At 46.7% G+C, this 142,052-nt stretch overlaps 3 protein-coding genes, 1 non-coding gene and 1 pseudogene across 9 annotated transcripts; 3 read left to right on the top strand and 2 right to left on the bottom strand.

Moving 5' to 3' along the window:
* Positions 1-15,998: 15,998 nt before the first annotated feature.
* Positions 15,999-16,794, bottom strand: LOC123644147 (annotated as a pseudogene).
* Positions 16,795-17,944: 1,150 nt separating this feature from the next.
* On the top strand, positions 17,945-18,081 carry LOC123644243. Its single transcript, XR_006737062.1, has one exon. It is a non-coding gene; the product is annotated as a small nucleolar RNA SNORA16B/SNORA16A family (small nucleolar RNA).
* Positions 18,082-22,061: 3,980 nt separating this feature from the next.
* LOC123643476 (rho guanine nucleotide exchange factor 4) lies at positions 22,062-39,898 on the top strand. 2 transcript variants are annotated; one of them, XM_045559033.1, is made up of 10 exons: positions 22,062-22,203; positions 31,583-31,762; positions 32,621-32,797; positions 32,868-33,047; positions 33,915-34,147; positions 34,498-34,627; positions 36,045-36,176; positions 36,890-37,133; positions 37,982-38,059; positions 38,586-39,898. In XM_045559033.1, exons 1-10 carry the CDS (start codon positions 22,066-22,068, stop codon positions 38,735-38,737), a joined length of 1,644 nt encoding a protein of 547 aa, XP_045414989.1. In that variant the 5' UTR covers positions 22,062-22,065; the 3' UTR covers positions 38,738-39,898. The 2 variants fall into 2 exon arrangements, with proteins under 2 accessions (XP_045414989.1, XP_045414990.1); XM_045559034.1 differs by lacking the exon at positions 22,062-22,203 and adding an exon at positions 28,683-28,736.
* A 4,102-nt stretch (positions 39,899-44,000) lies between these two features.
* FAM168B (family with sequence similarity 168 member B) lies at positions 44,001-77,742 on the bottom strand. 3 transcript variants are annotated; one of them, XM_045559040.1, is made up of 7 exons: positions 77,609-77,742; positions 68,708-68,788; positions 60,202-60,285; positions 48,058-48,200; positions 47,776-47,953; positions 45,519-45,644; positions 44,001-45,082 (listed from the first exon to the last, which is right to left on the bottom strand). In XM_045559040.1, exons 2-6 carry the CDS (start codon positions 68,775-68,777, stop codon positions 45,532-45,534), a joined length of 588 nt encoding a protein of 195 aa, XP_045414996.1. In that variant the 5' UTR covers positions 68,778-68,788; positions 77,609-77,742; the 3' UTR covers positions 44,001-45,082; positions 45,519-45,531. The 3 variants fall into 3 exon arrangements, with proteins under 3 accessions (XP_045414996.1, XP_045414995.1, XP_045414997.1); XM_045559039.1 differs by lacking the exon at positions 77,609-77,742 and adding an exon at positions 77,372-77,573; XM_045559041.1 differs by lacking the exon at positions 77,609-77,742 and adding an exon at positions 70,210-70,494.
* A 12,469-nt stretch (positions 77,743-90,211) lies between these two features.
* PLEKHB2 (pleckstrin homology domain containing B2) lies at positions 90,212-132,244 on the top strand. 3 transcript variants are annotated; one of them, XM_045560349.1, is made up of 8 exons: positions 90,212-90,334; positions 104,390-104,434; positions 108,258-108,410; positions 108,985-109,087; positions 113,783-113,822; positions 115,375-115,464; positions 124,125-124,230; positions 129,429-132,244. In XM_045560349.1, exons 2-8 carry the CDS (start codon positions 104,398-104,400, stop codon positions 129,563-129,565), a joined length of 666 nt encoding a protein of 221 aa, XP_045416305.1. In that variant the 5' UTR covers positions 90,212-90,334; positions 104,390-104,397; the 3' UTR covers positions 129,566-132,244. The 3 variants fall into 3 exon arrangements, with proteins under 3 accessions (XP_045416305.1, XP_045416304.1, XP_045416306.1); XM_045560348.1 differs by having other exon boundaries at positions 90,213-90,334; positions 124,122-124,230; XM_045560350.1 differs by lacking the exon at positions 90,212-90,334 and adding an exon at positions 100,210-100,243 and having other exon boundaries at positions 124,122-124,230.
* The last annotated feature ends 9,808 nt before the right edge of the window (positions 132,245-142,052 follow it).

The raw sequence follows: 142,052 nt of genomic DNA, 5'->3' as shown, positions 1-142,052 counted from the left end.
CATCTGAGATCTGTGGGTGAGATTTCTGCATGTTAGGAAAAGCTGGGACCCTGGAGGTGGTTCCAGGGCTGGCCCTATCTTTCTGTCTGAGGGGCTTGGCCACCCTGGCTCCTCCAGTATGCAGGTGACCCGTAGGAGCTGGCCTGCTGCCCCCGCAGGGGAGGGGATGGGTGGGAGCTGCCAGGGTGCCCTCAGAGAGCCGGGCAACAAGGCTACTTGGGAGCTGGGGGATGTGTCATGGATAACAGGGACCCCAGGTGCCAGATGGCTCCCCAGGGGAAAAGTCTATGAGGTACATCTGCAGTCGGTGGAGATGTCGGGGTGTTCCCTCAAGACCCCTGGCCCCTGGCTATTTACTCAGACATGAACCTAGGGACTGCCAGAAAGGGACTTTGCAGATGGAACTGAGGTCACTGATCAGCTGACCTTGAAGTGGGGTGACGGTTCTGGACCATGTGGACAGGCCCAGTGTACCACAGGAGCCTTGGAAGCAGAGTGTGGAGGCAGAAGAGATGAGAAAGATGCAACAGAGAGGAGGAGGGCAGGAAGATCCAAAGTGTAGGAACTCAACCCACCGTTGCCTGGGAGCAGGTGGAAGAAGGTGCCATGAGCCCAGGGTTGCAAGGCAGATCAAGGAATCGGGGACCTCAGTCCACAACCTCGTGGAACTGACCCCGCCTATAACCTGAATGAGGTTGGAAGTGGATTCGTCCTCAGAGCCTTTAGAAAGGGATGCAGCCCTGACCACACCTGGATTGAGGCTCTGTGTGACTCCATGCCGAGAACCAGCTGAGCCACGCTGTGCGGGGCCCTCTGACCTACAGGAGGTGGGAGATGACCGATGTATGTTGTTTCAAGTCCCTGTGTTTGTGGTCATTTGTTACAGCTGCAGTAGGAGACTGATAACGTGCACCCTTCCCATGGAGTCACACGGCCTGCATCCTAAGCAGCTGCGGGGACTGGTGCAGGGCCTGTCACCCATTAAGTAGAGAGACGGTCACCCATTAGGGAAAGGACACATCACGTGCCATCCAGGAACATTTGTCTACTATTCATCAATGCTCGATTCCCGCCATTTTCCCAAAGAGGAGATCTTTCCAGAGTAGAAACTTGACACTTCCTTAAGGATCTTTTATGCTCTCGGGGTTTTGTGCTCAATCTGTCTGGTCCTGCTTGGGCTGGGGAGCGGGAATGTTAAGCAAAGCGCATGTGCAGCGGGTGCCCTCCTGCGCCTGGTGCTGAGAGGTGATCTGAAGGGAGGCTGCTCCGTGAAGGACCAAGTCCAGGCCATGATGAAGGGAGAAAAAGGTCAAGTCATCGGCTAAGTCCAAGGGATAACGAGGGGCCCGCATGAGGCCCGTTGGTCCTGCTGAGCGGAGCTGGGGCGTTTGACGGGTGGAAAGTGCAGTGTGGAATTGGCCGGCGGTGGTTTAGGCAAGGAGAGGCTGTCGCCGCACTCAGGTACCTCACAGTCGGGTAAGGCAGACGGGGACTCGCATCTTCCACTAAAATACCAAGTGGAAGATGTGACAAATGCTATGAAATTGCAGAGGAAACTCTAATTGAAGGGGTCCAAACAAAGGGTGAAGGTGTTTGTCTTGGCCGCGTAATGACAGCTAACACTGATGGAGAGCCGCTGCGGCCTCGGCCCTCCACAGGGACGTGTCCCCACGGCAGAAGGCGGCGCCGCCGCCATCCCTGACCCGCCCGCCCGGCTCTGCGCAGAGCCAGCGCCCGCGGGGAGGCGGCCCAGGTGCGGCGTGGCCTCCCTCCCTCCTCTCCTTTCCCCATCTCAGCCCTACGATTGCCCGTTTCCTTGGGATCTCTCTGGTACCTTCGAACAGGTATTTATTACTTTTCATTCAACTTCTTAAGATGTTCTTACTTTTTTTTAAGCCAGGGTATTTTCCTCTTTTTTTTATTAACTCTTCACAAATATTTGTTTTAAAATATAAACATGTTTATTGCTTCTTCTGATTATGAAGATACTGTTTTCATCTTGACAAATTCAAAATAACAGAAAATAATTAGGGTTAAATTCATCTGAAATCCCACCATCCAAAAATAGATACTGTTAACAATTTGGTACATAACCTTTGGTATATATATATGTGCCTTTTCATTATTTGTCTTTTAATTAATTTTCATAAATAAGATTCACACTCTGCATACTGGTTTTTAACCTACTTTTTAATTCACATCAATAATATGTTTTTAGTGAGTTTTAAAAATAAATATAGGGCTAAATCATTCTTTTGAATTGGCTGCATGGTATTTCATTATATAAGTGTACATTGATGTATTTGACTAGTTTCCTAATAATATATTATACAATTAGTTTGTCTTTAATTTTTTAGTATTAGAATCAATGCTGGGATCAAAATATACATATTTGTGTGGTTTTTTTAGTACTTGTTTTTTAAGATAAAAATCCTAAAAGCAGAAAAATTGGATCAACATATTTGTTCTTTGTAAAACTTTTCTTGGAGTATGATATGCATACATAAAAGTGCACCAATAATAAGTATGTTTTGATGAATTTTCACAAAGCGAACATTCCTGTGCAGCCAACACCAAGCTCAAGAACTAGAACATTACCATCACAGCAGTCTGTCTTTCAAATGGAGTGTTTAGACCACTAACATTTAATGTGATTATTGATATAGTTGGACTTATATTTACCATTTTGCTTTTCTTTTGTCCCATCTCCTTTTTGTGCCTTTCTCCTTTCCTGACTTCTTTTTGGTTAATTGGGATTTTTTAAAATTCCACTTTAATTTATTTTTGACTTATCACTATTCCTTTGCATTATTTTGTAATGGTTGCTCTGGAGATTATATGTCATTAATTTTTCATAGTCTATTAAAAGTAATATTTACCACTTTATATAAAATGTAAGAACCTTGCAACTATATAATTTCATTTATTTATTTCCTGAATTTATGATAGGACTGTCATTTATATGTTCATCCACATACACAATAAGCCCCACAGTACAATGTTATAATTTTTGCTTTAAACCATTATATATGTTTAAAAAAAATTAATTTTAAAACAGGGTGGTGTGTATACCCACAATTTTACCACTTCTGGTGCTGTCCTTCCTTCTTGAAGATCAGAATTTTTACCTCTTGTCATGTCACCTCAGCCCGAGGAGCTTCACACGGCCCTTCTTGTAGTAATGACCTGCTGGCCACTAATTCTCTTAGTTTTCATTTTTCTGAAGATGTCTTTATTTCACTTTTATTCTTGCAAGGTATTTTTGCTGATATAGAATTCTGAGTTGGCAGTTCTTTCCTTTCAGCCATTCAAAGATGTTGTCACACTACTCTGTCTTTTGCTATTTGTGATGAGAAGTCAGCTGTCACTCAGCTAAGGTCCATCCAGTTAGTGTCTCTGTGTTTATCCTGCTCGGGATTCAGCGATCTCCTTGAATCTGTAAATCTATGTCTTTTACTGAATTTGTGAAATCATTAGCCATTATTTCTTTAGATTTGTTTCTGCTTCATTCACTCTCTCCTCATGTATGTTAGACCACTTAATATTGTCCCACAAGTCACTGAGGTGCTTTTCCTTCTTTTCCAACATGTTTTTGTCTTTTTCAGATTGGTTCATTTCCATTGTTCTATCTTCAGATTCACTGACTCTTTCTTCTGATATTTCCATAAGCCTTTTCAGTACACATTTTTATTTCAGATACTGTATTTTCCAGTTCTAGAATTTCCATTTGATAATTTGTTATATTTCTCCTTTTTTTTTTTTTTACCATCTCCTACCTCTTCATGCTTTAGAAGCATGTTTTTCTGTATGTTTTTGAGCACTGGTGTAATAGTTCACCTGTTTTTTCTGACCTCTGGATTGTCTAAATGTTGGTCTTCATTGGTTGACTTCTGAGTGTCAGTCACGTTTTCTTTTTCTTCTTTCTTTCATTGGCATCTTGGTCAGTGAGTGATAGACTGCAGAGTCTTTGGATTCTGTTGTTTCGCTGAAGAGTTTGTTTTTTTTGTTGTTGTTGTTTTGTTTGTTTGTTTGTTTTTTCCTTTTGGCAGGGAGTTAATGTGGCTGAATTAAAACTTCACATTCTGTGTTCAGGTTTTTGGCCCTAGCCAGTTGCGTGGGGTCTTCCCCATACTGTCCTAGTTCAGGGGTCAGCCAAAGACTTGAGCAGAGTTCCACCCGAAATTTATCTGTAGTTCTCCCTGAAGCTCCTTTTCCTGGGATTTTCCTCATTATTCAGGCTTCTGTGATCACCCTGAAATTTGTTTTTGATTGTTCAATCAATGAGACTAACTGCAGGTTTCTGTCTGGGCTTTAGCCTCACCTTGGTGCCTGCCCTTAGGGAGATCACCGAAAGAGCAGGAGCCTCAGCCCGTGGCACTCTCTGTGGTTTCTGTCTGCTTTGGGTCATTCTCCAGCACCATCAGGTAGCTGGGCGGTGGTTGTTGTGTTTAGAGCCCAGGTCTTACTCTGCCTCCCCAGCGGGAGTGCAGTGGCTGGATCATCGCTGACTGTAACCTCAAACTCCTGGCTCAAGGATCCTCCTCCCTCAGCCTATGAGTAGATGGGATTATACTCCATCACTCCCAGCTAATTTTTATTATTATTATTTTTTGTAGAGGCAAGATCTGGCTGTATTGCCCGGGCTGATCTCAAACTCCCGGCCTCAAGCGATCCTCCCACCTCGCCTCCCAAAGTGCTGGGATTATAGGCGTGAGCCACTGCACCCGCCTCAGATAGCTGTACTTTGTATTCCAGTAGTCATAATTATCTGCGCAGAGTTTGTTTCCTGTAGCCATTCCACTGTTACTGGAAGCCCTTAAGATAAAATAAATATTTTATTCATTGAGCAATTGAGGGAGATATTTTTGAAACTCTCTGACAGGGAAAGTTAAGTTTTTTGGTTGACCCTAATTGCCTCTGTCTAGGAGTAATGAAGGGTGGGGGAGGCGGAGTGAGTGTTACTACCATTGTGAGGAGGCTAAGTTATCTGTGCGCATGGCATACAATGAATAGAAACTAAAGCCACGTCCTTACAGAGCCTCGCATCTTAGCACACTCCAGGGACATTTCCACTTTAGAAATCAGATTCATGTTTGTGTGTTTAAAGAAGATCCAGAATGGACAGTACTTGCAAGTTAATTTTGGACAGCACTTCAGGGAAAAAAGGAGGTGGGCACGTTGATAGAGCGGAGGTTTGTGTGTTGGAGACCACACGGGCTTGTGTCTCAGTTCTGTTCCCGTTTTCTCAAAGCTGCTAAAGTCTTTCCACACTACAGAGTTTCTCTTTTATAAAATGAAGACAAATAACATAGTTCCATGGCAGAGAAGTAAATGAAAATGTTCGTCGAATCTTAATCCGAGAGGTTGAGATTGCATTTTCTTCATAGTAAAACAAACCAGTCCAGGCATGTTAGCACGCGTGGCCCTGGCAGCCCCCGTGAGCCCAGCTCTAACCCTTTGCCCGACCCCAGGCTACTCCGAGTCTCTCCAGTGCTCAAGCGTGGCCTAGGAATTTTATGGGAAGTATTTTGAAAAGGGGACAAATTTAGCAAATTTGTTTTATTTGTCTTAAAAGATATGTGCATTTGAATAGACAGTGTCAGGGTTGATAGGAAAAATGATGGTAGCAGAAGAGAAAAACAATGCAATTTCTGGAAAGTCTGCATCTTCCAGCAACATTGTAGGACTTGAGCTTCCCTGAAGCTTAAGCATGTGCCTCTGTGCTAACCGCTTGGAAAACACTGTACACTGTCAATGTCTGCAGCAGTGGTTCCAATGGTTTCCATCAAAATTGGTTAACTCAGATTGGTCAGGAACTCATCAGAGCTAGAGTAGCATAGGTAGGGTGCAGAGAGGAAGTGAGGCCAGATGGGCAACAAACTTTGGATGCCACAGTAAGAACTTTGACTCTCACTCTGAATTAAATAGGAGCCTTTGAAGATCTTAGGCAGAGGAATGATGTGACCACTCTGGTGTTGTGCAGAGGAGAGACCAGCTGGGAGGCTGCTGTAGGGGAGGAGGCAGGCATGTGGCCTGCACCAAAGCTTGCTGGTGGAGAGATGAGAAATGGTTGGATTCTGGGTAACGAAGTAGAGGCAGAGCTGATTGACTTGCTGATGGAATGGATGTGAATGGTGAGAGAAAGGGAGAAGTTAAGGGTGATGCCAAGATTTTTATTCTGAGCCACTGAAAGAACGTAGTTGTCAGATACTGAGATCAGAAGGCCCATGGCTTGGGTGGTTTGGGTGGGTGGTCGGAAGTACTGCTTGGGGCACATTAACTTTGTGATGTTTATCAGGCATCCCAGAAGAAGAGCCCAGCAGGCTGGTGGAGTGGCAGGGGGTGTTGCCTAGTGTAGCCCCACAGCAGGTCACATGTGCATTGCAATCTGACCACCTGTCGGAAGCTGTTACAATGACTACAGTGCAGATGTGTCCAAATACCCAGATGTGAACCCAAGCCCGGCTGTGTTAGACAGAAGATACAAGATACTGACAGCTGCAAAGCCAGAGGCTTCAGAGTGGAGTGGGGGATGCCTTTCATTGTGGAATCGGGTACTCTGACAGCAAGAACCAAAACATATGTGCAAAGACGTTCTGCAGTTGATTTCATGGAGGGTGCGGTGGAAATGAAGTCGACCACTGCTTTCTTTGCATGGACAAGGTGAGAGGTATATATGCACAACCACACCTTCAAGATCCAGGAAAAACTTCTGACTCAAGAAACCATAATCACTGTGAAAGGATTCCCTCAGCAGTCCCTGAGACTACTGACAGATACAATATCTTCAAATCTTAAATGCTGAAATTAAAGAGTTGGCAGCTTGTAAAGGAGGAAGCACAGGGCACCCTGGGCAGCGTTACAGAGAAGTGTGCTATGAGGGTAGTACAAAGTGCAAGGCCCCGCGCTCTCCAAGCTGGCGGTATATTTATTTGTATTCTTTATTTTAAAGGTATAATTATATGTGAGGCAGTTTTTTAAATAATAGGCTGGAGAAAGGCTGCATGAATCAGGACACGAACTGAAGAGAGGCATGGGTCTTCCAAACAGAGTCCGCCAGCGTGCGCGTCGAACGTCTGCACCTGCCAATGCCAGGGGTCCGCTGTGCCCGAGGAGACTTGACGCTGTCTGGAGAGTCACTTCAGCCTGAAGCTGGTGTTGGCACACTCAACCGTCACAGGCCGAAATGCTGGAGCTTTCGAGGCATGGCGCTCCCTCACTGAGAGACAGCCTCAGGATGGGGACGTGCGTGTGCCCTGCTGCGGTCACCACGGCAGCTTGCACACCAGCAGAGGGAGAGACTGGCCCAGCGATGATCTACCTGAATGATCATGGTGTTTTACGTGGCATTTAAATAATTTTTTTTTATTTCAGCTCTTCATGGGGGTACAAAAGCTCAGGTTATATACATTGTCCGTGTCCCGCCCATCCCCCTGAGTCAGAGCCTCAAGCGTGTCCATTCCCCAGACAGCGCACCTGGCACTCACCATGTAGTCATACCTCCATCCCCTCCCCCCACCCCCCACCTCCCCAAGTCAGCACCTTCAAGCATGACCATTCCCCAGAAGGTCCGCAACGCACTTGTCATGTAGGCATACACCCATCCCCTCCCCCCACCCCCTGTCTCAGTCTGATATCCAATTGGTATCCTTCCCCGATGTGCATTTAAGTGATGATCAGGGAAACCAGTTTTCTGGTGAGTACATGTGATGCTTGTTTTTCCATTCTTTGGATACTTCACTTAATATAATGGGTTCCAGCTCTCTCCAGGAGAACCAAAGAGATGTCGTATCACCGTTATTTCTTATAGCTGAGTAATACTCCATGGTATACATATACCACAGTTTACTAATCCATTCGTGGATTAATGGGCACTTGGGTTGTTTCCACATCTTTGCAATTATGAATTGTGCTGCTATAAACATTTGGGTACAGGTATCTTTGTTATAGAATGACTTTTGTTCTTCTGGGTAGATGCCCAATAATGGGATTGCTGGATCGAATGGTAGGTCTACTTGAATCTGTTTAAGGTATCTCCATAATGCTTTCCACAGGGGCTGCACTAGTTTGCAGTCCCACCAGCAGTGTATGAGTGTTCCTATCTCTCCGCATCCATGCCAACGTGTTGTTTTGGGATTTTTTGATAAAGGCCATTCTCACCGGAGTTAAGTGGTATCTCATTGTGGTTTTGATTTGCATTTCCCTGATGATTAGGGATGTTGAGCATTTTTTCATATGTTTGTTAGCCATTCTTATATCTTCTTTTGAAAAATTTCTATTCATGTCATTTGCCCACTTTTTGATAGGGTTGTTTGATTTTTTTCTTGCTGATTTTCCTGAGTTCTAAATAGATTCTTGTTATCAGTCCTTTATCTGATGTGCAGTATGTGAAAATTTTTTCCCATTCTGTAGGTTGTCTGTTTATTTTCGTGACTGTTTCTTTGGCTGTGCAGAAGCTTTTTAATTTAATGAGGTCCCATTCGTTTATTTTTGTTGTTGCTGTGATTGCCTTAGGGGTTTTCTTCATAAATTCTTTGCCTAGACCAATGTCTGTAAGAGTCTTTCCTACGTTTTCTTCTAGAATTCTAGCATTTAAATAATTTTTGTGGTGAAAATCATTAAATTATGACATGATTTTGCTGTATTGTGGAGCATCAAAGTGAAAATAATGAAAAATTTCATTAAAGCCATACGGGACATAATTTCATGGTGTTAATTTGTAAAGATACTGCCTTCCCTGGATTTGTACTCCAAAAGTCTATGATGTAGAATGTCGTCTTGTGGGCAGGTTCTGTTCAGTGAAAAATCAAAGTCATTACTTGAATTTTACAGCAGCCTAAACTTAGAGGAACCACTGTTCGCATCCTCGGCACCTCACGTTTGCCCAACATAAAATACCATGTGTCGAAATTCACGCTTCACTTCTTGCTAAAGCATGACGTATCATATTTTTATGTGATTACTTTTCGAAGTAATTAACCACAAAGCATCTTTTATACACAAAGACCTGTCTTTTGACTAATTTCCCAGGTGCTTAATGCCTGCAGTAACATGGCCCTACAGCACGAGCAGCGGGGCGCACAGGGCGCTCACGGGCCGGGCTGCGAGGTTGGGGCAGGGAGATTGGAGGTGGGAGAGTTGCAGAGAGGGTGTGGCCACGTGGGAGAGGGAGCTGGCTGGAGAGGAGGCCGTCCCGCGCCGTGCGTGTGTGTGTGTGTGTGTGGGGGGGGGGTGTGCATATGTGCGTGGGTGTGTGTGCGTGTGTGTGTGCGTGCACACGAGTGTGTGTGTGCATGTGTGTGTGTGCACGCATGAGTGTGGGGGTGTGTGTGCATGTGTGTGTATGTGTGTGTGGGTGTGTGTGCATGTGTGTGTGTGCGTGTGTGCGTGGGTGTGTGTGCATGCACGAGTGTGGGTGTGTGTGTGCATGTGGGTGTGTGCGTGTGTGCGTGGGTGTGTGCGGGTGTGTGGGTGCATGTATGTGTGCGTGTGGGGGGGTGTGCATGGCTATGTGTGCATGTGTGTGTGTGGGTGTGTGTGTGTGCATGGGCACACACATGTGTGTGGGTGAGTGTGCGTGGGTGTGGGTGCGTGTGTGCGTAGGTGTGTGGGGGGTGGGTGTGTGCGGGTGTGTGCGTGCGTGGGTGTGTGTGTGCATCTGTGTGCAGGTGCATGTGTGCATGCGTGGGTGTGAGCATGTGTGTGCATGGGGGTGTGCGTGGGTGTGTGTGCACGCACATGTGTGTGTACGTGTGTGTGCACATGTGTGCACGTGTGTGTGGGTGTATGTGCGCATGTGGATGTGTGCGTGTGTGGGGCTGTGTGCGTGGGTGTGGGTGTGTGCGTGTGGGTGTGCGTGGGTGTGTGCGTGTGCGTGTGTGTGTGTGCATGTGCGCGCGTGCGTGTGAGTTTGGGAGGGGAGCCTGGAGCGCTTTACTCCTGCCTTTGCAGCCAGTGGTCTGAGACCCCAGCGAGCCCCGGGGGTTGGCAGTGCAGTGTGCCCAGCGAGCTCTGCTTCAGAGGCGGCTGGAGTCGGACACTCTGCCGGGGGCGCACTGTAAAGTCTCAGAAAAGGCTATTTTCCTCCCACCTGTAAGAGAACCGGGAGACCAGGGAGGCTGAGAGCAGCTCAGAGCCTTTCCCAAGAGGAAACCGCAGGTCAGCCTTGCAGAGGGGAGGGGGTCCGATTTGGTGCTGCAGACGCCGTAGAGTTTTAGTTGCCAAAGGAACAAAGCTCTCCGAAGCTTAAGTTGTAAATGAGCCTTTCGTGCAACCGAAAATCAAAATTCTCGAGCTGGGGAGATGACTAAATGTAGTGTGGGACCCTGGAACAGAAAAAGGACATTAGGGGAAAACGGAGGAAACCTGCGCATGTTAATAATAATGTGTTAATACAGGTTCACGCATGGTGACAAATGTACCACACTAAAGGTGAAATCGTAGTAACAGGAGAAGCTGGTGTGGGCTTTAGGGGAACTCTCCGTACTGTCTGCTCAATTGTTCTGCAGATCTAAAACTGTTCTAAAAAATAAAGTCCATTAAAAATAATTTTTTAAAAAAGTCGGCCGGGCGCGGTGGCTCACGCCTGTAATCCTAGCCCTCTGGGAGGCCGAGACCGGTGGATCGCTGGAGCTCAGGAGTTTGAGACCAGCCTGAGCAAGAGTGAGACCCCGTCTCTACTAAAAATAGAAAGAAATGATTTGGACAGCTAAAAATCTATATAGAAAAAATTAGCCGGGCATGGTGGCACATGCCTGCAGTCCCAGCTACTCGGGAGGCTGAGGCAGTAGGATCGCTTAAACCCAGGAGTTTGAGGTTGCTGTGAGCTAGGCTGACACCACGGCACTCACTCTAGCCCGGGCAACACAGCGAGACTCTGTCTCAAAAAAAAAAAAAAGCCAAAAGCTGGATGGGATTGAGACAGAGCAGAAGGCAGATGTCAGGCAGTAAGCAAAGGCACCAGGAGAACAAGAGCCAGGAAGGGAGAGATCCCACGGCCAGCCTGGCCCCAGGGCTGTGGGGCTCCCAGACCAGGCTGCCGGAGCGCAGGGCAGGGCAGCGGAGAGGCTGTGGACAGAGGAGTAGACGCTGCCCGTGCGAACTGCTCTTCTAGCAGTAAGCAGGGCCCCCACCCAGCCTCGACTGTGGGCCTCACCGTCAGCAGGACTCCTTCCTGCAGAAATCATGCAGTTTAAACTAAGTCGTCCAGTGAAAACACCCAGAGACCTGACTGGCCCAAGAGATTTGGTTCCTTGTGAGCTGTGTGACAGTGGCGAAGGAGCTTCACCTCTCTGGGCCCCAGCTTCCTCATCTGTAGAAGGGGCCCAGCATCTCACCTTCCTGCTCATGTCGCAAGGACGGAGTGAGATGCCTGTACAGCAGCAGACCGGATGTATGCCACTCCTGCAGCTCAGTGCTGCCGGGGATGGGGACAGTGCCTGCACCCGCCGCCCCTCCCAGGCAGTGACCTGCTGCCGTCCTGCCAGCTGCCTTGGAGCTGCACCTGTGCCTCTCCTCTGTGTCTCACTCTACTCCAGCTAGTCCACAACTCTTCCATGTCCTTGAACAGCCCCACCAGCTGGCTTCTGGGGCTGATGCTGTCCACATTGCCTGGAACTCTCTTTGGCCCCTTCGCGCCCCCTGCCAACACGTCACCTTGGGCTCTCCGGGCCTGGTCGGGGTCTCCTGTGCCTCCTGCCTCACGGCATTACTGGACACCATTTGTTTAACGCCCCTGTTTCCTGCAGGGCTCTGGTCTCCTTCACGCTGCACCCTTAGAACCCGGCGTGGCATTCGGTGGCACCAACACGGTGGGCACTGGACAAATGCTGTGGAGTGGATGCAGAGAGACAGACACAAATGCGTAGAAGCCCCTGGCTCGTTGGTGCCTGCAGCCCTCCAGATGCCCCACGTGCCCAGATTCCTGTTTCCACACTGAGACCGCATGCCAGGCTTTGTAGAGAGATTTCTAAAAGGCTCCAAGGCCACCCCGAAGACTATATTGCCTTTATTTGCTGGAGCAGAACTTTCTGCAGCGTTAGGAGTCACTTTCTTAATGGTTCTTGAGGAAAGCAGGGCACCTCAAACTTCCTGCACACACCAGGGCACACGGAGGGCTGTGCAGACGCAGCCTGCGGGGTCCTGCCCCCTCGTCTTGATCAGCAGGCCTGGGGAGGGTCCTGAGAATGTGCCTCTCTAACGAGCCCCCAAGAGCAGCTGCCAGGCTGGGCCCCACTCTGAGAACCACTGACTTCCAGGGCTGCGGAGCAGCACAGCAAAGAGGTACACGCTGAGGAGATGTCCCAGGGCTCTCCCTGGAGGCCAGAACCACCATCTTCCCTTGCAAGGGGGAGCAGAGAACTGTCGGCTGCTGTTCACCAGAGGTAAAGGCACCCTCGCTGAACTTTTGTCCAAATCCAGAATTCTGAGCTGTGCTGCTTGCTGTCTAAACAGTGTTAGGATTTAGAATGGATCAGACAGCTGACTTGTCTTCCTGTATAGAAATTAAAAATCCGGGGTCAAGACCGGCTTGTGTGCTGACCGGGCCATGTGTGGGACATGTGGCCACACCCTTTAATGTGTTCATACCAATTCGTTGTGGGTGACCCTCTGGGGGCCTTGCTCCACACCAGAGAGCTTGAGGCGAGTGTCTCCAGGCTGGTGACACGGAGAGCACAGAGCCTGGACCCCTGCTTCAGTCCTGGGGCCCTTCCCCGCCCCACCCCCACTCCCACAACACCTTCTCTTTCCCTCGTTTACTGGGTCGTGAAACCCTCAGGACCACCTTCTGAACCCCACACCCTGTGCTGGAAGCTAGAATATAAGACGATGACTAAAAGTCGTGGGAGATTTGTGATGACACTGACTTTCTTTTCTCTCAGTCTGCAAAGTTGCTAGATGAGCAATCATTCTGCGAACTGCTGAGACCCCAGCTGGGACTGCCTGAGAAAAGAGCTAAGAAAAGCAGTGACTCCTACGAGAAATCTGTCATTCCCCTAGAGAGACCATTGCTTTAAAAATGCCCCAGAGAAAGTGTGGCAGAGAGAGGGGGCAGACCTTATCTTTTAAGACATATACTATAGTGTTTACAGATTAAATTATATGATGTCTGGGACTTGCTTTAAAATAAAGGAGCACTGAAAGAAATCAAAGAGAATCTAAACATGGGGAGATATTCTGTGTTCGTGGATTGGAAGACTCAGCAGCACTCACTGGTCTCCAAATTGGTATAGATTTAGTGCAATTCCTATCAAAATCTCAGCAAGACTTTTTGTGACTGTAGACAAGATTATTCTAAAATTTATATGGGAAGGCAAAGGAACACAAATAGCCAAAACAGTTCTGAAAAAGATGGAATAAAGTAAGAGGTACCACTCTACTAAATTTCAGGAATTATTACAGACCCACAAAAAACAAGATGGCCTGGGAGGAGGATGAACACAAGGATTAGAACAGAGAATCCAGAAACAGCGTCACACAAGTATAGCCAACCAGTTGTTTAAACAGTTGAGAGATAGTCCACATATTGTTATTTTCCATCTTTTGTTGTTTTTTTAATAATAACCATCCTATGGATGTGAAGTGATACATCGTTGTGGTTTTGCATTTCCCTAATGATTACTGATGTTGAGCATCTTTTTATGAGCTGTTTAGCCATTTGTATATCTGCTTTGGAGATATGTCTGTTCAATTCCTTTGCCCATTTTTGTATTGAGTTGTTTTTTGAGTTTTTGGTTTGTTTCTTTCGTTTTGTTTTCTGAGTTGTAGTTCTTTATACATTCTGGATATCAATCTCCTACCAGATACATGATTTGTAAATATCTTCTCCCTTTCTGTAAATATTTTCTTACCTTTTCTCTACTGATACTGTCCTTTGATGCATAGGAGTTTTAAATTTGATGTAGTCCAATTTATATTTCTTTTTCTTTTGTTGCCTGTGCTTTTGGTGTTATTTCCAGGAAATCATTTCCAAATCCAATATCATACAGCTTTTCCTCTATGTTTTATTCTAGAAGTTTTATAGTTTTAGCTTTTATTTAGAGCTGATTTTTATATTTGTTAGGTAAGAGTCCATCTTCATTCTTTTGCATTTGGATGTCCAGTTTCCCAACACCATTTGTTGAAAAGACTCCCTTTTCCCCCATTGAGTTCTTGGCACCTCTCTCAAGAATCAATTGACCACATATGTGAGGGTTTATTTCTGGATCTTCTGTTCTATTCCTTTGGTCTGTTTGTCTGTCCTTATGTCAGTACCACATGTTTGCTTATTGCAACTTTGCAGTAAGTTTTTTTTTTTTTTTTGAGACAGAGTCTCGCTCTGTTGCTCGACTAGAGTGAGTGCCGTGGCGTCAGCCTAGCTCACAGAAACCTCAAACTCCTGGGCTTAAGCGATCCTACTGGCTCAGCCTCCCGAGTAGCTGGGACTACAGGCATGCACCACCATGCCCGGCTAATTTTTTCTATATATATTTTTTTAGTTGGCCAGATAATTTCTTTCTATTTTTTAGTAGAGATGGGGTCTTGCTCTTGCTCAGGCTGGTCTCAAACTCCTGACCTCGAGCGATCCACCCACCTTGGCCTCCCAGAGTGCTGGGATTACAGGCGTGAGCCACCGCGCCCGGCCCTTTGAAGTAAGTTTTGAAATCAAGAAGTGTGGGTCCTTCAACTTGTTGTTTTTTCAAGATGATTTTGGCTATTCAAGTCCCTTGAGATTCTATATGAATTTTAAGATGAGTTTTTCTATTTGTATAAAAAATGCCACTGACATTTTTATAGGAATGCATTGAATCTGTAGATTCTTTGGATAGTTTTGTCATCTTAAAAATATTGTCTTTCAATCCATGCACATGGGATACCTTTCCATTTTTTTAGTTTTTCTTTCATTTCTTTCAGCAATATTTTATAGTTTTTATTGTATAAATCTTTTGACTCCTTGTTAAACTTATTCCTAAGTATTTTATTCTTTTTGATGCTACTATAATGAAATTTTAAAATTTTTCCTTTTCAGATTATTAATTGTAAAAACACAGAAATATACTGATTTTGTACGTTGATTTATATTCTGCAGTTTTGCTGAATTTATCACCTCTAACAATTTTATTATGGATTCTTTTAGGTTTTCTCCATATAAGATCATCTCATCTGCAAACAGAGATCATTTTATTTTTCCTTTTGAATTTGGATACCTTTTATTTCTTCTTCTTGCCTATTTGCTCTCACCAGGACTTCCAGTACTGTAGTGAATAGAATTGGAGAAGGCAGGCATCCTTGTCTTGTCCCTGATCTCCCACCATTGAGTATGAGGTCAGTTGTGAGTGTTTCATAGGTGGCCGTTATCGTGTTAAGAATATTTTTCTTTGTATTCCTAATTTAGTGAGTGTTTTATCATGACAAGGTGTTGAAGAATGGTTTTTCTGCATCAGTTGAGAGGATGTGTATTTTCTCCTTCATTCTGTTAATGTAGCATATTATATTGATTCATTTTCATATGTTGAACCATCCTTGCATTCAAGAAATAAATCCCATTTTGTCATGATATATAATCCTTTTAATATGCTGTTGAATTTGATTTTTTTTTAGTTTGTAAGACAATTTTTATTTTTACTTTTTAAAAATGGACATTAACATTCAATATATATTTACATCTTAAAATGTCACCCAACTTAGTGAAAACAAGGCACTCAATGGCACACTAGAACAGAAGCTGTCTATTAACTACTAATTATTTTATGAAGTCATACCAATGTAAAAATAAACACTATAGAGAATAAATAGGCTTAACTTCAGCTAATAAGTGACAAACATAATTATAAATAAATACCAGATCTCTAACAGGAATCTGCAAAAAGTTTTACTACCTAAGGATTTTCACTCAAAGTAGATAAAATGCATAGTAATCCCAACCTTGCAGGATAGCAAGTTAACAGATACATTTTCTCTTGCTGGAAGACTATCTCAGTAACATTTCTGGATGAAACATAAAGTTACTATTGCACATTTTAAAAGAATTGGCCCAGCTGAGTTTCCTCTAATTTTAATTCCTCCTTGTCATTTAAAGTATTAGCAGGAACATCACTACATGGACTGTCCAGAATGTCTTTGTTTGGTCCATTTGACGACTCCTTTTGATCCTCACCAGTATGAACCTCTTCAACTATCTGTGCCCTGGGTGTGTCCATTAACACGTCATTTCCTAGGGACTGAGTATTATTACTCAGTAGCTTTGCCTGCCTTCTTTCCAAGGCCAGTTGTTTATTTCTCTCAATTCTTTGTTGTTGCTCTTCTGTTAGGCTTCTACTTGATTTGGAAGCAAACTTCTCACTTTCAGATGAGTTTGTCAAAAAGGGATCTAATTCAGTAGCTCTTACTTCATGGCCATCATTTTCCCTCCCTCATCATCACCACTAACAAAATCTTCAGGTAAAATAGCGAGACCAAGTCTAATTTGTTTTAAACAGGTCTGAACTTCCTTTTTATTTCCCAGGTCAATAAAGTCCTCAAATTGCAGTGTAGGGAGCAGCCTATGTGCCCAGTGCTCCATGTGTCTGATTAGCGTCTTCGAGTCTTCAGCTGCATGACCTTTACCTTTGACGTTTGCCTTGTCAAACAAATTCCTCCAGGCTGGAAGCCCCTCTCTGCAATTAGTTTCTGTGCATCCAGCCTGGGTGCGTCCCTTCTGACTGTTCTCTGGAGGTGCAGCGGCAGCTGCTCCACAGGCTGCAGCAGGCCCAGCTTCTTCACCTCTTTCCTCTTGGAGAGGTTGGAGTTGGGAAAGGAGGATGGTTTCTTGTGCATAGTCTGCTGGGTCAATCATGCCGTTCTCCTGTGGTTCCAGCATCTTTTCCTCTGTCTTTTTTTTTTTTTCTTTGAGACAGAGTCTCGCTTTGTCGCGCGGGATAGAGTGAGTGCCGTGGCATCAGCCTAGCTCACAGCAACCTCAAACTCCTGGGCTTAAGCAATCCTACTGCCTCAGCCTCCCGAGTAGCTGGGACTACAGGCATGCTCCATCATGCCCAGCTAATTTTTTCTACATAGATTTTTAGCTGTCCAAATCATTTCTTTCTATTTTTGGTAGAGACGGGGTCTCACTCTTGCTCAGGCTGGTCTCAAACTCCTGACCTTGAGCGATCCACCCGCCTTGGCCTCCCAGAGTGCTAGGATTACAGGCGTGAGCCACTGCGCCCGGCCTCATCTTTTCCTCTGGTTTCCTCCCTTCCTGGACATTCCTCCTGAATCTTCTTTGCAGATTCATCTTCTTCTCACACACGCTGCAGCCGCCCCCACGCCGTGAGGGCCCTGTTGAATTTGATTTGGTAGTATTTTGTTGAAGAGTTTTGCATCTATATTCGTAAGGGACGTTAGCCTTAGTTTTCTTTTCTTGTAGTTTCTTTGTCTGGTTTATTATCAGGGTAATACTGGCCTTATAGAATGAGTTAGGAAGTATTCTCTCCTCTTCAATTTTTTGGAAGAGTTTGAGAAGAATTGGTGTTAATTATTCTTTAAATGGTAGAAGCCATCTGGCCCTGGGCTTTTCTTTATTGGAATGCTTTTGATTACTTATTCAATCTCCTTACCAATTATAAGTCTATTCAGATTTTCTATTTCTTTTTGAGTCAGTTTTGGTAGATGTGTGTTTCTAGAAATTTTCCATTTCTTCTAGTTTAATGTGTTGGTATACAACAGTTCCTAGTATTCTCTGATAACCATCTTTATTCTGTAAAATAGGTAGTAAAGTCCTCACTTCGCCAACTGAATTTTACAAACGTACAAAAGTAATTCAGGGGAGGAAAGATAGTCTTTTCACAAATAGTGCTGGAAAAATCAGACCATCTGTAGGCAATGAAAATGAACTTTAACCTAAACCTCACATATTATGTCAAAAAACCAACTGAAATGGATCATAGATTTCAATGTAAAACTGTGAACTTTTAGAAGAAAACATAACAGTGGTCCGTATTGAAGCTGCAGCTGCTTCCCCACAGCTGCTGTGGTCAAAAGGGGCCCAGAGGAACAGTTTTCCTTGACAGTCGGCATTCTGTTTGCGGTGACGGATCTGCTGCCACATCTTGGGAAAATACAGTTCAACTGAAAAAGAAAAAAATTGAAGAAAGTATAAAAGAAAATCTTTGGGAACAAGGGTTTGGTGAGGAGTTCTTAGACATGACACAAAGGCATGACTCATAAAAGGAAACATTGATAAATTTAACATCGTGAAAATTTAAAATGTTTGCCTCATGAAAACCTTTGATAAGGAATGAAAAGATAAGCTACAGACTAGGAGAAAATGCTCACAAACCACATATTTAACAAAGAACTCACATTTACAATATATAAAGAACTCTTAAATCTCAACATTAAAACAACAAAAAATCCAGTTAGAAAATAGGCAAAAGACGTGAAGCGATATTTCACCGAGGATAGATGGCAAAGAAGTGCATGAAAAAATGTTCAGCCTCACCAGCCTTTTGGGAAATGCAAATTGGGACCATAAGGAGATATGTCTATCAGACATATCAGAATGTCTAAAATATGAAGTAGTTACAATACCAAATGCTGGTGAGGATTCAGAGACACTGGGTCTCTCATGCAATTACTGGTGGGGATATAAAATGGTCCACCCACTCTGAAAACTAGTTTGGCAGTTTCTTAGAAACTAAATATCCAACTCCCATGTGACTCAGCAGTTGCACTCCTAGGCACCCATCCCAGAGAGGTGAAACTTATGTTCAGACAAAACCTTGCTCATGGACGCTCATAGCAGCTGTGTTCATAACATCCAATAATTGGAACCAACTCACACATCCTTAAACAAGTGAATGGTTAAACAAACTGTGGTATTTATTTGCATACTAGGGACTACTACTCAGCAACAAAAAGGAGTGACATATTAATACAACAACTTGGATGGATCTCAGGCTTTCGGCTGAGCGAAAACGGCAACCTTAAAAGCTTACATACAGTTTGCTCTGGTGGCTACACATATCTGTATGTGTGATAAAATGGCATAGAACACACACACATCGTACCAACGCCAGGTCCTGGCTGTGATATCGTGCTACACTTATTCGAGATATGCCATCTGGGGAGACTGGGTGAAGGATACCACAGGACCTGCAGTAAGGTTTTAACACCTTGTAACTCTATAATTATTTCAAAATAAAAAGGTTTTTTTAGAGCCCTAGAGAAGAAGGTATGTGACTTTGACAGCCTTTAATGGATTGCAGTTTGTTTTAGATGTGTATTGTAGTTATGTTTTTCAAAAAGACAAATGGGGTCCTTATTTCTTAGAAACATATGCTGTGGTATTTATATACCTTGGTTTTATTTTAAAAACCATCCAGTGGGGAGGTGAATTAGATGATGAAACCAAACTGGCCACATGGTGAGAATTGCTCAAGCTGGACAATGGATATATAAGGTTTATTATACTATTACTCTCCCTTTGTGCATCTTTGAAACTTTCCATAATAAAACAGTTTTAAAACACAAATGAAATAAAAAAAATACGAGGGTTCTTTGGGACTCTTGGCTATACGCACGGTCAGGAGCCAGGCCCTTGGCTGCCACAAGCAGGCTGGGCTCAGGCCACTGCCGCCCGGCTGGAGGCGGGGCAGCCCGGGCCGGTTCTGGGACGTGCTCGGAGCCCTAGCTGTGCTCCTGGCGCCGGCTCTGAGGGCTCCCCGCTTGCCCACCTGCTGGTCCTCCAGGCTCCCGCTTCCCGCGCTCATCTCCCCATTTGTTCATTCATCTGGTTAGTCGCCATTCAGCCGCAGTTCCTCCACCCATCGGTTCACTCATTTGTGTATTTAGCATTTACTAAGAGTCGCCTTCAGGGCACTCAGCGTCTGGCTGGGCAGAGAGGCCACCACCGGGTGTGGAGGGTGTGTGTCGCGCCACGAGGGTCGTCTGTTCAGGGCCCCTGACAGTGGGGCAGACGCGGGGTGAGGCTTTCCAGAAGAGGAATGCCCAGGCGGGCTGTGCCGGCTAACGTTTCACCTGTGTCGGCCCCACCCACGGAAGCCGGTGTACTGTCCCTGTTTCAAGGTCAGTTGATTAGCAGCCTTAATTCTGCAACCTTAACTCCTCTCTGGCACATAACATAACATATTCACAGGCCCTGGGACCGGACCCTTTCATCGCTCTGCCTCCCACGGGAGCAGGGCCCGGGTGCGGACCCGCCGGGCTGCGAGAGGCCTGCCTGTTCCGTACCTGGTGCGGAGACCATTCGTTCTCTTTGTGGAAAAAATTAACCTGGATTCTAACCTCATGCCATATACAAAAAGCATTGCCAGGCGGCTTAAAAGCTTTCATGTCAAAATAAAAACTATAAAATATTAAAGGATAACACGGGACAGGCTGGTCCGAGTGCAGTGGTGTTTACAGCTAATTGATCACAGCCAGTTACAGATTCCTGTGTTCCCTCTCCACTCCCACTGCTTCACTTGAGCAGCCTTAAAAGAAAAAAAAAAAAAAAACGTAGGAGAATTTATGACTTCGATGTGGGGAAGAGTTTCTTAAGCACAAAACACATAAACCATATAGGACTAGATTGACAGATTTCTCTATATTAAAACTAAAAACTTCTGTTCTTAAGGCATGTTAAAGAGAATGACAAGACAAGCCACAACCTGGGAGAAGGTAGTTGTAACACGTATGAACAGACACACCTAGAGTGGAGGAGGGGCAAGTATCTGTAAACATACATATATTTTTTACACCAATGATATGTCAAAGGTAGGGTAATAGAAAAATGGGGAAAACTCATAGAAATTTCCCATTAAAGGAAATATAAATGACCCATAAACATAGATAAGATGCTCAAGTCACTCAACTCATTAGTAATCAGAAATGCAAGTTGAAGCCACAAAGAGACACCATTTCATATTCATTAGCCTCTCGAAAATTAATATGTCTGATAATGCCAATCCCAAGAGCGAGCTAGGGTCTAGAGTGATGGGAACATTTCTACACCACTGCTCGGTGTCTAAATTGGTAGAACTGCTTTGGGAAACCGTTTGGTGCACCTAGGGCCCAGCGATGTCACACCTAAGTGTCTATACCCTAGAGTGTGAATTTATACCAGGGGCAATGATTCCACCATGAGGGCAAAGATCTTAACTATTACAATGCTTTGTGGCCCTCCAAAGAGGCTCGCCACATGACAGTAAATAGTATGTCTGTGGCATTAACATTTCATGGCGGGCAGGGGGTTAGGAGGACAATGTCTAAAAGGCTCCTTAGGGGCAGTCGGGAGACAAAGCTGAGCAGGCTGCCTAGAGGCACAGCCCGCCCGAGGCGGCACCATTGTCCCCAAGGCGGCAGCCAGGCAGGAACAGCCGCCCTGCTCCAGCAGTGCAGCAGATACAGGACGTCTGAGAGGTCCTAAAACACAACACTGTGCCAGTGAAAATACAGCAAGCACAGCTGCACAAGCAGTTGAGTGACAAGAGCCAGTCAGAGAAGAACAGCTGCTGGATGTGTCACTTATAGAAGGTCAAAAACAGCTGTAACTGGGCAGAAATCAACCCTATGACAAAGACAAGCATGGGAATGACATGCAAAAAGTTCCAGCTCCTGGATGTCTCTATAGGAGTGAGAGGGGAGTGGGACTGTACAGGAAGGGGAGTCCAGGATTCTGTTTTTCTTAAGCAGGGTGATAGGAACCAGGACTGTTCATTGTACTGAATTTCAAACTATATTTGCATGTATGTGCTGTATATTTTCCTTGAATACACACACACATCTATTTCGCGACAAAGTTTTACATTTATCTTAAGGGCCTGACAGCACAGCCGGTACACAGTGGATGCGCGGGGCCCTGCCGCGTTGAGCCGCAGGAGTTCCCAGGCCTCCCGCTGGGTGGTCGGTGCTGTGGACGGTCGTGGCGGTGGGGCGGCTGGTGGGTTCTCACAGCCAGGCCGCGGGTGTGCGGCAAGGATGGTTAGAAAGCCTGGCTCCCCGCATTCCCCGCGCACGGGGGGAGCGTTTGTTCCCAGACGGCTTCTCTGCACGGCCCCCTCCCTCTTGAGCCGCCCCCTTTGCCAGCTGCTGTCTCTCCTTCCAGCCATGCCTGATGGAGCTCTGGATGCGGCCATGCGTGCTGACGAGGCAGGGAGCGAGGAGGACCTGTATGAGGACCTGCACGGCTCTGGCCACCACTACAGCCACCCTGGAGGGGGCGGCGAGCAGCTGGCCATCAACGAGGTAGGGCCAGGGCTGCGCGGGCAGGGGTGGGGGTGCTGGGGCCCGACAGATGTGGCCCTGGCCATGCCGGCAACTCCAGCACACCCGGGCTGTGACAATGCTGCCGGCTGCACACGATGAGGGTTCAGCCTGCAGCTCTCCCTTCAGGATGTGTTGTCAAGAGCAGTGTTTGTCCAAACACGGGGCTCCCCCGTGCCCTCCCAGGCCCACAGAGCCACCGAAGAGCAGGCCCGAGGCAAGCAGGCCCTCCTGGGGAGCAGGGCCTGAGAGCCCCCCGGCAGGGTCCCTCCAACCAGCAGACTGAGAACAAGGCCAGTGAAACTGCCGTCCCTCCTGTTGACACCAAGAGTTGAGAAGTATTGCTGTAGCTATGACAACTGCATGTTGTGGCCATAGTTTACTACTCCTACCCAAGCAGAAGAGATTAGTGAGAAACTTCATCTGGGCTAAACAGGTTCCCATCCCACACTCTCCTCTTGCATTCTCCAAGGAGAGAGAAATTCGGAGGCTTCAGTCCAGGCCCTCTCTTCTCCCTCACGCTCCTATTCCCTCGCTGTCTCTGACTTCACCTGGCTGTGGGCATGACGGCAGTGTCGCCGGACGTTGGGGACAGCAGGTGCCCATGGCAGTCACGTGTTCTCCTGGTCACAGAGTGCTGCTGCGTTTCTGCCTCATGAATCTGACAACCCAGGACCTCGCAGCACTCAGGTGTAAGCAGAAACGGTTAGACTTTAACATTTCTGTGAAGGAATGGGCCGGAAGGCTTCTCAGAAACCGGTAAGGAATGTGGCGTCCTCGTTGCCTGCCGGACAGAGCAGTAGGGGCAAAGCCAACAAACTCTTCGTAGATGCTTGACTCTAGACAATGATTTAAAATAGTCATTAAATAATACTTTATTCAAAATCCATGATGCGTAGAGAATAAATATGCAAATAAGTTAGGTTTTCCAACAAATAACACCTTTCGCATTAAGTGCCTCTCTGAGCTACTTTGGATAGAAAGTGTTCTGAAACCATGTCACCTGGTGCTTTTTCTTCAAGAGTCAGGCTGCCTCCTCCATCTTGGGCTCAGCCACAGCAGGGAGCCCAGGCTGGGGGCCTGTCAGACGTGGGTGACGTTGCGCACCGGGCAGGTGACTGACTGAGCATGGGTTCACTGGCTGTCAAACAGGATGGCCACCAGGCTGCATGAGGGCTGCCGGAAACAGGGAATGTGCGCACCCTGGCCCTGTGGGTTCTCAGGTCTCCAGTGGCCAGGATGGTGCTGCAGCAGAGTAACAGCTCTCAGGGACCCTGGGGAGGGGGTTACTTGATCGGCCTCAGACGCTGCGTTGTCAGAGCTCCTGTTTCTGCACTGTGGGCTTGTATGTCTCCTACCTGATGGTGAAATTGGGGAGTGTCACGTCTTGCTGCTGGCAAGGAGCTGCTTTTGGGCGTCCTTGTTTCCTGGACAAGATGTTCATTCTAAGGTGCTTTGGCCGAAGAAAGCCCAAAGAACAAATAACAAATACTCTTTGGCAGAGGCCCCCTTTGTGAGGTAAATGCAGGCAATTTAGATCATGAATCGGATGAGCGCCTATGTGGGCTGCTGAGAGGATGGTGTCCTGTTGGTCCAAAGGCCTTTCTTGGCATTGGAGTTTCTGAGAGGACGCTGCTCTGCCTACGTTGACGGCGCTCTGTGCTTTCCAGGAGTGTCCTCCCTAGACCCTTTCCATGCCCTCGTGAGGGAGGACATGCCACATCCCAGGGACAACAGCAAGTCAGGCAGAGGGGCCCCTCTCCGGCGAGCTGCGGGCTGGCCCCGGGAGGCAGGCACCCACCCGACTGCTCACCCTCATGAGATCCGCCAGCGCCTTCAGATCCTGGTATAGAAAGGCGACAAAATGCCGCCCCGAAGGAGGCAGCGGGAAGGCAGGCCAGGCTTTGGAGGACACTGTCCAGGCCCAGCAGAGCACCCGCAGCAAGGCAGTCCCTCCTCGTGGCCTGAGCCCGCGGCAGGGCTGGGGAGGCCTCACGGTGCCTGGCTTGTCTTGCGCACTCAGGAAAGGTAGTGCCTGCCTGTGATGACCCACTGGAAGTATTGCAAGGACTCAGCTCATCAGAAACTCTTTGAAAAATACAAGAGGTGATTGTCCAGTGACAGGCTAGTGCCCTGGCCTTCCTGTCCCCATGTGCTCAGCAAGAAGCTTTGCTGGCGGTTATCGTGAGTTTCATGCCTGGAGGTGATCAAAGCAACAGGTGTCAGAAAAAAGTCCTTAAAAAATAATACGTGGCTTGCTCTAAAGTCACACATTCACTTACATTTTCTACGAATACATGGGTTCTAAATTGTGACACTTTCCTGTTCATGTTGAACTCAGGAGGGGAAACCACTTCTTAATTTTCCAAGCAGAAGGGAACCGGAACCGTCTGGCCTGGAGCTCTGTGGACAGGGGAAGGCCAGCGAGGCAGTCTGTGTTCTGGATACGGAGGGAGTGAGCTGTACACCTGCATGTGTGTGTGTGCACACTGCACGTGAAAGCCATGGGCGTGCTGTTTGTGCGTGTATGTTGCATGCATGTTAACGCGTATGTACTGAGTACTTAGCCTGTGTCAGGGAGTGCGCCAGGCCGTAGGATGCAGCTGGGCAGGAGACATGGCCCTGCCTTCAGAGAGCAGCCCGCCCACGTGTGTGTCTGTTGGGCACCTGCGTTTCTCCACGTACCTTGTTTTTGCTGCGTTCCTTGACTCCCTTGTGCCTTGCCCCTCGGGACTGTTCAGCCCTGCAAGATGAACTAAGGAATGCGGACGCTGATTGTCTTCTGTGCCCAGAGGTGCCCCTCTCTCTTTTTGGCTTTGCCCCCTCAGTGTGTCCCCTAGAGGCCATAGCCCAGGCCTGGGCCCGTCTGCCCAGTTCCTCGCCCTCCCTTGCCACTTGGCCCTTCTGGGCTGGCCGTCCTCCCTGCAGTTGGGCCTGGGCCCACGCTTAGCTCCAGGACTTCTGAAGAGGTGAGGATAGAGCTGGAAGCGCCCGCAGTGTGTGACCACCTAGCCCTGCCCAGGACAGTATAACCAGGGAGAGGATGGCACGGTTCCTGCTGGGGAGGCCTGGGGTGTCCTGCTGTCCACTCACTCCTGTGGGCGGCAGCCTGTCCCCTACGGGCCAGGCCATAGCTGGAGCTTCCTCTCAGCTCCCTGAGAGGCTCCAAGGGCCTTGGGTGTCAGGGTCCCCTCTGTGCACCTGTGCCAGAGCTACTGTGGTCTCCCTGCTCCAGTACCGTGAGGTAGAGACCAGAGGCAGCTTCTGGATCATCCTGCTGAGACACAAAGCCCAGCTAGAAGGCAGGCAGATGTGAGTAGACAGCCACAGAACCTGTCATCCCTGTTGGGCTCGAAGTATAAAAGGGTATCATAATTAGGGCAGCACCAAGGTGGGGCACTCGGTCCTGCCCGCTGACCACAGGGCCGCTCGGGGAAGGAAGGCAGTCTTGCTGCCTGAGCCCCTCCCAGCACTTTGAGGGAGGGACGCCCAGAAGTGCAGGACACAAGGTCAGTCCTTGGCTGCCCCTCGTGGAGAAGTCAGTCTGACCCTCTCCCTGCAGGTGTCTCTGTCTTCCCTGAGCTCTTGTGGTGCTGACCTGGCTCCAGTTCCTCACCCCCACCCAGGTCCAGGGAGCAGCCCGATGCCTGGCAGCGCCCCGCACACCTTGTGTTACCCTCACTAGGCTGGACAACTGGAGTTTAGATGCTGTGAGATGGGGCAAGAGCAGCTCCAAGTCTCCCAGAGCCACTGCCGCCACGTTTGCCCAGGGCTGCAAGGTTGCCTGGTGGCCAGGCCCCGCACGGCCCCCTCAGGGTCCCGCACAGTCCCGGATGGCCCCCCCGCGCAGCCCTGCACAGCCCCGCACGGCCCCCGCGCAGCCCCGCACGGCCCCCGCGCAGCCCCGCACGGCCCCCACGCAGCCCCTGCACGGCCCCCCCCGCAGCCCCGCACGGTCCCCCCACAGCCCCCGCACAGCCCCCGCGCAGCCCCCGCACAGCCCCCGCGCAGCCCCCGCACAGCCCCGCACAGTCCCCCCACAGCCCCGCACAGCCCCTGCACAGCCCCCCGCGCAGCCCCGCACAGCCCCCCCCCCCACAGCCCCTGCACAGCCCCCGCGCAGCCCCTGCACAGCCCCCCCACAGCCCCGCACAGTCCCCCCACAGGCCCCGCACAGCCCCCGAGCAGCCCCCGCACAGCCCCCCCACAGCCCCGCACAGTCCCCCCACAGCCCCCGCGCAGCCCCTGCACAGTCCATCCATGGCCCTGCATGGCCACGCACAGCTCCCCACAGCCCCCCACAGCCCCCGCACAGCCCGTTTCCTCTTCCCTCTGGGGTCCCAAAGCCACAGCACTGGGGACTCAGCCCTCATCTGCCCCTGACGCCCACATCTCTCCTCTGCTTCCATGTCAGTCCTGCCACCAGCCTAGGGGGCCACTCCGTTCCCTGGTTGGAGCCATCCAGCTTGAACCCCTCAAGGTCCTAGGCCTTTGCCTTCGAGCTTTTTTGTTACACTTTTGGTCATGAAACACACACAAGAAAGCTGTTGCCACTGTCGCCCCTGCTGTATGCCAAGCTCTCTGGGATATACAGGTTGGGGAATCCCCTCCGCCAGGGTGGAGGACCTCCTCCTCAGTCCTCGGTCCCAGCCCAGGTCAGAGGTCCTTCTGCTATATTCAGGCCTCTTCAGGCTGTCCTGCTCTGCTGGGGACAGAGGCTGTGCTCAGAACTGGGCCTGGGCTGAAGGACTTACCCATACCCCCCAGTGCCGGCATTGCCCCTCAACAGGGTGCTAGAGACCCCAGAGCACTCGGCGCCTCACTGGCCAGCCAGCTTACAGATCTACTGTGCCCAGGAGCCACACAGTCCTCTGCACCTGCCGTCTTGGGTGGCCAGTCAGTCTGGAACCATCGGTGCACAGTGAAACAAACATCGAACCGTCACGGGTTCCAAGCCACACCCCAGGAGAAGGCCCATCACAGTCTTACCAGAGAGTGCTAGGATTTGGGGGTGCAGGCAGCCTTTAGATGCCTCCTGATTGCCCTCAATCCTCCTGAGAGTTTGAGGGAACAAACCTTTAGCCCAGGGTCTTTTGAAGAACTGGGCAGGACAGATGGGCCTAGGCCGGACCTTCACCTGCAGGGGAGGCACGGCCTGTCTAGACACTGCCCTGACCCAGCCTGCACACAGGCCCCGGAACGTGCATACACACAGATGGGTAGCCACACGCCTACATGCACACACAGGGCCCTGAGCGTACAACACCTGGCAGCCACTCTGCTTTGGAGTCCTCAGAACGATGGTGACGTTCACGAGTGTCCTCACCTGCACTTGCATGCGTGTAGTACCGGTGCACACAGAAGCTGAGCATAGAGACAAAGCCACCCATGTGTGAACACCCAGCCTCTGCACACATGCCCTCTGCGCGCCCCTCCTGCCCTCCAGGGGCTCTTCCTGCCCCAAGTGTTAGAGCACTGAGATTGTTGCTCGGAGATCTCTGCCCATTCCTGAGCGGTGTGGTGGGCTCAGCCCTCTCCCCTGCAGTCTCATCTCTGAGGGACACTGACTTCTGTGGACAGACTGCAAGACTCGTGCTTGAGAGCTTTGAAACCCTCGGGGTTAAGGCTGCATGATCTGCCTGGTGGAGGCAGTGGAAGCCCTGGATACCCGACATAGGATTTTTTTAAAAGCGGCAGAAGCAGCTGCTTTTCCAAAGGAATAAAACGCTGCTCTGGGTCAGCATGAGTCAGTCCGACCAGGGTTCAAATCCTGCCTCCGCCGTCCCTGCATTCCTGTGCGACGTTGTGCCTGCACGGATTCCCTGCAGAGCCGCACTCACTGTCTGTGAAGCGGGCGCTGCGGGCAGCCGTTGTCAGCAGTCAGAGGCCCTGCCATCCTTCCCCAAGGCGCTGGCGGCAGGCACTCTGGCCTTGGTCTGCCTTTGACGTCCCAGGGCTTCCCCAAGCGCCCCCGTGGTCGCCCGTGCAGCTGGCTATCCCGGGGCCAGCACAGCTTCGCCGGCCCTGAGGGTCCCCGACCCTCCCCCAGCAGGCGCGGAGGGCGGAGCGCAGCGCACGCCGGGCAGCCGCGGCCCCTCTGGGGCGCCTTAACGCGCCCGCACGCCGTCCCCGCCCGCGCGGCCCGCCTGGTTGCCGGGGCGCCGGCCGGGGGCACGCAGCGCGCCGCGCCGCTGTGCGGGAGGAGTCGGGCCGCGGGCGCAGGCGCTCCGCCCTCCCCGGGGCTGCGGGCCACCGGCTCCGGCCCCGCGCGGCTGGATCTCCGCCCGCACCGAGCGGGAGGCCGCGCCATGGCCAGGGCCCCGCAGCCCCGGCGCGGCCCCACGGCGCCCGGGAGCGCCCTGCGCGCCCTGCTGCGCTGCAACCTGCCGCCCGGCGCCCAGCGCGTGGTGGTGCCCGCCGTGCTGGTGTTCCTCGTCCTCGTCAACGTCGTGCTGATAGTCCTGCTGGCCTTCCGCTGAGCGGCCGCGCGGGGCGCCGCGGGGCACCGCGCCGGGGTGAGTGGCGCGGGCGTTGGCACTGCAGCCGCTGTCGCCCACGGCCTCCGCTCCGGACGCAGAGGGGAGACCGTCTCGCCACCCGTGTGCTCACTGGGGGGGTGCCCTGGGGGGCGTGGTGGCACATGTGCCAGAGGGTCCTTTAGTCTGTCCTCTGTGCCCTGTGTGTGTGTGTGTGTGTGTGAGGGGGGAAGAGGGTGGCCAAAATGGCGCGTCTCGGTGTAACTGAGGATGCGGGTACAGCTGTGGCCGCGCTGGTTGTCTGGAAACGGTGCACGCAGCTCTGTGTGGGTTGAGCAAGGTCTGCGGGAGATGCCTGGGCACCCCTGCGCACCTTACCCGCAGCTGCTTTCTCCATTTAGGACTTAAAATAAGTGGTGTCAGTGTCTCTAGGGACAGACCTGCTGCCTCGTGCAAGTGGGCACTCCGAGCCCCGCCCCCCATGTGTGAGAGGGGCCGGGCAGGGCGTGAGGGCGGTGGGAGCTGTCAGGTAGCGCTGCCCTCCCTGGGGCTTGTCAAAAGCGCAGAGGCACAGGAGGGGATCTTGCCCCCTGCCCTTGGCTTGTCTTGGTCTTGAACTTGCCCCTCCACTGGGAACAGCCCCTGCCGGGCCCCCACATAAATGTCCCTGTGCCTCAGAGCCAGCCTCTGCTCTCCACAGAGAGGTAGCCTGTACTCCTCAGCCCTCAGGCCTGCCGGCAGGAGTCTCCACCCAGGTGCAGCCGCACCTAAGACAGGAGCCAGTAAGGGCCTCTGCCAGGAACCCACCCAGCGCGGACCCTGGCAGCTGCTGGGCCATGTGGAGGTGGAGCACGTCTGCCATGGTCGATGAATCTTGTCTCTGACCTCTTGGAGCCACATTTTGTCTTGGTGACAACACAGAAATAGTTAATGTCACTCCTAACTCATTAGAGTACCTCCTATTTGTGGGTCTACACAGGAGCTTTGTGACCCATAGGGCAGACATTGTGACACTGGGGGGAGGCACAGGACATCAGAGCACTTGCTCATGGCCATGTGTCTGTGTGGTGCTTCCTGCACCAGGCATGGTGCAGGGACAAAGAAGGGACAAAAGCAACTAACACCTTCTCCCCAGCCCCCAAGACTTCCAGGTGACTGGCCGGGTGGGGGGCTTAGACTCTGTGAAGCCCTGCCTCTGTACCCCACATGGAGACCTCCCCGGAGCTCTATAGAAACCCCCTAAGTAGCGTCCGCACCTGTCTGCAAGAGCTGGCAGCATAAAGGAAGGCGGGGCACCAAGCCTCTGCTCAGGGCCCATTTGAGGGAATCTGGGGACAGAGGAAGACACTTCACCTGGTTAATATCAGGTGGGAACCCCCTGGGAAGGGAAACGGTGGGAAGCAGGGCTGCGTTGAGGATCTGGGTTACTTCCTCACGGCCTGCGGTCCGACTCCAGATCAGGAACATTTCCCCTGCAGCCCACATTGGCACTGGCTTACACACAACACCCTGTCTGCTTCCTCCTCTCCCTGGTGGTGCCAGCTCCCAGGTGCAGGCTGGCTCCTCTCTCGTGTGGTCTTTGCCGGTACTCCTCCTCGTCCTTTGTGTGGCAGCCAGCGGGTCGAGATCCGGGAGCCCAGGCCCACCTGCAGAGGGTCTTTGTAGCTGGGAATGGGTGTGACGGTCCCCTGTGGAAGCCTGCTGCTCCTCCGGAGTAACCCAGTGCTCTGTGCCTGGGTCCTTGTGGGGGCCTCGAGAAGTCTGCAGCCCCTGAGCAGCTTCCACACTGAGGGCTTGTGGATGACTCTGAGAGGTTTTGTCAGGTTTGGAGCAGGGTTCACCCCAGGAAAGAGGAAGAACCAGTGGTTCATCCTTCCCTGAACTTGCTTGCTCGGACCCTCCCCTGGAGGAAAGGCCCCAGCCCGAATGGGCTCGCATGCTGCAGTGGCCAGCCACAGCCCTTGCCCTGCCCACGCTGGGACACAGGTGGAGGCCCAGGCACAGTGAAGCCAAGGGAGGGCTCACCTGGGGTGGGGCAGGTCACTGCGAAGGGCCTGTCTGGTTGTGCTCCAGTTCATCCTTGACCACTTAGCCAGGCCCATGGCTGTGACAGCTGGAGCCAACACCTGGTCCCAGCAGGGAGGGGCATGGACACCTCACCTTCTGTGCAGCCCCCAACCCAACCCTCCTCTCCTGCCCTAAGCCCCTGGAGTCATTCATCATTCATGAAGCAGAAACAGTCCACATTACAGGAAAGCAGGGGTCAGCCCAATGGGAAACGGGGCTCCATTTGCAAGGGCTGCCTGGGAGGGGCAAGGGCATGTGCCTCACGGTGCAAGAAGTTGGAATAATTAAAACTTAGAATCTTAGGGCTTGGGGCTAAGAACTCCAAGGAAGGGCACTGCTCCGCCAGTGCTGGTATCTGGGGCATGAGGGGTCAGACAGGGGTGCCGTGAGATAGTTCTGCAAGCGTCACAAAACCATAGCAAACTAGCCCCAGCTCCCATGATGGCCAGGTATGTGGAAGCTGGATGACACGGCATTGTGGCTGTGGAGTAAGAAGCCCGCAAGGGGAGCCACCCCTCTCCTTCCCGCAGCCTTTGAGCCCCTCAAATGTTGCCTTAGGAGAGCCCGACAGGCTCTGGCATGCCCCAGCGACAGGACCAGCTTCTGCGGCTAGTTCGCAGGATCTGCATCGGGCTCCATCACTGGGCCACCACAGTCCAGACTGCAGGTGCGCAGCTGGCCAGGAGGCAGCCTCCTGGGCTCCTCTGTAAAGGAGTCAGGATCCCCTCTTCCCAGGACTGCAAGGTGTGGGGACAGAGAGCAGGGAGGCCCAGGCAGCCCCACCCCACTGACCCACCTGCCCATGCCTCTCTCCTCAGCTTATCAGCGATGGCAGTGTGGTCTGTGCTGAAGCGCTCTGGGACCATGTCACCATGGACGACCAGGAACTGGGCTTCAAAGCTGGGGATGTCATCGAAGTGATGGATGCCACCAACAGAGAGTGGTGGTGGGGCCGAGTCGCTGATGGCGAGGGGTGGTTTCCGGCCAGCTTCGTGCGGGTATGCTTCCTGCCTGAGCTTCTCCCGGGCCAGGCCCATCAAGAGCCACCTGGCTCTTCTCAAATCCAAGCCTGAAACAGCTCTGGTGTCGAGATGCTGGGTGTGGACCACTCCCTGGCAGCTATGCTGGGCCCGGGTGCTGAGGGCGGGGCAGGTGGGCATCAGGGAGCTGTAACGCAGCCCTCCTCCTCCTGCAGAGCCACCACCTTCTCCATCCCCTGCTCCCACCCCACCCCCAGCCCCCGGCCAGCCCTCCATTGCCAGAAAGGTCAGAAATGACTGAAGTGCACCCCTCCGAGACTGCCACCACACACAACTCTGTCCACATGAGCCATCTCATTTAACACTCATACAGCACTGGGAGGTGGGAACCACAACTTAAACACCTGAGGAAACTGAGGCACGGACAAGTTAAGTCATTAGCCCTAGAGATCACAGGGAGGGCACCAGATCCCACCTAAAGTGGGTTCTGGTCTCCAAAGAAGAAATCCAAGTGCAGTCTCCAGAAGGTCAGGCCGAGGGGGCCCAGGCCTGGCATACAGGTGCTTCTCCTGCCCCAGACCCCATGGGTAAACTGTGCATTCTGTGCCCCAAGCCTTTCCCCAAGGTTCAGGTGGGGGCCAGTATGGGCAGGCACTGGTTCTGTGCCCAGCACGGGCCGAGTCTGGGGACGGGAGCGCAGGGCCTTTGGAGCAGGCCGGATGGTTTCCGGTGACCACTGGCAGCGCCATGGTCGTCTGTCCAGGCACTGTGCGGGCGATGTGGGGGGAGCCACCCCGTGAATCCCGCGGGTCCTCTGAGACTCGCCTTCCGGGCCGGAGGGGCGCGGGGCGCTGACCGGCCGCGCGTTGCCGGCAGCTGCGGGTGAACCAGGACGAGCCCGCGGACGACGAAGCCCCGCGGCCCGGGGACGGCGCGGCCGGGGACGGCGGGGCGGAGGCGCAGAGCAGCAAGGACCAGATGCGCACCAACGTCATCAATGAGATCCTCAGCACCGAGCGGGACTACATCAAGCACCTGCGGGACATCTGCGAGGTGAGGACCCGCCGGCGGGCGGGCGGGGCGGGGGCGGGCCCGGGGGGAGACTGACCGCGCCCGCCCCCAGGGCTACCTCCGGCAGTGCCGCAAGCGCGCGGACATGTTCAGCGAGGAGCAGCTGCGCACCATCTTCGGGAACATCGAGGACATCTACCGGTGCCAGAAGGCGTTCGTGAAGGCCCTGGAGCAGAAGTTCAATCGCGAGCGCCCACACCTGAGCGAGCTGGGCGCCTGCTTCCTGGAGCACGTGAGCGCCCCGGCCGCCGCCCACCTGTGCCCTCCCTGCGTACCTGGGTCCCGGGCCTCCACTCGGAGGCTGCCCGGCAGGCTCAAGCCCAGGCCGCGGGCCGCTCTGTTCCCAGAAGCTTCCACGCTCTGCGTGCGCTGGGCTCCAGCACTCTACCTGCGCAGCGGCCCAAACCTCAGCACGGTTTTAGGAGTGTCGCTGCTTCTGAGGGGGCGATCCAGTCAGGGAAGGTTCCTGGGGGCAGGGGCCTGAGGCATCGCCGCAGAAGGATTTGCTTTGGCCAGACAGGAGGGCAACCGTGGGCTGGGCCACCTGTTGAGCGCCCAGGGCTGCTCACGGCAGATTCTGGGGTTCCTCAAGCAGTGAGCAAACTGGAATTTACGTGGAATTTATAGCTTGTGTCCACTCTAAATGCCAGTTTGCACTCAGCCAAGGTCCACTGGATTGGTCCGGTCCAGATAGAACTCTTGGCCTCACTTGATGGAGAAGGGATGTGTTTTATCTGTCTCCTGCAGCAGTCACCTGGGGTTGTGCAAAGGCTGTCTGTCTCCCCCACACAGCCCTGCTTTTGGCCTTGACAGCCCTTCCTTATTGACATCTTTGGGTACGCCAGAATATCTGCTGGGAGCCTTGCAGAGAAAGCCAGAACGCGGCAGGGGCAGGCACACACTCATGTTCCCAGAGGTCTTTACCCTTGCTGGGCATGACTCCATGTGCTGTGCCCTGTGAAGTAGGCAGACAGGGCTGCCCACCCCACCCACCCAGCCCGGCTCCTGAAGGAACTGCAGAGGCTCTTGCCCTTCCCAGACATGTGGCTGGGTGGCCTGGGCGGGCAGATGCCATCCTAACCTCCCGCTGTTCCCCCAGCAAGCAGACTTCCAGATCTACTCCGAATACTGCAACAACCACCCCAACGCCTGCGTGGAGCTCTCCCGGCTGGCCAAGCTCAGCAAGTACGTGTACTTCTTTGAGGCCTGCCGGCTGCTGCAGAAGATGATCGACATCTCCCTGGATGGCTTCCTGCTGACCCCGGTGCAGAAGATCTGCAAGTACCCTCTCCAGCTGGCCGAGCTGCTCAAGTACACACACCCCCAGCACAGGTAGGAGGGCACCGAGCCAGGGAGGTGGCCCCCGGCTCTGCACACCTCCCATCAGCCAGTTTGTTGGGCACTTGCAGTGTGTAGGGCACTGCTGTAGGCACTGGGGCAACACAGAAGAACAGCTCTGCCCTCATGAGCTCTCCTTGCAGAGGGGGAGAGACTATCAGCAGGATACAAGCTGTGCTCTGTGCCTGGCATTTGTGACACAGAGAGGGGCTGTGCATTTCAGGGGTGAGGATGTGGCCAAGGGGCACGGCCCCAGAGAAAGCAGCTGCACACATGGGGGCTGCAGGAGACCCCACACCCCCATCTCTTGCTGGCAGCAGCCCTCCATCTCTGTTCTGTCCCAGGGACTTCAAGGATGTCGAAGCTGCTTTGCATGCCATGAAGAATGTGGCCCAGCTCATCAATGAACGGAAACGGAGACTTGAAAACATTGACAAGATTGCTCAGTGGCAGAGCTCCATTGAGGACTGGGAGGTGAGGGCCTGGGGGCCCAGAAAATACCATAAGGTCTTGGCCTCTTGCTTTAAAAATCACACTTGCCCGTGAAAACTCTAGGGAGGACTGAAGCAGGGAGCCGTGCTCCTGGGAGCTAGCAAACACATGCCGGTGTGGGAAAGTGGTCCCTTAGTGCAGGTGCCAGGCCCTCGGGGCAGCCTCCCAGAGCTGGCTTTGGTGCCTGGTGGCCTCTTTCCTGTGTAAGATACCATTCTGCCCTCGTGAGCAGCCCGCCCGCCCGTCCGGGAGAAGCCCCAGCAGTAGTGCTGTTCCTCTGCCTGCAGGACACAGGTGGGATGCCTGGGTTTGCGTTCACTTCTGGGATTCCCAGCAGAGGGTGTAGGGCTGACACACAGCATGACCTCCTGGTTCTGTTTCCCTGGCTTGCACGTTCCCCTTGTACCTGCCAGTCTTGCCTTCTGAGGCAACTGGCCCTTAGAACTGCAGTGTCCCTGTCCCCCTCCACACGCCGCCGATCTGCCTCCCCCTGAAGCACTGCTCCCGAGAGCTCCCCGCCCACACGGGTGCTGGTGCTGCCTGCGGTGCGCTCTACCAGCTGTCTGCAAGAGAAAGGACCTGAAAATCAACCCATCACCACAGATCGTTGTAAAAAGACAGATTCCTGGGCCTCATCTCAACATAACTGAGAATCCCTGGGGTGGGGCTGAGCAATGTGGGCCAAGGACCCCTGCAAACTCACTCACCCCAAACTGGTTGCTGCCCACAACTCCTGGCTGTGGTTTGCATTTTCAAGGAGGAACCAGAGGGTCAGGGCTTAGTCTAAAACTCTGACGGCCAGATGGTGGGTGACGGACCTTCGGGTCCTGCGGCAGTTTGCTGGGAGGAGGGCCTCCTTTAGAACTCAAGATTGGCCTTAGAGGCAAATTCCAGCCAGCCTTAATTTTTCTCCAGGGCAGCACTATCCAGTCAAAATATCATGTGAGCCACATACCAAATCTGATACTTTATAGTAACCATCTTAAAGAAGGGAAAAAAAAGAAATAGGTGAAACTAATTTTAATATTTTAACTCAAATGTTTAAAATATCATTTCAACTTGTAATCAACATAAAATGTCATTATTGAAATAGTTTACATTCATTATTTCATACTAAGTCTTCACTGACATCACATCTCAATCTGGATTGGCCACATTTCCAGTGCTCAAGATGGCTACGGTGGGGTCCTGTTTTGCAAGGATAGCAACTCCCAGGGCAGACCTGCCCGCGTGGCCCTGCCAGCCCCCACCCTCAAGACTCAGAGGACTTCCCTGGGCTTGAGGAGCATCCCTCCCACCGGGGCCTGCCTGGCGGGGGGCCCCCCACCCGTGAGGGCGGCAGGAAGTGGTGCCTGAGGTTGGGTGCACTCAGCTCAGGGCTCTCCTTGGGTCTCCCCAGGGGGAAGATCTCTTGGTCAGGAGCTCGGAACTCATCTACTCGGGGGAGCTGACTCGAGTTACCCAGCCTCAAGCTAAGAGCCAGCAGAGAATGTTCTTTCTCTTTGACCACCAGCTTATCTACTGTAAGAAGGTAACAGTTTTCTGCCAGCTGGATGGGCCCAGATAAAGCAGGTAGAAGGAGTGAAGCCAAGGGCTGGGAGCGGCTGCCCAGAGGACAGGCATTTGCCAGACACATACAGGAGCCCTGGCCAGGCCGTGGGCTGGGATGAGGGTGGCTCCCTGCAGGTGAGCCTGGTAGTTTAGGGCCCACAGGCAGCTCTCGCAGTCTGACTGGGGGCCCGTGCTGTCAAGACCACCCTCCTTGCTCACCTGGCCCCTCGCTCCTCAAGCCACCTCTCATTCCCCTGCAAATCTCTGCATCCCCTTCCCAACCCTGAGGTCCCTGCTTCAGCTGCCTCCCAGCCTCTTCCGCACTGTCAGCTTCAGCTCCTGTTTGAAAATGTGGCCCAGTGGCCCCACATCCACGAAGCCCTCCTTGTCCGCTGGTGCTCTTACCTGCTATAAGGCAGTGTGGGCCACTGCCTTAGTTTCCATGGCTGTGTCCCCACCAGACCGTGCACACCTGAGAGAGAGGGCTGCCCCAGGGCTAGTCAGTAGCTGTCGCTGAAGGAGCAAGGGCCCTCACTCTCGCCTCAGCAGTCCTGGGCTGCAGCAGGTCACCTCAGGAGGTCACCATCTGCTGGGGAGGTGGGTGCATGGCCACCAGCCCCTCTTGTGGCCTGGCAGAGGAGCCGGGCGGCTACGGACAGCGTCAGGTGGCCGGCTCAGAGTGGTGTCTGGCAGGACCTGCTCCGCCGGGACGTGCTGTACTACAAGGGCCGGCTAGACATGGACAGCCTGGAGGTGGCAGACCTGGAGGACGGGAAGGACAGAGACCTCCACGTGAGCGTCAAGAACGCCTTCAGGCTGCACTGTGGCACCACAGGGGACAGCCACCTGCTGTGCACCAGGAAGCCCGAGCAGAAGCAGCGCTGGCTCAAGGCCTTTGCCAGGGAGAGGGAGCAGGTGCGGCTGGACCAGGAGACAGGTGCGAGACCCCGCTGGGCCTTGCGCCACCCCATGGCCCACCCAGCCCTCCTGCCCCACCTGCTGCCAGACAGTCAGGACGGCCTCAAAACTGAGACGGCATTTGGCGAGGCTTAAGGCACCTCTTTGTCCCAGTTGTGAGCACAAGGCACTGCCTTCGTCACCCAATGGCAGGATCACCTGTGTCCCATGACTGTGTTTCCTCAGCGTTCAGTGCCCAGGGGATGGGTCTGCCGGCTCTGGGTGGGGGACGCTTCCCTGCATGTGGGACACGTGCACGCACTCCACAGGGCAGGGGCCCTCCGCTCAGAGCCCCGCTTGCTGGGACCTGGGGGCCCTTTCCAGCAAGCACAAGCCCTTGGAGGGCACTGGAGAGGTGGGTAGTGGCTTCAGAAGCCTCGGCACCCCACGTGAGCAGGTGTCTCCTACTGCATCCCCCTCCTGTTCACAGTCCCCAGGCATTATCCTTGGCAGTGACCAGGCTGGCTCTTGATCCAGGAAAGAGCCTCCACCGCAGTGGAGAGAAAGGGCACTAGACACGGGCAGGTGGGGGCGGGGCATGGGGGCCAGGTGAGATGGGCGGGCACAGGGAGGGCTCGGGGATCTCGTTCTCTGCCAGGGCCACCAGATGGGGCACCAGGGCGTCTCCTCTGCCCTGGTTGGCCAAGGCAGGCTGACTGCACAGGATGGGGGACGGTCCCTGAGGTGTGAGGGGACCGCAGGCACTGTGGGAGGTGCAGGTGTGCAGAGAGGACCGCAGCTGGGGCCAGGGAGCACAGCGCGAGCCTGAGGAGAAATGTGGGTGGGGGAGGATGGGGCAGGTTCTCACTTGCATCCCCCTGCCCCTAGGCTTCTCCATCACCGAGCTGCAGAGGAAGCAGGCCATGCTGAACGCCAGCAAGCAGCAAGCCACCGGGAAGCCCAAGGGTAAGTGGACAGCAGTCCCACCTCCTCAGCCACCTGCCCTGCCTTGATCACGTTCCCTTCTCCGACCCCAAGTGAAGCCAGCACTACAGCCACCTGGGTCCTCAGAGGGGCCCGCTGCCCTCTGCAGGCTTTGTTCCTAAAGGCTGGTGATAAGGGCACCCGGTGATGATACAGTTGATGTTTTTGCTCTCAAGTCCTGGCCTCCCACCAGTGACAGTTCTTGCCTCCCGTGACGACCCCTTACAGCTGCCTGGGAGGGGAGGAGCTGATCTCTCCGTGTCTGGCTGGGGCCAAGGCCCTGCAACAGCGCGGCCCCTGCACAGGCCCAGGGCTCCCCGCTTCTGGCCAGGCCCAGGACGGAGGCTTCGGGTCTCAGGCAGCCCTCCGGGGCCAAGTCCTGTGTGGCTAAGCTGCCTCCCCTGGGTGGTCTGAGGCAGAGCCCTGGGACCGCCCCATGCTAGCCCGACAGCAGGGGCTGCCGCTCCGCCCTGGGCACTCATGACCCCTGCTGTCTCTCCCTGCCCAGCTGTTGGCCGGCCCTGCTATCTGACGCGCCAGAAGCACCCGGCACTGCCCAGCAGCCGGCCCCAGCCGCAGGTCTTGGTGCTGGCAGAGCCCAGGCGGAAGCCGTCCACCTTCTGGCACAGCATCAGCCGGCTGGCCCCCTTCCGCAAGTGAGCCAGCACCCCACCTACAGCTCTCGGTGGCCCTGCCTGCCAGCGGTCCCCAGCTTTTCCTTCCTGAGGCCCACTCCATCTGGCCCTTCTCTGCCTGTTCTGCAACATGGAAATGATCAGGGCTGAGCAAGGGAGTTGCTGCTCATGCCACCAGGACTCGCAACCTGCCAGGTCTGTGCTTCCATTTCTGGTTTTTTCACTGCTGCTGGAACAGCGAGGAGGCCAGCTAGGAGAGGCAGGGCCCCCGCACCTGCAGCCCCCTCCAGCCCTCGAGACCTGTGCAGGGCCCCGCTATCCCGGCACCTGGGAACCACCGCTCAGAGCCAGCGACCGGGCTGACTACCACGGATGCTCTTTGGAAAGCTCGTCTTCCCTTCTCCCATCTTCTCTGGGCAGGAGTGACTGACTCTGCCATGTGCACCTCTGCCCTCCAGTTCTCCTATTGGGCCCCCAGCCCCGGCCCAGCCAGTGGCTCCAGGCAGCTTGTGAGCTCAGAGGGTGGGAACCAGGAATTCTGCGCCCCAATGTTTGGCCCAGAGCCCACCCTTCTGCCTTCCAGCCCCTCTCTAGACACTGCTGGCCGCCGGACACCCTCTTCACTTGTGCTGTGTGTCTGTAGTGGAAAGAACAAGCCCGCAGAGTCAGCTGTGCACGTGGTCGGGGTGTGTACCGGCCCACCTGTGGCTGTGGGGTACCTCCTCAGCCACCTGGTTCTTGTTTTTCTTGTTTGGATTTTGTCGTCTTGTTTTTCTAACAATGGAGAAAAATAACTGATTCTTGTTAGTGACACAGAAAGATTGCCTTACCATACTGAGCGTGAGAAGCCATAAGGACTGAATTCTGTGGCCCAGCATCAAGGACTGGCCCAGCCCCCAGGCCGTGGGCACGCGGAGAGTACCCATCCGCCAAGGGGCGCCCGCCCAGTGTGTCGGGGCGGAGGCCACAAGATTCAGCAGCATGGACAGTCATTCTTGCACTATTCCTTCTCCAAGCCAGAAACCACATTTAATTTCATAAAGAAACTTGTGAAAAGTAACCCGACTGCCAGCCAGTTCTGTTGGTGTGTGCGTTTCCTCTTCTACACGCCCCTTCCCTGTCTCTGCCCTAGGCCTCTCCCAAAAGAGGAGCAATGAGCCCAGCAGCCTCCAGAGGGGGTGGGGGCCCAGCAGAGGAGGAGAGCAGGGCCAGGGCCCCTGCAGGGGGCATACAGCTGCGTCTGCCCTCCCCACGACCGACCGGGGCCCAGAAGCCCCCTCCCACTACTCCTGGGCTGTTTAGCTGGAGTTGGCCCGTGTGAGTTTGGGGACAGATCCGTAATCTCTGGGCTTCAGCACCCTCCTCAGTGAAATGAGGAAGAACTGTCTTCCCAGGAGGACCTTGGCCACAGAAGCCAGAAGAGGAGCAGGAAGCTGCTCCCCTCCCTGCCCTGCTGTGGGAAATAGTGCCCCCAACCCACTGCCTCCACCATGCTTCAACACTGTCAAGGTCACTGGGGCTGAAGGCCACAATGGCCTTCTTCCCAAATCTCCAGACAATCTCCTAACAGCCCCTCCCAGTCAGACCAAGCTACCTCTAGACCCACACGGAGAAATCATGAAAACCAGGACATGCAACACAAGTCAATCTTTATTGAAAACTGCAGTATTAATACATAACAATTCTTTGTTACAATAAACGTGCTTTGAGAATTTTAAGTCTGAGCTCATCTACTCATCAGATTGCATAAAAAATTAAAATAGTATGAATTTACACCTAATTGAACTGGCTCAGGATGATGTTCCACTCCTTGGTATTGACACTCGAGTTCAGTGCGGAGGTAAGGGACGCCATTAACACTGGAAGACAATGCTGACTCAGCTTAAAAAAAGTACCAAGAGAACAGTGTAAAAAACAGTATTTAAAAATCATTTTAAAAAAAAAGGAATCATTTCCTGTTCGCTCACAACATGAGGTTCTCTGGGGCCTGAGTGGCCGTCACAGCAACCCTGCCAGTAGCACACAACGGCTGGTCTCGGATCCGGCCCAGCTGGTCTAGCCCACGGCCCAGTCTGCATCAGAACCCGTGGGCACGGCCCCACACTGAGGGGCGCTGGAATGCCGGTCCTGGGAGCACATCGCCCCTCCTGAAGGCCACCAGGTCCTCTGGACAGAGGTGCTACTCCTCCTCAGTCTCCTGGTCCCCAAAACTCAACTTTATTTAGTCCTGTGGACTAAAATCAGGGCATCCCCCACAGGCCTCCGTTGTTCAAATGAATGGGGAGTAGGGAAAAGAGACATACCCTCTGGAACACACGCTAAATCAGCTTTGCAGTTTTCTATCCAAAACGACCACACACCACGCTCAGTGTGTCACTTACCCTCAGAAAGCTCAGACTGAGGAATAAGCAGCTTAGAGAAAAAACAAACATGTGGGATGTGCCCTCCCTGAACCACCCACACTCCTCTTTAGAGACCCCTCAGAAAGCACCAGAGTGAAGGACCAGCCACTGCCACCCACCTCAGGCCACACCCTGCCACCTGCCACTGCATCCACTGGAGACCTTGTCCTGTCTGGGCAATGCCCAGACCGGCAACGACCGGGGCATCCAACTGTCAGCTGCCAGATGAGGTGAAGGAGGCCAAGCTGGTCAGAGTAATACTGTTTTCAAATGCTGGAAGGGACAGGTGAAGGCTGGAGCTCCTTTTTAAAGCAGACCCCAATATTTACACAGCTGGTGAGTGCCAGCCCCTCACCACTGCCCACTGGGACACTCGTATATCCTGTGTGGGGACAAGACTCCCAAATACTAGCACATTCCAGACTGCCTAAAGAATGTATTTCCTCTCATTACTGACATGTCCCCCAAAAGACACATGCAAATTACTTCCTGGGCCTCATTCATCACAGCCAGATGATGCCACCAGATGGAGCAAGGCACTGCATGCCCGGCTGGGGAAGGGCAGGACACTCACTGGCCAGGAGCCAAGCCCAAGGCTCAGGACCTCCCTCATATCCTGTAAATACTACATTTACACAGCACTCAACAAACAGTTGCCCAGAACAGCACTGGTAAGGCCTACTAATCACCACCGCAAGAATGTTCTGATAAGACAGCTCACAAGAGACATAAAAGGTTCTAGTGGCACCTCCGTGCCTGTTACCATGGTTGCCCTTGACCCCTGAGGGTGGCCTCACTTCTCAGAGGCAGTGAGCTCACAGGGCCAGTTGCTGGACACTAAACACTCAGCCCCTAGCCCAGGTCCAGACAATATTTCTATGAGCAGAGAAACAGCAACAGCTACACAGCTGATGGAACACACCCCCAAGCCTCAGGGGAGAAGGTGTACAACAAAAAATTTTTTAAATACCCATAAAGGGCTGGGCAAGGTGGCTCACGCCTCTAATCCTAGCACTCTGGGAGGCTAAGGACGGAGAATCACTTGAGCTCAGGAGTACAAAACCAGCTTGAGCAAGAGCGAGACCCCATTTCTACTAAAAATAGAAAAATTGGCCGGGCATGGTGGCACATGCCTGTAGTCCCAGCTACTGGGAGGCTGAGGCAGAAGGATTGCTCGAGGCCCAGGAGTCTGAGGTTGCTGTGAGCTAGGCTGATGCCACGGCACTCTAGCCTGGGCAACAGAGTGAGACTCTGTCTCCAAAAAAAAAAAAAGCCATAACGTCCATGTTATAGGAATGAGGTCTTTGCTTGCCTGTCTCAACTTCTAAAAGAATGATATTTCAGCTGAAGGACTCAAATTAGGAATGTCACACACACACAAACAGAATTTCTCAGAATGTTCCACAATATGCTTGGTATACCAAGTTATAAAGAATTCTGACCCAAGTTCTACTCCTTAATTAATTTTACTAGAACCAAATGGTGATAAAATTACAACCTATGACAGTTTCATTACTATTCGTAAGTCCAGATTCTTACCTGATATTTGATAGGTGATGCCCTGATGGTTTCAAAATTGGAAAGATTTCTGCACACATTTATTATACAATGCCAAAGTATTTCATGAAGTCTCTCAACTCAGCTTCACAAAAGGGAAAAAAGGTTACAAAAAATTATGGGAGGAAGCAAAGTATTTATGAAGCTGAAGTAAATGGGGGTCGTGGTACTCTCTTCTCTTTCTCCTGAAAGCCCCCGTGTGTGCCAAGTCGCAAGCAAGCCTGCAGAGACATCTAAATAACTTCCTGAACACGAATGTCTCCACCCCCACAGGCAGGTGTGTGCATGCTTCCCTTCTGTGAAGCATATACTAACCATCACGAGTCTCTCTCCCAGGCTATTAGCGCTCTACTGGGAAAAATGACTTCTCTCTCACTCAGCCAGTTGAGCCCCTGGAACCCTCAGAACCCACTGCTACTGTGCTACTGCAAACCACCCACTATTCAGATGAAATTACCAACACAGACGTGAAATGGACACAGACCGCGTGTCTGCAGTGGACGTCTGCTACACACACCACACACACATGTACACACAAAGATGGGCTAAGTGCTCATGAAACAACTTAAAGTACTTATCAGTAAACACTCTATGTTACTAGACATCAGGAAGAAGGAATCTTCTGTTTACAATGATCCATGCAAAAATATTCCTAAGTTCTCATAAAATAAGACGTGAAAAAGAAAATTATGAAGAGTACTCACTATAAAAATAAGGTTACCAAAGGCTCAGTAGTCAGGTGTCCCACCCAACAGCCAGGGCAGGACACCAGTGTGCAGCCTCCACACCAGCACCCAGGCCCTGACCTGGCTGCCAGAGACTGAAGAGCAGAACCCCGGCCCTGACCAGAGCCCACAGCACTTACATCACAGGGCGGTGACAGATGTACAACCCCGCCAGACCGCTGAAAGGGAGCAAGTCCTAACCCCCCAGACCCCTGACCCTAACAGACAGACACACACTCCCATGGATCCGAGTCAGGCATATTTAGCAAAAAAATCCTCCATTTCTTATGTACAAGATTCTGATTTTAAACTCAAAATCCTTTCCATGATAAGTCCTGGCTGGCAAATGCCACACTGCCTGGCCCTTCTGCTGTCCCTGCTTGCCTGGCACTCAGTGCCTCCAACTGCTGCAGGAGGTGGCGGAAGAGGCTCCCAGACAAGACACCAGCCCTCCAGCCCTTGCCCCTCTCTTAGAGGCCCCTCCAGCCAGTCTCAGAGGACAAGTGACCACCAGGTGGAATATTCCAGGAGAAGCTACCAGGTTCTACATTTTCAGACATATCCACAGCCCTGCCTCTCTACGAGAAACATGAGGAATTTTAAATAAAGTTTTGTTCCCTTTTAATCATTCTTAAATATACAACTTTTTCCACAACATACAGCTGAAATCTTTGCCCTTCTTTGTAGGGGGACAAACAGCAGTGCCTATGTGTTTTCAGCTGACACAGTTCTCAGGAAAAAAAAAAAAAATGGAATGATTTTCTAAGCTAAATGAAGAGGACAATACCTCCTCCAAGCATGGCTGTTTTTCTTTCACATATTTTCCATCCCAGGAAAATAATTTAGTTCTACGCAGGACTTTTCCAATAAAGATTTATAAAACATCACCTCTCTCTGTAAAAGACTTGTAATGAAAATTTAGATAGCAGAGAAAATCGCTTTGCTGACACATAAACCACCCCCTCACCTCTAACTGTACTGGCCACACAACCCTAAGCCTTCATGATGACTTTTAAGCACATCCCCATGCACTGACCCAAGCCTAAGCGGGAAGAGAGGGATGCCTGAGCAGCTGTGCTCTCCCGTTCTCTCCGATCCCGGCAACTCCCTCCCAGTGCAGTCAGTGCCAAAGAAAGGTTGCTGAAAACTAAACATCCATATCCCCAATTGGCAACGCACGTCAACCCCAAAAGGTTGAAGAATCATCTAAGATATTTCAAATGCTCTATGAAGAAATTCACTTTAACACTTATAACTTGAAGACTTTGTATACATTACAACAGTGCATTAGTGATACAAGTTGTAAAATACATTTCCATTCCTTTGGATTTTGCATATGATGGTTTTGCATCAGTCACTGCAGGTAGATTGAGCAAGCTTTGTTTTTGTGTTTGTTTTTTTTAAACATGCATTCAACTAGATATGATTCAGAATAGATTAATACTCCCTTTTTATCATTACAGTTAGCTAAAAAATTGCCAGGCAGTCCACAAAACAGGATTTGCTTTAAGACCAACCCACAGAATTAGTTGGAGACTAACGGCGCTGGGACCTGCTGGGCCGGGATGTAGTCGTGTTTAGCCAAGTGTCGAGAGCATTAAGAAGAAAGTCCTGGTTGGAGGCACAAGGCCTGCAGCACCAGCTGTGGAACCTCAATGATGTGACTGCACAGCTCCATCCTCAAACCTGCAGGAAGACGGACAGACACCAATCACACACAACTCCTCTAGCACCACTGCTCCCGAAACTCCAGGGGCACGAGGTCCACTAGAGCCAGAAAGGACAGCAACAGGCAAGGCTGCTAGACCTGCTTCCCACCCTGCTCCTAGCAACCCCAGTTACAACTGGAACCCTGTTTCCTGCAGCAGGCAGGCGGGAGATGGAGCGCACAATCCAGGACAGGATCAAGATGGACAGCGTAAACAGTAAATACCCAGCGGTTTTCTTCTTTATTCTACTTTGTAGGGTCCCCATAAGAACAAAAATTTAAACACTGCACTGCCCTTCATCAAGGGCCAGGTGCATTTTTCTCATTAGTGCTGCAACATGTGCTAAGTCTGCTCTTCTCCACCAAGAGATGCCCTTTCCTCGAAGGCCGAGCCAGCCTTCACTGGTCACTTACATTTGCAGGGTGATCACCACTGAGGGGGCACATAGCTGTAGGTGGGTGTTCCTGGGGCCCGGTAGGTGGGCACAGTGACAGGGTGGGGGGCAACAGGAGTTGGGGAGTGAGCAGTCAGCAGGGTACCTGGAAGAAAGAGCACCACGTGACACACAAGGCTGGCCTGCACTCAGCTCCAGGCCGCCTCTGACAAGCACACGGCCATGGCCTCTCTGCAGGGGAAAGGTGGACAGGAAGGACAGTCTCCCCCCGGGCACTGTCAGAACTCTCACCAGATGATCCCATGTGCCCAAAAAGATGTATAAACACAGCAAACACATACTGATAATATGTTTGTAAAAGCCTCTGTGCCTACCCTTCATAGACAACACCCAATAATTTCTGTGGGTGAGATGATGAACTACAAAATAAAAAAATAAATTATTATTCAGCCTTAAAGAGGAAAAGAAATTCTGACACATGCTACAATGCAGATGAACCTGGAGGACACTGTGCTAAGTAACTAAGCCAGTCACAAAAGGACAAGTACTCTACAATTCCATTTATATGAGGTGCCTAAAATAGTCAAATTCATACAGACAGACAGTAGAATGGCGGGTGCCAGGGCTGGAGGGCAAGGGAAAGGGGAGCTTTTGTTTAATGGGTACAGGAGTTTCAGATTTGCAGGATGAAAGATTTCTGGACATGAGTGGTAGTGATGAATATACTTAACACTACTGAACTATATACACTTGATGAATACACTTGATGAAAGTGTGAACATACTTAACACTACTGAACTATACACTTAAAAATGGTTAAGACAGTAAAAAAAATAGATGAAAAAGAAACAGGGATTTCAAACTACATAAGCTTCTGAATACATCTGAAAGAAACCTATTTTTCCTGTAACTACAGAAACTCAGCGACTGAGTCCTGCGTGTGGACAAGCACCACCTGACACACGGGCCTTCGCGCCAACCTGGGCCCACTGCCCTCTCGCTGTGGGCGCCAAATGCACAGTTCCTCTCTCTGCCCAGTCTCCTCTGCCTTGACAGGCTGAGTATGGGAAAGCCAATGAGGAAGAGAATCTAAAGAGAAACACTTGGCATTCCAGAATGCCTCTTTCCCTGGCATAACTTCCTCACACTGAAGTAAAGCCCAGAAAAACAAAGGGCATGGTATCTTTTTTTTTAAACCCCTAGTCACGGGCAACCAAGTGAACCTTGTATAGGCACAGCCCCAAAGTGGCCGCATTTACCCAGAGGCCAGGAGGTGACCTAATCTTAGGCATCAGATCAGGGCTTCCATGGAGATATGCCCACCCAGCCCGGGCATCTCATCTTCCCACAGTTTATTCTCCTAACTTAGCGGAGGCCTTGGGGAGTACAGTACAGTAGAGGAATAGATGAATGCCAAAGGATGTCTACAAGCAGCTGCTACTTCTATTAACAGACCGGCTTTCCCAGATTCAATGAAAACTTCCCCTCCTACAACATGACGTGACCTGCAAAGACAACTCACACTAGCAGGCAGTACCTAGACGGCCAGCCCTACCTGGAACACAGTGTCCCCTTCTGCTCAAGCTTTACATGGCCCCAGGGGGCACTCCTCATCCCTGCTGCTCACCAACAGAATGACCCCATCGAGTTGAGAAAGGGCCAGTCAGTCACACTCCACAGGGAGGTCAGTTTGTCGTTTGTTACACTACATCCCACAATCCAGTCTCCTCTCAACTGAAAGGACAGGGGAGGAAGGAAAGGAGGGAGGCAAAGTAAAAGATAATTTGCTGGCTGGGAGCAGTGGCTCAAGCCTGTAATCCTAGCACTCTGGGAGGCCGAGGCGGATGGATCCTTTGAGCTCAGGAGTTCGAGACCAGCCTGAGCAAGAGCGAGACCCCATCTCTACTAAAAAAATAGAAAGAAATTAGCTGGACAACTAAAAATATATAGAAAAAATTAGCCGGGCATGGTGGCACATGCCTGTAATCCCAGCTACTCGGGAGGCTGAGGCAGGAGGATCGCTTGAGCCCAGGAGTTTGAGGATGCTGTGAGCTGGGCTGACCACATGGCACTCTAGCCCAGGCAATAGAGTAAGACTCTCTGTCTCCAAAAAAAGGAAAAAAAAAAGAGAGATAATTTGCTGTTCCTTCCCCCAAAGAGTTCTTTGTCCTTCTACCCAACCGTAGCCATGAAATCCAGAGCTGAAGGTCAGAGTTCCCCCTCCCCCGGCTCTAGTGCCACCATACAGCACATATACACCAGGAACAAGGACTCACCTGCTGACATGGCCATGGTGGTCCCAGCCACCATGCCCATGGTGACCCCGTTGCCTCTGGGAGGAGGGATGGGAGCAGGGTACACCGTCGCCGGCATGCCGTTGGGCTGCACCACCGTGGTGTGGTGGATGACGTGGGGGGGTGCTGCATACAGCGGCTGTGTGTAGTACGTGCCTTGCTGTGGGGAGGAGAGAGACAGATGCCACAAGGTCCCCAGGGACAAGGGATGAGAGCCCAGACAAAAACCACCCTTCCCACATGGCAGTGCACACCCAAGCATACCTGTGCATATGGGCTCTGCTGGGGGTAGGCACTTCGCACAGGGTACACGGCAGTCTGGTAGGGGTTGGGGGAGGAGGAGTACGGTGGCACAGCCCCACTGGTGGGGGAACAGGACACTTTGTAAGGCGTGCCGGGAGTGTAACCTGGAACAAAGAAGCCAGTGGCCTGAGTTCACCTGGGTCTGTGTCAGGCACAGTGGAGGACAAGTATGGGGAGGAGCCAGGCTGTGTTTCGGCCCATTCACAACTCAGTCAGACCTGACAGGGCCGCCGCCCCAGCTCCCTCTCCATTAAGACCTCATTCTATTATCTCAGACTCTGTGCACGTGCATTTCCTAGGGAGCAGGGAGTGTTTGGGGAAGAGGATAAAATACCAAAGGAGAAAGCTGTACAGACCACATGCTCACATAAGAACAGGATATAAATACATGTTTTGTTCTGCTGAGTATAAATTGGTACGGCCTTCCTGGGGTTCAATTTGGCATTAAAAATATATATGTCTTTTAGGCCGGGTAGGGTGGCTCACGCCTGTAATCCTAGCCCTCTGGGAGGCTGAGGCCGGTGGATCGTTTGAGCTCACGAGTTCGAGGCCAGCCTGAGCAAGAGCGAGACCCCGTCTCTACTAAAAATAGAAACAAATTACATGGACAACTAAAAAGTATATATATAGAAAAAATTAGCCGGGCATGGTGACGCACGCCTGTAGTCCCAGCTACTCGGGAGGCTGAGGCAGGAGGATCACTTGAGCCCAGGAGTTTGAGGTTGCTGTGAGCTAGGCTGACGCCACGGCACTCTAGCCCAGGCAACAGAGTGAGACTCTGTCTCAAAAAAAAGAAAGAAAAAAAAAAAGTATATATGTCTTTTAATCCCAAAACTCCCCCTCTAGAAATCTGTCTTAAAGACCAGGCATGGTTGCTGTGTGACACCTATAATGTCAGCACTCTGGGAGGCCCAGGTGGGAGGATCGCTTGAGGCCAGGAGTTTGAGACCAGCCTGAGCAACACAGCCTGACCTCGTCTCTACAAAAAATAAAAACATTAGCTTAGCTGGGTGTGGTGGTGCATGCCTGTAGACCCAGTTACTCAGGAGGCTGAGGCAGGAAGATCACTTGAGCTCAGGAGTTTGAGGTTGCAGCAAACCATAAGCGTCCCACTGTACTCTAGCCTGAGTGACAGCGAGGCCCTGTCTCCAAAAAAAAAAAAAAAAAGCAAAGAAGCACAAACATATACACGCACACGGAGACTTCACCATAGGCACACTCGCCACAGTTCTGTTTATTAGCAAACACAAAGGAGAAATGTGTACAACACCAGGAGTTGGCTAAGCACCCTGTGGTAAAAAGATCTCTGGGTCACAGGAGAAGGTTGAAAATACATGCTTACTTTTGCTCTCACCCAAAACAACATGAAAATGACACTAAGGCAGATTAGGAAATAAAAAGACAAATCCTGAAGCTTAAATAGCTGATGTGGAAAATGATTTAGCAGACTCAAGAAAGCAGCACTTGCGGCCAGCAGAGAGGCACAAGGAGCCACCTGGTACCGGAAGCCCCTCCCCAAAGACCTGGAAACTCTGCCACCAACTCCCTACTGGAAGCTGGTGAAGAGCCCCACTGTGGGAGAACGTGGCAAATGCTGAATCAGCGGCGAGTGCCGGGTGCCCCTTCCTGACCCAGCCCCAACAGAGAACAGGGGTTTGTTTCTGGGGAGGGCAGGAGAGGCTCTCTGGACTGCTCTGTTCACAGCAGTGGTGTCATAGCAACCAGAAGCTAGAAACAGCCCAAACGTCGACTGGCAGGCAGATGAACAAACCATGGAGCATCCACATAACCAGATACAATTCATCAACCAAAAGGAACAGACTGCCGATGCAACACGGGATGAATCTCAAAGCCGTGTTATGTGGAAGAAGCCAGCCACAGAGCACGTGCTGTACGTCTGTGCACAGGAACTCCAGACGACGGTAACCCACAGAGCTTCAAAAGCGCCATCAGTGGTGGCCAGGGCAAGAGGGCACGCAGGGCTTTGCTGAAGAGCAGTCGCCTGACCGTGGTGGCAGGTACACAGCTGCACACAACTGTCCAAACATACCAAACTGCACCCTGAAGAGGGTTACATTTCTAATAGGTATGTTACACCTCTACAGAAGGGCTTTCTAGAATGTCTGTGAGGACGATTCACATTCTTGCTGGCAGGAACACGAGGAGTAGAGCACTCACTTCATCCATGGAAGAGTCACATGGTGCGACTTCTCAGACCACAGACACGCCTCCCACAGCACCCAGCAATTCTACTCCCAAACATTTCCCCTAGAAAAATGAAATCATAGGTCCACACAGGACCTATAAAAAATGTTCATCAAGCTTATTCCTAATAGCCAAACTGGGAAACAACCCAAATGTTCATCAACAGGAGAAAGAATAACTGTGATACATTCAAATAAACACTACCGAGCATCAAAAGGAAGAAACACGGATCAATTTCAAACCATGCCGGGCTTTACAAAGAAGCCAGACACAGAAGAGCACACATGATGTGATCCTGTTTATTTATCTAACAAGTAACTTTACCTACAGTGACAGAAGTCAGGAGGGAGAGGGTAAGAAAGCCTTCTGGGATGATGAAAGTGTTCCATATTTTGTTTTGGGTAATGGTTCCGTGAGCAGGTACAGCTGTCCAAATCCACCCAACTGAACACTTAATATGTGTGTTTTGTGCATAATTTATACCTCAAGTTTCAAAAATGAACTGAGTATAGAAAAATTTAAAGTTAGATTTTTAAAAACTTTTTTAATTACACTGTTGGACTGTGTTCAACAATGTAGGTGTATTTTGTTTTAATTTAAAAGGGAAAGAGAATGAATCACTCCCAGGAAAACTCATGAGTTTAAATGGCCTTTGAAAAAAAAAAAAACCACAAGAACGAAATTTCCCTTTTCTCCAAGTTACTAAGCCAGTCCTATTCAATTGTGCTGCTTTAGCTACAGGTGAACACTCAGTACTTGGTGTGCCTTGGTTCACTACGACCTTAGCATCATGCCTCCTCGCCCATTCCCTAGAGGTGCCCGTTCACGGCTGCACAGATAGGGATGCTGAGGCTGAGAGGTTGTGGCATGCCCCACAGGTAGCCTCATCCCAAGCACCAGAGCAGGTGCTCAAACTCACATTCGTCTGCGTCTACTCTTGACACCTTTGCCCAAACCAGGCAACTCTCAACCTCAGCTGTTCTTTATTTGGAGAGAGAAAAGATCCTCCTAGGTCTCCCTATATTATTTTGAAACTCACTCACCAATATGTTAAAGTATAAACACTGTCAAAATTTGAATACACCAACTTTTAATGTATCGGTGCTTAGCTAAAGGAGAGGAGAATACACAGATTTTCTGTTAGGATCTGAAAAAACAAGTTTCAAGGCAAGAGCAGTTAAAGAGGCCCTTTCTCTGGCTGCTTGGCTCCTAGTCTTTAAGAAAGATAATAAAGGAAAGTGATGGTTTTGTGGGTATATACATGTTAAAACTCATCAAACTGAAGCTTTAAATCTGTGTACTTTTTTGTATGCCAACTATTCCAGAACAAGGTTATAAAACACCTTCCTTAATTATAAAGAAAAAGGTAGTATGAAAGCCATCAAGTTCTGGCTGTGCACTGACACTCCTGGGACATGCCCACCCAGGACAGCCCCAACGGCTAAGTGGCTGGCTAGCTCAGCAGAGGAAATGAGGTACAGGCACAGCAGGTACCCATGTGACCAGTCACAGGAGGGGAGCATTCCACCAGCACAGAGTGGCCATTCGTCACCAACACAGGGCCAGACCCTGCCACAGAGATGATCTGGAAAGATCCAGCCCTCTCCACAAAGTGCCTGAGTTCAGGGTAGAATCACAAGAAAATAGACCACCAACATAGCAGCATTTTATGTAGTCCTCGTAGGCAAGCAATAGCCAGTTAGGGCTGGGAGCAATGTTGTCTGGAGAGAAAGGAACTTCCCTGGAAGAAGGCAGGGAGGTCAAGTCTAGTCCTGAAGAGCTCCCTCCTCCCCAGGCCACCCTCCCTCCTTCTTCACTTTTTATGACCACACAGCTGCCAGACACCAGCAAGCACCTTGGCTGAGTCACAGGTGGATGCCACTAAATGTGATTCCTACTCTAGAGCTTAAATCCCATTTATGCCCCATTACTTCCACTAGCCTGAATTAAGAGGTCCTCTCAGGAGTCACCAAATGCACATCTGACACTTTATGAAAGTGTCACGATCAAAACATCTATAGAGCTGCCCTGTGTGTGTCATATTTAAGAGCAGATGCTAGACCTCCAAGTTGGGAGTCACTTCCAGAAGTCTGGGGCTAGTCCCTTTCACATGGTTTAAAAGAACAAACCAACAGGGCCCCCTTTCTTCATCATACAATTAAAAAACATTTATGACACAGATGAGACAACTGGAATATGAACTTGATGTTGTGATTCATTGTATTCTCAACACTATTAAAGAATTATTTTTCAAGTGTGACAATGATATAGTTATATTTTTAATTTATCTTTTAAAGGTAATACTAAAACACTGATCATATAATCTTTGCTTCAAAATAAAATAGTGAAAAGTGGTGGGAAGATAGATGAAAAAGATCAGCTATATGCTGATAACTGCTAAAACCAGGTGATGGGTAACTGGGAAATATATTCCTGTGTACTTCTATATATTACTTGGAAGTTTTCCTAATAAAAATTCTTTTAAAGACAATTATTTTAAAAATAATTGTTGTGGATTAAAAAAGAGATGAGACATAAATTTAACTTTATAAACAAATTCAACATGTAAGGTTGAATAGATCCTGGTTCCAAATATTAAAAAAAAAACAAAAAACTGGGGGATAAACTGGGCAAATTTGAGTATGAACTACTGACTAAAATTAGGGAATTGCTGTTTCTAAGAATGATAATGGCATCCTTGTCATGCAAAAGAATGTCCTCATTGTTATGTCTGAAAGGGCCACACTGAAGTCCACAAGACAAGGGACTCAAAGGCTGAGTAAAATTCTGAATTGGTTCAGGAGAAAAAAAGGAAAAAACCACAGACACCCTCACCCTTATATAGATAAAGCAAATATGGCAAAGTGGTAATTGGTGAATCTAGGTGGTGGATATTATGGGCATTCACTGTACCGTTCTCTCAACCTTTCTGTATATGTATTTGAAACTTTTTTTATAATAAATAACATGAAAAAATCTAATACTTTCAGATGACGGCACAACTGAGAAAGGGTCTAAGCTAATCAGAAAATCTCCATTGAAACAACAGTCACACAGGAGCTCAAACAAGTGAGGACGCTAACTGAAAGGTACCCACTGATAGCCACAAGTCCCCATGCACCCCTAGAAGATAAATGTAAAATCCTGCTGAGCCTCTAAAAAGACCATCGGCAGGAGGCCTGGCTCTTCAGCGTCTGATCTGGAAGATGGCCTGACAGGCACAGGTTGGAAGAACAAAGATAAAACATGCTGCTGTTCAATATATACAGCCAACACACTCAACACAAAGTTATGGTTTTACACAATAAACTGATTCACAAAAGAGAATGAGAGGAAATGGGAGGAGCTGTTTGAGGAAGTGAAAACATAAAAACAATGAATTCACAACCTGGAGGGAAAACTGGAGAAAAAACACACAAATATTCCTACAAGAAAGTCCAGAACCATTCTGTCGTCCACAATGGAGAAAGAGCTTGGACTGAAAAGATGGAAGCTGCCAACCTAAACAAACCCCAAGAATACAGAGTGCAAAACCAAACTGAGGTAGAGCTGGGAGACAGCTCCCCAGATGGGTTCTCTGAGCCAGAAGCACTCTTTTGGCTCCTCACATACACTGAATAGAGTGAAGACCTTTTCCATTCCTTGATTATTTCCTTAGGATACATAATTAATGACAGGTCAACCTACGAGGTCCTCCTCGTCTTCCACCAGAAGCCTCCTGCTGCAGAAATCCTTCCAACTGCCCTAGGACTCCCACTCACCCAAGTGTCTCTGACAACACCTGCCTCACTTGCAGGCTCTGCTGAAGCAAGAGGTACTTGAAGGCCGGGCGCGGTGACTCAGGCCTATAATCCTAGCACTCTGGGAGTCGAGGTGGGAGGACAGCTCGAGGTCAGGAGTTTGAGACCAGCCTGAGCAAGAGCGAGACCCCGTCTCTACTAAAAATAGAAAGAAATGATCTGGACAGCTAAAAATATAAAGAAAAAATTAGCTGGGCATGGCGGCACATGCCTGTAGTCCCAGCTACTCGGGAGGCTGAGGCAGGAGGATCCATTGAGCCTAGGAGTTCGAGGTTGCTGTGAGCTAGGCTGAGGGCACAGTACTCCAGCCCAGGCAACAGAGCAAGACTCTGTCTCAAAAAACAAAAACCAAAAAAAAAAAAGAGGTAATTTGAAGAAGCCGGCACGCATTTGCATCTGTCAGAATGCAGTGAAGGGTACGCTTACTTGTGCATTTCATATATGTAAAAATTACCTAAAAACAAAGCCAAAGCAACTGAAAATAAATATTAATGATATTCATGCTGAAGTTATTGAAGTGAAGTATATTGAGGCCCACAATTTACTTTGAAATGAAACGCATCAAAAAATAAGATGAACTGAAGGATGGATGGAGGGACGAGTATGTGATACAAGTAAAACATTACTTGCAAAAGTTGATTTTATAAAGTTTAACTGCAGAATCTTGGCAATCTATATATTGATGTTCAATGTAAAATTTTTTCAGCTTTTCTGTATATTTGAAAACTTGTACAATAAAATGTTGAGAAAATAGTCACTGGCTATTTCTATTAAATAGAGCAATGGTTTTTAATACATATTTAATATTATCTTACTGTTTATTCTTATGACAGTGAACTACGATCCAATGCTGACCAGAAAACTTTATTTTTTGTCTTTTGTTCAGACATGAATGTTACATCACTTTCTATCCAGCATTTAACACAAATCAGTTTCAAGAAAGACAAACATGACTCCCTGTCAATTAAGACTTGGTGTGTGCTAGTCACCTTCCTTCCTTTTTTTCACATAGCACGAGGTCCCCTATCCTTCCAGAGTAATTTAACAGGAATCTTACAAACTTTGCACACGCACGCACGCGCGCGCGCGCGCACACACACACACACACACACACACACACACACTCTTACCTCACAGTACTCAAAACAGACATTGCCTCCCTGAAATAATGTTTACACTTGTACCATTCACAATACAAAACCAAATTTATTCAGTGCGAGGTCTTTCAGAAACACTAACAACCTTCCAGATTCACCCTCCCTAAGAAGCCCATCTGCACCTCTTCTCTTGCCACTCTCCCCAAACATGAGTGACCACTGGCTGAGCCCTCTCGGGGGAAGAAGACATGCATAAGGCCACTTTTTTCAGATTGCTAACTGTTCAGGTGACAGAAACATTGTTTTGAATGTATCTTTTTTTTTTTTTTCCCAAAAGTACCGTATACCACACAGATTTTTTTATAATATTTTTGAGTATAAAAGACATTTATTTAGAGAATTTGAAAAATCCCAAAGCATAAATGTACATGTGAGGAAGGAAGAGCTACACCAAAACACATCCTCATGAAATTTCTGAACATTAGAGGCAAAAATACTAGAGTAGCAAAGAGAAACCCAGGTTACACCCAAGCAAGCACCAACAAGGTATCTCAATTCTCAACAGTAGTTATGGAAACCGGAAAAATCATTGAGCAAAGCCCCCAAAATTTTGGGGGAAATGATACAGCCTAGAAGTCTATATCCAGACAAACTATTAATGAAGTGTAAGTGGAGAATAAAATGTTTTCAGACGTGGAAAATCTCTAAATTGTGACTTCCCCATACTCTCCCAAGTAGTTACTGAAGAAAATCCTCCAACAAAAACAACCAAAGAGTAAACTAAGAAAAAAGACAAGGACTCCAATAGAAAGGAAAGGCAAAAGCAAGTCCTGGGAAGATACCAAAGAATGACCCCAGGGTCTGGCCCAGAGGACAAGCAGTTCACATTGGAGAGAAGAGAGGGCTTCAAAATGAGCTCACCAAAAAATCACAACACATGGAACAAACAGCTCAGGTGTCAGAAAATGCTGAGAGATCCCAACCCCTGTGGGGAGGCTAGAGGTTTAATGAATGACAATGGTCAAAGACACCAGATAAATCCAGTATGAGTTCCAGGGAGATAAGTGGGAGCTAAACAATGGGTACACATGGTTCCCCCTCCTCATCCCCCACCCCCCACCCCCCAAAAAAGGCCACCTATGGAGAGGAATTACTTTGTTATTAAATGTGTGTGTACTTGTACATAAATGTTTGCATATCTGACTACTGCCTTAGGATACATTCCTAGAAGTGGGTCAAAAGGATCCATTTTTAAGCATCTTTTTAATATATTGCCAAACTGTCCTGCAAAGAAGTTTCCCACTTTACCCTTCTTCCAGCCACGCATCTTTTAAAAATATGCACTGATATAATATCTAAACCACCTCTTACATACGGTGTACTACAAAACCCTGAATTCTTTCTTGACAATTTCAGATCATTGCAAATATTAGTTACAGGCACTCTGACTATAGGCAGGGCCAGAACGGAGGCCTGAATGTGTGGGCTGAGTGCCTGAACCTGCCCTGCTCACATCTGTGCCTGACTGTGGGCTTGGCGCTGCAATCCTCCAATAACACAGTCCCGGGTGTATTTATTCATTAAACAAATGCCAACAGTAAAGTTAAACAACTACCCCAGGGGTGACACAGCTAGGAATTAAGCCATATCTAGCAAACTCCATAGTTCAAAGCTCGATTTCAAAAAAAAGTCCGCTCTGGCTGCATGTGTATGCAGCCTACCACACTTGTTCAGGATAAAATGAATGACACATCTTCTCCATTTCCAGGTTCTGAGTAACAGAAACCTTCAGCAAAAGATACTACATCTCATCACAAGGTTCTCTGAACCCTCTAGGTCACACTTGGAAGAGGGTTAAGTAATAAGCTGTCTTAGGACTGCAAAAGTTTGCTTTGGAAGTCAAACTCCACACGTGCAGCACCTGTACCAGAGATCAACTTTGTCTACAAATCTGGTGCTAAGAGAACCGGAAGGTAGATCAAGAAAGCAGCAGGAATGAAAAAAACCTTCTCTTTCAAACTTTTCACAGTGATGACTTTGGCTTGCTCATCAGATAAAGGAAAAGGCCCACTGAAAAGGGAGATTAAAATTTCATGACATGAAACACTGACAGGATCCCAGAAAAAGATGGGTGCACAGCTGTGGCCCAGACTGAGGTCAGGAGGCAAACAGTACTAGTGCAACATCAGCAGGGCCTTCGTTCACCAACTTCACATAAAAATATTTTTAGCTTCTCCTAAGAGACCGGAAGATGTGGTGGCACTGCTAGGCCAGTGGTCTGGCAGCCATCAACAGGCTGGCACCCATCAGTGGACTCCACCTGAAACAAGGCAGGCCCTTTGGGCAGCCACAGTTGCCACCTGCCTGCCTCAGCTTCTGCATTCGAGGAATAATTTGAGAACAATCTTGGAAAAGGGGCAAGAAAAGCCTCATCTCCCCATGAGAAAGGAGAGATGCACAAGAAGATGGGTGACGTCTGCTCCATAGGGTGGCCCATCGAGGCCAGACCTCCAGATACTACCCCTCCTCTGCAGGGAAGGGCTGCACACTTTTGGCAAGAACAGCTTTGTCAGCCTCAAATAAACCTGAGACCCTTTTTGTAAAATAATAAAAGAGTTGGAAGTTGTTAGTACATTTTTACATTAATTTTTGCTCCATGAAGAAAAGGAGCAAATGGGCGCTACCTTTGAAAATTCTAGAACAGTAACTTATTTTACAGTGGTCTATAGCATGATCACATGAAACATTAACACTTATGCAAAAGATGAACTTCAATCCATTCCTAACACCATACACAAAAACTGACCCCAAATGGGTCATGATGTAAATGTAAAACCTTTTAAAACTGTAAAACATCAAGAAGAAAAAAGGAGAAAATCTTGGAAATGGTAGGTTAGATTTCTTAATAAAATGAGGAGCATCATCAAATTTAAAAAAACTGCTGCTCTTTGAAAGATACGATTAAAAGAATGAAAACGTCACACAGTGGGAGAAAATATCTGCAAATCTTACCTGATAAAGAATTCTCAAAAGCTCAACAATAAGACAACAAACTCAGTAAGTTACATACAGTAAAAGATGTATACAAACTCTTTACCGAAGAGACACAGATGGCAAGGAAGCACATAAAAAGCAGTTCAATATTATTAGTTGTGACAAAAGTTTAAATTAAAACTACAAGGACATATCACTACACATCCACTGGAATTGCTAAAATTAAAAAGACTGACTATACCAAGTGTTGTCAAGGATGTGGAGGAATCAGAACTCCCATACATTGCTGGGAAGGTAAAATGGTACAATAATGTTGAAAGACAGTTTCTCACAAAGTTAAACATACACCTACCATAATAACCAGCCACTCCACTCCTTTGCATTTACTCAAGAGAAATAAAAGCACATGTCCACACAAAAACTTGTACATGAATGTCCAGATGTTTTACTTGTAATAGCCAAAGATTGCAAATAACCCAAATGTTCATCACCTGGTGAATGGATAAGCAAATTATGGTATTTCCATACAACGTAATACTACGTAAAATAAAAAGGAATGAACTATTGATACACACTACAACATGATGTCAAAATAATGCCAAATGAAAGACAGTCCAAAAAAATAAAAAAGCACATTCTTTGATTCCATTTAACAAAATTATAGTAAATACAAACTCATCAATAGTAAGAGAAAGCAGATCAGTGATTTCCTAGAGCCCAGGAGAAATCTGAAATGGGCAGGAGAAAACTTTTGCCAATGACAAATATGTTCACCCCTTAATGTGACGATGGTTACACCACAGAAAGTTATCAAACTGTATACTTTAAATATGTGCAGTTTATTATGTCACGTATACCTGAAGAGAACTGTTTTAAAAAAAGTTAATCTGAGATGTTTTACAAAAGGAGAAAGGTGGTGCCATTTTAACCATTAAGGAGTCCAGTGAGTGACAACATGTAACTACTGATCCCAGGGAAGGGATGTTCCAGAACAGACTCAAAAGACAGGAGCAAAGCAGCAGGGGCTTCTAGCCCAGGTGGGAGAGAAAAGTGTGAGAAAACTCGAGGCAGGAACACAAAAGAAACATTGTTCTGAAGAGAATAAACAGACCAACATGGCAAAGAGCTAGGAATTTAAAGTGGAGACTCTTGGCTTAACCATGTCTTTATAGTCCTGGGAAACCATTAAGAAAAACTTCATCTGGGAACATCACTCTGGTTTAAATGGGAAGGAGCATTAACCTGGGGAAAGATGCCTGAGAGCAGAAAGTCCACAGCCCGAAGGTTCTTCTCTGGGTATGGGCTAGGGGTTGCACATTGGAAATGGAAACAAAGAGATGGATAGAAGTCTAGAATGTAAGGCAGAATGTTATGATTAACAACATAGGAAGAGTTTTGGGAAAGGACCTTTGTCATCTCTTTTGTCAAAGTGAACAGTGTGAACCTAGTGCTGAGGGAATGTACCAGCAGTCCCATGAGTAAGGCCTCGAGGCCAAGTCAAGCCCTCAGGTCACAGCGTGGGCCACCACTTTCGGTTGTAACAGTGATTTCTAACATCTTAAAATATTCTTATGGACCTCACACAGAAAATAAGACTTTCTTTTAAAAATATAATCAAAGTGCTAACGCACTATATAGAAAAATCAGAAATTATCTCTAAAAACATTAGCAACATAAAAATTCCACCTCTTAGCATGGCAAGGTAGTCTTCAGTTTCTAGAAGGCAACATTATTTCATGAACAGATGTTCTGGCACAAGGAGTTACCTGTAACAATCTAGTGATTAGAATAAAGATTCACGCTGTGGGAGGACACAAGAAACATGGTATCTAAAGCTTTACCTGCAATAAGAATTAAGCTGGTACTGTACTTATCCAACAGTCTAATTAAATGAACTGAGAGTTAACTCAACCCCAAGTCCTACTTTTATACTCACTCTTCTCAAAATTTGCCCCCTTTACCTTCTCCCCCAGCTGCATAGACAAAGCACTTCATCACCCAACACGTACCTGTCTGGAAGGTAGGATTCGCTCCAGGGTACATGTTAGGAGAATAGGCAGGAGCCGCTGCTGCATAGCCCATGGGGAAACCAGCTGAGGAAAAAATACAGGAAAATGTGATGTCATCCACTGAAGAAGTGATGTGGAAGTGCCAGAGCTCCCAAACTCGTTCCTCCCCGCTTCCCCAGAGCCCCACAGGCTGACTGAAGGAGCCCCGACAGTGCTACATGTGTCCAACAGTTTGTCTCTAGTTGTCTTCTCTCCTGAGAATTTTGATGGGTTGCAATCATGATCATATCTTTTAAACCTGTGAGTAAATGCTTACAACTTTTTACAACTAAAAAAATTCGGCAGAAACTGTGAAGTCTATTGTCATGAACAGCAAATTCATAATCATAATGCCAAAACAAACAAACAAAAAAACAAAACCAAGCTGGAGTCAGAAAATCCCCAACACTTCTGGCAGTTTTATTTCAGACTCTAATCACATGATTTATTACTTAGCAAGAGTAGGAAAAGTGCTAAGAGTATCATGTGCTAGGTCCTGTTACTCTCATCTGGTCTCACTGCCAAAGTCTGGAACAACCAAGATTCAAGTCTAACTTGGATTCAAGGGCCTATTTTTCCTGCTACAGGGAGCAGCAAAAGTTGTTTTAAGGTCACTCATCCTCACTGAATCCAAAGATATATCCTGCATTATATATTTTCAATTAAAAGTTACTATTTTTTGCTCTAAGGCACTGTTTAAAACTTCTAAATTCATTTCAGGTTTCTTTCTATTCTGAAGTTCTAATCATCAACTTTTCCAATTCAGGGTAGCCAGATGATATGGTGTGAATGTCCCCTCCAAAGTTCATGTTGAATTTAACTGCCATCGTAACAGTGCTGAGAAGTGGAACCTTGAAGAGGCGAGTAGGTCATGAGGGCTCTGCCTTCACAAATGGATTAATGCAATTATTGAAGGAATTATTACAATAATTACAACCTACAATTATTATTGTAGGATAGTTATCTTGGGAATGGGTTCCTGGTCCAAAGGACAAGTTCAGCCCCCTTTGCCTCTGACGCACTCATTTGCTTGTCAGCATTCTGCTGTGTGACAATGCAGCAAAAAAGCACTCACCAGATGTTGGCGCCATACTCTTGGACTTCCCAGCCTCCAGAACCATGCACTAAATAAATTTCTGTTCATTATAAACTACCTAGTCTGTGGTATTGCTATAATAGCAGAAAACGACCAAGACACAAATCACGAACCCTGGCTGTAAATGCCATTAAGCTTCAGTGTTCTTACAGAAGGCGCTCTAACTGACACTGCATACACATGGAAATAGGGAAAACAATTATGAGGCACATAAAAGCAAGCTGATCTTTATTAATACAAATGAAGACTCTTAGTAAGACTAAACCACAACCACTAATAATTCATAATGTGAACTCAACAGAAACATCAAATAAGACATTCAGTGTTACAGGCAGAATCCTGGCCCCCAAGTATCCATCAGCAGAAGAGCTTCAGTTGCCTGCCCTGGCCTTCCACAGGGCCCAGAAACCCATGAGACCCCTACTCCTCTTCTGCCTGACCCCCTGGTTCACAGTACAGAAGGTGTCACTCGTGTGGCAGCTGGGGCATTAGAATGTCTTCTTTTTTTGTTTGTTTTTGAGACAGAGTCCCACTCTGCTGCCCTGGGGAGAGTGCAATTCAGCCTCGAACTCCTGGCTCAATCTCCCAAGTAGCAGGGACTACAGGTGTGTGCCACGATGCCTAGCTAATTTTTCTATTTTTTTTTTTTTTTAGTAGAGACGGGGTCTCGCTCTTGCTCAGGCCGGTCTCAAACTGCTGAGCTCAAGCGATTGGCCCGCCTTTGCCTTCCAGAGTGCTAGGATTACAGGTGTGAGCCACCACACCCGGCATAGAAGGACTTCTTTATATTCAGGGCACACAGACAACGAGATGACCCAGATTTGCTAGCCTTGACTACCATCCCAACTAGCTGTGAGAAGCTGTAACTTTTCTATTTCTCTTCTTTCACCTGGTAAATAAAGCTGAAGGAATAGAGCAGCCTTGGAAAGAAATTGTGTTGAGGAGGCCCAGAGAAAAGTGTCCTTACAGCACTTGGACCAGGTTACTGAAGGTGGTATCATGATCCCTTAAGTGACCAAAGCAAGGAAACCCTAAGGGTGAAGTGAAAACTCAGGGCAGGGGGCTCTGAGTAGAACTCCAACGGGAAAATCCTTGCAAGTGGGTTTTACTTACAGGTTCTGAATAAAGCTCGCTGCTTGAATCCATCCCTGCAGTGCCCCTAGCACGAATGCCCTTGACCTGCTACCCAGCCTCCCAACTGGCCTGCAGGTTTCCATGGGAACAGGAATCTTCAGCCCCACTGGCCACCAGGAATTCCTATGTGTGCCCAGTTCTCATCTATTGTCCTTGCTTCAAAGTTGCTTTCCTCAGTCTGGAAACAGACCCTCCTCTACCTCAGCAGAAGCTATTCTGGGTTTCCCTCCTAGATTCTCACTCTCCTATTCAGCCTCTCTAATTAGTCAGTGGTGGTCAAGTATTTTATCAAGTTCACTCATTCCGGTACCAAGAGCAGATTCCACTTGAAGCAGACCTAAAACGGCCACTGGAAAGGCACAGTGTTCCACAGACCCAACAGGTCCTCAGAGGCCTGGCTGCAAGCAGAAGGCGGCCAGGCAGGCTGTGCAGCTGCCCTGACACAGCTTAGATATCAGGAAACCAGTGAGAACTTTTTTCAGTGGTTTCACTGTTTAAAAAAAGTGTGAAGCACCGCTTACCAAGATCATATCCTACAGGCCTCTACAATAATTTCCACAAAATCCAAATTTCTCATCTCTCTCCATAAGTTCTACCAGTAAATTCTCATAGGAAGTGTCTGCTCTGAACTTGTTTGCTAGCGCTTGTGTTTAAGGGTCCCTGGAAAATTTGTGTTATGTCTGCTTAGCCCTTCCTTATCTCAACTTTCTAAAAATGAGCATATTCTAAGATGAAACAGAAAACACACAACATGTATTTAAAATAGCATAATTATCCACCAGCAACAAGATGTCACTACATACCCAGTCTCTGGTACGGGAGTCAGTCACCCAATCTCCTGGGAAGCCTCTGCTCCTCCCCACCCTCCTCCCATCAGCCACACCCCGCCCTATCTGCCGCCACCCCGACCAAGCCATGGTGGGGCTTGCCTCACTATCTCTACTCTAACAGCTTCTACTTGAGCTGCACAAAGCTCACAGCGGCAGCTTTGACAGGATCCCATCAACTCTCTGTTCCAGCTTGCCTTGGGTGTAGGACCAGCTTCTTTTTTTTCTTATTCTCTACAGACAGCTAACCTGCAGGGTTCCAAGCAACAGGGTTAAAAACCACTGTTTCTTGCTGCTCCTGTCGATCATTCTGGCCACATTCACCCCCAGAGGATACCAAGATTGTCTCCTCAGCATCCACTCTAGCTAGCTGTCTTTTAGCACAGGGGGCTGAAAAGGCCAGACTCCCCCAGAGCAAGGGGCTGAAGTGATCCTAAATCCTCATCATTTTTATAAGACTGATCACTTTATGAAAACAAAGACTTCAGGACAGCAAAAAATGCCATAAGCTAGGTAAAAAGACAAATTCAGAGAAAATGTCTGCAAATTATTTAAAGGGCTAATACACTTAATATATAAATAAAACTAGAATGAAAACCCAACAGAAAAAAATATCAATGGACATCGACAGACAGAACTGCAAACTATAACAATACCATTTCTCACAGACTGACAAAACTCCAAAGGCTGGATGACACATTTTGTTAGCAAGGTTTAGGGAAACAGTTTCATAAACTTATAGTAGGAATACAAAACAGGGAAAACACCATGGAAGAGAACTCAGCAGTATCTTAACAACTGCATATGCATTTGCTCTCTGACCCAGCAATCTCACCTCTAGGAATCCACCCTGAAGATAATTCCCACAAACACAATCAACATAAGCATAAGGTTGTTCATAGCAGGATGACTGGAATAGCAAACACTTCAAACAACTCCAACGTTCATCACAAGCAAACTGGTTGAATCAACTATGGAAACCTCACAAGATGGAGGGTTATGCAGCAGTTATCATGTAAAAAAATAAAACAGAACACCTCCGTGAACTGCTATGGAATGATTCCTAGCATACATTAAGTTGACAAAGCAAGTGAACAATACTACCTGCATCTCTTCCAGTAAGAACCTGCTGTTCAGCCCAGGAGGAGTGCATGAGCCAGGCAGCCTCCAGCAGCACCTGCCTTCCAGGCTATCTGTGCCTGATGAAGTTCTCCAACTGCCAGTCCTTGCTCCAGAGTATCCCATGGGGGCTGGCTGAGACTTCAGCGGTCTGAGGCTCTCCCTCCCCAATTCTGCTTCCTGTCCCCCATTCCCCCACTCCAATTTTTCCCCTCTCAAAAACTAGTTTGCATTCCTACTCCCATCCCAGTGTCCACTACTATTTGTGTAACAAAAGAGAAATTAGAACACATGGACTTGTTGACCTGGGGGCACTTGTCAATTCTCAGCATGGGCAAGAGGCCAGGCCTCTTGCCTGAACAGAAGCCCATGGCTGGAGGACAGAGAAACACACACGGGTTCTGGTGGTAAGATGGTAGACATAAATCCAATTTTATCAGTAATTACATTACCATTAGGTCATTAAATACAAAATGTCCAATTCTGAATCAATAGTTTATTATATTTCAAACAAGAAGCAGTACAATGAATAGAAGTATGCACCCACACTATTGACAGAGTTTTGCCATCTTAATGGTAGCTTGTTTATGCCAGCAGCAAAGAATCCTGGAGAGCGAGTGAGTGGCAATGAAATCGTAAATGGCATTTTCCACAGCTTGTTGAGAATGAAATATTCTTCCTTGCAAGAAGTGGTCCAAAGCCCGGAAGAAGTGATCGTCAGTTGGTGCAAGGTCTGGTGAATACGGTGGATGACAGAGTTTCCAAGTCCGGCCTTGGTAGTTTGAACAGTGTTGTTTGCGTAACATGTGGTCGAGTGTTATCTTGCAAGAGGATTGGCCTGTCTCTGTTGACCAATCTCGGCTGCTTCATTGTAAGCATCCTCATCATTTCATCCAGTTGGTTGCAGTAGACATCCACTGTAATCGACTGACCAGGTTTCATGAAGCTGTAGGGGATAATACGATACCAGCGCTGGACCACCAAAAGGATTGTGAGAAAGAATCCATTTTTCATCACCCATAACAATACGGCATAGAAATGGTTCACCTTTATGTCATGACAGCAAAGAAAGACAAACTTTGACAGGATTTCCCTTCTGACCCTTGTTTAATTCATGCAGAACCTGTCTATCCAGCTTCTTTACCTTGCCGACACGTTTCAAATGGTCCAATATTGTTGGAATAGTAACTTCAAACCTTGCTGCTAATTCACGCATAGACTGAGATGGATTCACTTCACTACAGCTTTCAGCCCAGCATTACCTTGGTGTCAGGTCATCCACATGGATCATTTTCAAGATTAAAATCAACAAAACTTCTGGAACTATCGACATACTATGTGTTCATCAGCCACATCCTTCCCACTTTGCTGACACTTTGAGCTGTCTGTGCAGCATTTGTTCCACAATGGAACTCATAGTCAAAAATAACACAAATTTTTGACTTATCCATGGTTTCATAAAAATTGCTCTAAAAAGGATCTGAAAGCAAAAACCACGTGCTTGAAAGAATAAGGATGTACCTTCACAACAAAAATAAAACAAGAGTGTCAAAGTGAAAGTGTCATAGATATCAACTATCAAACTTAGTACTTAAGGAAATCGGACATTTCATATTTCACGACCTAGTACAATTAAAAAGACAAGGCATTTTTTGGAAGAGTTTCCTCTTTTCCATTAAATGTAAATAAAAAGTTACAGACCAGCCTCCCCATTGGCCAGTAAGAATATATAAATAAAATGGCATAAAAGTACTTTCCTTTTGCATGTCTTCTCAGCTTTTGGTACTGAAGTTATACTGGCCTCAAAATTCTGTAGGCACATAATCCCATGTTTAACTCCCTGGTTTAAACGGCCTGTAGCGGTTACTAGTTCCTGCATTGAGCCCTCACTGATACACAGCTTTAGAAAAGTCAGGGAGATTAAAAACATCAAAACCAAGAAAATAGGCATAATAAGTATAAAGAACTAAAGTAAGGAGGAACTATATAAAAGTATACAAAATTTAAAATTGTTTTAAAGTTGCAGAAATTTTCTTTTGAATATAATTTTTGGACCAAAAAAAAAAAAAAAAAGCCTCATAAAGTATTTTACTCCAATTCTCTTGACCAAGCAAAGACAGCCCACTGCCTGTTTTCAGTCTTATTTGAACATGCCACACTTACTCCGTATTGTCTAGGGTTGCTTTTATGCCACAAAAGCAGAGCTGAGTAGCTGTGCCGGATGGTATGATCCACAAAGCCTAAAACATTTACTACCTAGGCCTTTAGTTTGCCAATCCCAAAGAACAGGAAAAAAATACATATACCTCAGGACCCTCACAGCTTTGCAAAGAACTGGTGTTTATGAGGTGCAATCAATGTTCTATTATACTGACTAAGATGATCACGTCATGCAAACACCATAGGGTTTTGGCTATTTCCCTGGCTCCAGATCCACTCAGGATCCTCATTAGCTATTTAACATTCTATTTAAACTAGTATTGCTACTTTAAAAACAGTAAGTCTCATCACTAAATTATCTTTCATCGAGTCTGGAAAATTCTGTCACTCCTTTTCTTCCAGTCTCTCTACCCCAGAGCTCTTAATTTTCAAACATCTTAACCTGTCTCCTATTCTCCCCTTTTCTTTATGTTGCATTCTTGCCCTCTCAAGCACTGTTTTATCTGCAATTAACCTGGATTTTGTTCAAACGCCATTTTTTCCATTTAAGTTCCAGCTGGTTCTTTTGATCCCCAGCACCTTGTTCCTCTCTCATGCTGATTCTTTCTTCAACATCTGCAATTATTCTAAACTTCTCTGTGTGACGTGGTTTCCACGTGAGGGTTCCATTCCTGTCTGTCCTGGCTGGCAACTCCGACTCGATGGATAGTGTCCTGTGTGCTATAATTTGCACATTAGCAGGCAGCACTCTGCCCGTGGGAAGCCCACATGAGCCGGGCTGAGAACCTGTGCCTCGACAGCAGCTCTGCCATGTGTGGTCGGTCAGACGCTCCAGGATAATGCAGCCTGCAGCATAGTTTTTATGTTAGTTTCTCAACTTCTGGGCCCCCTGGGAAGTACAAGTAATGTAAACTAGAGCCCCCAACATCCCTGAATGGTTACAAATTCTTAGAAAAGATTTCTCCCTCCCCAAAACCCACGCAGACACAAACTTCCTTGTGAGGCCAGTGAACGAATGGACTGTTTAGTCTACCTCTTCGCTGGAGTATCATCCTTTAGAGGGACCAGACTGACTAACGAGAGGTCCCACTCCCTAACTCATAAGGAGACACTAAGCCTCACTTTCTTTCCCCATATGGGTTGTTAAAACCCACAAATAAACTTGGCACGGTGTCACACACCTATAATCCCAGTTACTGAGGAGGCTGAGGCAGGAGGATCACTTGAGCCCCAGAGTTCAAGACCAGCCTGGGCAATATAGCAAGACTCCAACTCAAAACAAACAAACAAAAAACAAAAAACCAACAGCAAATGTCCCCAGGACAGGCACAACATTAGCTCAATGGCCAAGTAAGTTGGGTTTTACATTGTTTTCATATTTCATATTTCAAATACCCCAGGTATTTCTCTTACCTTCTACAAGTTCAGTTATATATTTGTAAAATGTTTTATTCCATTTTCTAAGGGTTTTGTAGTAACAGGTTTTAGGGTTATCTCTTCCATCATATTATCAAAAGCCAAAATGAAATTATAACACATTACAAATAACTACTTCTGTTCAAAGTCACCAGTTAGGACAACCAATTGCTACTTTTGACCAACCAGCTTCTATGCCCCCAATTTTTGCCTTACTTCCTCCCTCCCTCACAGCCTATGTTTGACTAGCTGACTCTACTGAGGGTGAGGAACACAGTTCAGGCCTAAGTCAGTGAACAGAATCCCCTCCATGGCCCAGAGATGGAAGCTGAGTTCAATGAGAATAAACCCCAAGACTGGTCTGGATAGGGAAGAGGAAGCCCCACTGGGCTTTTCTGTAGGGCAGAGATAAATAGGCTCCTAGAGAGGGACTCCTGAGAGGGGCTGAACCTCACAGAGACCATAATGGGGGGAGGAATGGGACCTGTGGCCAACACTGAGCCAATACTAAGGAAGTGAGAAACTAGATCCTGGACCCAACTGCTAGAGCCATCAGATCAAGCTTTGACCCAATACCGTCCTATCTCTTGATTTTTCAGTTCCATATACTTTCTTCCTTTAAGCCACGGGGTTTGTCAATCGAAAGCATTCTTAATGACAGTCAAATACCAAGTGTTCAAAGTTCAATAATGAAAACAAAATTTTACTTGCTCACCTGGATAACCAATTCCTTTGGCATTTGCATAGGGAACCCCGGAAGATCCAGGGCTATAAACAGGATTCATGATTTCAAGAACTAAAAGAGAAAAAAAAGTCATTTAGCCAAGCTCTTTTGTCCTCAGATTTTTCTCCAGCATCAGTCCTAAAACAGCCAGAAGCAAGAGTCCTTTCCCTCTCCTACTGTAAAACAATGCATTTCATGCTGCTCCAACCAGCACAGAACAGAAAAGGAATGCCCAGTGTCCAGACAGCTGCTCAATAGGACTTTGTAAACTCTCTTTTACAACTCTCTTCAGCCTGTCAGAAGCTAAGGGGGACAAGTGTTCCTCCTATCCCTACTTAAAACAAGTGAAAAATTCTACAAATAACCTAAATATTCTTGTAACAGAAAAAAATAGTTAAGTGAACCAAGACATATCCAGAGCATGAATTGTCATGCCAGCTGCTTTTTAAAACATACTTAAAAACATAGGAAGGATACAACGTTAAGTAAGAAATAGTAGGGCACTATACTGCATTACCCAGCATGATCCCAAAGTCACACCTAGGTGTACAGGCACGTGCACCTCTGGCACAAACAGAAAAAAGTCTGGAAGGAAATACATTAAAATATGAACAATGATTGTTTCTAGATGGAGTAGGTTTAGTGTTCCTTTTGTAATTTCCTGTATTTCTTAACTTCCATTAAATATATTTTTTTCCTAAAAAGGACAAATTAGCTACAGCCCAGCAACTCTATTAACCCACTCAATGCTCTATCATTTACAAGTCTTTTTTTCCCTGAAAAGTTCAAGAATTTGTACAGCTACAATGATTCTACCCCTTTCCCAACACAAATAAGATTCTCGTTAGTATCTCCAGCAAGCTCTTCTGAATTTTACTGCCTGGTGTGTTCCTGAAGTGTGAGCTCTCACTGCTCCTCATCTGGCAAGTCACTCACTGACTTACACAGCGGCAAAACTTAGGGCAATCTCCTAATTTAAAATGACAATGATGTATGTGGGGCAGAGGGTCTATGGAACTCTCCGTAACTCCTGCTCAATTTTGCTGTGAACCTATAACTGCTCTAAAAATAATCTATTTTTTAAATTAAAAAAAAATAAACTGTGCATTTATTTCCTTGTTTAGTGTCTGCCTTCTCCACATCACAAACTAGAATGTAGTCCATGCAAGCTGGGAACACGCACTTGGTTTTGTTTATTGTTCTATCTCCAGCACCAATAACAATGTCTGGTGTAAAATAAGGTGCAAGGACCTACATACTTTCTAAAAAACACATGCACTTCAGAACACTCTAGGTATCAAATTCCATTACAAAGACAAAACACAAAAACAAACCACTGCAAATTTTCAGCTCACCTGACTCATTTAGAATATTCACAACCAAGCAGTCCAGTACAAAGAATAACATAATAGGTCACATCCTTAGCCTCTGTAACAAGTTCTGGCCTAAGTTAGGAATAAATTAGCAACATCAATTAATAGGACATTCATTACCTGAACAACTGTCTAGTTTCTTCAAACTTCTAAAGCCAAGCCAGATGCCAAATTTGCCATGGCATCCACAGCTACGGCTAAGTGGTAAGTCTTGACCACAACTGTCCAAAACCTTTCTGCAGCGATGATGTTCCTCTCTCTGTGCTGTCCAATATGGCAGCCACTTGCCAAGTGACGGCTGAGCAGCTGAAAAATGTGGCTTGTGTAGGATCTGATTTTTCAGCTTTATTTAACTTCAATTTAAATAGTTATGTGTGGCTAGGCATTACTGCATTGGAAAGCACAGGCCTACAGATTACAGTAGAAAGAAAGCAAGTATAGAAATGCATAGTAAGTAAGTAGGACAATCAAATTGCGTGTTTTAAGCCACAGTTGAAGAATATACAAAATAGCAAAGCCAATCCCCGTTCCCCTGCACTTCTAACCCACTCTTGGCAGATCTACAACATAGAAACTGTGCAGCCTTTCAAACACTGCATCTACTTCTCTGGTTCAACTACCATCTCCAGAAAAGTGAAGATGGGGTCTTGTTTTGGGCTGGGCACAGTGGCTCATGCCTGTAATCCTAGCACTTTGGGAGGCCAAGGTGAGAGGACTGCCTGAGGCCGTAAGTTCAAGATGGGGTCTCATTCTGTCACCCAGCCTGGAGTGCAGCCTTGCTGCACTTGAACTCCTGGGCTCAAGAGATCCTCATGCCTCTCAGCCTCCTGCATAGCCAGGACTACAGGTGCGACCCCACCACATCCAGCCAATTTCTCTTTATTTTTTGTAGAGACAAGGTCTCACTGTGTTGCCTAGGCTGGTTTCAAACTCCTGGCCTCAATGTAATCCTCCCGCCTTGGTCTCCCAAAGCACTGGAATTATAGGTGTGAGCCACTGCGCCCAACCTAAATTTTATTTTCTTAATTGAATTCAAGATAAGCAAAGCACTATACAATGGCCTTGCAGAGAAAATCAAGCAGGAAGTCACAGTCCCTGTTCTAAGTTAATAATCTAGAAAAGCGTTGTCCAACAGAACTGTCTGCCAAGATGGAAAGTATCTCTGTGCTGTCCAAATATGTTAACTTAACTTTTAGTTTAACTTTAATTAACTTAAAACAGTCCCATGTAGATGACAGCTATTGTACTGGACAGTGCTAGCCTATAATTTATAATGGTGATAGAAGGCAAAGACTGCTAAGAGTTACAAGAGAATAAAGTGCTCCAAGGGTTGAATGGGAAGAGCAAAATTTCAATGGGGGAGGGGAGGAATGGTCAGGAAAACTTGATTAAAGAGCCATCATTTCCAATAAGCAATGGATAGGATCCCAGCCAGCCAGAGAAATGAGAAAATACAAGATGTATTTTTGGAATATTGGGCAACTGTGTTTATCCAGAGCTTAAGTTACATGTAGGGAATCAGCAACAGACGGTTACCGAGACGCAGGTTAGGTTACAAGCATCATGTGGAGACCCTTAGATGTGGGCTGAGCAGGAGTTATCACATGGTAGGCTACGAAGCTCACGAATAGCACAGCAGTTAAACACACAGTTACGGCTGACACGGTGGCTCACGCCTGTAATCCAGCACTCTGGGAGGCCGAGGCGGATGGATCACTCAAGGTCAGGAGTTTGAGACCAGCCTGAGCAAGAGCGAGACCCCGTCTCTACTAAAAAATAGAAAGAAATTAGCTGGACAACTAAAAATATATAGAAAAAATCAGCCGGGCCTGGTGGCACATGCCTGTAATCCCAGTGACTCGAGAGGCTGAGGCAGAAGGATTGCTTAAGCCCAGGAGTTTGAGGTTGCTGTGAGCTAGGCTGACGCCACGGCACTGTAGCCAGGGCAAAAAGAGCAAGACTCTGTCTCCAAAGAAACAAAACAAAACAAAACAAAACAAAAAAAAGATACAGTTACCATATGACGCCACAATTCCACGCCTAGGTACAAACCCAAGAGAAGTGAAAACACAAGACTATACCAAAAGTTGTACAAGAATATTTATAACAGTATTCACAATAGCCAAAATTGAAAATCCAAATGAAGCACTGAACACCAGGAGGCTCTTCTTCCATAATGACCTCATAGTCTAGACCACTAAAAACACAATTCTACTCTACCTTTGACACTAAAAAATTTTATAGAACCACATTTGAATTCTAGTAAGTTTCAAACTAACCAGAAGGTATGTTTCCTGAAAGCATTTTTTACTTCCCCAGAGACTAAAAAATATTTCCCAAAGTGATTAAAAAGTTTTAATGAATTAAAAATTACAGGTAGAGGCTGGGCGTGGTGGCTCACACCTATAATCCTAGCACTCAGAGACGCCAAAGCGGGAGGATCGCTTGAGGTCAGAGTTTGAGACCAGTCTCAGCAAGAGCGAGACCTCGTCTCTACTAAAAATAGAAAGAAATTAGCTGGGCAATCAAAAAAAAAAAACGAAAGAAAAAATTAGCCAGGCATGGTGGTGCATGCCTATAGTCCCAGCTACTCAGGAGGCTGAGGAAGGAGGAACCCTTGAGCCCTGGAGTTTGAGGCTGCTGTGAGCTATCATGATGCCACTACACTCTAGCCCCGGTAACAGAGCGAGACTCTGTCTCAAAATAAATAAATTAAATAAATTACAGGTAGATTAAATACAGCAGAGTTGATAAAACAAAATGTTCCCGTTTTCTCTCCAAAAGCCAGTTAACATTAGACACATTTGTCTGTGAATAAAGGCCAAAAATCTCCTTAACACAGACTGCCACACTAGAAAAAAAATTGTTTTCCTTGGGGCCAGGGTGTTTCATTACGAAAATAGAATAAAAAACTTCAAAAACAAAATTTAATGACAAATTTGTTATTTTTTGTTGTTTTCTGTGTGAGTTAATATACGCAACTTGAAAAATAGTAGTTGTGGCTCCCAAACTGAAGAGACATGAGTTATATGCTTCAACAAGGCCCCGGGCTCAAAATTAGCATGAGTTAAATACAACTCCCACGGCACTTAAGTGTTAAGTAACTTGTTCAAGGCGGGGCCGAGGTGGCTGATGCCCGTAATCCTAGTATTCTGGGAGGCAGAGGTGGGAGGATTCCTTGAGGTCAGGAGTTCAAGACCAGACTGAGCAAGAGTGAGACCTCCTCTCTACTAAAAACAGAAAAAATTAGCCAAGCAACTAGAAGTAGAAACAAAAAAAATTGGCCCAGCATGGTAGGGCACACCTGTAGTCCCAGATACTCAGGAGGCTGAGGTAGGAAGATTGCTTGAGCCCAGGAGACTGAGGTTGCTGTGAGCTGGGCTGAAGCCAGAGCACTCTAGCCCGGGCGACATAGGGATATTCTGTCTCAAAAAAAAACAATTTATTCAAGTGATGAGAAAGATTTCCTGGAGAGACTGAGCCAGAGAACAGGGAAAACACCTTGGTTCAGCACCATCTCCCTGCCTCTCACACAGTGCCTGGCACAGAGGGAGCTCATAATACCTTTCAAATGTTCCTGAATAACTGGAAAACTTTACAATAGAGAATATTAGACTTTCATATCAATAAACGTTAACTGAGGACATTTATTTAAAATCTAATTCAGAATGATCAAAACATATCTGTTTATCAATTAGTGGGCTTGAAACCTAAATTCACTGACCAATCTTAACATCACTAACAAACTACTTAATATTATGTGCATCCTTATATGATGAAAATATGAATTATTCTACACCATCTAAGATGTACTTTTACAAAAGTCAAATGGCGCCTATGCACCTAACTTCCAATTTACAGGAAAAGACAGGAGTTGGAGGAATACGATGAATGACATCATGAAGCAATCAGACAAACCCCAAAGGTAGGGCATTCTAGGACAAATGACCCAATTTCTTCAATAAGTCAACGGTGAGGGAAAAAGAGGGAGGGAGGATTGTTCTAGACTAAAATAAATTTAGATATAAAGGCAATACATGGATTTTGTTTGGATTCTGATTTAGATTAAAAAAACTATAAACAAATATTTTAAGGATATTTGGGACAAAACTGAATATGGGCCATGTATCAGACAGTAACAAACAATTAAGTTTAAGCGTGGTAATGCTGTGGTTACATATAAACATATAATTTTTTAGAGATACACAGTAACGTATATAAGGATTAAAAATGACATGATATCTTATTAATAAAACATTTCTACAAAAAAGGGCAAATACATCAAAATGCTAATAATCTTTACATCAAGACGCTGGGTATTGCCTGGCACGGTGGCTCACGCCTGTAATTCTAGCACTATGGGAGGCCGAGGCTGGAGGATCGCTCAAGGTCAGGAGTTCGAGACCAGCCTGAGCAAGAGCGAGACCCCATCTCTACTAAAAAATAGAAAGAAATTAGTTGGACAACTGAAAGTATATAGAAAAAATTAGCCGGGCCTGGTGGCGCATGCCTGTAGTCCCAGCTACTCGGGAGGCTGAGGCAGTAGGATCGCTTGAGCCCAGGAGTCTGAGGTTGCTGCGAGCTAGACTGACGCCACAGCACTCTAGTCAGGGTGCCAGTGCGAGACTCTGTCTCAGAAAAAAAAGACACTGGGCATATCAATGTACACTGTACTGTTGTCAATTTGCATAATAAAAAACTAAAGAAAAAACACCATCACCAATCTGCCTGAGATTCTATTTCCCAGTCTGATTTGGTGTGAACCAAGCACCCCAATGCTAGATCCAGAGAGTACCACTTTTTTAAAAGTTTCCCATTTGAAATGACCCAACTGTCAGAATTCTTAGGAATGGATTGACACCTGCATCAGAATAGACAAATCTCACATTTACCTTTGAAAAGATGACAGCAAAAATACCTTAACTTGAAAATTCAATAATAATCAGAAGAAAAGTATTTTTTAAATGGAAGACTCATCACTACTACTTTCTCTAGTTTTAAAATGACCCATGATCTAAACAAAGTTCCCACACAGAATAGTAATTATAAAATACTAAAATGCAAGGCTTTTAAAATTTTATATCAACAAACCTAATTTCATGGGGCTTAAATTTTATCTCTCTCAGAAACAATAATATACAAAATACAATATTCTTTAGAATAATCAACACTGGAAATTCTCAGTAATGTCTGACATTACCAAGAAAGCACTACCCCGTTGCAACTCTACCTTTACTATTAATGTTTGGATTCTACTAGAAGCAATTCATGTATTTCTGCACCGTACAATCAGACAGACTTCAAAGACAAAGACACAAAGTGGAACACAGACATGGAGAAAAGTACTACTCTATTACGCTGGTGTACTATTGTTTTAACTTGTTGTCAGCGGATCCAGGAAAAGAAACTGTCTACATAAGACAAATTTGTTAAATAAAAATTTCCCTTTAAACTATAGAACCTATAAAAAAATTAAAATATTTTAAAATGGACTTCAGATTTTCTCAATTCTAATCCTCTACCTCTGTGACATTACACTACTTTTATTTTCCCTACATTTGAAATTCAAATAATGTTGGCATTACAATTCTATCTAACCTTAAAATGAAAATGAACTGAAAGGCAGTTGTAGAGCAAACCCTAACACACATATTAGAGCCTGGTAAGACATGGGCAGTAACGAGTCTGCTTCCTCCTTCCCAGGTTCCAGGCATTTGACTTACACACACAGCATAACCCTTCCACTATTTCTAATAGCAGGAAGAAGGGGGAACTACCTGCCAGGGCATTTCTAGTTACTGCTGCACAGGGAACACCCAGGAGAGCCCAAATGAAGTAGGTAGTCTATAACTTTTTTTGTGTGTGTGAGACAGAGTCTCACTCTGTTGCCCAGGCTACAGTACCGTGGCGTCAGCCTAGCTCACAGCAACCTCAAACTCCTGGGTTCAAGCAATCCTCCTGCCTCAGCCTCCTAAGTAGCTGAGACTACAGGCATGTGCCACCACACCCGGCCATTTTTTTCTATAAATTTTCAGTTGTCCAGTTACTTTCTTTCTATTTTTAGTAGAGTTGGAGTCTCGCTCTTGCTCAGGCTGGTCTTGAACTCCTGACCTCGAGTGATCCTCCCGCCTCGGCCTCCCAGAGTGCTGGGATTACAGGGGTGAGCCACCATGCCAGGTCGGTAGTCTATAACTCTTAAAGCCTGGGGACCTTCTTCTAACAGACCTTAACTTTCATTTAGTCACAATCACAACCAGTTTTAACCCATTCTAAAGCTTTCTTGCATGCCAAAACACTCCAAAATGTTGCACGAGTAACATGTGCAAACACTCTACTGAAGCTAAGCCTGCTTTTAAGAGAAGCAAAATCTTCACAATTTCTGCAACACTAGCTTCAAAATTAGGAAAAATAGCTTTAGACTGCTCAACTCTTGACTGTCAAAGCAAAAATAACCCACTTCTTCTTTACCAACCCGAGTTTTAAAATGTGTCCCTATTATTTACTTAATCTAAAATGTTTCATCCAGAATATTTGCGACTAATCTTAAATTACACAAGGAGGACTTGAAAGTTTAAACAGTTGGAACTATATAAACCTTTTCATTTTTAAAGCTTTCTTGCACGCCAAAACAGCCCCAAATATTTTTATGTTTGACTTCAATGATTAGACATTAACTAATACAAACCATTAGATGCACACTTAACGTTCACATACACCATAAAGGAAAAATACCCTATTTGTTGGCACGAAGTAAAGGTGCACTCTTTTTTAAAGTTGACACAGGCTGTGTCATGAAACGTCCTTTCTGAAGAAAATCTTAAAAGCCTAATTTAAATCATGCCTTTTTAAGCTGGGAGGCTGCAGTTTCCGCCGGGCAAGCGGAGTAATTTTTACTTTGTGGGTAAACAAAGTGAGTAGTTAGTTACACATTCGAAATGACTATAATCACAGCTCAATGCTTCACGGTTGTCATACTAAAACACTGTCCCGATCTGCTCTAACTCCGACCTTTAAAAGGCCAAAGGAATATTCTGTGCCACGAACCGCCCCTCGTCGGCCACCTGGGCGGCAGCCTCGGGTCGCCCCGACGCACCTGCCCGCGCCTCCGGGCCGCGCTTAGCTCCGCCCCTCGCCCCCCGCCGGCCAGGCCGGGCCCGGGACAAAGCGCGGCCGAGGCCCCGCCCGGCGCCAGCGACCCCGAGCCGCGGGCCCGACCTTGGCGCCGCCCCGGGCCGGCCGCACAAAGCGCCGCACTTCCGGCCGCCCGCCCGCCCCCGCTCACCGCGCGGCGGTGCCTGGGCCTCAGCGACAGCGCACGCCTGCCCGCGGAGGGCTCGGCCTGGGGCGAGACGAGGGGCTAGCGCCGCGGACGCCGATCCGACGCGCGGCTGACCCACGAAGCCCCGCGTCCCCGCCGCCTCCTGGGCGCCGCGCTCCGCTCGCTCGCTCGCTCGGCCCGGCCCGCCTCTCCGCAGCCCGCGCTCCCCGCCGACGCTGCGCAGCCACCGGAGCCACCGACCTCACTTCCGCCCGGGCGCGCCGCAGCGGGGGCGCGCCTGGCACGTGACCTCCGGCGTGCGCGCTCCCACAGGCGTCCGTGGGGCGCCCGGATGGACGGGCTCGGGCGCACGCCCAGCGGTGAGAGCTGCCGGCGCTCGGGTAGGCCGTTTCCCCTCGCGTCCTCGGACGCTCCTGTCGGTGCGGTGTAGGCAAAAGAGCATATCGGAATGCAGTATAGCTTTGTATTCACTTGTGGGAGAAGCATTTGGTTCCGCACCGCAGGAACCTTTGGGGGACCCCGCGCGCGAGCCGCAGTCCGGGACGAGGGCGCTGCGCGCCGTGTGGTGACGTCACGCCCGCGACGCCTCCTTTAGGTCAGGAAACGGGCGCGCGGGGTCGGCGGTTGGCTGCGGAGCGCCTACTCCCGCCGGGGAGGCCGGGCTGCCCCGCTCCTCGGTGGGGGAGGAGCCCCCAGGCGCTCGCCGCCCGGGGAGGGCCGAGGGCCGGTGCGTGTCCGTCCGCCCCGCAGCCACGCAGGCAGCGCCGGCGCCCACGCGTTGCCAGCGGCGGTGCCGACGGAAGATTCTTCGGGTGGTGTCTAAGATAAGATTTAAGTGCGGGTAAAGATAGTTGGAAAGGATGCGACTTCTGGGGCACTGTAAATGACAGTGTTGAATAAAATTGGGACGTTACGCCTTTGCATATATCCGTGGAATATAAACACCATGTTGATTTGATTCCCACTATTTCCATTTAAAAAATACATAAGTTGCTCCATAACTACAAAATTTCATCATTGCTTTTCCCCCTTGAACGCCCATCTGCATCCCACTGTCCCCACGGAAGTTTACGCTAATCCATACTCACCTGTTGAGAGTCTTTTTTTTTTCCGAATCACTTGTATCTGTCAGGATAGCTAGGAAATGCTTTAGTAAAAAGCCCAAAATCTCAGTGTCTTCACACAAAAGAACTTCATATATAAAATATATTTTTTAAAATACAATTTTTATATTTATAGGTCTTATGTTTATAATTATAATACCTAGCAATAAACTTTTATAAGAATGATGATCTACGTGAATAAAATTTTAAATAACTGGTGAAGGGCACAAAAAAACGCAACACGGGGAAAACATCACATTCTTGCATAAGTAGACCTAATGTCAGAAAGATGTCGGTGTTCCCTAAATTAATTTATGAATTTAACACAATCCCAATAAAATGCCAATAATTATTTTAACTAAAGTAATTGTAACTTACATATGGAGAAAAAATTAACAAGAAAAATCAAATGTAAGAATATCTGCCAGGAAAACACTGAAAATAAAGAGTAATAGGGAGGGGACCACTAGACCTACCAGATATAAAAATATATTTAAAAGCCTCAATCAATAAAGCAACGTGTCACTAGTGCATGAACGGAGGCCATGAAATATAATACACAATCTGGAAATATACCCAGGTAATTTTGGAAAGTTGGTATCTGATAAAAAATAGTGTCTCAGATCACTGAGGATAAAGATGGACTGTTCAATAAATGGTACTGGGACAAAAATATACCCATCTGAAGAAATATGAAATTAGACCTATACTTCATACCATATACCAGAATAAAATCCAAATTAAAAAAGATATGAATGTATAACCATGGAATCATAAAAAGACAAGAATAAAACATGGGGAAATACCTTTTTAATTTTGGAGTAAGGATCTTTCTGTCCGGGTGCAGTGGCTCACACCTGTAATCCCAGCACTTTGGGAGGCGGAGGCAGGAAAATCGCTTGAGGCCAACAGTTCAAGTTCAACATAACCAGACCCTGTCTCTACAAAAACTAGAAAAAATAGCTGGGTATGGGGGTGCACCTGTAGTCCCAGCTGCTCAGGAGGCTGAGGAAGGAGGATCGCTTGAGCCCAGGAGTTAGAGGATGCAGAGAGCTGTGATCTTCCCACTGCACTCCAGCCCAGATGACAGAACATAACCCTGTCTCAAAAAAAAAGAAGGCAGCTTTTCTAACTATCACGCAAAATCCAGAAGCCATGACTATAAAAGACTTTGGATGGCAAAAAGCACCTTAAAGAAAGTCAAGGCAAGTGATTAAAGAAAAGAAATAGTCTCAACATATATATCATAGACAAAGGGCTAATCTCAATATTACAGAATTGAACAAGAAGATCCTACAACCTAAGAAAAATGAAGAGAATTCACTGAAATCCAAATTTAAAAAGATTTGAATGTATAACCATGGAATCATAAAAGGACAAGACTAAAAGCATGGGGAAATGGAAGTACAAATGGCTCTTAATCGTATGAAAAGATGCAGCCTCATTTGTATAAAGAAAAATGCAAGTTAAAACTCTTTGAGAGAGCGTTTTTCCACCTTTGATTGGCTTGCTTCCAAAAAATTGACAGTGTCCTCTGTTGGGGCAGCTGCCAGGAAGTGGGCATCCTCAGACATGGCTGGACTGCACAGGAGACCATCTGATGATGTGTGTCAAGATAAATACATAACAAAACTTTTGACCCAACAACTCCACTTCTGGAAGTTTGTGTACAGAGATACTTATAGATGTGTAAAATGAAATAGGTCCACACTTGTTTATTGCAGCATTGTTTATAGTAACAAAACCCTGGGAACAACCCAGTGTCCATCACTAGGGGAAAGATTGAATAAACTCTGGTTCATCCAAATGGTGAAATACTCTATAACTTGAAAAAGAAACAGAGAAACTTTGTATGTTCTGAAGTGGAAATACCTCCAAAGTAGATCTTTCAAAGAAAAAAGGGATAAAACTGTATTAAAGAGGATTGGGTAAAAGGGTGGCAATGAAAAAGTATACTTGCATTTACAGAATATTGTAATATTTCAGAAATAACTGACAGCAATGATTTCCTGTGGTAAGGCAATGACAGAGTGGGCCCTGAGTAGGTAGGGGACAGGATGACAATGATAATTTTCATGTTAGATTTTTTTTTTTTTTTCTGAGACAGGGTCTCTCTCTGTCACCAGGGCTAGAGTGCAGTGGCATCATCACAGCTTACTGCAGCCTCAAACTGCTGGGCTCAAGTTATCCCCCTGCCTCAGCCTCTGGAGCAGCTAGGACTACAGGCAGCACCGCCATGCCCAGCTAATTGTTCTATTCATTGTAAAGACAGGGGTCTCACTCTTGCTCAGGCTGGTCTCAAACTCCTGGCCTCAAGCAATCCTCCTGCTTCAGCCTCCCAAAGTGCTAGGATTACAGGTATGAGCCAAAACAACCAGCTTCATGTTAGGTTGTTTTAAAACATTTTTGAATCGTGTGAATGTATTACCTATTCTAAAATTAAATTAAAAATAAATAAAAATCTCACATTTTTTATAGGAATGTAAATTGTATAATCATTTTGAAAAAAGGTCTGGTCGTTTCTTATAAAACTAAACATATATCAGTCTTATCATTTTGCAAATTATACCAAAGAGAAATGAAATCATACATCCATGCAAAGACTTGTACAGAAATACTCATTGCGATTTTATTGATGATAACCAAAAGTGGAAAGCGTGCATGCATCTGTCATCAGGAGAACAACTAAACTAGCTCAGAAGTATGCTGGGGCCACTTATGACAGCCAAAGGACAATTTTCAGGAATTTTGTAAGCCATTTGTCAAGGGCAGCCATTATAAAAAATTATGTTATGTAAACAGTATTAAAAACAAAGGCAATATATGCTCAAAACTCATCCCTTCCTAATTATTTTATTATTAACTCTCTTAAGGTTCTTTGTGTCTGCTACACCTGCCTGTGGACATGCCGTACAGCACCGTGCTGCTGCCTTCTCTTCTCACCACCCTGCAGCGATGCTGTGCTGGAAACCTGAAATTGTGATTTCCGTGGCAGGGATATTTATCCCATGAAACTATCAAATAATACTAATCAGGCCTTGATTTATTGTCCATTGATTTTTCTAGACTTAAGAATGTAATGGGGGCCGGGCGCGGTGGCTCACGCCTGTAATCCTAGCACTCTGGGAGGCCGAGGCAGGTGGATTGCTCGAGGTCAGGAGTTCGAGACCAGCCTGAGCAAGAGCGAGACCCCGTCTCTACTAAAAATAGAAGTTATATGGACATCTAAAAATATATATAGAAAAAAATTAGCCGGGCATGGTGACGCATGCCTGTAGTCCCAGCTACTCGGGAGGCTGAGGCAATAGGATCACTTAAGCCCAGGAGTTTGAGGTTGCTGTGAGCTAGGCTGACGCCACAGCACTCACTCTAGCCTGGGCAACAGAGTGAGACTCTGTCTCAAAAAAAAAAAAAAAAAAAAGAATGTAATGGAGAAAATATTGATAATACACATTAAACTTAAAAGTCGATGGCATCTGTGGCCTTCACATGAATAGTACAAAAAATTTAGGAAATATTATTTTAATATTCAAAACACTATTACCCAATTAAAAAAGAAGACACTTACTGACAGACAAGTGAAGTTCCACCATCATTATTTCACTTTAATCTTACTAGTTAGCATAAAGGAAAATATCAGTCAATTTTCATGTCAAGCTAACCCAGAGAACTATGAAACATATGAATGATAAATTGCTGTTTTAAGCCATTAATTTTGGGTTAGTTTGTTGTGTAATAATAGATAATCAGAGCAGCTCTCTCCTGAGTGGCAACTCATCCACCAGTCCCAGGTAATGAAATCAATCTGGGGAGTCATTGTATACATTTAAAAAATGAACTAGAAACTAGAATGCAAAATAAGAAAACAGAGTGGATGGCACAGAGTAAGTGTCATTTTGTTATAGATTTTTTGAGTTTTTTTTTTTTCCTTGAGACAAGGTCTCACTTTGTTGTTCCCCAAGCTGGACTGGAGTGCAGTGGCCTGATCATATGTCACTACAACCTCAAACTCCTGAGCTTGAGTCATCCTCCTGTCTCAGCCTCCTGAGTAGCTGGGACTACAGGTGCAAGCCACTGCACACAGCTAATGTTTTTGGTGTTTTGTTTTGTTTGATTTTGTTTTCTATAGAGATGGGGTCTTGCTATCTTGCCCAGGCTGATATCCAACTCCTGGGTTCAAGCAATCCTCCTGCCTTGGCCTTCCAAAGTTCTAGGATTACAGGCATGAGCCACCATGCCTGGCCTGTTATATGTTTTTAAAACAATATTTGTTTTTTACATATATATTATTGTGATGGTTAATTTTATGTGTCAACTTGATTGGGCTAAGGGATGCCCAGATAGCTGGTAAAACATTATTTCTGAGTGTGTCTTTGAGAGTTTCTACAAGAGTTGAACATTGAGATCAGCAGAATAAGCAGATTGCCCTCATCAATGTGGGTGGGCATAGTTCAATCCATTGAGGGCCCTGATAGAACAAAAAGGTGGAAGAAAAGTGAATTTGCTCTCTCTGCTTGAGCTGGGACATCCTTCTTCTCATGCCCTCAGACATCAATGCCCCTGGTTCTTCAGCCTTCAGACTTGGACCACAACTTACTTCATTGGCTCCCCTGGTTCTCAAGCCTTTCAGTTTGCACTGGAACTACACCACCGGCTTTCCTGGTTCTACATCTAGCAGACAGCAGGTAGTGAGATTTCTCAGCCTTGATGATGACATGAGCCCATTCCATAATAAATCTCTTTCTTATATCTGTGTATGTCTTATTGGTTCTGTTGCTCTGGAGAACCTTGAATAATACAGTTACGTACTGGGTTACCAAGTAAACTTATTTACTTTAAGTTATAGTCAAAAAGTTTGAAGTCTTAGACTTAAATGCCTTAAGTCTAAGGTATTTGCCTATAAGTGGGATTGCTTGGTCCTAGGGTACCTGTATCTTAAAACATATTAGATAGTGCCAAATTGTTCTACAAAGTATTTCTACCAAGCTACACTATCCCTAGTAAGATATGAGCTCTCATAGTTTCATATATTTGTCACATTTGCTATGAACTTTTTAATTTTTACCAATCAGGTGAGTCTCAAATTGCATCTCATGATTCTTTTAATTTCCATTTCTTTCATACACAATGTACATCCTTGTAAACAATTTTTCAACAGTTTCTATTTAGTATAAAACTATGGGATAGTTGCCTCAAAGTAAAATTACTGGTTTAAAGAGTATGAAGTATTATGAAGCTCTCAATATTATCAAAATTTTCTCCACAAGGGTTGTACCAGTTTATAGATGCATAAGCAGTGTATGCTAGTGGTCGTCTCATCAAATCCTTGCACATGGGTGTTTCATTAAAAAACTTTAAAAGTTTAATAATTTGATAATTATAAAACTGTATTTCATTTGTTTTAATTTCATTTGTTAGATTGCAGGCAATATGCATTTTGTTGTTTTAAAAAAATTCTATGAACTTCTTAGAGAAAGATTCATTTTAAAATGTTTTCTGAGGCTGGGCATGGTGACTCACACCTGTAATCCTGGCACCCTGGGAGGCTGAGGTGGGAGGATTGCTCGAGCTTAGAAGTTTGAGATTGCAGTGAGCTATGATGATGCCACTTCATTGTACCCTGGACAACTAAAGGCAACTGTCTTCAAAAAAAAATTTTTTTTGAGGCCAGGCATAGTGGCTCATGCCTGTAATCCCAGCACTTTGGGAGGCCGAGGCAGCAGGATTGCTTGAGGCCAGGAGTTTGAAACCAGCCTGGGGAAATATAGCCAGATCTTGTCTCTACAAAACGTGTAATAAAAAATTCAGCTGGCTGTGGTGGTGTGTGCCTATAGTCCCAGCAACTAGGAAGGCTGAGGTGGGAGGATCGCTTGAGTCCAAGAGTTGGAGGCTCATTGTAGTGAGCTATAATCATGCAACTGCACTCTTGCCTAGGTGAAAGAGTTCTGAAAAAAAAATGTTTCTTGCATTTTCATTTTCTCTACTGTGAATCATTCCTTCATGTATCGTTTGACAGTTCTTGTATTGGAGTCTTAGTATTTCCCTTGTCAATTTATTTGAGTTAGTTCTATAAAATGAGGGTTTAATAGGAAAATAGTACTGTTTTCTGTTTACCATGTAGCTGGAGGCAAAGTTCTTTTTTTTTTTTTTTTTTTTTTTTTTGAGACAGAGTCTCAGTCTTTTGCCCTGGCTAGAGTGCCGTGGCGTCAGCCTAGCTCACAGCAACCTCAAACTCCTGGGCTCAAGCAATCCAACTGCCTCAGCCTCCCGAGTAGCTGGGACTACAGGCATGTGCCACCATGCCCGGCTAAGTTTTCTATATATATTTTTAGCTGTCCATATAATTTCTGTCTATTTTTAGTAGAGATGGGGTCTCGCTCTTGCTCAGGCTGGTCTCAAACTCCTCAGCTCAAACAATCCGCCCGCCTCGGCCTCCCAGAGTGCTAGGATTACAGGCATGAGCCATTGCGCCTGGCCCTGGAGGCTAAGTTCTTGACAGTGCAAAACTGTTTTGGTTTAACATGTTGGATTGAGCATAGGGGTCAATCTCTCTTGCCTTCCAGGGCCCTATTAAGGAAAAGAAAAGGTGTTTTTTAAAAGAATGAATCCTTAATAGTTCTAGAAATCAAGTTAAGGGTGCCATCAGTTGACTGGACATTTTGAGGTGATTGAGCATGATAGAAAATATTTGGGATTGGAAGCTTTGGATTCAAAATGGGAGACCAATAACACACTTTGTCCCTCCTTAGACTCCTGTGAAATAGATGATAGATGTTCAGTAGAGAACATCTGAGAAGCTGAGAAGCAGACAGCAAACTGAAGCAGTAGTAGAGGTGCGGGTGGGGCTGGGGGAGGGCAGGCACCTTCATGTGGATGGATGAAACAGGCAGAAAAGGCTGCAACCCAGAGCAGGAGTTGGGGGAGGGACGGGGGTGAGAACTAGGCCTGTAAACAGGGACATTAGCTGCAAGGCTGCCTGTGCCCCAGCTGTGCCCCAACTCATTTCCTCATTCTTGTGTGCATGGGCAGCTTCGTGTTTACAGTAGACAAAACCTCAACTGCCCTCTCAAAAGAAATGGATTCAACTGTCTACAGCAAGCCAGGACTTCTCAGTAGATGTTGAGGGCAAAATGAAGTCAAAATTAGAAATGCAAAAACTCATTGTTTCCTGTTGAGCCTAAGAATACTGAGTTATAGAAATGCCCCCTGTATTTCTGGAGACAAGATTTGATTTCAGAAGTCACATAAGGCTTTGCCTTAAAGAAAAAAGAAATGGGTTAGTTCAAAAGCTGCCTTGTCTCAGGAGGGCATCTCCTTGGTCAGTAATAGCTGCACTTCAAAGAGACAGCTGTAAACCGGGCCTATGGTTCTCACCTGTTTTTGAGAGACAAGACAGGCCTCTTCCTAGAGCCATGGGTTGCGGGAGCTGGCAAGGACCCCCGGAGATGAGCGCTGATCAGATAGATATGCTAACGCCCAAGCCAGGCCCAGAAGGAGCCATGCGGTTAAAGTAGTTAACACACGGCACAGCTCATGTTGACTTCTGAAATCATCTCTGTCTCCAAAAACACAATCACCAGAGCCAAGATGTCTCTGTTTTTTGCTAAAGTAATAGCCTTATCAGAAAACTCAGAAGTTTGCCCCAAGATTTTACAACTCATTGTTCCCCTAGTTAGAGTTAGTTGAAGGATCTGTAGTAGCCTTTTAGAAGACTTTGACCCTAAAGCAAACTGCCTGTTAGTATGTGAATCCCGTTGCCCTTGGCAACGGGAGCCTGTACCTACCCTATATAATACCTGTGTGGATTTTCAGTTTTGGAGATATTTTTGGCGGGAAGAAATATCCCCATCCGGATACCCTCCTTTTATCTATTTTCATAAACCTTTACTTTATAAACTATATCTTTGGCTCTGTGTATTATTATTATTATTTCTGTTTCCTACTATTTTTTCATCCTTTGCGATGACCCCTGCCTGAGAGACCTGATCGGAAGAGAAAACCTCTTTGCTGGGAGCGCAGCTGACGCCCTGCAAACTGGCATGGTCAACTTAGAGACCTGATCCGAAGAAAGAGAAAAATCCTCTTTGCAGGGAGCGTAGCTAACTCTCCGCAGTTTCCCACCCTAAAAAGGCAGTTCCAGAATTTCCTTACAGGAGGAACAAAGGTGCAGCCAGCTGGTTGGGAGAGTTTCCTAGCCTTGGACTGGACTCTGTGTCAGCTTGACCAGTGCTGTGTTCTTGTTAGGACTATATATCTATTTGGGGTGGTGCTGGTGGAGGTTGTGGGGCAGCTAAAGTCACATTGTTCCACCCTAAGTGTCATCTCTGCTACTTTATATATACAAAAAATTTCTTGAGATACTCTAGAAAAAACAAAAATGGAATGGAGTAAGGACGAGAACATGAGCAGCTGTGATTCACTTAGAAAATGTAAAGGAAGCTAGAAATGCAAAAAATGTGCATTACTTCACATTACTTGGAAGATTCTCATTCCAAATGAGGAGACATGGCATTTTACTTTATGTCCTATATGAAGTTTCTTTTCTAACCACCAGAACTTATCACTTTCTTTCAATACAGAAAGCCACACTACTAATTGGGCAAATAAGGGAGTGGACTAAGCAGCAGGTAACTTGGCTTGACTAAATTGAGGGCTACAGAGGTGGGGTGACTGAGGGACACAGAGTTCTGGTGTGGTTCCTTGATGTCTCCTTCTGTTTCAGAACAGAGGCTACACCTTCAGGACACGCAGTGTGGGACTGGAAGGCAGGTGTCCTCACCCACAGCGGCTTCCTCACTCCTGGACTCTTTATATCTGCAAACTTGGACAGAAAGCTGCGGGGAGTTAGCTACGCTCCCCGCAAAGGGTGTTTCCAGTTGGGTCTCTCAGGCAGGAGTCGTCACAAAGATGAAAAAATAGTAGGAAACAGAAATAAAAAATAATACGCAGAGCCAAAGATATAGTTTATAAAGTAAAGGTTTATGAAGACAGACAAAGAGGGTGTCCAGAAGATTACAATCTCTCCCGCGGAGAATGTAACCAAGACTGAACTTTTACACAGGTACTTATAGGGCACATACATGTGGCAACGGGATTTACACAATGATAGATAGTTTGGTTCAGGGTCAAAAGTCATCTAATAGGCTACTACAGATCATTCAACTAACTCTACCTAGGTAAACAATGAGTTAAATCTTCTTAGGGTAAACTTCTAGGTTTATGATACAGCTATTACTTTGGCAAAAACAGAGACATCCTGGCTCTGGTGATTTTCAGCTAAAACAGATTTCAGAAGTCAACTTGAGTTGTGCCTTATTTTGCTTATTTTAAATGCATAGTTCGTCTGGGCCCGGCTTGGGCAATATATCTGTTTAATCAGCTCTCAGCATATTTCATAATCAGCTCTCCTCCCCGGGATGTCTGTCTTTGTTGATCAGCTCTGGCAACCTATGGCTCTAGGCAAGACCTGCTTTGTCTTTCAAGACAGGTGAGAACCATAGGCCCAGCTTACAAATGTCACTTTGAATGCAGCTGTTACTGACCAATGAGACACCCTCCTGAGGTGAGGCATCTTTTTGATATGTGAACTAACATGCTTATATTTTTCTTTAAGGCAAAGCCTTGCTTGACTTCTGAAATCAAATCTTGTCTCTAAAAATACAGGGGGCATTTCTATAAATCAGTATTCTTAGGCTCAACAGAAAGCCAATTTTACCAAACCAGAAAACTTACTAGGGGATACTCCCTCCTCCAGTTTCTGGAACACCTACTTAAACTGAACTGGATTCAAATATTACTTTTTCCTGTTGTTTAAGTGATGCATATTCATTATAGAAAATTTGGAAAATGCAGAAAGTTAAAAACAGTCATCCACAGTCCCATCACTCAAAGACAATATGTTAGCGTATGTTTGGACATTCCAAATCAAAGCCCTGAAAGGTCCCTAAGACTAACGGCCTTACTGAGAGCCATTCAAGAAGCCTAGTGATCACAGGCAGCTTGCTCATGCTCATCCAAGAGTGGAAGAACCAGCAAAAATCCCATGTGATGCCAGTCTCTGAACTCTTGTGTTGACTAAGCCACAATCTCTTGCAAAAGATCAGATTGCAGGCATCATAGGATTCTCCACTCTGCATTTTTTTCCCCCCAGAGTAGAGCTAGGTTAAGACAGAGGTCCTTACTGGAAGAGTTTGGGCTTTTGAAGACCAATAACAACTGGACTTTCCCACAGTTTTTTTTTTTTAGTTTTTTTCCCTTTTTGGTTTAGATATACTATGTATCCCAAAAGGTGAACAAATCTTAAATATTTAGCTTGATAAATTTTACTTACACACACTTATCCACAATATATAGAGAGCATTTTCAGCATCCTTTAAGCCCCTTCCTAGGCAGGGGCTGCCCTATCCCCAGAGACTCCACAGGGACTTAAATCATCTTAAAAGTTTACCAATAAAGATAATTAACATTTCTTTTTTTCCTTCCATTGCCTTTTTAAAAAATGTACTTTTCATTTTGGAATAATTTTAGATTTACAGAAAAGTTACAAAGATAGTATACCTTTCACACAATTTAACATGCTAATGTTAACATCTTACATAACCATAGCACGTTTGACAAAATTAAAAATTAATATTAACTAAGCTCAACATTTTATTTGGAATTTATAAAATTTTCACTAACATCCTTTATTCTGCTCCAGGATCCCATTCAGAACACCACGACGTTGCATACGACAGTTTCTCAGTGTTTTTGTTTTTGAGACCTTGACAGTTTTGAGAAGCACCGGTGAGGTATTTTGTGGAATGTCCCTCAACTGGGACTTATCTGATGTTTTTCTCCTTGTTAGAGTTGGGTTATGGTTTTTTCTTTAGATCGTATCAAGGGTGAATGTGGTACTGTCAACACGTCTAGTCACTGTCGGCGTTAACCTATCACCTAGCCGAGGCAGGCCTGTCGCGTTAACCTATCACCTAGCCGAGGCAGGCCTGTCGCGTTAACCTATCACCTAGCCGAGGCAGGCTGTCGCGTTAACCTATCACCTAGCCGAGGCAGGCTGTCGCGTTAACCTATCACCTAGCCGAGGCAGGCCTGTCGCGTTAACCTATCACCTAGCCGAGGCAGGCCTGTCGCGTTAACCTATCACCTAGCCGAGGCAGGCCTGTCGTGTTAACCTCATGACCTAGCCGAGGCAGGCCTGTCGCGCGCCGCCCCTGTCGGGTTAGTCGCCTCCCCTTCCAGGCTGCGCTCGGCGCCCGACAGCCACGGGGGGGCGCCTACGCCGCCCCCCGGATTGGAACTGCGAGAGCCCCTCCGTCGGGACGATTTATCCCTTCTCCCGTTTAGTTATATCAGCTCGGACGCTAGTACATGTTATACTCTAGGCTATAACTTAACCCTCTGTAGTTAATTTTGCCCCTCAAATTGTCGCAGGTTTGGCCGTTGTGCGCCTTCAGGTTGATCCCGTGTCCTCCGACGGCCCGGTTCTTCCCTGCGTCCGCGCGTGCTTCCCTGGGTCACCGTTTCTCCAAGGAGCCTGGCCCTTTTCTTACAAAGTGGTCCCGAGAAACCAGGGTCGGCGCTCACAGCGCCTGCGCAGCGGAAAACGAAGCCCGCGTTCCGCAAGCCGGACAGCCTCCCGCCGCCCACGCCCCTGCCGCGAGACCGCCCCGCCTCCCGCCTCCCGCCTCCCGCCTCCCGCCTCCGCGGCAGTTCCCGGCAGGCTCCGCGCGCCCGCGCATGCGCGCCTCGCGTGACGTCAGGGCGGCGGCCAGGCGCTGGACGTGCGGCGGTCGGAGCTTCGGAGCTACAGCTGCGTCCTTGTTCTCTCCGCCTGGTTCGCGCGCCGCTGCTCGAGCGTTCGCAGGTGAATGTTCCCATCCGGTCTGGGCGACCTCAGCCCCTTTCCCCTCAGGCCCGCGCCCCTCTAGAGCCTCCCCAGCCCTGCCAAGCTCGCCCCTGCCCAGCCTCGCTCTCCCCCGAGGCCCCGCAGCCCCCACTCGCTCACCTTCCCTCTTCCCGGTGTCCCCCGCCCCAGCCTCTCCAGACTCGCCCCGCGGGAGCCCTGCGAGTGGACCGTCCCCCCGCCTCGCCGGTCCCCGCCCACCCAACTCCTCGCCGGCGTCCCCCCCCCCGCCCCGGCGTCCCCCCTCCCCCGGCGTTCCCCCTCCTGGCGTTCCCCATCCCCCCCGGCGTCCCCCCCCGCCCCGGCGTCCCCCCTCCCCGGCGTCCCCCCTCCCCCGGCGTTCCCCCTCCTGGCGTTCCCCATCCCCCCCGGCGTCCCCCCCCCGCCCCGGCGTCCCCCTCCTGGCGTGTCCCCCCCGGCATCCCCCCCGCCCCGGCGTCTCCCTCCCAGCGTTCCCCCCCCCCCGGCGTCCCCCTCCTGGCGCTCCCCCACCTAGTTGTCCCCCTCCCGGCTTCTGCTGGAGCCGTCCGGCCCCGCGCCCTCCGCTCCGGCCGCAGCCCTGCTCCCTCCTGGCCGCCCGTGAGTGCTCCACACGTCCAGTCGCCGGGACCTGCCGCTGCCCTCCTTCCCCACAGGCCTCCCGCCTGGGGTCTCGGGTGCCCGAACTCCACCCCTGCTGCCTCCTGCGCTTCGGGGGACTGGAGCTTTGTTCTCCCGGCAGGAGATCCCCCCTCCCTAGGAGTCTGGAATGGATTTGAGGCTTTGCACTCAAGTTGGAGCCGCCCCGGGTTCATTTCATCTGCTTTTGGTCTTGCAGTGTCTTTAGTTGTAGGTGCTTGGTGTATCCTTTATTATCTTTTTTACGTTTGATTTCCTTACGCTAAGAGCTTGAGAACTCCGGAGTTCAGGGATTTTTATTTCTCGTCAGCTTAGGTTGTTTTTCCCCTTAAACTTCAAATGTAGAGTAGTTTACATAGAGGCTTCATAAATGAGCTAATAGTCAATTTCCAATGTTTCAGGGTGAGTGGAAGAAAGAAATGAGGTGGGACGGTCACGTTGTCAAAAAATCTAGGGGAACATTGTTAATTGAAAACGGCACTGACTCTTGGTCCCAGAGAATCTTTCACTTTTTTGTGTGCCTAGAGAAGGGAGGAGCACTAACAGCCAAAGGGAGGAATATTCCGTGGTTTTCTGTGGTCTTTGATAGAAGCACTGCCAGTCCAGGAGGTGACTTGTCTGAAGTCACATGGGGAATTAGGATCTGAGCTGGGACTGTTAACTGCCTGTTTACTTATGGCCCTCAATATTTGTTGAACAAATTAATGACCAAAAACATCTATCCGTGTGTCTGTGCAATGAGTGTATCTCCCTAGTGGCCCGTGGGTGCATGGGAATTGTGCTGTGACTAATGCCACTGTGGTGTTCAGGGGCATTCCCTGGGCTGGTTTGCTGGATGTTAATTGATAGGACCGGGGCTTGGGAAGAGACCCTCTCTGGCTGGGCAGAGACTTTCTGGGTTTCCCTTGTGCTTGGTGTTTACTCTGTGTGGTAGTGATCTCTTTACCTGGCTCTTCTCCCTTTCGCACTGATCTCCCTGAGGGTGAGAATCAAACGTGTTTTGCAGAGTTTTCCTGGCTGACTACACAGAGTTAGGCTCTTTGTAAATGGTCTGTAAATGCTTACTGAAAGAGGCTGCAGCAGAGAACTCAGAACCTGACAGCAGTTCTTTACTAGCATTATATTTTAAGGGTGTTAGCACATTCTAAAAGTAAATTTCCTGATAATCCGAAGGACAGTGAGTTTATGAAATGTGAACAGCGGCTGTATAAAAAGGACAGATACTCTTGTAGTAATGTTATTCCTTGGGAAGGGAAGGTTTTTCTCAACTCCTTCTGAAAGCTTTGCTACTCTTCTCAGCTTGCATTAATATTTTTTTCCCTTTTGCTCTGCCTTCTGTCTTACTGGATGTCTACATAAATTAAAGAATTAATTTGTTAGTGTCAATAGCTACCAAAAACTGCAAAGAGTAAACTGTTAAAAATGTTACAGAAAAGGGGCTAGTTGAACCAGTCTTGTTTTCTTGGTTGTATAATTGGTTCCAAAATTGATCATGGAAATGGGAAATTGGACTTTTCTGCCTCTTTACCTTCTTGGCCCCTTAGGTTTGTTATTAAAAAGTGGTTCCCAGCTGTAAATGGCCAACACTACATGTAAACTGATCTTTAAATGCTGATGGGTCACTCTGCCCTTCTGTCACTTCTGTTGTTTTGGTCTATACCTGGGACTTCTCTTTGTCCTTTACTGTCCTTGAGGAACAAGGACAAGTTTTCCTCCTTTTCATAAGAAAGCCACCTTTATAGCTAAGAGAGCACCAAAGAGAGGAAGTGGGATATTGGGAAGAGTTAGTTGTGAACAGTTAACCTTGAATTCCAGCTCTTGTAACAAAAGAGTAATGTAATTATAGCAGTTCTCACTATCTGCTACAGGGCTGTTTGGACATCTCATTTAATTCTCACAGTAACCCCATGAGGTAACTAGTTGTGTCTTGTTCATCGGGTAAGAAAACCGAGACTTGGAGAGTTTTAGTATCTTGCCCCCAAGGTCATACCAGTGAGTAGAAGGCGAAGTGGGCTTCAGGCTCAGAGCTGTCAGATTCTAAAGGCAGTGTTCTCCTTCCATCTGTTAACTTGTCTGTTTGGATTCAATGCTTTTAAAATGACCTGAATTTAAAATAATTTGAATTGTTGAATATGATTTATATTTTAATACTTTCTGTAGGTTTTATTTGCATGGAGGTGATGTTATTTTGCGGATGTAAATAGTGAAGTGTTGAAATAAGTTATGGAGTGGTGTGGAATTCAGCACACTAAGGTAAAGTCAGAAACTAGTTTGATTATGTATTCTGGTTTTTTTTTTAATTTTTGTTTTTTTCCCTCTAGGGAATGTTCAAATTTTGATCCTCAAGGGCATTTTAACTTCTTAAGTCTTCTAAGCCATTTGAGAAGCAGCCTGATGTCCTTGTTTCTTTAGAATGTTTTTGGCAAATTTTGGTCAGGGAGATAGTGAATAAGTAATAATAATAGTAGTAGTAGTAATAATTACTGTGGAAGTGGATACCATTGTTAACGGAAAAAAAGTCAAACTCTGTAAAATAATTTTAAAGAGATTTACCCAGAGCCAAATTGGAGGACCATGACCCGGAGCCACACCCAAGAAGCCTTGAGCAAGTGGACTCGCTGTGGCTGGGCTAGTTTGGTTTTATACATTTCAGGGAGACGGGTTACAGGTAAAGTCATAAATCAATATGTGGGAGGCTACATTGGTTTGGCCCGAAAAGGTGGGCCATGGGGGGGGAGGGCTTACAGGTTATATGTTGGTTTAAAAATTCTTTGACTTGTAATTGGTTAAAGACATGAAGCTTTGTCTAGAGGCTTGGAATGTTTTAAAAAGCTCTTAATCAGAGATTAAGCCAGAGGACATACATTTGTTGTGTAAATTGAGGACCTACAGGCTTTATTTGAATACCCTTAGGCCTGTTTATGGGTTACTAAGGATGTCCCCAAGAAGGGAGGGGGGCACGATTAGGCTTGTCTGACCCCGTTCCTCCTGGTGAGCAATTTAGTTTTAGGATATTCCTTTGGCCACGAGGGGGTCCATTCAGTCAGCTGGTTGTGGGGGTGAGCCTTAAAATTTTATTTTAGTTCACACCATGTATTGAATTTTAGTGCCTGTCAGGTACCAGGCCAAACAAATATTTTATCTCACCCCATTTTCCAAACATCTTATAAGTGGGGGATTCTCATTTTATAGATAAGAAAATTAAGGTTTAAAAAAGGTAAATAATCTGCCCAAGGTAATTTATAACTGATTGAGTCAGGAGTTGAGCACAAGTCTTTTGACTCCAAATCCTATATGCATAAACATTAGGCTTTATGAATTTTTAAAAGTATATGATCAAAATCATACTTTATGATTTTTGGTTGCTAAAGATACTCTCTCAGTTCCTCTCCCCAATTTATTTATTTATTTATTAATTAATTATTTAGAGACAGAGTCTCACTTTGTTGCCCGGGCTAGAGTGAGTGCCCTGGCATCAGCCTAGCTCACAGCAACCTCAAACTCCTGGGCTTAAGCGATCCTCCTGCCTCAGCCTCCCGAGTAGCTGGGACTACAGGCATGCGCCACCAAGCCTGGCTAATTTTTTCTATATATATTTTTAGTTGTCTAGATAATTTATTTCTATTTTTAGTAGAGACGGGGGTCTCGCACAGACTGGTCTTGAACTCCTGACCTCGAGCGATCCACCGGCCTCGGCCTCCCAGAGTGCTAGGATTATAGGCGTGAGCCACCGCGCCCGGCCCCTCCCCCCAATTTAAAGACAAAAGTGAAGAACTGTCAGAAGGAAGGTTCAAGTAGGTGGATTTCATCTAGGTTTTTTTTTTTATTTTGGTATATTTGAAGATAATTTAAATTTTGCTTACATATTTACATTTATCAAAATCATACACGTACATGGATTGAAAAGCCAAACAGTACTTTAAACCTTAAAATAAAAAACATCAGTACTTTGCCTACCCTCTTTAACTAGAGGCAACCATTTTCACCTTTCTTAGCTACTTTTTTATAGTATTTACTTTTATATTTTATGGATATGATAAAATTGGTTTAGGTGTGATCTTTCCACTTCCCTTCATATAAGACTTTTGCTGCTGTGAAACATTCTTCAATCCAATCTACCAGACAGTCAAAAACCTTTAGATAATGTACCGGCCCCTCAGTGTTCTGTCCTGCTCTAGTCTGAACTGGTGTTTTTTCCAGGCTTGCAGCACAGCTGTCTTTCTGGGAATTTTCTTTCTCTTGGTTCCTTATTGAATGGACCCCTAGTTCCTCTTGGTTTCTTCTATTTTGTTTTTTTTGGGGGGGATAGAGTCTCGCTCTTTTGCCCTGGCTAGAGTGCCGTGGCATCAGCCTAGCTCACAGCAACCTCAAACTCCTGGGCTTAAGCGATCCTCCTGCCTCAGCCTCCCGAGTAGCTGGGACTACAGGCATGCACCACCATGCCCGGCTAATTTTTTATATATATATATTTTTAGTTGTCCAGATAATTTCTTTCTATTTTTAGTAGAGACGGGGTCTCACTCTTGCTCAGGCTGGTCTCGAACCCTGGAACTCAAAACAATCCACCCACCTCGGCCTCCCAAGTGCTAGGATTACAGGCGTGAGCCACCGCGCTCAGCTGGTTTCTTCTATTTTGATGAAACATGTTCACTAGGTTCTGGAAACAGAGTACATGGAAGGTAAATCTTAAGACTTTGAGCACATGTGTAAAAGTCTTTATTTATCTACATGATTAATAATTTGACTTGGGTATGGAATTCTGGCTTGGAAATAATTTTCTCTCAGCATTTTGAAGGCATTGCTCCAGATGTCCTATGCCTCACTGCAGATCCTTTATGCAAGTGACCTCTTTTCTCCTTTGGTAAGTTGTTAGGTTCTCTTCTTTGTCCCTGGTGCTCTAAAATTTCATAGTCATCTGTTGTCTACCTTAAGGATCTTTTAAAATTCTTCCTGCTGGATGTTCATTGGAGCTTTTGAGTCTAGAAATGTTCTAGGAAATGTTTTTGTAGTGTTTTTTTTATGCACTCTTTTCTCTGTGGTTTATTTATGAAACTCTTCCTATAAGCAGAATATTTTGTATCCTAGGCTCATCCACTAGTTTCTTTTTCCCCATGTCTTGGCCTTTTTCCCCCTTCTTTATTTCAGAGATGTTTTCTCCCTCTCCATCTTTTCAGCTCTTCTATTGAATTTTTAATTTTGGTTATCATTTTTGACTGAGAGCTCTTGAGTATTCCTATTTTAGAACATTTCATTTTGTTTTTTGAATACAACATCATGTATCATTTCTCTGATGATAAAAGTATTGTTTGATTCCTGTGAGGTATTTTTTTTTTAAATCTTATTTTCTTTAATTTCTGTCTTTCATGGTCTCAGCTTTCCTCAAATGTCTGATTGTAATATTGTGAAATACATATTTGTTTTTCATTCCTGACCTGGTTTCCTGGCATACATCTGCTAAAATCCTTAGAATCTTCAAAGTGATATCTTTTTGTATGCTAATAACTCATTGATGGCTGGCAGGCCCCCCTTCATGAGGAGGGCCGGTCACCTGAAAGGGTCACCTGAAAGCCGAGGCTGGAGTAGAGGGTTCAGCCCCTCCCCCCAACCTTGGCAGGGGAGGGGCTAAAGGTTGAGTTGATGACTGGTGGCTAATGGTTTAATCAGTTGAGAAAGAAAACTTTTTATCTGAGGAATGTAAGCCCCCTTTGATTAAAGGACCAGAGAGGCATTGAAATGTGACAGCAGTTAAGTCTCACTTCCCCCCTTGAGCTAGATAATTACCTCTTGAAGCCACTTGATAGGCTGATGCCAAATTATCCTAAAATGCTATATGTTGGGCACCATAACTTATACCCCATAGTTAAGCAGTAGATAGCCAATTACTAATCAATGTTATTTCTGGAAACTGAGAATTCCTGTCAGACAGCTTTGTGTCAGCCCACTTCTTGTCCTCTTTTGCTTTTCAGAACCTTCTTGTAACAAAGGCAGAATGGAGCATTCCCCAAGGGAACTTGAAAGTGTGTCCTGAGCAGCTGGCCTCAACCTTGGCCCAAGTAAACTCTCCATCTTAATTTTACCTCAGTTTCTTTCTTCAGGCCAACGCAATCATGTCTATATAATGAAGGACAAGCTTTGGAGAGCTTCTGGGATAGCTGAATGTGGGGAGATTCCTGGAGGACACTCCTTCCTCCATGCCTTGCCCCGTGCATTTCTTCACCTATATCCTTGTTATATATCTTGTTACTAATGATATCCTTTATAATAAACTGATAAGCCTAAGTGTTTCCCTGAGTTCTATGAGCTGGTCTAGCAACTGAATCAAACCTAAAGGGAGGGTTGTGGGAACCTTAATGTTGACCTAAAGAAAACAACTGAGGCAAAAATTAATGTAAGTAGAGAGTTTATTTGGGCCAGATTTGAGAACTGCAACCTGGAGAGACAGATTCAAGTTGCCCTGAATATATGCTTCCATTAGCAGCAGTTACAAGTGGGTTTTTAAAGGAAAACTGAAGGGGCAGTTCCTAAGTTGACATAAAGTACTGATTGGCTGTACGTTGTTCTTTGTGTCATAAAATTCCAGGGACGTGAGAATGGGTGAGGGTCACATTGTGTAACTTGTGGTAATACTTCAGGTAATTTATCACCTCGTCTGGAAACTAAGGGGAAAGGAAGAAAAAGACATAGAATGCCTTTCTAGGCCTGGTAAACTTTTTCTTTTTCAGACTGCTTGAGCTCCTTTTCTGTCTCACTATCTTGAAGCAGTCAGAAGTTTCAGCAGCGGAAACTTGTGACTTATGTCTGAAGGTGGGGCATTTTGGAGGACTGAGCCCTCAATCTGCGGGATCTGATGCTATCTCCAGGTAGATAGTTTCAAATCGAACTGGAGACACCTAACTGATGTCCACTGCAGAGCTGATTGCTTGTCTGGTGTGTGGGGAGAAACCCCCTCACATTCGGTCACAGAAGTCTTCTGTGTTATTGTTGTAGTGTGAGAGTAGAGGAAAATTTGTTTTTTCCTCTCACACACCAGTGTTTGCTATGTATTCCTATTTAAGAGAGAAGTATTAAAAAGCTGATTGAAAGTGTGTGTGTTTATTTAATGTTTATCATCTGGTGAGCTTCCCTGTAGAGTATGAAGCAAAGACTGACTTTTTTTTTTTTTTTTTTTTTTTTTTTTTTTTTTAATGAGACAGACTCTTGTTGCCCAGGCTAGAGTGAGTGCCATGGCGTCAGCCTAGCTCACAGCAACTTCAAACTCCTGGGCTTAAGCGATCCTACTGCCTCAGCCTCCCGAGTAGCTGGGACTACAGGCACCACCACACCCAGCTAATTTTTTCTATTTTTAGTAGAGACGGGGTCTCGCTCTTGCTCAGGCTGGTCTCGAACTCCTGAGCTCAAATGATCCGCACGCCTCGGCCTCCCAGAGTGCTAGGATTACAGGCGTGAGCCACCGCGCCCAGCCTGACTTTTTAATTAAAGAACCCCCAATTGTCACTATCAGTGAGACTTTCCCCTTGGACTGTGCCCCTTGCTCAGAGCTAGAGTCTGGGAGGTGAATAAAGGAGGAGGACTGGGAGTTTAAGACTTTCACATAGTAAGTTCCTCTTGGCGCTCTGTCTGTTGGGGCCAAACTGGGGGCAAGCGCAGAGCTTCCTCAGGGGATCTCAGGTGGCTGCCCCCTTCTGTCTCTGCCATGTGGGTGAGTGCCCCAGCCTCAGTCCCCCTGGAGGAGTCCCTGTGGCTGACCATATTGTCTGATCTGGGTGAAGATCCCACAAGGTGGTTTCTTCTGACTTTTCTGGAGACTGGCATGTAAGTGCCTGCCCAGCAAGCGCAAGTGACCAAACTACATATTCCTTGGTGTGTGAATCCACAGTTTCCACGAGTCTTTTCTCCCTAGTAGCTCAAGTTTAGGCTGGCTTAAAGCCTGTTCCCACAGTCTTCCCTGCTACCCAGGTTTCAGTACACTTGAACCCTCAACTCGTAAGTCTAGTCTTTTTGTCTTGCAAGGAAATCCTGACATCTGTAAGTGCTACAAATATCCCTTACTATTAATACAAGTATTTGAATTATCCAATGAGGGGATGATATTATGATTACCAAAGTATTTCAACTTTTTAAAACCCACCCCCCTGCCCTGAATTGTCTAAAATTGAACCCACTTTCTAAGGCATGTCTTTTCTCTAACACATTGTACAGCAGCGTATCCTGTTTTAACGGTTTCATACTGAGGCTACCTTTCAGCCTTGTTTTTAATGAACTGTAATTATTACTTTTAACTTGACACTCACATCACAGTTTGGCCATTAGATGCCCTTTCTTCAGCTGGTTGGCTTCTTATCCTTTCTAAAGATACTCTCAAAAGTATCTTTGCTTTTTGACAATAAGACACCTTGGAGACATCTTGAAGTAGCCTGCCCCTAAATTGTAACCAGCTCATTTTTAAGGAATGCTGGCTCCTTTTAGAGGAAACTGGTGTTAGAGATAAAAATCTCTGGCATTGGGAGATACATGAGCTTGTTCTACATAAGACTAAAGGCAGACAGATGATACAAGATAAGTTACTTGAGTCAGCAGAACAATTACCCTCTTTCAAAGAATCATGCCTTTCTGTTGCTAATTCCAGTTTAAAGTTCTTTTCTGTCTTCTAATCTGATTTTCCTTTTCTCTAATTGTTTTTTTTTTTTTTTTTTTTTGAGACAGAGTCTCACTCTGTTGCCCGGGCTAGAGTGCCGTGGCGTCAGCCTAGCTCACAGCATCCTCAGACTCCTGGGCTCAAGGGATCCTCCTGCCTCAGCCTCCCCAGTAGCTGGGACTACAGACATGCACCACCATGCCCAGCTAATTTTTTCTATATATATTTTTAGCTGTCCATATAATTTCTTTCTGTTTTTAGTAGAGACGGGGTCTCACTCTTGCTCAGGCTGGTCTCGAACTCCTGAGCTCCAACGATCCTCCAGCCTCGGCCTCCCAGAGTGCTAGGATTACAGGCGTGAGCCACCGCGCCTGGCCATCCTTTTCTCTAATTGTTTTGAACTGTTTCATACAGGCACACTAAAGATATGTTTTTAATGTCCTCCAGATATAGAAGTTTCTAATTTTTTCTTTTCTTTCCTTTTCTTTTTTTGAGACAGAATCTCGCTCTGTCACCCAGGCTGGAGTGCAGTGGCCTCATCACAGCTCGCTGCAACCTCGAACTCCTGGGCTCAAGCGATCCTCCTGCCTTAGCCTCCTGAGTAGCTGGTACTACAGGTGACCATCACCATGCCCAGCTAATTTTTCTATTTTCTATAGAGACAGGGTCTCACTCTTGCTCAGGCTGATGTTTTTTTTAAGTTTTTTATTTTTAATTATGGATATGTAATAGTTGTATGTATTTATAGGGTACATGTGATGTTTTGATACAGGCATACAGTGTGAATTAATTAAATCAGGGTAATGGGTGTCCATCACCTCAGACATTTATCATTTCTTTGTGTTAGGAACATTCCAGTTCCACTCTTTTAGTTATTTTAAAGTATACCCTAACATTATTGATTATAGTCACTTTGTTGTGCTATGAAATATTGTTTGTTATGTCTAACTATATTTTTGCACCTGTTAACCATCCCCAGTTTGTACCCCTGTCCCTGCTCCCCCTCCCATCCTCTGGTAACCATCATTCTACTTTCTGTCTCCATGAGATCAGTCGTTTTTAATATTTAGCCCCCACATATGAGTGAGAGCATGCAAGATTTGTCTTTCTGTGCTTGGTTTATTTCACTTAATATAGTCTTTTGCAGTTCCATCCGTGTTATTGCAAATGACAGGATTTCATTCTTTTTTATGGCTATGTAATATTCCATAGTGTATATGTCATATTTTTTCCTTTTTGAATCTTGACTCAAGTGGCCTAGAATTGATTTCTAAGTCTGCTGTCCAGTTTCTCCTTCTTGTCATTCTTTGAGACCCAACTTGATGAAAAGTAAAGGAAAACCAGTTTTGCCCCAGGGAAACACCAGAGAAAACATAGGCACAATATCTGGCAATTCAGATGTTGACCCATATAATTAGTAGATAATAATCAGATATACTAGAAAATCTCTAGGTCCTTAAGGCTTTACCTAAAACTCTTTTTTTTTTTTTAATTTTAATTTAAAAATTCTTTTAGAGACAGGGTATCACTCTGTTCCCAGACTCCAGTGAAGTGATGTGATTATAGCTCACTGTGACCTCAAACTCCTGGGCTCAAGCAGTCCTCCCACCTCAGCCTCCTACATAGCTGGGACTATAGATGCACACCACCATGCCTGGCTAATTTTTTTATAAAGATGGGACCTGACTATGTTGCCCAGGCTTGTCTTGAACTCCTGGACTCAAATGGTCCTTCTGCCTTGGCCTACCAAAGTTCTGGGAATTACAGGCATGAGCCACTGTACTTGGCTTAAAACTCTCTTTTAATTCTTTATCATAATGGGTGTTAGTGGCAGTATGTTACTCTTACAGGCATGTATGATTGTTGGGTTCAGATTATTAAAAGCCTTTGAATAAGGGAAGTTGTTCTTAATATTACACTGGTCTGACATTTTGACTATTAAGAATGGTAGCAAATGTAGCTAAATTAGTATCAAGAACCATTGGAGATTTAAAGAAATTCACCACAGAAGTTCAGGAGATGTCTTTCTGTTCCATATTTTTGTATTATTCACTGGGCTCGTAAGGTACCAACAAAGTTGTATGGTAACGTTTCAGTCCAGTTTTATGTTTGTATTGTAACTAGCTCCCATTATCTTTCCAAGTAATTTTTAGCCTATTCCCAGATTTTTTTTCTGTATGAAATGCAGACTGAGAATTCATGTCGTGGACATGGGAAGCTATAGTTTAAGCGTCCAGGCTGTGGCGTGAATGGGTGTGTGCTCTGTTCTGCCAGCCCTGTGTTCTGGAGTGGCAACACCACTGCAGCACTGTGATGCTGTCTGTGACATTCCAGCCTGTATTTTTAAGTTTCACCTGACCGGAAAGCAGCACTTTGGCTTGGTCACTGCTGCATCCTTCATGTCTGGGACAAGAGTGGGCACACATTAGGTGCTCTGAGAATATTTGTGGAATGAAAATATGATGGTATTATTTCTCTGCCTCAAATCCTTTTGGAAATAAACGATTGTTTTAGGATGTTTTTGGCTGTAAGTTGCAGGAAACCAAATTTAGCCTAGCTTAAGTGATAAACCTATCATTTTGCTTAGCAGAGAGCCTTGGGTTGGGGTGGGTTTGGGGGTTAGTTGAGTCGGTGGCTCAGCAGGGTGAGCTGTGCTGTCTCTAGGGTTGCCTCAGGCTGGTCCCTCATGGTCAGAAGGTGTGCTTCGCTGTCACATCTGCTGGGAGAGAGGAAGAGACTGGCTTTCTGGCTTTCATTTGCCAGGGATTGTACGTTCAAGAACCTAAATGTGGGAGAGAAAGATTGGGGAAAAATGAAGAACTTATTTTTTTTCTTGGTGAGGACAGTCCGCATAAATTGGCAAAAATTGCAAGAACCTTCAGAGTGCATGATTGAAGAGATGCTGAAGTGTAGGATGCTGGAGTGTAGGACAACGGAGGCTTGCGGAGCTCTTTTTCTAGGGGTTTGGAGAACAGAGGGAGTTCAACCGTGCTTAGACCTCAGGTACCTGAGGGAGAAGCATTTACTCTTCTGAGGGGCCCACTTGGGCTTCTGCTTCGTTTTGCTAACTCTACACTGTCTGGATGCCTTAAAGAAATACCTAAAAAAGGTAAAGTAGAAAATAAAAGTGGCCCATAATCTCAGCTTCCAAATAATGTCTGTTGTTTTCAAAGATGAAATGGAAATAATGCATGCAAATTATTAAAACTAATTCAGACAATACCGGAAGCTGTAAGAGGACTGTCACCCTCTGCTCTGCCACACACACAGCATCACTTCATTCTGCTCCCTGGAGATACACACGGTTCACAGGTTCTGGGACTCCTTCCATCAGACAGCTGCAGGTGTTGGTGCGTGTGCTGCTGCTCTTTCTCGTTCTTCTAAGTCTGCGTGGTGGCCCTTCGCTTGTGGGGTGCTTGCTCAGCAGGCTTTTGCTGTGTGGCACGCTGGCTGTGGCTTGTTTTTGAGGTATAAACAACGTTACAGGGAATATCTTTCTACACATATATTGGTGAATCTCTGCACAGATGTCAGGAAGGCACATTCTTAGTAATGGTGATATTGCCAGGTGAAAGTATCTGAACTTTGAAAGTTCTGGTAGGTTTTGTGAAATTCCCCTTCAGTAAGGTTCCAACCATTTCTTTCTTACTGTCACGCTTTCTCCTTGCTGCTGATGTCATGGAGTTTTTCATTTGTGCCCATTTCATTTGTGCCCATCTGATAGGTAAAATTGTTAACTTCTCATTTTGATTTTTTTTTTTTTTTTTTTTTTTGAGACAGAGTCTCACTCGGTTGCCCTGGCTAGAGTGCCGTGGTGTCAGCCTAGCTCACAGCAACCTCAAACTCCTGGGCTCAAGGGATCCTCCTGCCTCAGCCTCCCTAGTAGCTGGGACTGCAGGCATGTGCTGCCATGCCCGGCTAATTTTTTTCTATATATATTTTTAGTTGTCCATATAATCTCTTTCTATTTTTAGTAGAGACGGGGTCTCGCTCTTGCTCAGGCTGGTCTTGAACTCCTGAGCTCAAACGATCCACCTGCCTCGGCCTCCCAGAGTGCTAGGATTACAGGCGTGAGCCACCGCGCCCGGCCAGGAACTGAGTATCTTAGGAGTTTGTTGGCCATTTGTTTCTTTTTCTGTGAACCACCAAATGATTGCCTTTTCTTTATAATATATGTGAGCTTTGTGTGAAGGAAATAGGCTCGTTGCCACCATATGTTGTAAATATTTCTTCTAATTTGTCACTGTTCTTTTTGGCTTTTTTCCATGCAGAAGATTTTTATTTTTGTGGAGTTAAATTTATCAGCCTTTTTCTCATTGACTTCTGGTTTTCTGCCCTGACCTGGCGACTCTGCCAGCTGCTCCCAGTGCAGCATGCTGGGCCATGCAGACTCCTACTGGGTGTGGCAGGTGTAAGGCTGCGGCACCAGGCCCCAGAGCTTTAGGACACTGGCATGCTATGAGAAGCCCCCGGTCCTTGACCGAGCTAAATCTTAGTGTCCCTAGGGCTGCTTCATATTTGTTGACCAGAGTTAGGCTCAGTATAGTGGGCAGGGTGGTGAGGCTGAAGCCTAGAGTGTGGGGGGAGGGGGTGGCATGGACCCCACTGAAGAGGTATTGGGTAAATGCCAGGTGGCCGTGGAGGTGAAATGGCTTTGGGCCCTTCCTCAGCTGACACTGAAGGGGATTAGGATTGAGACTTAGACCAGACGGGCAGTTCTCTTTCTGAGTGTGATTTTGAACCTGCCTGTTCTTGTCTTGTAGGTAAAGAGATGGCATTTGTGAAGAGTGGATGGTTGCTGCGACAGAGTGAGTATGGGACCCAGACCTGCGACCAGCATTGCTTTAGGGCACATCGTTATTTCTGTTTGCTAAAACAGATCACCTTTGAAAACAAGTAGTAAAATCTTATTATCAATGTTGTTGCCCTAAATTTCCTCTTGGAAATTTTTAGAGCTTGGTGAACTGTCTTGCTGCACGCACGGAGCTCCGCCTTGGTTGCCGAGTGGACAGAAACCAGGAAATGATTCAGCCCTTGCCGATTTCTCTTTCCTCACTAGTTGCTTTATTACTCGTGGCTGGCCTGAGACTGCCTGAATCTAATCACGCCCAGCTGATATGTTGGCATGGAGGCGCTGGTCTCTTTGCCTGTCTCATCTGGGGATTCAGCAGTGACTCAGATTCTAAAATACTGGAGTCTTTATAATTATGTGGATGAAGATTTGACTTGAGAGAGTGAGCTTATTTAAAACCAGAACTTTCGTATCTCCAAAAGGACTCAATTCTTTCTTTATTCCTGGGATTGAGATCTGCTTTCCTAGGCTTATGTCTGTGGGCCCATCTTTTGTACACTGTCTGCTTGTCTCTGAGGCTGCCACTCCAAGTGGGATCATGGTGTGTTTTAAAGCAGGAAGAACCAGCTCTATTTGTTAAAGAAGGAGTAAGCAGATAATTGCGCTGACCTTCAAAAAGAACAGTTAAGGGAAAAGTGACTATTATAGTATTTAGTGAAAAACTGATCACATACTGTTTATTGGTCAGAGACATGAATTTATGTTTGAGAGATACCTTCAGAAGTTAGCTAAAGTCTAGTATAGCGGTGAAGAATCAACCGCATACTTTGCATGGTTTATAAAAACTATTGTTTATGAAGCTTGTTTGTGTTCCCGTTATAAAGATTTTATATATATATTCCTAATTCTCCCAACAGCTCTGTGAAATAGGTGGTATTATTTCCAGTTGAAGAAATCGAGATTCAGTGAGGTTAGGCAGCTTGTCTAAGTGTAAACTATGGGTGGCAAACCTCCATTCAAACTCAGGACTGTCTGATTGCAACACTGACATTATATCTACCCAGAGACGGGCCTTCAGCCTGTCTGTCTGTGACTAGTTCTAGACCTGGGCTCTTCCTCAGCTGACACTGAAGGGGGTTAGGATTGGGACTTAGACCGGGCAGCCGTTCTCTTTCTGGGTGTGTCCTCAAGGTCTGTAACAGCCCAGTGGTCTTGAATAGACAGCACTGTTGCCATGTTGGCTTTACAAAGAGAGTCCTGGCATGTTGGAGTCTAGCTCCATTGTTTGTGTGTTTCCTTGTCTTGGGTTTTGTGGTCCCTGTCTCCCCATGGTCATGGGACAAGGGGATGTGCCCTCCTTTGCTGGTCCTTCAGCTGTCCTGTGGTTTTCTCCTTAGGCTCTACCACACCCTTGTTGGAGGGCAGGCTTTCCTTCCCCACCACAGCTTGGTATGAATGTTCCGTCGACATGGTGAACACCAAGCTTGTGCTTCCCATAGTGCCTAGCATAGCAGTGCTCATGCAGGAGATGTCCTTTAAATAAGTGGCACAGACCTTTGCAGTGACCTGGTCCCTGCTTGTTTCAGAAGTGTGTATTCAGAAGACTTATTCCGTAACCCCATATACGGATGTGTGGGTTGATTTTCCTTCTTTGCTGAAAGCAGAAGTACTAATTCCAATAAAACAAAGTGAGGTGAGATGTATTAACATTTCACCGGGTTGCAGAGCTGTGGTTATATGTAGGCAGCGTAGTCCCCAGGGTTCCTTTTCCTGTCCACATAGACCGTTGGGACCCTGGATTTGGCTTCTGGAGGACGGCCTGATTTGGGACACTGCAGCCAGGACTTTGATGGTGGGTGAGATGCTTAGGCAGAACTCCCTGACCTGGTGATTCCGCCTGTCTGTGTGTGGCTGTTTGGGAGTTTGTATACAGGTCAGGTGCTGCCAAGCAAATGGATGCTGGATGTCACCTATGGATCAGTTTGGGCAAGTGCTGTGGCTTCCCCTCCAGGTGAGGAGGGTGCCTGACACTGTTAGGAAGGCTGGATGTCCCATACTTGGTTGACACCAGCAGCAGGCATGGGAGCGTAAAGGGAAGTACGTGGAATGGGCTGTGTGCGTGTTGGCCAAGACCAGGACAGGACGTGCAGGAACAGAAGGTGCAGTGGGCAGTGTACGGGTGCGAGGAAGGTGCAGGGTGACCTGGAGCTAACCTGGCCTCTTATTCTACTGCAGGGGTTTTCCCTTCTGGCAGACAAGGAAATTACAGCTTTATAAAGTTAAATGCCTGATCCAAGATTACAAATGAAGGGGTGAATTCTCTCAAACTAACAGAAATGTGTGAGGTGGTAGGGTGTGCACAGGGTAGGAGTCGGGGCCCTGGCCTGGGTCCAGTGTCCTGCTGTGCTCATTTGTCTAGTGTCCGAGTCTGTCTCTGCGCCTCCATCAGGACAGGTGACCCCTCCCGCACTGGGCTTCCTGTGAGGGGAAATGTGGGGAAAGAGTATAGGTGAAAGCTCTTAAGAAAAAAGAAAAATTTAATATTTTTCTAAGAGAGGAAGGTCGTATTTTTATTTGCATATAGAGACTTTATAGTCCAGCATTTTCTTTATTTTTTTATTTTTTTGAGACAGAGTCTCACTGTGTTGCCTAGAGTGCCGTGGTGCCAGCCTAGCTCACAGCAACCTCAAACTCCTAAGGTCAAGCAATCCTCCTGCCTCAGCCTCCTGAGTAGCTGGGACTACAGGCGTGAGCCACAATGCCCAGCTAATTTTTTGTTTCTGTTTTTAGTTGCCCAGCTAATTGTTTTCTATTTTTAGTAGAGACGGGGTCTTGCTCTTGCTCAGGCTGGTCTCAAACTCCTGCGCTCAAAGCAATCCACTGGCCTTGGCCTCCCAGAGTGCTAGGATTATAGGCGTAAACCACCGCGCCGGGCCAAGTCCAGCATTTTCTGATAAATTTAGCAAATTTAGATGCTGGGAAAGTCTAGAAAGTTTAAAAAGTTTAAAGTTTGGTTCTATATGAGGAATTAAATGTTAGACATGTTTCATTTGTTGAAGAGCAAGGTGTTTTTTAAAAACCTAACTTTAAAAATAGGCTGGTCATGGTGGCTCATGCCTGTAATCCTAGCACTTTGGGAGGCTGAGGTGGAAGGATTGCTTGAAGCCAGGAGTTCCCAGCCTGAGCAACGTAGTGAGACTCTGTCTCTAGAAAAAATTTTTAAAATGACCTAGGCATGGTGGTGTGTGCTTGTAGTTCCAGCTACTTGGGAGGCTGAGGCAGGAGGATCGCTTGACCCTAGGAGTTTGAGGTTGCTGTGAGCTAGACTGACGCCTCTGTACTCTTGCCCAGGCAACAGAGCGAGACACTGTCTCAAAAAAAAAAAAAAAAGTTTTGGGGCTTAGCTTGCTGCCTTCACAGTATTTGTGGTATGTGCTGCGTGTGGCGTTGGTGGTCAGGCCATAGTGGTTTATTTTTACTTCCTTTTGGATGGACTACTTTGGGTAATTCTATGCAGGTATGCTTAGGTGGCCAGGGGAAAGTTTTGTATCTGCTGTGAATGAGAGGTCAAAGTCCTTGCTCTTTTGTCTCCAAGCCAACCTCAGCCAGGTGCTGTGGTGCACACTTTTAATGCCAACTACTCACCTGTAGTCCTGGCTACTCAACAAGACTGAGGGGGGAGAATTGTTTGAGGCTGCAGTGCACTGTAAAGTTGGACTTTATTTATCCTCAGCCTATGGATAGTCATTGAATTCCAGACTGGGCAACGTAGCAAGACCCTGTCTCTTAACAGATGGAATTGAGAGAAAAAACCCTAACCTTTCTCATTTTTTTTTCAGGTACTATTTTGAAGCGCTGGAAGAAGAATTGGTTTGACCTGTGGTTAGATGGTCACCTGATCTATTATGATGACCAGACTCGGCAGAGTATCGAGGATAAGGTCCACATGCCAGTGGACTGCATCAACATCCGCGTGGGGCACGAATGTCGTGGTAAGCTGGCTTGCCTTAGCCGGTATCTGTCATCTGCCCCCCGTGTCCCCATCCTTGGTGGAAGCTGGATCCTCTTCCCTGTTCTGCTTTCATTAACAGACTGAAGAAGGGCTCTGTCTGGGAGGCGCAACCACAGTGGGGCTCCAGGCTCAAATGGTCGGAGCAAATACATTTCCCCCTCTGCATAATACCCACCAGCCCATGTTCCTTCCTCTCTTATGGAGAGGGAACCTGAGTGCTGGGAACCTCAAGAAGGATGGGGCTACCCTAGATCATATGAAACTGGGATCTGTTGGATGGCGACTCCAGTTTCTTAAAATCCATGATGTGGTTCTCTGGAGTTACTCCTTATATTCATTTTAAAGGAATAAGTTTTGTGGAAGTCTTCTTGGCAGCTAGTCTTGCCAGTCAGCTGAGCTGTGTTCTTTTTGCCTTCTTGGTCATGCCAAGCGTTCTTTCTTGGATGTAGTACTTGATTTATTTTCTAGTCCTTTGCTTATCTGAGCTGTTAGGTGTAAGAATGTGTAAGAAGAAATCCTGGAAAAAAGTTCTTTATTCTGCTTATTTTTTGTAGATATTCAGCCTCCAGATGGGAAGTCAAAAGACTGTATGCTGCAGATTGTTTGCCGAGATGGGAAAACTATCAGTCTTTGTGCAGAAAGCACAGATGATTGTTTGTAAGTTTTGGTTTCTTATGTGTTTAATTTAAACCATATTTTCTGTTGTAACTTCCAATTCCCAGGGAGGGAAAAGAATGGGAGTAGAGTTTTCCTTCAGGCAGCAGAATAAGGGCCTCAGTGCATGTGTGAGAGACATGTAACAGGGCTTTTCCTGATTCTGGTTTCTGCCTCTCTGGGACTGCCTGGGCAGGGCCCGTTAGGCAGACAGTAATAGTCTCTTTGTGCTCTCTGTTTTCATTATGAGAGTCACACTGGGTGATGGGCATAGTTGAATGGTTTCTTAAATCTGGTTCTTTTTTTGTAAATGTCTTTTTAAAAAGCACCCACCTTCTGCTTTTTCCTTTCTTTGGTGGTTGTTACTCCATCTGCCGTCTCTGAGGAAGGGATGGGGAAAACCCAACTTTATTAATCCTCAGCCTGTTAATTTTGGCATTGATGTTGGATCAGAATCTTGAAAACACTGACTGAATAAAACCTGGGGAGAAGAATGGGTTTTTCTGTCTACTTTGTACCACTTCAGTGGGTTAACTCTGGATGCTGTGAGAATTCACTAACAGGTTACTGAAATATTCAAACATACATGACATTTTCACAAAATCCCACAGACCGTTTCGTCACTGCCTGTCCCACATTCACATCCATGCTCATCCTCCATGTGAGCATTATTCCATGCCAAACTCTAGGGTTTATTTTAAATCCCAGAAGTAGCTTCTTTTTTACACTCTTCTGATTTATATCAGTGAATCTTAAGTGGCACATTCTGGAAGAAGTGGGGCTTTCCTAAAGACTGATGGAAAAATGACCACATGTCAAGCTCATTTGCTACTCCTATAAACTGGAGCTCTGTTATTACTGTTTAATAATTTAAATTAACATATTGAGCTAGCTGATTTACAGATGTCATGTGATCCCCCCTGTGTCTTATAAGGTGGGTGCTGTTGTTTTTCTTGTTATAAGAACTTGAGGCATGGAGAGGTTCAGTAACTTTGGTATTAGTTTTTAAGGATCCTATAATAACCACAAGCTTAGTGGCTTCAAACAATATAAGTTTATTACATTCTGGAAGTTAGAAGTCCACCACAAGTCTCACTGGTCACAAGGTATCTACAGCGCCATGTTCCTTCTGGAGGCTCTAGGGCAGAATCCGTTTCCTTGGCTTTTCCGAGGGCTAGAGGCCCTCTGCACTCCTTCTGCATTCCATGACCCCTCTGTCCGTCCTCAAAGCCAGCAGGAGTGGGCTGGGTCTTCTCACACTGCTGTCTTTGGTTCTCTGTGGCCAGGAAAGGTTTTATGCTTTTAAGGACTTGTAATTAGAGTTTGGCCTTCCTGGATATTCCAGGACTATCTCCCCATCTCAAGGTCCTTCACCTTAATTCTAGCTACAGAGTCCCTTTTGCCACATAAGGTAACATATTCAGAAGTTCTGGGGTTTGGACTGTGAACATCTTTGAGGCTGCTATTCCACCTGCTGTGTTTCCTGAGGTACTAGAGCAGGTAGATTAGACTCAGGGTTTGAACCTTTGTCTCCAGAGCCCTTTGTCCTTTACTCCTGCTCTGCTGTGGCCTGAGATGTCACATGGAGGAAATGTTTTTTTTTAAGTAATAACGGAAAAAATATCTGGATCTAGAATTTTAGAGTATTTTAACAAAACGTGGGAGATTTTATAGGAGAGGGAGGAGAGGTAGAAATATGCTGAAGGGCTGGCCTTGTTTGTCTTAGAAGAATGAATGAGTGGGTCAGTTCTTAACCTAGGTGGGAAATTAGAGGTTTATATATGTGTCTGGAGGCTGGAAGTCTGAGCCCTGTTAGCAGGGCTGTGCTCCCTCGGACACTCTGGGTGGAATCCTTCCCTGTCTCATCTTAGCTTCTGGTGGTGGCAGTAATCCATGCTGTTCTTGGCTGGCACTGCATCCCTCCAGTCTCTGCCTGTGTCACACGGCCTTCTTCCTTCGTGTCCGTGTCCAAATTCCTCTCTTAGGAAGGACACCAGTTGTACTGGGTTTGGGACCCACCTTAATTTAGTATGACCTTATCTTAATTTGGTATCATCTGCAAAGACTCTATTTCCAAATATGGTCACATTCATAGGTACTGGGGACTACGACTTCTATCTTTTCAGGGAGATACAATTCAACCCCTAATAGAGAACTCTGAGTAAAGATGGTGAAATGAATCATACCATCTTCCCTGAATACTTAGTGAAATGAAGGGGAAAACATTTCAGTGACAACAGCTAAAGAAAGAAGTTTGACTTTAAGCAAAAACTACGAACAGCCGAAGAAAGAAAAAGATGATTCTGCTGAGATGTAGCACTGTTCTTAACCCCAGTCCAAATCTCAGAAACACTAGCAAGATGAGTTAATTGAATCTTGCATATTTTTACTACTACCCTGCCACCTGGAGTGATGCTAATTAAGAGAGTAAGATGCTTTTTGGAAAAGCTGAGGAAAAACCCTTGAATATGACTTCCTTGGTACCTCAGCAGAGGCTGGAAGGCTCAACCAGGGCTTATCATTCCAGGGCACTGGGAGGCATTGAAGTGCACAGGAGTTGGATAAATCTCTGGCTGGTGAAGTGCACCCCAGCTGGGGACATTCAAAGAAACGTGCTCAGAAGAGAGTGTAGGACCCAGATTTTTCAGAAAGGACTTAGTCAGTCCCAGAATAAATTTCCTCCTCTCCTACTGCATGCCTTTGGATTACAGAACAGTGACTGAGGGTAACACCGAGTCATCGGACTGTTGATGAGGTGGAGTGGGGTGGAGCTACCAGTTGATACCAGATGAGGTAAGAAGGGTGTCAAGGAGAAATAACTCATACCGTATCAGAGCAAATAGAAGTTAGGTGATACTTCCCATATTAAACATTGGCAACTATTCAAATATTACTATAAAGGAAAAGTAAGAAGAGGAACATGCAAACCTGAGGAAAATACTCCTAATCTGGAAGAAAATAAAACCTAAGGAACAGAAGCAGATTTTTCAAGAATTCTTTCCCAGCCACCATACACCATATTTAAAATTATATTACCACTCCATACACACTCACCATTCATCAACTATTTATTTTGTTTGTCTTCTCTCTTCATTAGAATATACACTGCTGTGTGAGGACAGGGAGGACAGGGATTTATGTTTCTTTTGTACCCTTTTATGTCTCTGTAGCCTTAGAAGGCTTGTCACCATGAAGGGGGTACCATTCACATTATAATGTAATGTAAATGGCCTTCCCTGGCACGCAACCCCAACTGAAAAGTGAGTCACTGGCATGGGGAAGAGACTGGAGATACTTACTGAAAGCTGGGGAAAAAGATGAAAGAATTTGGAGAAAGGATCAGAGCTATGTTACAAAGACTAAAAGAGTTGAGAAAGCTTATCGATGTCCGGAAAGTATAGAACCCACAAAGAGATATTTGGAAATTCAGTGCAAGAAAAATGTTCTGAAATTAATAGAATGGAATTTGCAGACTAAAGGCCATACTAGACTGTTCTGCCTGAAATGACAATAAAATCCTTGTATGGTATATGAATAGTCCAATATGATACCCATTAGCAAAGTGAGTGACAACATCACTGCATAGAACATCTGTTGGGGAATTTTGGAACTTAACTGAATTCGTTAGAAAACCAGAACATTTGAAAATAAATGAGCTAATCTTTCAACTCAAGGAGATATTAGTAGTAAAATGAGAATAAAACATAAAAGGAATTGATAAAGATGAGAGAAGAGGGATAGGGTCAGTAAGAAAAGTGGGAGGTGGGGGAGGGAGGGATTGCACAAGAGACTGCTTTTTGCCTATCAATTTAGAAAACCTGTGAGATTTAAGGTACAGATAACTGGTTTTTGTGACCATAGGAGGAAGTTAGTAGGTGTAGAGACTGTTAGACTCTTTGCAGGGCCATTTGGCAGTACCCAATGAAATAAATTATATCCTTTGACCTGACAGTTTTACTCTTTGGAATTTGCCCTATAGAAATGTTCACATAGCATGCAAGGGTAATAAGGATGTTAGTAACAGCATTCTTTTTAATGGCAAAAAATTGCTGACAATCTAATACTGTGGGACATTAGCCCATCAAAAAAAAAAAAAAACAAAGTAGACTGGGCACAGTGGCTCACGCCTGTAATCCCAACACTTTGGGAGACCGAGGCAAGAGAATCACTTCAGGCCAGGAGTTCAAGACCAGCCTGAGCAACATAGTGAGACCTCTTTTCTATAAAAAATAGAAAAATCAGCTGGGTGTGGTGGTGTGCACCTGTAGTCCTAGCTACTCAGGAGGCTGAGGCAGAAGAATCACTTGAGGCCAGAGTTTAAGGCTGTAGTGAGCTATGATGATACCACTCCACTGCAGCCTGGGCAACAGAGTGAGTGAGATCCTGTTTCAAAAAAAAAAAGGAAGGGAGGTAGTGGATCTGTGTGTTTGCCATGAACTGACAAAGCAAGTTATAGTACATTTCACATTTAGAAAAGATTATGTTTTAAGTTTTATATATCTACTATAGATGTAATTTTTAAAAATATATATTCCTAAGGCATGTCTCAAGTGAGTTGGTGGGGTGGATCCTGGGGCAAAGCCCAGACTTGTTCTTAACCGAGTCTTTTCAGGAATTCTGATGCCAACCTTGGTTTGAGAATTATTGAAATGTTGGAGTGCCTCAAACAATGTACCCTTTTCTATTTCTTTTTCCCAGGGCCTGGAAATTTACACTCCAGGATTCCAGGACAAACACAGTAAGTTGCTAGTGGTGATCATCAGTAATGTTTTCACGTGGTCTTGTAACAATTGGAGAATAGGAGGTTGGGGAAGGGAACTGGGGAAGAGACGGGTTTCTTGGCCATCCCCTCACGAATGAGCTGGTAGAGCTGGGCAGGGCACCTTTTGCTGACAGTGAGCAAGCTGGGCTTAACTAAACGTTTTGGCAGGAGGAGCCCTCCTCACACAGACATGCTCATTCCAGTGTTGTTTTCCAGAGATGTTTATATTTCTCAAAGCTTTGCAACACTTTGAATTTTGCTGTGGTTTGCATTGAAGGCTCCAAAAGAACCACAGGGTCCTTTTATGCATAGGATCTCAGCTTTGTGAAACAAGCATTTCTGGACTTGTACTTGTCTCTCATCCTGTTTGTGGCCTTAGGAGGCCACTGAGATAGTGAACCCCATTCGTAGAGCCCCGTAAGTAATGCCATCTTTTATCTGTCAGAGATCAAGGCAGGGTTACCTCTGATCGCTGTTTTCATTCTTCAAATGGGACTTTATTTTCTCCTTTATTTCTGTAGGAAGGAAAGAAAAAAGTAGATCAAGCTTACAAAAGAATTTGTGCATGTGGCAAAAGAAAGTAAAATAGCTTAATATCCAAATGTCAGTGTTTCCTCTTGTTAGGCTAAGACATTTCTTCCTCCTAAGCTTACTCTATGTCTTCCGTTACCTTTTCTTTCATGAAAATCCTCTTTGGGTAAAATTAGTATTAATGATCTATGTAGTTAGAGACGAGATCCCAAAATGATTCTTTGTATGGATTTTTATTTTTTTATTTTTTTGGAGACAAGGTCTTACTCTGTTGTATGGGCTAGAGGACAGTGGAATCATCATAGCTCACTGCAACCTCAAATTTCCTAGACTCAAGTGATCTTCCTGCCTCAGCCTCCCAACTAGCTGGTGCTACAGGCACGCACCATGATGCCTGGCTAATTTTTCTTCTATTTTTTTTTTTAGAGATGAGGTCTCACTATGTTTGCTCAGGCTGGTCTCGAACTCCTGACCTCAACTGATCCTCCCTCCTTGGCCTCCCAAAGTGCTAGGATTACAGGCGGGAGCCACCATGCCCTGCCTGTATGGATTTTTTTTTTTTTTTTTTAAGAGCTCACATGTGTTTCTTTTCCACTGGGGACTAATTTAATGAATTTTTTAAATATAAAAAACAGACTGTATAGAACGTATCTCTGCTGCATTTCAGATTGTAGTGTTTTCGTTTGTGAACAGAAAGATTGTTGAGAGTGGTGTTGGGTGACAATGGAGCATCTGCAGGCCTTGCTGGGGCTGTGAGAGCTCTACTCCTGCGGAGGGCTAAGCAAGGACCACCTTGCTACTGCATGCAGAGGACACCAGAATGGGGCTGGCCCCCACTATAGATCGTAACAGGAGTTTTTCCTACTTCTCAGAGAGCTGTAACTTTTTGTCCTTTAAACTTATATTTGCTAAATAAAAGGGATATGTGCACAGCATCATTGCGCATGTAGGTGCTTGGCAGCTCCCTTGCTCTCAACTTCTCTCCTCTCTCACACAGGCATATGTGGGCTCTGCAGTCATGACTGATGAGACAGCTGTGGTTTCCTCCCCTCCTCCGTACACAGCGTATGCCACACCAACCCCTGAGGTAGGGACACCTGAGTATCCATGTGAGCGATGCTTGAGTTCTCTCTGCTGCTGTCCTGGTTTTTTGTTTTTTCTTTTTTAAACCTTGAGTCAGTATTAGAGATACTAGAAATGTACTCTAAACCTTTTCTTCTTTAAACAGATTATTCGTTATTGCCTTTTGCTTTGATGAAATAAAGCAGCTACTTTGTATTTTTATTTATGTACAGCACATTTTGTTTTTTAAAGTAGTCCTAAAAATGAATAGTGTTAATGATAATTGCTTTGGGTAATGAGATTTAGATGACTTATAGTTTATATGTAATGAATTACTTGAATTATTATAATCAGGAAAGAATGGTATTTTTATTTTGGAGAAAAAGTAACCTTAAATCACATGTCAAATACCTGGGGTGTCCCCTGTCCTCAGGATGCCAACTGTCCACTGGTACATAGGTCAGTCTCTGTCTTGTGGTGTACCCTCCTTTTTTGTTAACTTTTAATTGTGAAATAATTATAAATTCATAAGAAGTTATAAAGATGGTATAGTCAGTCTCATGTACTTTTCTCCTGGTTTCCCAGTTGTTAATGTTAGATCAAATCAAAACCAGGCATTTGGAATTGGTATGTTGTTTATGTCTAATCCTACATCATTTTATCACATATATAGATTGTGTAACTGCCACCTCAGTCAATATGTAGAATTCTTCACAAAGTCTTCCTTCTGCTACACCTTGTTACAGTCACACCCTCCTTCCTCTTCGCTGCGGGGAGTTAGCTACGCTCCCCACAAAGGGGTTTTTTCTCTTTCTTCGGATCAGGTCTCTAAGTTGACCACGCCAGTTTGCAGGGCGTCAGCTGCGCTCCCAGCAAAGAGGTTTTCTCTTCCGATCAGGTCTCTCAGGCAGGGGTCATCGCAAAGGATGAAAAAATAGTAGGAAACAGAAATAATAATAATAATACACAGAGCCAAAGATATAGTTTATAAAGTAAAGGTTTATGAAAATAGATGAAAGGAGGGTATCCAGATGGGCATATTTCTTCCCGCCAAAAATATCTCCCAAACTGAATATCCACACAGGTATTATATAGGGTAGGCACAGGCTCCCGTTGCCAAGGGCAACGGGATTCACATACTAACAGGCAGTTTGCTTTAGGGTCAAAGTCTTCTAAAAGGCTATTACAGATCCTTCAACTAACTCTAACTAGGGGAACAATGAGTTGTAAAATCTTCTTGGGGCAAACTTCTGAGTTTTCTGATAAGGCTATTACTTTAGCAAAAAACAGACATCTTGGCTCCGGTGACTGTGTTCTTGGAGACAGAGCTGATTTCATAAGTCAACATGAGCTGTGCTTTGTGTTAATTACTTTAACCACATGGTTCCTTCTGGGCCTGGCTTGGGCGTTAGCATATCTCTCTGATCAGCTCTCATCTGGGGGGGGGGGGTCCTTGCCAGCTCTGGCAACCCATGGCTCTAGGAAGAGGCCTGTCTTGTCTCTCAAAACAGGTGAGAACCATAGGCCCAGTTTACAGCTGTCTCTTTGAAGTGCAGCTATTACTGACCAAGGAGATGCCCTCCTGAGGTGAGGCAGCTTTTGAACTAACACATGTCTTTTTTCTTTAAGGCAAAGCCTTATGTGACTTCTGAAATCAAATCTTGTCTCCAGAAATACAGGGGGCATTTCTATGACTCAGTATTCTTAGGCTCAACACTTCGCTGAACCATCAACCACTGATCTGTTCTCCAGCTCTATAGTTCTGTCTTTTTAACAATGTGCATGGACCATGCAGCATGTTGAGTTTGATGTTTTTCACTCAGCCTCATGCCCTTGAGATCCATTTAGGTTGCTGTGTATACCAATAGTCTATTCCTTTTTATTGCTCAAGCAGTGTTCCACGGTATGGGTGTGACACATTTTGTGCTGAGGGACATTTTGGTTGTTTCCAGCTTTTGGCTGTTGACAGTAAACCTAATGTAAACTCTTGTGTACAGGTTATTGTGCAGACATAGGTTTCATTTATCTGGGATAAATGCCCAAGTGTGCAGTTGCTGGGTCAGATGTATGGTGAGTATATGTTAGTTTTTTAAGAAAAACTCGGACAAACTACAGGCACTCTAACATTTTACTTTCCCACCAGTAATATATGAGTAATCCAGTTCTCTGCATCTTCACCAGCAGTTGATGTTGTCGCTCTTTTTTAATTTAGCTGTTCTAATATATATAGTGATTTCTCAATGTGGTCTTAATTTCCTGAGCCCTAGTAGCCAGTGATATTGACCATCTTTTATGTGTTTATTTGTTATCTCTGTCTTTGGTGAAATGTCTCTTCATGTCTTTTGCCCCTTTTTCTAATTGTCTTGTTATTTTTTTAATTTTGATGTTTTTGAATTGTTATATAACATTTTCAGGATATGAATTTTTTGTAGATACAGGTTGAGTATCCCTTATCCAAATGCTTGGGACCAGAAGTGTTTTGGATTTTGGATTTTTTTTAAATTTTGGAGTATGTGCACATACATAATGAGATATCTTGGGGTTGGGACCTAAGTCTAAACACAAAATTCATTTGTTTTCATATATACCTTATAAACCTATTCTGAAGGTGATTTTATACAATTTTTTAAATAGTTTTGTGCATGGAGCAAAGTTCATGTGTATCGAACCACCAGCAAGCAAAGGTCACTGTCTTGCATTGACACTTAAAAAGTTTGAGATTTTGAGGCATTTTGGATTTTCAAATTAGAGATGCTCAACCTGTATGTAGTCTGTAGCTTGTCTTCTTATCCTCCTAACAAGGCCTTTTGCAGAGTTTTAAATTTGGATGCATTCCAATTTATCAGTTCTTCTTTTCTGGATTATGCTTTTGTGGTCATGTTTAATGCTTCACCTAGCCCAAGTTTCCTACGATTTTCTCCTGTGTTATCTTCTAAAGTTTTATAGAGTTAGGTTTTACATTTAAGTCTCTGATCGTTTTGAATTAATTTTTTATAACATATATATCTATTTCTGGGTTCTATTTTGTGTATCTCTTTATGGGTTCTCTATTCTGTTCCATTGATCTATGTCTTTATCTTCCTTTGCTACCACATAGTCTTAATTATTGTAGCTATATACTAAGTCTTAAAATTGGGTAAACTGATCAATTACCCCTCCCCCCCAATTCCTTTTTGGAATTGGTTCAGTTCTTCTGATTCCCCTGCCTTTCCATGTAAATTAGAATAAATTTGTTTATATCTACAGCAAAATCGTGTAAGGCTTTTGCAAGAATTGCTTTAAGCCTATCAATCACATTAATTTGGAGACTTATCTTTACCTAATGGCAAATCTTCCAGTCTGTAAACATGCACTGCCTCTATATTTAGATCCTCTTTGATTTCTTTCATCAGTGTTTTGTAGTTTTCAGTATAAAAATCCTATACGTTTTTTTTTTTTTTTTTTTTTTTGTGAGACAGAGTCTCACTCTTGCCTAGGCTAGAGTGCCGTGGCGTCAGCCTAGCTCACAGCAACCTCAAACTCCTGGGCTCAAGCGATCCTCCTGCCTCAGCCTCCCGAGTAGCTGGGACTACAGGCATGTGCCACCATGCACGGCTAATTTTTTCTATATATTTTTAATTGTCCATATAATTTCTTTCTATTTTTAGTCGAGCCGACGTCTCACTCTTGCTCAGGCTAGTCTCAAACTCCTGAGCTCAAACGATCCACCCACCTCGGCCTCCCAGAGTGCTAGGATTACAGGCGTGAGCCACCACGCCTGGCCTACAAGTTTTGTTAGATGTACAAGTATTTGTTTTTTTTTTTTTAGTATTTGATGTAATTGTATTTTTAATTTTAGTTTTCCCATGTTTATTGCTAGTATATAGAAATAGAATTGATTTTGTGTGTTGATCTTGTAGCCTGTAAACTTACTAAACTCATCCTTTTTTCTGTAGATTCTTTGGGATATACTACATAGACAATCATATCATCTACAAATAGGGACAGTTTTATTTCTTCCTTTCTAATCTGTATGCCTTCTATTTCCTTACCTTGCCTCATTGCCTTGGTTGGAACTTCCAGTATTATGTTGAATAGCAGTGGTGAGAGAGGACATCCTTGCCTTGTTCCTGATTTTAGGGGGAATGTACTCAGTTTTAAGGATGCATTCATTTATTATGAATTTAGTGTTTAATTCAGTATTTAATAAGTATTGAATTTGGTATTTAATTCATTTTTAACTATGCACTCAGTATTTAATGCATTAGTAAGTATGATAGCTGGATTTTTTGGCAGATACTCTTTATCAAGTTGAGGAAATTCCCTCCTTTTCAAGTTTGTGAGTTTTTTCATGAATGGGTGTTAGATTTTTTGAAATACTTTTTCTGCATTAATTAATATGATCATGTGCTATTTTCTAAGCCTGCTAATATGGTAGATTACATTGATTAATTTTCAAATACTGACCCAGCCTTTCATTCCCTGGAATAAACCCTGGTTGGTCATGGTGTATAATTATTCTTTTTGTGTTTTGCTTAATTCTTTTTTTTTGGAGACAGGATTTCTCTCCATTTCCGTGTGGCCCAGGCTAGAGTACAATGGTGTCATCATAGCTTACTGCAACCTCAAACTATCAGACTCCTGGGCTCAAGCAATCTTTCTGCCTCAGCGTTCCAAGTAGCTGGGACTATAGGCATGCATCACCATACCTGGCTGTTTTTTCTTTTTTCTGTTTTTTTAGACAGGGTCTTGCTCTGTCTCCTGGTCTAGAGTGCAGTGGCATTATCGAGGCTCACTACAACCTCAAACTCCTGGGCTCAAAGTGATCCTCCTGCCTCAGCCTCCAGTAGCTGGGACTATAGGCATGAGCCACATGTGCCTGGCCTATGTTGCTGATTTCTATTTGCTGATACTTGTTAAGAATTTTTTCATCTATAGTCACAAAGGGTATTAGTTTGTAGGTTTCTTTCTTTGTCTTATTTTGGTATCAGGGTAATACTGGCTTTATAGAATGAGTTGGAAAGTGTTTTCTGCTCTTCTGTTTTGTGGAAGAAATTGTGTAGAATTGGTGTTAATTTTTCTTTAAACATTTGCTAGAAGTCTCTAGTGAAACTATTAATATCTGGGCCTGGAGATTTCTAATTGCAAATTCAATATTCTTTTCTTTCTGTCTCTCTCTCTCTTTTTTATTTTTTTGTGCTTAAACACCAGACACACATTTTCTCATAGTTCTGGAGGCTGGAAGTTCAAGATCCAAGGTGCCTTGCAGCATTGTTTCTTAGAGGCCTTTCTCCTTGGCTTACATGCAGTCTCCTCACTGTGTCCTCACATTGCCTGTCCTCTGCGCCTGCCACAGCTTCAGTTTTCTTGATAGTTACAGGATTATCCAAATTCTCTATTTGGTATTGAGTAGGTTGTAGTAATTGGTACTTTTGAGGAATTGGTCCTTTTTACATAAGTTGTCTAATTTATGTATGTGGAGTTTTTCATAGTTTTCTTATTATCTTGTGATGTCTGCAGAGTCCGTAGTAATCCTCATTGCATTCATTGTTGATACTGGCAATTTGTGTGGTGTTTTTTTTTAACAGCTTGCTAGAGGTTTGTCAATTTTTAGTAATCTTTTCAAAGAATCAGCTTTTCGTTTTAATCACTTTTTCTATCAGTTTCATTGATTCTGTTTTTGTCCTTATTTCCTTCCTTCTGCTTATTCTGTGGTTACTTTGTCTTTAGTTTTCAAAAGTTTGACTAACATCTGTGTATTGGTGTGTGTTTCTTTGGGTTTTTGCTGTTTGGCATTCATTCGGCTTGATAATATAGGCTTCAGTATTTTGCTAAATTTGGGAAATTTTAATCCATTATTGTGAATTTCTTTTAGCCCCATACTCTTTCTACTCTCCTTCTGGCACTCTGATGACACGAATGTAAGGTTCGCCGTTAGTCCCACGTGTACCAGAGACACTTCATTGTTTTGCTTCTATCTGTTTTCTGTCTGTTATGTTCTAATTGGGCAGTTTCTACTCTCTGTTCATGTTTACTGATTCTTTCCTACGTCATCTCCGTTCTGTTAAGGCTATTCATTGAATTATTTATATTGTATTTTTTTAGTTCTAAAATTTTTATTTTATTTTTTGTATCTTGATATAAAAATTAGAATATATAACTTTATATATTTTTTACTGAGATTTTCTGTTTTTATGGTGGATATTTTCTATTTTTTCATTTATTTCAAGTGTCTGCATAATTGATCATTGAAATGTTTTTATGATAGCAGTTTTTTTTTTTTTTTTTTTTTTTTTTTGAGACAAAGTCTCACTCTGTTCCCTGGGCTAGAGTGCTGTGGCGTCAGCCTGGCTCACAGCAACCTTGAACTCCTGGGCTCAGCTGATCCTTCTGCCTCAGCCTCCCAAGTAGCTGGGACTACAGGCATGCACCACCATGCCCGGCTAATTTTTTTGTATATATTTTAGTTGTTTGACTAATTTCTTCCTATTTTTAGTAGAGACGGGATCTCGCTCTTGCTCAGGCTGGTCTCGAACTCCTGAGCTCAAACGATCCGCCCGCCTCGGCCTCCCAGAGTGCTAGGATTACAGGTGTGAGCCACTGAGCCTGGCCATGATAGCAGTTTTAAAGTGCTTTCTAGATAATTCTAACATCTTTGCTATCTTGGTGTTGGTGTTTTTTATTGTCTTTTCTCATTCAGTTGAGATCTTCTTGGTTCTTGGTATGATGAATGGTTTTTGATCAAAACCTGGACTTTTTATATATATTAATAATCTTTATTTCAAAATATTAGGGGGTACAAGTGTTCTTGTTACATGGGTGAATGCTGAAGTCAGGGCTTTAAGTGTGCCCGTCACCAGAATAGTATACATTGTACCTGATATGTAAGTTTTTATCCGTCACTCCCTTTCCTCTCTCCCTCCCCCCTTATTAGTTTCCAGTCCTTCACACCACCTGGTGACCATATGTACCCATCGTTCAGCTCCCACTTACTAGTGAGGACGTGGTAAAACCTGGACATTTTAAGTACTATAAGACTCTGATTCTTATTTAATCTTGTGTTTTAGCAGACCTCCTCTGGGGAGCTGCTTTATCACTGCCAGGTGAAGGTGGAAGTCCGGGCTCGCCTCTGGGCCTTGGTTGATACCCAGGGGTTGCTGTGGGGGGAGGGGTGTTTGGGAGTTTAGGCTCTTACTAGGTCTCCACTGAGACCACCTTCTTACTGCTCCTCAAATAGCCTCTGTTGATGCCACGGTTGCCACTGAGTGGTCCTGAAAGTCCTCACCCTCCTCCAGGCCTCTGCTGATGTCCTTCCAGTGGGATGGGAAGGGGCACCTTATTTCTGTTGGTCGGAGGTGGGGGTTCTGGCTCCTCACATGGTCTCCACTGACACCAGAGAGTGGGATGGGGCTGTCTTGTTTCTGTCTGGCAGGGGTGAATTCTCAGCTTCCTCTCAGCCTTCTCCGACAGCTATGTGAGGGTGCCTTGTTACTGCTTGCTGAGCAGGAAGTTCAGGCTTTTCACACTTGGCCTTTGCTGGTGGGAATTTGGGTGGGGCTGCAGGTTTTTCTGTGTCGTTTGCCTGGAATCGAGTGGTTGTTGTCTAAAGATGTTCTTTCTTGCTAGTTGCCCCTTTCCTTCTTAGATTCTTGGTAGGGAGAACAGGTTCTTCTCAGGCCTTTTTAGTGTTCACTTATTGGCATTTCCAGGTTGCCAGTTTCTCTGTTATCCAGTCTGGGATGTATGAAAGAAAAAGAAATCCCAGGGACTCACTGTGCATCTTCTCTTGGGTCCTAAAGTTCCTGGCCAGTCTGCCGCCTCCTCTCCACTATCCAGTCTCCTTGTGTCTGTTTGGTGTATAACGTCCAGGGATTTTAGTTGTACTTAGCAGAGGAATTGGGGAAAGAATGTCTCCTCCATCTTCCAAGAAGCAAGAGTCTTGTCTCCTGCATTTGTAAGATGACAGGTTTAGATGCACACACACATTTGCTGAGCCACAGCTCCCTTTTCTCTCCTGTATCAGAGCATTTGTCATGCACAACATCAATTGTAGTCTCTGTACGCTTGTCTGCTCCTTCTCACCTGTGAGCACAGAAGGAAGCCAGACTCTGGGTATTTCTCAGCACGTGGTAGTCATTCGCTCAGTCAGTGGAGGGGGTCTGCTGCCCACCGCCCACTTCCGGCAGTGCCCTTTCAGAGGTGTATGTGGCCGGAAAGCCGTCCGTCACCTGCCTGGGTACCAGACCTCAGACAACCTCATCTTCCGTATGCTGCCTGGAATTGCTGCAATTGGGCTGGGAGGATTCTGCTTCTAGGCTGGCTTCGAGAATACTGGTTTTGGATAAATCTTATCACCTGGTCCAACCTGATCATTTTACAGATGAGCAAAACAGGGCTCAGAGTACTTAGGTAGGTGACTCACTGAAGGTCAAGGTAACACAACAACTGAATTGAAATCCAAATCTCTTGTAAGTCCAGTTTTTTCTTGTTGTATTTTTCTGCCTTCTTCATTCTACAGCCTGAAGGTGGACTCCAGTTGTAAGTATTTTTTTAAACTAACCTTAAAGAAGGGGCATACACACTCTCACTTTTTTTTTTTTATTATTGACCATTAAATGTTACCAATTACAATCTGGAGACCCAATTTTAATACAATATCAAGGGTTTCAAAATTGTCTTTCTAATGGGCCTGTTTCTTTTCAGCAGGCATACGGCTATGGTCCATACAGTGGCGCGTACCCACCAGGAACTCAAGTTGTGTATGCCGCGAATGGGCAGGCGTATGCTATGCCCTACCAGTACCCCTACGCAGGTAACTCGTGCCAGCCTTCTCTTCCTTGTTGCTCTTCATTTGGCTAGACCAGTGAAGCCTGTAAGAATTTTTATTTTTCAGTTTAAGGTTAAGTGAGCTAAGTTTTCTGATTATAGACCACAAATCATTCTACCACTATTCTTAAAAATAAAAAAATATATAAGCCTTTTGTATTTACAAAGCTAGAGTATGCTTGATTTTTAGAACTTTGCTATTGTGTCCAGATTAGTTCTCAAGAAAAGAAAAGAATTTGTACTTACTGGGATTCACTTACATTAAGAAGCAACCAAAATAGGCCCATTTTTGAAGGATGAGAGGTAACCTTTGACTTGTGTTTTCCCTCTGGTAATGACCTTGGAAAGTTGTCACTGCTTAGGTAATGATCTATTTTACAATGGAGTGGAGGCCTGGAGGGCCTAGTATTTATTTTGGGCTTTGGACGGGTTCTTCCTATTTTCCACCTCACATGAAAGAAATGGTAGGTGTGAGTAGGTGTGGTGTGAGTAAGTGTGAATAGTGTCATGTCCTGGGTCTCCTGGGCAAGGGGTTCTCCAGAATGGAGGTGTGGGAGCATGCTGGCTGCAGCCTGGGGCCATGTCGGCCTGGGGGGCAGGGCGGAGGAGGGCGGAGCTGCAGCTGATGATCCCCGTGAAGTCAGGCAGGGCAGGTGCAGGGGGGCAAGGCACATCAATTGGTGCTGGGGGTTGGGTTGGGGGTGGAACCCCCCAGAGCTCAGGTTGAGACAGAGAATGTGGGGGTCTACAGGAAGAGTAGTTGTCTCGGGCTGTGAGCAAAACCAGCACAGTGTCTCAGTGCAGAGGCAGTGGGAGGGGAGCTGTTACCAGAAGGGTGGGTGGTCACTGCTGGGGGTGTCCAGAGAAGTCAAGGAGGCCCCAAGATCAGACTCTTAGATGGTGTTCTCATAACTGCTGATAGTTACTTTGGCTTCTGATACATTTAGCACCTAATATGAAAGGTGGTTTTTTTGAGTAGAAATAAAGCTCATATTTAAAATATTCATCTGTTCCTGGAATCTGATGTAAGTTCACCCAACTAGCAACGACTTTGGAGGATTCTGCCTCGCTTGACTTCTTTTCATGTCAAATTGAAAACCAATAAAATAATAAATAATCATGACAGATTAAATAGTTGTCCATCATCCTGTGATCTTAGTGCAAATATTTTTCTTTGAGTTACAGTAAGTCCACACTTAATGTTGTTGACAGGTTCTTGGAAACTGCATTTTTAAGTGAAATGATGTGCAACAAAACCAGTTTTACCATAAGCTAATTGATGCAAATAAGAGTTAAGTTCCTACAGCGTATTTCTGGTCACAAAAATATCACCAAACTTCTAAATAAAGACCAAAACACTTCTAATATTAAACAGTGAAATAAAGGTGAGCTATATGTACATTTAAGAAAGATTAATAAAGGCAAGATAATTATTGACGCAGTTATTACAGTTTAGGGTGGAGGGTGGCTGGAACCTGTACCAGCCCCTCAGGCTGATGGCGGGAACTAGCCCTGGACAGGCTGCCACACCGGCTCGGGATACACTCGCACACAGCCACACCTACTCAGACTGGGACAGCGCAGACATGCCAGTTCACCTAGCACAGGAAACTGGCGTATTCAGGGAAAACCCATGCAGACCTGGAGGAAATGTCCAAACTCCACAAAGGCAGTGACTCCAGTGGGGAATTGAATTTTTTTTTCTCATCAACATTATAAAAAATGAATTAGATAAAATGACATTGTTGGAAGACTTGCTGTAACTTTCCCCATATAATCATGCATTGCCGTTTGTATTTCTAGTCTGATTTTTAAACGTCATATGTTGTCCAGAATGCTACATAATATTTGTAAGCATTTTTAGTGATTGTATATTATCATATCAGGTAATGTATTGAACCTTCCAGCATTGGCTGTTTGTTTTTTTCTTTTCCCATTTTTCTTTTTTTGTTATGATACTGCTATGGACATCTTCAATCATTTTTTTTTATTCCTATTGAATATGCATTAGAATATGTTTCTCTATATGGACTGTTTCCAACTTAGGATCGGTCAGCTTAATGATTTTTTTGACTTTAAGGTGGTGTGAAAGCAATATGTGTTCTGTAGAAACTGTACTTCAAGTACCCATACAGCCATTCTGTTTTTCACTTTCAGTACCGTATTCAATAAATTACTTGAGATATTCAACACTTCATTATAAAATAGGGTTTGTGTTAGTTGATTTCATCCACTATAGGCTAATGTCTGTGGTCTGACCTTAGCATTTAAAGTAGGCTATGTTAAGCTATAATGTTTGGTAGGTTTGGTGTCTTAAATGCATTTTCAACTTACGATGGGTTTATCAAGACATAACCCCATTGTAAGTCAAGGAGCGCCTCTGTTAAATGAATATGTCAAAGGCATAGACTTTTTTTGATACCATTAAAAACCTCTGGATTATTTTGAGGGAAATCCCAGACTTTATATCACTTCATCTGCTAATATTATGATGTGTCTTGATAGCATTTTACCAAGTTGATTCCCAGAACACTGTTCCAATATATAATGCCACCAGCAGTTGCCGATACATAGGTTTCTCTGTAGTTCCATAAAGATTGCCTTATTGTGATGCTCTAAAAGCTTTGATAGCTTCAATGAGTCTCAAGTGGCATCATCAAACTGCTTTAGTTTATATTTTTAGGATGGCTGGCAAGGATAAAGATTGTCTTTGTAGTTGGTCCCTAATTATATTTCCTCTTGTGTGAATTATTTTCCTTTGCCCATTTATCTGTTGGGGTCCTGATGGTGGTGGTAGGTTTTTAAGCCTTAGCCTTCCCACATGAGAGCCAGCCTCTTATTTAGCTTCCTGTCCACAGAACGGGGAGATCACTGCTGCTTTCTACTGTATAGAAGAGCAGAAGTATTGCAGAACTAGTTGTACAGGGGATTTATGGAAATCAGATTACGTCCTTGCCCTTGACTCTCCTTAATCGAGTAGAAATCACACTCTCAAGGGCAGCACTTCTTATACTTGCTGCCTGAGGGGCTGAGTGAGTAGGGATTGTGACCAGGCAGCAGATACACATGCTTTGGAAGGGCCGAGCCTGGTGGTCGTCCTGCCTCAGTGTGGTGACCAGGCAGCCAGCAGCCCTGCTTGCTGTGAAGGCCAAGTGGGTTTGTGGTCATGCCACAGCAGTGTTGTACTGACCACCACATGGGTGCTCATGTCTGGTGCTTTGCCACCTCCATGCCGTCCTGCCTGCTAGGGTCTCGCTGCCTATAGCCAGGCCATAGACACCCTCCTAGTTACGCACAAAGTCCTTCTGTTTAATGTGATTAGGACCAGTGGTCAGTCAGCCAGTTGGAAAAGTACAGAGAGTGCTGTGTACGTCCTATAAGTGTCCTGCTTTAATTTAGCCTTGTTAATGGACATTGGGTCAGGTGTCTTTTGCTGTGGGGTTGAGGTCTTTGCTTTGAGTTGGCCCCTTTGCTTGCAGTCTTCCATTTTTGTCTTCTGGGAATCATCCTCCTGATACATCATTGCACTGCAGTTTCCAGGGACAAGTCCACAGCGGACTTTCAGGTTTTGTGATGACAGCACTCCCTTCCCCATCTTTGTAGTTTTCTCAATTCCATGACTCGATGGTAATTTGTAAAAGTGACCTTCCTTTATTTAGTCTGTACTGTATGTAGTCTCTAACTTAGTTGTCATTAGGAACAGTATCTGCCTTTTTCTCATTCACATTTTGACCATTTATATAACATTCAGTAAATTAAGTATGACTGAGAAATATCCACACCTGACTTTGGTGAGGATTTAGCTTATGGTAGGGGCAGAGGTAAGTAAGCAGGAGCCACAAGAGGGTGGCCCCTGGTCCTGCAGTGAGTGGACCTCAGTGTGACCTGTGGTGGGGGGGCCCAGAGTTTAGATTTTGTAGGGGATCTTTTCATTAGGTCAGCTTACAAGTTCCACTGTGTTACATTTTGCTAGTTGGAGTTGCATAACTGAACATTTTTAAATTTTGAGGTTGTGAAAGTGAATGCCACAGTTCACTAGTTTTGAAATTTAAACATTGCATAGGAAGTCATTTACTTCCATTGCTGTTACCTATACCTGACCAGCCCTTAGATTTATGATGGTTTCATTCTGCTACTCTGTGCCTTTGATTTTTTCTGTCTCCCGTCATCCTCTGTGTTTGGGTATTAGTGGGTATAAGTGCAGACTGTAGCCAGCGTGCCTGGGTTTGGATGCCCTTCTTGCCCTTAGCCTCTGTATGCCTCAGTTTACCCATCTGCAGAATGGAGATAAGAATGTCCTCAGTTAAGTGAGTCAGTGTGATGCGGTAAGTGCTTAGATTGGTAAGCACTGGGAACGTTAGCCTCTGCGACACTGCTGGCTTCACTGTGTGCTTCCTCTACGTGTACGCACTATTAATGGATTAGTTTCTAGCTCTCCTAGTGTTGAACCATTAAAGAAATAGGAGATCAAGAGGGAAAAGTTAACCCTGGTGATATGTGAGAAATTTGCAAGCTCATTAGCTACTGGGCAATATAGCTATGAAGCATAGAGAACATTTCCAGTTGTAAATTTGAATCATGCAAATTAAATATTAAATTTATTTGAAGTTTGCTCTTTTAGAAGTTCTCACCTGTAACATAAATACATATTTTTTCCCTGTGAAGACATGTGATTGAAAATAAAGAGCAAGTTATATTAGCAGATTTAGGTTTAATTTAAAAATTGGTTTGCATGAACACCAAGAAGCTAATTTGCCTTTAATTGGGCTTTTCCTTTGTGGGCTTTCAGTGGGCATTCTTGGCCTCTGTTGTCTGCACACTCTGTATCTCCCATGCCCCCATCTGTCTGCCGTCACAGTGGGTGTGGTGTGGAGGCCGAAGTGGAAATAAGGCTGGAATGTGCAGCTTAGTCAGGCTTCTGCTTTTTGCCGCGTTAGGGACTTTGGCCCTTGGCCAGCCGAGGGTCTTGATTTTCCTCCCAGTGCGGTGTCAGGGATGGGCCGCGTGCTGCACCTGTGTGGAGGGGGTGCGGGCGCACTCGCTGCACCCCACACGCACAGCAGCCGACGGGGGCAGCTCTGTTGGGATCAACACCATGTTCACAGCTGAGTGAGCTGTTTCTTTGTGTGAATGTTGGACTTCACAAACTCTCCTCAGAGATATGTTTTTTTCTTTCTTTTTTAGGACTTTATGGACAGCAGCCTACCAACCAAGTCATCATTCGTGAGCGGTACCGAGACAACGACAGTGATTTGGCGCTGGGCATGCTGGCCGGAGCAGCCACGGGCATGGCCTTAGGGTCTCTCTTCTGGGTCTTCTAGAGGCCTTGAGATCTCGGTGTGCAGAGCGATAACCCTGTGTGCAATAATGTGATTTGCAGGGCATTTCTGTTTGTGGCAAATGTTTCTAATAATAGTTTTAATAGTTCTTTTGAAAGTAGTGACATCATAATCATAACTAGTCCATGTAAGTATCACAGAGAAGGACTACACTGTTTAGCTAAAACACGGACTCTTTAGGGGCGCTAGCTCATTCTAAGACTTACCTGATGGAACTCTTGGAATACCTTATTTGAACATACCTGTTTTGAGAGGCATTTTCTTTTTAGCTTGTAGTGCTTGAGGGATAATTTGTGTTTGTGTTGTGCCAGTAATCTAGTGATACGTGAGTAAAGGAGTGATTGCGGCAAGGAAGACAGCTTTTCATTTAACTTCAGACCTTCAAACCTCAGACCGGAACTGGCTGCGTGTCACCTTAGGCATGGTGGGCTGGTCAGCTCCCGGCAGCTTCCTGAGGAGGAAGCAGTGAGGCGAGAGTGCCGGACCTGCCCTCTGGCTCTGCAGGCCCCAGCAAGGCCGACACTCAGGATGACAGGGACATCCCCTCTTGGGGAAAGGATACTTCAGAAACCTGCCTAGCCCTAGCTGCTTATTCTGGTGTTATTTTTGTATGTTTTTGGTAGCGATAGTTGGGAAGCATCCCAAATTAGGGATTGATTTGTGCCTCAAAGTTTTAGGGCTTTATCCTTCAAAACTTGAAGAAGGCAGAACAGTAACAAACAAGTGTGTGGAGGTAGATTTGCTTTATTCAGAGACGTGGTTTTAGGTCTGCTTTGGGTTTTTTCTCGCTGCCTAAGCCTACTCATAACCTATTTTTCTACTTGTGAGAGTGATGTGAAAAGAATGGTGAGGGAGACAGTGGGAGGGCTGTGGTGAGGATGTTCCTGTTCCAGGCCTTCTGGGGCTGTGCTGAGTGGAGGATGCTCTTCTGTCCCGTTGAAGGCCTGTCCTGTGCCAGAGTGTGGCCCTGTGGCTGGGACGAACCGCAGCAGGAAGACTCAGGTTGAAGGGAAATGGGGCCCTAGGGACACGAGGGACCTGCTCAGAGCATCCCTCAGCTTGGCCGGGAGCCCAGCTGTGTTTTGTTCCTGACCCACATGTGATAGAGAAGCTTAGAGCATTCGCGTTTGAGCCCCAAGATGTGTGACTCTCTGGAAATCCCATAGTCTTGCCTTTCTGTCAAATATTCTTATTTCCAGTATTATGAAGTTCCAAAATTATGAAGTGTGTATTTCAAATATTCACATTTCTGTTATTTCACATTTCAAAGCTCCTAAAGACTCCGGTTTTCTGTCCTGCATGCTGTGAACAGCGTGCTTTTGCAAGGGCAGTTTAGCACAGCGAATGTCTCCCCTATGTTCCATGTGGTCCCGTTTTCCCCAAAATATGCTCCAGGTAGCACAGACTGTGCCTGGCTGGTTACGCGATTCTCTCTTGCTGTACTGCCCAGTCGGCTCCGTCTGAGGGTGCACACAGGTCTCCATGCGAAACCAGAGGCCGAACGAACTGGGTGGTGACCCCAGGTCTGTTTTCTCTCCAGTCGTAGGGGTCTTGTTGACTTGGGAGTGTCTGTCTTCCTGGAAGGAATGTTTTTGCCTGTCATCCCTGGATAGAAGCAGTGTGTGACACTACTAGTGTCAGTGGTTTAACGTGCTGTTTTGAGGATTTTACATGCCGTGTGATGAGAATGACTTTGTTCAGATTGTAACCATTGTCAGAGCTGTATGCTTTACTTTCCACTTACTAACAGTTTTTCATGTTGCATCAAGTGTTAATTTTGAACTTGGAGTTACTGGGTGGGAATTGTGGGCACCACAGAATATTTATTTACGCCATTTAGGTGCGCTTGAAGCAGATGTCTCTTTGTGCTCTTCTGGCTGAAGAGGAGAGGTATGGATGGAAGCTTGGGCACCTGTGTGTCCCAGTCCCCGTCCCCTGTGGGGCCAGCCTCATGAGGCAGTCACAGAGGGGCCTGGAAGTCCCCTGTCAGTAGAGACTGGGGCCTGGTGTGACATGCACACTGGGGTGCAGGTGGGCTCAAATCATTTCCTTGCCACAGCTCCCGTAGATGCCAACCTTTGGTTGTCTCTGTTTCTCAGAGATGTCCTTTGTTAGGTGCGTGAGTTGGAAGAAGTTTCTTGTTCATGTTTGAGTAAGCATTTACTTCCATGTGTATTTTTAAATAATGATCTGTACTTGGGGGAAGTTGGCCATTGACATTGTACTCATAGCTGATGTGATCTTTTAATTCCTTGAGTTGACTTCAGCGTTTTGGGGACTAAAGAGAAGAGGGAGACCTATGGTTAATGTCTCAGATTGTCATTCAGAAACAAGGCTAGACCTTGTTTTAGGCCATCCAGGACAAGGATCACCATCTGAATCATGAGAGGAAGGTCCTGCAGTTAAGACAAAGTGGCCCAAGTGTATTTTCCACATCAAGTGTTAGTCTTGTGTAATCTTTCTTTTTCCTTCCCTAGTTTGTGTAGACATAAGGCATGGAATGCAATTCCACCTGTCTTTCCAGAGTTGATCTTGTTTGTAATTGCCTCCCTATTACTAGTATCATGTCCTGTCTACAGAACCTATTTTCCCCTCCTGTGTATGCATATTGTACATTTATAAGTGACAATGTTAATACATTAAATGATCGTTAACCTTAAAGCATGTTTCATTGTGACTTCTGTTGTCTTTTAAATGTTATTTTGTAGCAACACACCATCAGCTTGTTCTGCTGCCATGGACCCTAAGAATGCCATTGATTGAGGACCTGCCAAATGCTAGGGAATGTATTGTCACATCAGAGAAAAGCAGCTAACTCAGTTCTTACAGTAACTGTGTTAAAGGCGTTATTATCCACGTTACACTGAGTGAGACTGAGGCTCAGAAGTTCATTTACTCAGGAGCGCACAGGTAGTAGGTGAAGCCTGCGTCTCTGAGGTTAAAGTGTGTTCTTTTTCCCTGTGCCATGTGCATGAGAGAGTGATTTCCACAGACTTGGGTGGTCTGTGTAATCACACTGTTAGGGTAGCTGTTAGAAAACTGACAGTATTTTCCTTGACCTGATCACCTTGGTGGTGTGTTTCCAGTAACTTCTCTAGTATCTTTGGACACGTGACTTTGTGTTTTTTGTTTCTTTTAAAAATTATTTTAGATTTCCTTTGGTTCCTGAATTACCTCAGTCTCCTCCGGGCTGGTTTTTCTGTCTCACATGTTGCAGACTCTAGTTACGTGGTGATGTGTGGTCGCCTGTTACAGTTTAAGATGGGGAGTCCCACGCTAGGAAGCTGGGTCTCATGGTTTTGTTTCTTTCCAGAAGAATCCTCGATTCTTCCAGTGTTCCAATCCATTGGTTCTGGATGTGAGGTGAGGGTGCGGACCACACACGCCCTCCAGCCTGACTGTCCCATCTTCTGAAGGCTGGCCTTCCTGTGCCTCTGGCTACCTCCAGGGGTTGGCTTGTTTTCTAATTTACCTTTGTAAATAGGTATTTGGTAGCTCAAAAGTTAAACAAAATAGGAAACATTCAGTAAACCGTCTCTTACCCGCCCATTTCCACTGATACTGGTCTGTTCATCCTCCGTGAGTTTCCTTATGCATAGTAAGCTGGTATAAACATAGATTCACATTTTTTTCTCCCTTTTTTACACAGAAGTATACCATATATACCAAAGTACCCAACTTTGGTCTTGAGACTACATTTTGGTCTTGGGGTTAAGACCCTCCCAAAAGAGCTTTTTAAATGTGATTTGTATCTTTACTTAACATTAGTCATATTAGAAAATTTGAGAAATTGAAAAACTTTAAAAAATGATAAACCTATTATATAGTGACATTTAAAAATAGAGTTCATAAAAAAATACTTTTCAAAACAAAATCAGGCATGGCATTGCTTTCACATCTAGAAGGTTTCTGCAGTGTCTGGCCTGCTAGAACACAGCTGCTTCCTGTAGCGGCATTTCATCTGTTGTGGTTTGGGTTTTGGTTGGGGTATGTGAGGGAAAAGGGGCCTCACACAGCTGTGTAGCTGGAAAGGGAGGACCTAGTGGGGGTCTGGGGCACCCTCGGGTCCTTAGGTCGTACCGTGACAATGCTGATGTGGGTTGGCCTGTGCCTTATTTTTTCCACTTACCGTATCTGAGTATTTCTGTCAGTTGATAAAGGACCTCCTCATTCATTTTAATTGCCCCACAGTTTATCCAATACCCTTTGGCTTTTGCTATTGCTTACAATGCTAGAATATACAAAAGTCACTCCTGGCACCGGGGCGCTCCAAGGTGGTGTGGAACTGGCGGGTAGCTCAGAGCTCTTGTGTAGTCTGCACCTCCAGATCACACGGGGACCCCAAAGTGCAAAGCAGAGGCTAACTGCTGTCGTGAGCCAGCCCAGATCTCAGCAGCTGGGTGCTGAAGAGCTTTATTTCTTGTTCACATCTGGCTGTTTCTATTGCCTGACCCACTGGAGGGACAGAGAGCCTGACTTTACTCACTGCTGTGCACTTGCAGCCGTGTGGCTTCGGAGACAGCGTGACTTGTCTGCTTCTCCCTCTGTACAACAGGCCCAAGAAGGGAGCACCCTGAAGGACTGTGATGGGGATTGACTGAGTCGGTACAGATGTGAAGCAACTATTAGGGGTGGGGAACCTGCAGCCTTAAGGCCACATGTGGCCTTCTAGGTCCTTAAGTGCTGCCTTTTGACTGAATCCAATTTTACAGAACAAACGCTCTTAACTAACCCTGGTCGGCACCTTTGTATGCTGAAAGTAAATGTTCATTATGACGGCCTTCGGGGGCGATAGACCAGGTGATGGACATGGGTGTGCCCAGGTGCCAGCCCCGTGCCCCAGGATAGGCCCGCGCTCATGCATGGCTTGCTTGCTGGCTCTGGGGCCTGTGGGGCCTGGGACTGGCCCAGCAGGGATGAGCCAACCCTACCACCTTGCTCCCATGTTACCTGTTACTTTGGGGGACACGACTCGGCCGCCTTGCCAACGGCTCAGGAACATTGAGGTCCAAGCTCCAGTGCCTAGGAGCTGCTCAGAAATGCATATTCCTGCGACTGAACGTGCTGAGGAAGTTGGGGGTGGGTGGGAGTGTGGCTGTTTACCAGCCCCCAGGAGACTGCAGCCTTGGCTGCCCTGCCCTGCCCTGCAGACACAGCCTTCCCCTCCTTCCTGCCTGCGTGCTCTGGGGTGCTGGGCAGGCCTCCCTCCAGCTCGGCACAGTGCTGAGAGCAGACCCTGGACGGGCACAGCCCCCCCCGCCCCCGCTGTGCTGCCAGACCCAGGGGTAGACACTGGCCAGTGGGGGGGGGTGCCTGGCACCAGCTTTGCATGGCTCTCCTGGGAAGTGGGAGTCAGGTCAGAGGCGCCTCCCCCGGGCCCCAGGAGAGCCGGCAGCTCAGCCAGGATGACATTTCCTCAACGAGGGTCACGCCAGTGGGCAGTGAACCCGGGGTGCTCCTGAGCAACACCCCAGGGAGGCCCTGCCTGGTTCTTTTACTTACCTGTCACAGGCCAGGTGAGCACCTTGGGTCCCCTCAGGGAGGTGTGCTGGGCAGGGCACCCGGGGAGGCTGCTCAGTCCCAATTCTCAGGAGCTGCCTCACCTGCCTGGTGGGGACAGATGCAGGCCACGATCTGGTCAGCAGATGTGCAGCAGGGACCGTCAGGGAGGACTTGGGGCTGCACTGAATTCAAATTTCCATCGCTTCTCTGGCTGTGGACCTGGACAGAGCGGCCACCTCCTCTGTGAGGCACTGGGGGGAGCAGGGACCTCCCTTCCCTTTATCTCCTCCGTTCCTTTCCGAGACTCACGGTTCCGTCCCAGAGCAGTAGCAGCAGCGCCCGGGAACCCATGAGACATGCAGACCGCCCAGCAGGGCCAGCCTCCTGAATCGGGGCGATCCCATTGCCGGTTCTACTTTGAGAGCCACTGGACTATAGTGGACTTCCCCCTCCTGGACCCCCGTCCCCTCCCCACACTCCCTCCCACTCCCCCGCACTTCTCTGTGCAACGTTGGTTCTGAGAGCTGCCACTGGGTGTCAGAGCAGCCTCAAGAATGTTCCAGCTGTCCCACCTCTTCCCAGGCCGCCTCAGGGCTGCTTGTTCAAGTGTGGGGACTGCTCAGGGCGTGGGCCCAGTTTCAGAGCCATAGTCCTCGTGCCTGTGCTCCTGCTCCACGGTCATGAGCTTGGGCTTGGGCTGTGCACCTGCTTCTGGTCCCTGAACCGTTTCCGAGCCAGAAGGGGCACCAGACGGATGAGGTCCTGAGGGAAGGGGCTTGCTCAAGGTCACCGCTGAGCCTCTGTCAGGGGGCATGTGTTTCGCTGCCCCTGTCTGGCTGCCCAGGCTGAGTCATCCGGGCACCAAATCGGCGCACATGGCAGTGTCCTACATGGCGAAGGCCAGGGCGCCCCGCCGTGCCCTGTAGCGTGTTACGGGGTATGGGAGGGACATGCCTAACTCCTTGCCCGCAACTCCGGCCTGGTCGCATCTCCCTCATTCTGCCCCGGGAGGCTTCTCCAGCCACCACGCGCTGTATCCCGCTGTGGGCCCCGGCCAGAGCCCTGGGACCCCCCACATCCAGTCCTCACAGGTGGGCCTCCCTTCCCTGCCTGGTAGTGTCACACCCGGGCACCCCCAGCCTTGCAGCTGCACTGCGCCACTGCCACCACAGGCCTGGGGCCTGCCAGCCTCCTCGCGAACACGTCCACGCAGGCTTTGCCCCTCAAGCCCTGCCCTGGGTTCAAGGCCCACATGCCCGGCTGCTCAGGGCTGGGCTGGGCGGCAGGAGCCAGCCAGGTCGCTGCCTGCAGCCAGCGCAACAGGCAACGCCCTCCCGGTGTGCGCTCGGTGCCCGCTGGGTTTCCAGGCAGGGAGCAGGTGTGGAGGCCACAGGCAGGGCGGGCTGGGAGACGCGGAGCCTGGGCAGGCCTGGGCGGCCGTGGCTCCAGGCCGGTGGGTTGTGGGGACTGGGAACCTGGAGGAGTGGCTGGGGGGTGACGGCTTCCTGGGCCAAGCTGGGGAGCGTGAGTTGTGTTGCTGGGGTCCGTTGTCAGGGGAGGGAGATGATTTCTGACGGAGCTCTGGGCTTGGCCCGGGGGACTCAGGACTGTGGGGTGTGAAGGGTGAGGTTTGTGCTGAATGTCTGGGAGGGACTGTCTGGACGCTGGTGCCGAGGTCTGGGGCACGGGGTGGGGAGGGGCGTGGGGGGGGCGTGGGGGGCCTGGCAAGGCAGGACTGGAGGTGCCACCTGGAGGGCGATGGTGACTGTGACATGGTTCATGGAACGTGGAGAGGACAGGAGCGGGCGGCAGGGCATGCGCAGTTCCCCGTGCCCATCCTGGAGCTTTCCGCGCCCGCAGTGCTCTGGCAGGGGCCTGGGCTCTCCCGGGAGCTTGGGGCAGCGCGGGCCCTGCGCGGGGCGTCGTGTCGGCCAGGTACCGCGGGGCGTGGGGCCTGTTGAGCTGCTTCCACTCCTCACTGGCACCCCCTCGCCGGGCGCCGGCTGCGGCCACTGGCCAGCACAGGAGCACGGGGGAGCCAGGTGGGCACAGCTTGCCCTTGGGAGGCGCTGCATGGGCACTGCACACCTGGCTCGTGCGGGCTCTGCGAGTGCTCACTCGCGGACCGACAGCCTCAGTCCTGCGCGGCCAGGGCCCGGCGGCCAGTGCGATGGCGTCTCCGCTGCCAGTGCTGCTGTGTCAGCTGCATGGGTCACCCAGGCCTGGCTGTCGATGGTGCCCGCGTGCCACGTGGCACAACACAGGGTCTGTAGGAGAAGCCCCATCACAGCCCAGGGAGGCGGAGGGGAGCTCTGGAGAGGGAAGGCCCAGCTGTCTCTACTCCTCACATCCCCCCTGAGCCTCAGCAGCTCCATCTTTAAAATGGGACCATGCCAGCATCTGCCCCTGAGGGTTGTTAGGGTGAGGAGTTAACAGGCGCGAGACACCCTCAGAAGAGCTGGTGCGCTGAGGGCGCTTGCAGGGTGGTGTTTACAGGGGAGGTCACCGAAGCCCAAGCGCTCAGCACAGCAGCGGTGGAGTTGACTAATAACACTCTGTTGGATGTTCAGATTGGAAGGTGACATCTGATTAGGATCCAAAGCGTGTCACTCCTGGCAAACACTCAGGCCATCTGTGAGGAAGTGGCCTTGACTTGTTCAGGGCTAAAGCCTCGGCTGGTTTTCCCAGGACACACCAGGAAGGCAGCAGGAGCCCCACTGCCCGGTAACAGGAAAGGCCTCTGGTCCTCAGGCCCCCAGCCCCAAGGGGCTGGAGGTGGAGACTGGTCCCAAGGGGCAGGTACCTGGAGCAGCCCTGGGGCTGGGGGCAGGAGAGTAGGGGCTGGGGGAAGACGTGTTTCCCTCGGTTTCCCCAAGTTGTTGATCAAATTCCCTGGGTGTTGTGGCAGCGCCATGCTCTGGGCCTCGCCCCAGAAGGTCCCCTTCAGTGGTCCTGGGATGGGGCTGGGCAGTGGGATTTCAGGGGGTCTGAATGTGAGCTGAGCTTGGAGTGGGGAGGGAGGCTGGCCCTTCTCGCGTGCCCTGGCACCATGCTGAATGTCCTGCAAGCTGAGTTCTCCCTCAGCAGCCAGGGCCACACGGCAGGGAGGGCGGGAGCGGGGCTTTCCCGAGGTCTGTCTGACACGAGTCCACACTCCTTACCTCGTGCAGCCCATGGATGCGGGGCCGGACCTCTGCCCGGTGGCCAGGCCTGTGCCTGCTGGAGACCTCTTGGGCATGGGCCCCGGGCATGCGGGGAAGACTTATGTCCTTCTTGAGTCATGAAAGGAAGACCTGACTTAATGTTGCCTTGCTTGGCGGTGAAAGCTGTGACCAGAAGTAACATGGGGACTTTTTGTTCAGTGTCTGAGGGCATCCATTCATCCGTCCACTCATTCATTCCTTCATCGTTTCATCAAATGCTCTCTGAGTAACTGCTCCATGCTGGGTCCTGGACATGGCCTGGTGCCATGAGCTTGTCTGGCAGCTGTGTGTGAATCAGAAAACAGAGCTCCCTCCAGCGGATCTGCCTGCGCTGCGCGCTGGATCAGGAGCAGAGCACACCTGGGCTCCTCCTTCCCTGCTGGACCCTTCCCAGGCATCTTTGCCCCTTGAACAACCTGCAGGGCACCCTAGGCTGAAGGACACACGGACACAGCCTGTCAGGCCCCCAGATCTCAGCTCTGTGTGGCGAGCTGCGAGCCGGGGTGCTGCGGAGCACAGGGCCGGGGGGCACAGGGGCTCTCAGAGCCATGTTGCCACAGGGTGGGGGTGTCGGAACCCCAGATCATTACGACTTGGAGCCCCCAATAAGTCAAAGCAAGTATTTTCCTACTGGAGGAGTGTGCATGGGAAAGCCAAGTTCTGGGATGCACAGACCTGCAGAGGGAGTCTGCTTCAGGGCTGGGCACCGACTTCACTCGTGGGGGGTGGCCTGGAGCCCAGAGGTGGGAGCTCGGTGCCTGGAGCTGGGCTGCTTGCTGCCAGCCCCTCCCTGGCTGTAGGACCTTGGCAGGTTACAGCGTCTCTCTGTCTGCATCAGCTCATCTGGGAGATTGTGGACAGCTGTGTGCAGAGCAACTGGTACAGTGCCAGGGACAAGGACGTGCTCAGAGCACCTGCTCTTACTGTTCATCACTGGTGGGGCCAGCACTAACCATCAGGCCTCTTGCTGTGGCCGCTCCTCCATCCCTGTATTAGGGCCTGTGCTTAGGGACTCCCCTCCGTCATGGCCAGGAGCCCTGCCGCCCCCTGGCTCCCACTACCCCTGCCCCCACCTCCTGTCCACCACCCTGCCTACCCTTCTGCTCCTGCCTTGGCTAAGCCCTGCCCTCCAACGGGCCGCCTGATGTGCTTGCTCTTTGCTGCCCTGTGGGCTCCTCGGGGACAGGTCGGCGACACTGCAGACAGCCTCTGAACAACTCCCCTCCTGGGTCGCCCTGCCCAGGAGCTCCCACCTGAACGTGCCTGCACGAGCCTCTCCTCGAGCCTCTCCTCGGGCCGGTCAGGCCTCGCCCTGCTCAGGGAGTGTGAGTCCAGAGACCTAACTGGGCCAGTGTGGAGGGTGCAGTGGGGCGGGCACCTCCCCCACTGCTGGCGGGAAGGTGCAGGGTGCCATTTTTCTGGAGGGCAATTTAATATTAATAACATGTATTGAAATCCTTAAAAATGTACTTACTCCTTGACCTTGTACTTCTGGGTATCTAGCCTAAAAGATAATGCGAAAGGCAAAAAAGTCCCATGCACGCGATGCTCATCATGCATAGTTAGCTGAAGACCGGAAGCATCTTAAGTGTCCAGCAGTGGGAATGAAGTAGATCATGTCACAAAGAACCACTGGAAGTAAATAAAGACCATGAACATTGTAACAGCTGAATGGAAAAATCAGGAAAAATGGCTGTGTGAATATTAGTATAAAAACAATGTTGGTTGCTTCCTGCAAGGAAACCCACATTCTAACCTGCAGCCTGTGAGTATGAGACCTTGTACGGTGAAAGGGATTTTGCAGATGCAATGAAATTAAGGACGTTGGGATGGGAAGGTGAGTCTGGACTATCCAGGTGGGCCTGATGTCATCTCAGGGATCCTGTGAGAAGGACGCAAGAGGGGGAAACCAGGAGCAGGTGGGAGGACGGGGCAGAGGCTGGATGATGCACTTTGAAGGCGGGGGGAGGGGCTGAGCCCAGGAATGCGGCCGCCTCTGGCCCCTGGGACAGGAGAGTGCCTGCTCCCCTGGGGCCTGGGGGTGCAGCGCTGCCAGCACCCCCATTTCAGCCCTTCAAGGCACGTTCAGACTCCTGACCTCTAAAGCTGTAAGAGAATAAACTTGTGTGGTTTAAGGCACTAAATTTGTGGTAGTTAGCTACACCAGTAATAGAAAACTAAGGTATTAATAGTGCAGTTTCCCTGTAATCCTAGCACTCTGGGAGGCCGAGGTGGGAGGATCGCTTGAGCTCAAGAGTTCGAGACCAGCCTGAGCAAGAGCAAGACCCCGTCTCTACTAAAAATAGAAAGAAATTAGCTGGACAACTGAAAATATATGTAGTAAAAATTAGCCAGGCATGGTGGCGCATGCCTATAGTCCCAGCGACTCGGGAGGCTGAGGCAGGAGGATCGCTTGAGCCCAGGAGTTTGAGGTTGCTGTGAGCTAGGCTGACACCACGGCACTCTAGCCAGGACAACAGAGCGAGACTCTGTCTCAAAAAAAAAGTTAGTTTCTTTAATAGTTACAGGACTGCTTAGGTCACCTATTTCATCTTGGTTGAGTTTTGGGCATTTGTGGTTTTAGAGGAATTGGTCCATTTCTTCTAAGTTGCTGAATTCATGAGTGTAAAATTATTCCTATTCCCTTATTAGCTGCTCAGTGGCAGTGGGAGCAGCAGTCATCGCTCTGCTTCATTCCTGATAAGGCTATTTTATGTTTTCTGTCTTCATTTTTGGCTGTTTTGCTAGAGATTTGTTAATTTCATTGCTTTTTTGTTTTAGAAGAACTGGCTTTTTGTTTCGTTTCTTTCAAAGTTGTTTTCCTATTTTCCATTGTATTGATCACCACTCTAGTCTTCATTACTTCCCTCTGCTCACTTTGGGTCCATTTTGCTTCGCTTTGTTAGGTCCCCAGGCAAGGGAGAGACACACAAAGCCTCATGTGTAGCAAAATGCTGTTTATTTTGAGCATCTGGGTGCAGATGGGTGGAGGCGAAAAAGCGTCCACGTGAGGGAGGGGAGAGCCTTGGGTTTTATTGAGGGTTTTTCCAGGAGGAGTGAGTACCGGGGCCAGAACAGCCGCTGTAATAAAATTTTTTTGAACAAACAGCTCCTCGGAGCCCTGCCCTGGGCACATCCACCCTGCAGCTCCAGCGTGGACCTTATCAGGAGAGAGAGGGAGGGAGAGACTTTGTCCCTATGGTGGGGGCGGCGAGGGAACGCTGGCTGCAGCTGGCTGTCAGATTTACCAGTCCCGACTCTCCAGACTCCTGCGCCTGTTGTCTCACAAGCCTAAGTTTCTCATTAACCACGTTCTGTCCTGTGCATCCTTTTCCGGTTCCCACCTGGAACAAACCTAACACCCTTATCCTAGTTTCTTGAGTGGGGACTTAGGTTGTTGGTTTGACCCCTTTCTTCTTTCCTAGTGTAGCATTCAGTGATACAAAACCTCTTCTCAGCACTGCTTGTGCGGCGTCCCACATGTTTTGATATGTTCTATTTTTATTTTCACTCAGTTCTATGTATTTTTTCTGAAATTTCCTTTTTCACCCATGAATTATTTAGAAGTGTGTTATTTAATTTTCACATGATTGGAGATTTTCTGTTTTCTTTCTGTTATGAATTTAGTTTTATTCCATTGTTGTCAGAGAATATACTCCTCACGATTTCTGTACTTTTAAATTTGTTGAGGTTTATTTTATGACACAGGATAATGTCTCCCTTGGTGGATGTTTCATAGATGCTTGGAAAAAAATGTGTGGCTT

This window comes from Lemur catta, chromosome 8, assembly GCF_020740605.2.
Source record: "Lemur catta isolate mLemCat1 chromosome 8, mLemCat1.pri, whole genome shotgun sequence".
Taxonomy (NCBI): Eukaryota; Metazoa; Chordata; class Mammalia; order Primates; family Lemuridae; genus Lemur; species Lemur catta.
The sequence above is the reverse complement of the archived record's forward strand: the minus strand, read 5'-3'. Positions and strand labels throughout refer to the sequence as shown.

Coding starts and splice junctions, on each gene's coding strand:
- LOC123643476 (XM_045559033.1), top strand. CDS start 22,066: ATGCCTGATGGAGCTCTGGATGCGGCCATGCGTGCTGACGAGGCAGGG. Junction 32,798..32,867: donor ACCTGCGGGACATCTGCGAG/GTGAGGACCCGC, acceptor GCCCGCCCCCAG/GGCTACCTCCGGCAGTGCCG. Junction 33,048..33,914: donor GCGCCTGCTTCCTGGAGCAC/GTGAGCGCCCCG, acceptor CTGTTCCCCCAG/CAAGCAGACTTCCAGATCTA.
- FAM168B (XM_045559040.1), bottom strand. CDS start 68,777: ATGAATCCTGTTTATAGCCCTGGATCTTCCGGGGTTCCCTATGCAAAT. Junction 60,286..68,707: donor CAAAGGAATTGGTTATCCAG/GTGAGCAAGTAA, acceptor TTTTTTCCTCAG/CTGGTTTCCCCATGGGCTAT. Junction 45,645..47,775: donor CACCATGGCCATGTCAGCAG/GTGAGTCCTTGT, acceptor TCTTTCTTCCAG/GTACCCTGCTGACTGCTCAC.
- PLEKHB2 (XM_045560348.1), top strand. CDS start 104,398: ATGGCATTTGTGAAGAGTGGATGGTTGCTGCGACAGA. Junction 113,823..115,374: donor AGGATTCCAGGACAAACACA/GTAAGTTGCTAG, acceptor TCTCTCACACAG/GCATATGTGGGCTCTGCAGT. Junction 115,465..124,121: donor ATGCCACACCAACCCCTGAG/GTAGGGACACCT, acceptor GTTTCTTTTCAG/CAGGCATACGGCTATGGTCC.